The 122,926-nt window shown below is 44.8% G+C and overlaps 1 protein-coding gene and 1 pseudogene across 1 annotated transcript; both read right to left on the reverse strand.

Moving 5' to 3' along the window:
* Positions 1 to 16,735: 16,735 nt before the first annotated feature.
* On the reverse strand, positions 16,736 to 77,672 carry LOC100675220 (leucine-rich repeat-containing protein 37A3-like). The gene is made up of 13 exons (XM_064270333.1): positions 76,686 to 77,672; positions 73,440 to 76,343; positions 73,075 to 73,226; positions 69,707 to 69,778; positions 58,339 to 58,410; positions 55,097 to 55,168; positions 54,262 to 54,342; positions 43,887 to 43,958; positions 43,232 to 43,306; positions 40,967 to 41,085; positions 25,231 to 26,996; positions 24,757 to 24,861; positions 16,736 to 16,946 (listed from the first exon to the last, which is right to left on the reverse strand). Exons 1-13 carry the CDS (start codon positions 77,670 to 77,672, stop codon positions 16,893 to 16,895), a joined length of 6,531 nt encoding a protein of 2,176 aa, XP_064126403.1. The 3' UTR covers positions 16,736 to 16,892.
* Positions 77,673 to 82,373: 4,701 nt separating this feature from the next.
* Positions 82,374 to 87,693, reverse strand: LOC135228015 (rho GTPase-activating protein 27-like; annotated as a pseudogene).
* Between the last annotated feature and the right edge of the window lie 35,233 nt (positions 87,694 to 122,926).

Here is a 122,926-nt window from a genome sequence, read left to right on the forward strand (position 1 = left end):
GAGATTGCAACTGTTATGCACCACTGGTGGGAATGCAAAATGATACAATGTTTTGGAAAATGATATGGTGCTTCCTCAGAAAACTAGAAATAGAAATACCATATGATCCAGCAATCCCAATCCTAGGAATGAATATATCCTAGAGAAATAAGAGCCACCACATGAATAGACATATGCATCCCCATGTTCATTGCAGTATTGTTCACAATAGCAAAAAGATGGAAACAAACTAGTTGCCCATCAACAGATGAATGGATGTACCAACAAACTGTGGTACATACACTCAGTGGAGTATTACACTACAGTAAAGAACAATGAAGAATCTGTGAAGCATCCCACAACATGGATCAATCTGGAGGGCATTGTGCTGAGTGAAATAAGTCAATCACAAAAGAACAAATATTGTATAAGACCACTTCGATAAAAACCCATGAAATGGTTTACACACGAAAACACTAAATAGACAATAGGTAAGTGGTATCTTTGGTGAAGGGTAAGACAGTACACAATACTGGGAAGCCAGCACAACTTGTCCAAGGGAAGGGCATGGAAGCTCCATAGACATATCCAAACTCCCTGAGGGATGGAATGACTGGGCTGAGGGCTGTGGGGACCATGGTCTTGGGAAACATCTAGCTCAACTGGCAGAACATAGTTTATAAAGAAAATGTCCTACATTCTACCTTGGTGAGTAGCGTCTGGGGTCTTAAAAGCTTGTAAGCGGGCCATCTAAGATATTCCACTGGTCTTATCCCATCTGAAGCAAGGGAGAATGAAGAAAACCAAAGACACAAGGGAAACATCAGTCCAAATGACTAAATGGACAACAACTACCAGAACCTCTGCCAGAATGAGTCTAGCACAACTCAATGGTGACTGGCTACCACTGCTGACTGCTGTGACAGGGATCACAATAGAGCTGGCGAAAAATATAGAACGAAATTTTAACTGGCAAAAAAAGATCAGACTTACTGACCTGACAGAGACTGGAGAAACCTCAAGAGTATGGCCCCCCAGACACCCTTTTACCTCAGTAATGAAGTCACTCCTGAGGTTCATCCTTTACTGAAAGATTAGACAGGCCCATAAAACAAAACGAGACTAAAGAGGCACTGCAGCCCAGGGGCAAGGACTAGAAAGCGGGAGAGGACAGGAAAGCTGGTAATAGGGAACCCAGGGTCGAGAAAGGAAGAGTGTTGACATGCCCTGGGGTTGGTAAACAATGTCACAAAACAATATGTGTACTAATTGTTTAATGAGAAGCTAGTTTGTTCTGAAACCCTTCACCTAAAATACAATTAAAAAAAATGTTTTTCTCTTTTCTATTGCTGAAGCCCTCAGTTTCTCTTACAGGTGCAAGTGTTGCTTCAAGGAAGAGGTGGGTCAGGCCCCATTTGCAGGGCAATAGGGAGCCAGATCCCAGGTCCTGGCATAAGGCCAGCTCCACCCACCCACCCACTGCCGTCAAGCTCCACCAAGGATGAGCAAGACCTCGGGGCAGCTGGCTTCCTCCCCCAGTGTGCTTTCGGGAGCCTGAGCCTGAGGGGGGCTGCTGGCTGGCCCAGCCCCACCACAGCAACTTGGACAGGCCAGAAGCGGGGGCGTATTCACACCTAAACCAATCTCTAGTGACCACACAAGGAGTTCTGCTGGCTCAGGACTTCAAACCCTTTATTTCGGTTCAAATACCTGCTGAGAATCTGTTATTTCTAACAAGTTTCCAGGTGATGCTAATACTGCTGGTTAGGGTCAAATTCTGAGAACTGCTAGTAGAGCTGTGCATCTCAAAATTCATTATGCTTAAGAATCACCTGGGGATCTTATTAAAATGTAGATCCTGATTCAGTATATTGGGGGTGGAAATGCATATTCTCAGGAGGGGTTCGAAACAGAACAAACTGGTTCAAAGACCTACAATTAAATAAGAATAATAGAGTATTCTTAACCCCAGAAACTACTGCTGAAAAAAAAAACTGCTGAGATAATCTTTAAATCTTACACCAAAAATACCCCTGAAGTATTCTTTAAACGAAACAACAGTTTAGCTTAACTAGTAAAGAATGTCTGTCTTGAGCATTGTGCTCTTTTAAGAACTATCTATCTGGGATCAAACTGACAACACCAGCTAGAAAGATTAGAGGCAACTTAGTGGGCGGTGAGTTTATGTTAATGGCGGGAGGGACAATCTGGAAAAGGAGGGTGAGAACGGTTACAAAAATCTAAGGATGTAATCAGTGTCACTGAATTGTACGTATAGAAATTGTTTAATCGGTGTGTGTTTTGCTGTTTATATTCCCAACATCAAAAAATAAATACATAAAAAATAGCATATTCTTGGGGGGGGGGCGGTCAGTAAGTGGGTGCTCCAGTCAAGTAATTCTCTGCTAAACCAAATTAGACTAAATGGAAGAGGTCAGAGCAGGGCCAGGCAAGTAACTGTCTCCTCAAACAAAGTGTCAGAAAACCATAAAATGACAATAGCTCAGAGGAACCCAGGAGAAAAGCCAGTCACTTGACAATTCACAAAAACAGGGCTAAGTCTTTGGGGTTCAAGCCACAATTCAGGGCATACCTTTCTGTGAAGGAAGCCAAGTCAACCTACCTATTCACATCTTTCCATAATGCCTCAGGGAGGCCGGAAGCCAGCTCAGAGGGAGGAATCTGCCCATCCAGGTCACAAGAAATTGCTGGGGGAACCAGAACAGGGCTTTGGGTCCCTTGACTGCTGGGTCAGCACTCCATCATCCTATGGCCCAGGCCTCAGATCTACCACTGTATGGGACTGGTTTCACTTCCTGTCCTCAAGCACTTTTCATTGACACCAAATACCAAACCAAGAGAGGTAGAGCTTCAAGGAACGTCTACAATGAAGGGAGTCATGGGAGAACTTGGCCACCACCATAAACTGCTCTCGAAAGATTACAGTGAAAGTCTGAGGTGGAGAGAAGGTGGTTTCTGCCCTTTTAAGAACTCCAGATCACGTGACACAGCGGCTGCTTCTACTTCCACGCCTGAGCACTGATTTTCCCTTATACAGCTCTCCAGAGTGCGCAAAGCAAGCTTTTCTGCCCTCATTCTCTAACTTCATTTAATTCTTACAACAATCCTTGGAAGGAGGATGGTTATTTCCATTTTACAGGAAGGAAAACCGAAGCTGTGTAGAAATGGGCCTCAGAGAAGGGACTGAACTCTCTGGTTTCTGCAGTCCAAGTCCTGTTCCTTGCCAACACGTCACACTGTCTCAGGTCTCTGGCTCAAAGAGCTTCTGGCAAACGTTACTTACAGATTTTTTAGGAGATATGCAGAAGCTCCATCTTATCTACAATCAAACAAGGCCTAAAACCAATAACAGTCTTGCTGGTCAGATCTGTAGCCCCAATCACCTGAGCCAAGGTCCATTCCACAGTGCCCAAGTTTCAGATCTGCCTTTCTTAAAAGTTGTAGCACACAGTTAGGAAGGAATTGTCCTGCTTCCTTTCTTCATTATACTGCCTGGCTTTCTGTATATGTTCAATTTCACTTCCTCTGGAGACCGGAGAAAACTGAATGGCTTAGATGAAGACTTACATTAACAGATGCAATGGATAAACTGGCTTCGCTGCTTTCAACGCAAATCAGTAAATAGCAAGCTGTTCTCATTGGGCTTCTCAGCCACTCCCAATGGCCTTTCCAGCACCGGCTGAATCTGATCCAGCTCCTGGCTGTTCAGAAGAGCCTGGCATATGACATCCAGCTGCTGTACCAACAGATGACTCAAGTTTTTTTCATTTGGCAAAGAAGGACAAAGTTGTCAGTATGGAAAAGAATGACAAGGTTAGCTTCCGATTCAGAAAGGCAGTTGATCATTCAGATATGGGTGTGCTGAATAAGGAAACAGCACCTTCCTTCCTCCTGAAGAAATCCAAGTTGGATTTCTAGATAATCGTCCTGTGCGGGATGGGGATGAGGGTGGACTCTGATGCAATGCAATGCCGGGTATAAGGCAAGAAACTTCTAGAAGCTTGTGATTCCCAGACCAAGAACTAGTGGGCTAGGGCAGACCTGTGAAGCTGCTGAACATTGCATATCTTTCTTTCTTGCCTCCTCCCTTCCATCCAATAATCCCATCTCCCCCATATTCCTGACCCATATCCTGTAGGAGTCTAGATAGGACCAAATTCTGAATAAATGAAAACAGAAACTTTGCCTGACTCATTCATCGTTGCATTTCCAGTGCCTGGCACACAGTCGTTAGTTGTTGTTGTTAGGTGTCGTCGAGTCGCTTCCGACTCATAGTGGCCCTATGCACCATAGAATAAAACATTGTCCAGTCCTGCACCATCCTTACGATCGTTGCTAAGCTTGAGCTCATTGTTATAGCCACTGTGTCAATCTACCTGGTTAAGGGTCTTCCTCTTTTCTGCTGACCCTGTACTTTGCCAAGCACAATGTGCTTGATAAATGCTTGATGAATGAATCAATGAATGAAATAAAAATAAGGCAGAGGGCACTATTACTATTTCCATTTCATAGGCTGTGGGAAGTTAAGGTACACAACTTGTAAGTGGTGGGGCCATTATGTTACTGTGATGGATTGAACTGTGTCCCCCAAAAGTGTGTGTCATCTTCACTAGGGCATGATCCCCAGTATTGTGTGATTGTCCACAATTTTGTTATCTGATGTGATTTTCATATATGTTGTAAATCTTACCTCTTTGATGTTAATGAGACAGGATTAGAGGCAGTTATTTTAGCTAGGCAGGACTCAATTTGCAAGATTAGTTTGTATCTTGAGTCAATCTCTTTTGCGACATAAAAGAGAGAAGCAAGCAGAGAGACAGAGGGGCTCACTACCACCAAGCTAGATGAGCCATCTTCTTTTGATTCATGGTTCAATATTTTGTCCATAGAATTCTTCAAAATTGCAACTCGAAGATTGAATTTTTACTTCAGCTCTTCCAGCTTGAGAAATGCCAAGAGTGTTCTTCTCTTTTGGTTTTCTAACTCCAGGTCTTTGCACATGTCATAATACTTCACTTTGTTCTCTCGAGCTGCCCTTCGAAATCTCTTCAGCTTTTCCATCGTCATTTCTTCCATTCGCTTTAACTACCTGATGTTCAAGGAGCAAGTTTCAGAATCTCTTCTGATATCCATTTTGATCTTTTCTTTCTTTCCTGTCTTTTTAATGACCCTTTGCTTTCTTTATCTCTGATGTTCTTGATGTCATTCCACAACTGGTCTGATCTTCATTCATTAGTGTTCAATTAGTCAAATCTATCCTTGAGATGGTCTCTGAATTCAGGTGGGATATACTCAAGATCGTATTTGGATTCCCTTGTACTTGCTCTAATTTTCTTCAACTTCCTCTTGGACTTTCATATGGGCATTGATGGTCTGTTCCACAGTCGGCCCCTGGCTTTGTTCTGACTGATGATATTGAGCTTTTCCATCATGTCTTTCCCATGCACCTGTCGGTTTGCCATAATGTGGTGGCTTGCATGTTGCTGTGATGCTGGGAGCTATGCCACCAGTATTTCCAATACCAGCAGGGTCATCCATGGTAGACAGGTTTCAATGGAACATCCGGACTGAGACAGACGAGAAAGAAGGACCTGGTGGTCTACTTCTGAAAAACTTGACCAGTGAAAACCCTGTGAATAGCATAGGAACATTGTCTGACATACCGCTGGAAGATGAGCCCCTGAGGTTGGAAGGCCCTCAAAATGCAACAGGGGAAGAGCTGCCTCTTCAAAGTAGAGTCAGCCTTAATGATGAGAATGGAGAAAGCTTTCAGGGCCTTCTTTTGGTGATGTGGCATGATTCAAACTGAGAAGAAACAATTGTAATTATCCATTAGTAGTCAGAACATGGAACGATTGAAGTATAAATCTAGGAAAATTGGAGGTTGTCAAATATTAAACGGGATGCATAAAGTCGTAGGCATTAGTGAGCTGAAATGGACTGGTATTGGACATTTTGAATCAGACAATCATATGGCCTATTATGCTAGGAAGGACAAATTGAAGAGGAATAGGATGGCATTCATTGTCAAAAAGAGCATTTCAAGATCTACCCTGAAGTTCAACACTGTCAGTGATAGGATAATATCCATACACCTACGAGAAAGACCAGTTAATGCCACTATTATTCAAATTTATGCACCAACCACTAAGGCCAAAGATGAGAAAACTGATGACTTTTAGCAGCTTCTGCAGTCTGAAATTGATCAAACATGCAATCAAGATGCATTGATAATTACTAGTGATTGGAATGAGAAAGTTGGAAATAAAGAAGGATTGGTTGTTGGAAAATATGACCTTGGTGATAGAAACGATACCGGAGATCACATAATACAATTTTGCAAGGCCAACGACTTCTTCATTGCAAGATACCTTTTTTCAACAATATAAATGGTGCCTAGTGTAGACCTCACTGGATAGAAAACATAGGGATTAAATTGACTACATCTGTGGAAAGAGACAACGAAAAATTTCAGTAGTGTAATTCTTATGTATATATATTATTTCATTTCATGGATAAGAATGGTAAAATCACTATCAGGAGGAGGTCCACAGTTTTGTTTTTAACATTAGAAAGGGATTCTTAGCTGAGTTTGTGCTCCAGAAGAAGGGTAAATCAAGAAAGAAGAAAAGGCAGGCAGGAAATGAAGATTCCAAGCCAGGAAACAGTGAGAGGAAGTTGGGGGTGACAGCTGTGTGACAGGTCTAGGCAGGAACTAGAGACAATGGAGGGCAAATCTCTGGGAGAGAGAGAGTTCTGGGGAAAACGCAGACTAACTGCTATGGCAGAACGTTCCTGGAGAACTAAGAATATGATAATGTGAAGTCATAATATCTACTAATTTATTTTGTTTTAGGCAATTTGCAGAGTAACCTGGTTACAACTGTCTGCATGCAGTAGCCCTGGGGCTCCTAATTCTAATTTGTTTATTAAAACGTATTTTTAAATGCATAATACAAACACGTGGTATCAAATTCCAAAGGTACCAAAGGGTACGTGGTGCTGCAGTCTCCCAGTTTCCCTCCCTGAAGGCAACCACCACTACCAGTTCCTTGTGTGTCCTTCCAGAGTTATTTTACACCAGTGTTTTCCGACAGGACTTTCTGTAAAGACGGAAATAGTTTATATCTGCATTGTACCATTTGGTAGCCATCACTAGAAATAGCTAGTGAGCACTTGAGATGACTAGTGTGACTTAGGAGCTGCTGTTTAATTTTATTTGTATTAATTTAAATTTAAATAGCCACAGATTTATACATATGCCACATAACACATAGTAGCATACTGTCAAAATGGCGTGGTGACATTAGACCTAGTCTAACTTTGTGGGGGGAGAGAATCACCATGAGCATCAGCCCAAGGCTGATTCCTATGAGGCAGAGGTCAAACATACCTCCATCCTCCAACCCTTTTACCTATTCTGACACCAGCCGTCCCTCCCACAGCATTCTCTGCTCTACTGGGTTCAATAATTCATTGCAATGGCCACACGGAACTCACAGACTATGCTTACAGTTTTGGGATTTATTAGGGAAGTAACAGGTTACAATTCAGGATCAGGAACAACTCAAGATACAGTTCTTTGGTCAGGACAGCTTCTCAGCCGTGCCTGCAGGCAGGCTTCTCTCTCCTCTCTCAGCTCCTTGGCCCCTCAGTCGGGCCTCTGCCCCGCTTGAGCAAGCTCCTTTAGCTCTGCCAATAAGCACCCAGAGGCACCCCACTCAGCCAGGAAGCCTCCTGCCAAAGGCGCTGTGCTCTCTAGCTCTGTGGGTCAGCACGCTGACTGTAGCAGCCTTCCTCGGTGGGCTGGGAAGCCCTCTGCACCGTCTAGTGCCAGTCTCCTGCTTCTGTTGCTGGCGTTTCTCTGCTTTGCTTGCTACTGCCACTTCTCACCATCTCACACACCTTCTCTGATGTTACAGCTCTGTCTGTCTCCTGAGTCTAGGAGGCTCTCAGTGCAGGGAACCTGGGCCTAAAGGACATGCTCTACTCTTGGATCTTCTTCTTGGTGGTAGTGAGGTTCCTCCCGCCCCCCAGCTCCTGGGATTGGCTCATTTTAAGCCTAGCGGGATGGCAAAACTTACCAATCCACTACAAGATTTCCATATACCTTATTTGCATAGTCCCACTCTGAAGTTTCTATGCACCATGTTTGCATTATTAGTAGGCTGTCCAATCCCCTTGGTGGGTCCCAAGCACCCTATTTGCATAGCACCACCCAAACATTTTGTGGGAGTCACAAGACCATGCATGGCTAGAAGGATCCTATTAAGTAATTCACTGCACCACACATACTATATACACCACACTACATCTTTCTTTGTTCACTTGTTGTGTGCTGTTGAGTTGACTTGGAATCATAGCAACCCTAAAGGACAGGGTAGAGCTACCCCATAGGGTTTCCAAGGCTGTGATCTTTATGGAAACAGGCTGGCACACCTTTCCCCTGTACAGCCGCTGATGGGTTTGAGCAGCCAACCTTTGGTTAGCAGCCGAGTGCTTAACCATTGGACTACCAGGGGTAATTTTTCTTCACCTAGTAACCCCTATGTATCTTGGAGAGAGATTGTTCCAGTCTGCCTCATTAGAACAAACAAACTGCTGCATAATATCCTTCTCTTGCAATCCACTAAGGCAACCCTTTATTAACTGCCTGGAGAACCCTAATGACTCTAAAGCCTTCCACAGATAGCAAAACCAAGAGACCTTGCACCAACTCTAGGTTCCCCAACCCTCTACTTTGATCCTTTGATCAGCCTAAGCCTGAGACAGCTTGACATTGAACAGTCCCTCTTGGGAGACAGGAAAACAATTTCCCATGAATTACTACCCTAAAATACACTTTCTACCACGTGCCCCCTGTGCCTGACATTCAGTGGTGACTACGCCATTTTTTAGGGTTAGTCATGGCTCTCTCAGCTCTCCACCAAAGTGAAAAGTCTCCTGAGAAAGGCAGCAATTAAGGTCAAGCACCTGGAGCCGATTTGGCTTTCCTCTCATGAGAGGGGCCAATGGACTTTATGGAACAGTGGAGGCTCTGATGGTGAATCTCACTGTTCTTAAATTGTCCTTAAATCCATGTGGATCGCTGGCTAGTTTTTGCCTTTAGACAGCCTTCCTCTTAGGTATTTCAGGTTATAAAAGTATTTCTAGTTTTAAATGGCCTCTAGAGAAAGAAACTTCACTAACCTGCTCTCTTAGTTACCGAGTGCTGCTGTAACAAATACCACGAGTGGATGGCTGACACAGAAATTTATTTTCTCACAGTCTAGGAGGCTAGAGGTCTGAATTCAGAGCACTGGCTTGAGGGGAAGGCTTTCTCTGTGTGTCAGCTCTGGAGGAATGTCCTGGTCTCTTCAGCTTCTGCTTCCTGGTTCCTTGGAGATCTCCATGTGTCTTAGCACCTGCCTTATCCCATCTCTCTGTGTCTCCCTCTGCTCCTCTGTTTAATCTCTTTTTATATCTCAAAAGAGACTGACTGAAGGCACACCCTACACTAATCCTGCCTTAATATAACAAAGGTAACCAAATGGGATCATAACCACATGCATGGAGGTTAGGGTATACAACACATTTCGGGGGGACATAATTCAATCATTATCACCCTGCTTTGATGTTTAACCCTGTATACACCTTTTCTTCTGGTGTTTCCTGTGGGAAGCAGTAGGCACAGGATTTAGTGTCAGACAGAGCTGAGTACAGATTCCATCTCCAAATGGCATAGTCCCTTTGCAGTTTATGGGGCAAATATATAGTATGCACTAACCCTTAAAAGGTCTGTCTGTGTTTCATAAGGAATCACATGAGGAAAATGAAGGAATGACCTAAAATTCACTCAATAATATCCCTTGAGCCATCACTAAGGTCAGAGCTTGTACTAGGCATTGAAGGGAGGAGGGAGCTGTGGAGTTAAAGGAGATCTGACTCTTGCCTTTTCAGGGTTCTTGACCTTAATAGAGAACAGTGGTTAAGTCTTTACATTGATAGGCATTACCTGTCATTATGTTCCATTTATAGGCAACTCCTAGAAGAGTGGAATCAGGGGGTGTAACCACCAAACGAGGGCTCATTCACACACTAGGGTATGTAGAATTATTGGCCCCAATTCTTCACCCTTCCCTACGTCCATGCACTCATTTCTCTTTGTGGGGAGAGTGTACTTTCTTGTTTCCTGGCTTTGGCCTTGGCCATGTGTCTTACTCATCTAGTGCTGCCATAACAGAGATACCACAAGTGGATGGCTTTAACAAGGAGCAATTTATTTTCTTACAGTCTAGTAGGTTACAAGTCCCAATTCAGAGTGTCGGCTCCAGGGGAAGGCTTTTTTTCTCTGTCATCTCTGGAGGAAGGTCCTTGTTCTCAATCTTCCCCTGGTCAAGGAGCTTCTCAGGCACAGGGACCCCATGTCCAAAGGATGTGCTCTGCTCTTGGTGCAGCTTTCTTGGTGGTATGAGGTCCCCAACTCTCTGCTTGCTTTCCTTTCCTTTTATCTCTTGAGAGATAAAAGGTGGTGCAGGCCACACCCCAGGGAAACTCCCTTTACCTTGCTTGGGTCAGGGAGGTGACCTGAGTAAGGGTGGTGTTAAAATCCCACCCTAATCCTCTTAACATAAAATTACAATCACAAAATGGAAGACAACGACACAATACTGGGAATCGTGGCCTAACCATATTGATACACACATTTTTGGGGGGACATGATTCAATCCATGACACCGAGTGACTTGATTTGACTCATAGAATGGTGCAGAAATGAAAGTGTGCCAGTTCTAAGTCCAGGCTTTAAGAAGCCATATATTTTCTACTGGCCTTTTTATGCCTCTGCCTTCTCCATGAGAAGAGCTCCTCCTGGGTCACTGCTGACTCTTCAGCCTGGGCCCTGGAATGAAAACTCCTGGGACAGAGCCACCCCAGCTAATCTGCAGCCTTAGAGTAAGAAGCAGAGCTGAAGCAGCACAGAGTTAAAGTGCAGCGCCCCAGCCAACCTGCAGATCTGTGGGAACTGTTAGGTCAACTCACCAAGTTTCAGAATGGTTTATTACACAGTAATATCGTGGCAATAGCTAACCCATATGTACACTGACTCCTTTATTAGGCTATAGGGTCAGCTGCTGCAATAGAGAACCAAAGAATAGTGGGTTAAATAAGAGGAAAGTTTCTTGATCTTTCATGTAACAATCTGGTTAGGAAGTCAGGGCTAGTTAGGGGCCACTTTGTCAGGGTCTAGGCTTCTCCTATCTTCTTGCTTCACCAACCTTGGGGTATGGCCCTAATCCACATGAAGTCTCCATAAGGATTGCAGTTTAAGTCTTAATTTCCTTTAGCCCTGCAAGCGAAGACACTCTACAGTATTACACCAAACTATGCTCTAACACATAGACTCTCAACCTGAACCATTTCCCACTTCTGCTTCAGGCCTCAGGATTTTTTTCTCCTCTTGAATGTGTGCTTCTCTTGACTCCACTGGTGCTCAACAACAGCATCTCACTCCTACCAGACCCAGGCCTCAACAATAGCATCTCACTCCCACCAGGTCCGTGCGAGCCAGAGCTCATTGAGTGTGGTGCTTTCCAGGAGGCCCTAATTTCCGTGGCGGTGAGCAGTAGCCCAGGGTTATCTATGTTGGCAGTCCAAGGTAAGACTCAGTCATGCCTCCCATTCTCACAGACTTAACCAGACACCAGTCCTCTCACCTCCCACTCCTCTGCCCTGCCTCTCTACAGTCATCTCCCTGTCACCTCCAGCCCGGAAGAAACTGCAGAACCTCTGCTTCCTCTAAGTCCCTGCCCTTCTTGTCATAGCTCAGTGGTTCCTAAAATGGACATCTCTCTCCTGGAGATGGATTCAAGTGGGGCAGGCATGTAGGTTTGGAGGGGAGGTGTCCAGGAATTAGCCTTTTAAATAAGCATCCCAGTGATGTTTGAGGATAGAGGTTGGCAGAATATGCTTTGAGAAATTGTATTTTCCTATTGACACTTGAAACACTAACTCTCCTATTTTGGATGTGTGGCCTAAGGCACTTGGGCTGGTTACTTACATTCTTTGAGCCCCGTTTCTTTATCTGTCAAATGGGAATAACAAAATATCTTCCAGGGGTGGTTGGACTACATGAAATAAGAGTGTAAAATGCTTAACCCAGAGCTTGGCACCAAGTAGGCGAGTGTAAATGCTAGCTGCTGCTGCTTCCTATTATTGTTATTTATTCTTGTGCTTTAAACATAGTAAATATTTGCCGGCTCACAGAGGTCACTACATAGGGACAAACATTTGTTTTTCATCCTCAGTAAAGAACACTGAGAGGTAGCTGAGTCAGGTCAGTATCAAGAGAACAGGTGTCTCTTGCCCAGCATTGGCAAACTGATGGACCGAATGAAGTACAGATGGGCTGTTCATTTTGCCTGGAACCCTAACCAGCAGAATATGCCAGGAGGCCACTGCCCGATTACATTGTTCTTCTGGGGGACTCTGTGCCGTGGTTCCTTGGTTGGCATCATTCTTCATCTCAGATTACTGAGCTGCCAGCATTTATTTGTGGTCCTAGAGGTCGATTAGCAAGTCTTGCTCATTCAGGATTTCTTTTACTCACTAATGTGTTTAGCTCTCCTTGACTTATAAATGTGAATTAATGACTTTTTCTTTGCTTTTAGTAAAATACTTAAATAGGGGTAGGTATATTTTTTAAATTTTTTTATCCTTCTTTTTGCTCTTAACATGTCTGATTCCCACATGGATGAGCAGAAGGTGTGCAGGAACCCTTGCATCTTCTGCAATTTTTACTTGTGCTGTCACTTTGAATCATGCAGACCGGTGGATGAGGAAGGAAGCAGGTGGGTCTGGTGCTGGGCCGAGCTGGAGGGGGCTGAGCAGCATATATTTGATCCCTGGTGGGGTTCTCCAGAGGGTAGGGCAGTACACATGAGCAGAGAAGTGACCCCACCAATAGATTTTCTGAATCAGCACCATCCCAGGCCTGAAGAGGGCAATGTTGGGCAATTACTGTTCTCACATATTCTTCCTTTACCCTGATTCTCCTGTACCTTCCTGAGAGCTACCCAAGTGTCTTATTTATCTAGTGGTGCTATAACAGAAATGGATGGCTTTAACAAAGAGAAAAATATTCTGTCATACTCTAGGAGGCTAAAAGTCCGAATTCAGGGTGTCAGCTCTAGGGGAATTCTTTCTTTCTGTTTCGGCTCTGGGGGAAGGTCGTTGTCGTCAACCATCCTGATTGAGGAGGTTCTCAGTGCAGGGGCTCCAGCTCCAAAGGATGCACTATGCTCCTGGTGCTTCTTTCTTGGTAGTATGAGGTTTCCCCATCTCTCTGCTTGCTTCTCTTTTACGCCTCAAACGAGATTGACTTAAGAAACAACCTAATCTTGTACATTGAGTCTTGCCTCATTAACAGTGGTTAAGTCTTTACATCGATAGGCATTACCTGTCACTATGTTCCGTTCCCTCTAATCCTGCCTCATGAACATCATAGAGATAGGATTTACAACATATAGGAAAATCACATCAGATGACAAAATGGTGAACAATCACATAAAACTGGGAATCATAGTCTAGCCAAGTTGACATACATTTTTGGCAGACACACAATTCAATCCATAACAACAAGGGTTGGGATGGTTTAAAAAGATATATATGAATTTTCCACCAGCTTGTAAGGGCAGATAATCCCCTACCAAAATACGACACACATTTTTGCATGAGTTTGAGGTCTTTGGAAAAAAGAAGGACTTGGCCGCACAGTGGAAATCCAAATATTCTAGCAACTTCAAAGAACCTATGAGAGGGTCCAGAAGGTGGATGATCTCCTATGGACAGGAGCTCAAGTGTGTTGGTGAACTCAGGCTTGAATGAAGCACAGAGGAGAGAGAGCTAGAATAAATGGGTACTTGATTTAATAATCTATGCTTCTTGTGGCTGATATGTTCTCCATTTCCCTGGGATGGATTATATTGGGGAAACAGGAGAGTGAAGCCCCTATTTGTCCTTCTGTGCCCACATGGCCTCTTATGGAATGGCCACCACGAGGGATTCTAGTTTCAGCCCTGCTTTTCTTGCCTATGGCCCTTGATCAACACCCTGTTGCTTTTATGTCAATATTTAATATTTATATTTCAATTCCTTACCACATGGTTATAGAATTTGTATATTTTAATACAAGCAATGCCAAGAAGCCAAGATCAGAAAACAAAATTTGCGGGAGCCTGAGGCAGGATGGGGTTCACACTGTGGTCTTGACTTCAAGCAGTTCGCTTTCCTCACCGGCCTCTGTAGTAGTCTCTGTAGGCTCAGCCTTCTCTGTTGTGACTTCTCTGGCCTCCCTGGGATAAGAAGAATAATGCCAATGGCTCTTATTCTTGAAAGGAGCAATTAAACTTTTCATTACCTCCTCATTTTATTATTTTTCTTTTAAAAAAATTTTTTATTGATTTTGTTGTTGAGAATATACACAGCAAAACATATACCAAATCAACATTTTCTACATGTACAATTCAGTGACATTGATTTCCTTCTTCGAGCTGTGCAACCATTCTTACCCTCCTTTCCTGAGTTGTTCATCTGCGTTTAACATAAACTCATTGCCCACCAAGCCTTATGGGGCTGTTGCTGTTGTTGTCAGTTTGATCCCATACAGGTAGACATTAAAAGACCACAACGCTCAAGGAAGACATTCTTTACTAACCAGAGAACCCAGTGCCGTCGAGTCGATTCCGACTCATAGCGACCCTATAGGACAGAGTAGAACTGCCCCCATTAAGCTAAAGTACTGTTTGGTTTTAAGAAGGCTTTAAGTGATATATTTGGTTGAAGGTTTAAAGATTATCTCAGGGTAATAATTTTGGAGTTCATCTGTGGTCCATGACTTCAGAAAGTATGGAGTCCATGAGAATTTGAAATTCTGTTCTGCACTTCTGCCCTTTTGATATCTCCTCAGTTTACATAAAAAGTTTAAATTTTCCCCGATCATTTACCTGGCATCTTTGTTGAAAATCTCATCCTCATCAGAAGAATCCTTGTCATGTAGCTTCTGTGCCATGTTTCTCTTGTGGGTGGCATTGAGAGGCCTATACATATCCCTGAGCCAAAGTGGCTGCCTTCTCCAGAAAAAGCCCCCCTGGAAAAGAGAAAGGGAACTATTAACTCTGAATCTCTCCTGCTTTCTCCCACCACAGCACTGGATCTTCCCCAATTGTACCTGACTTTTACTTTCGGACGTGCATCTCCTTTGCAGCAGACTTCGGAGAAAGCCCCTTGGGGGAAACACACACGCAAGGCAATTAGTGATCTATGTCATTTTCCATGTCCCTCATAACACCTATCTCTTGTCTCCGCAGGACTCAAAGTTTACCTCCACCCGTAAATCACAACTATCAAAAACACTACAGACTTGGGGTTTGAGAACAACTCCATGCATATTGGACTTCGAGGAGCTCTCCGTATCTGTCCACAGGGCCCCACGATGTCTCTGGGGAGACCTCTGTACATGGCTTGGTATGGAGGCGAGGCAGAATTTTCAGCCCCACTTACCTCCTTGGCCAAGTACCTTTGCGCAGTGAACCAACTGCACAACCATACTGAGCAGCCCTGTCCAGAAACATTTACATCAGTCCCCTTCAGATTTGGACTCGTGCTTCATTCTCTGGGGAGTGGGGGTAAGTGGAGGAGAAGGTGCTTCTATTCTTCTAGCTGCTTTATTCTGTAAGTCGAATCACACCAAATAAATGCCTGAGTCTAACTAGCCAGATTAGCTCACTGATTTTCATACTGTAGGTGGTCACTGATTAGTGAGTGCTAACTGTAGGTGGTCATTGATTATGAAGTCAAGTTAAAGGTCATGAATAGCATTAAGAATAATCTGAACAGAACAGAAAATATCAGAGTGCACAGTGGGCAATAAGTTTAATGAAAAAATGTTGCCATCAGGTCGACTCCAACTCGTGATGACCCCATGTGTGTCAGAGTAAAACTGTGCTCCACAGGGTTTTCACTGGCTGATTTTTTGGAAGTAGATAGCCAGGCCTTTTTCTGAGGCCTCCAGGTGGACTCAAACCTCCAACCTTTCAGGTAGGAACTGAGCGCGTTAACCCTATGCACCACCCAGGGACCCCAAGTGTGCTTAGAAACTATTTATGCCTCTATCAGCAGCCACGTCTATGAAGTTTGCATGGACTGAGTCAGGACATAAAGTGTAGCTCACAGTCCAAGCACAATGTCATCAATGGAGAAGTACCCACATGGGAAGGAGTCATCCTCTTTCTGACACCCCCCAGTGGTGAGACCATGGAGCAAAATATTTTCCTTTCTCCCTCTCTGAGACAAGCTACTGTCTGAAACTCTTCAGAGTTAAAATTCTGTGAAGTTTGGATAAGGGGAATCCAGAGCGGGGGCTTAACAACTGTCAGGATGAGAAGTGACGTTTTCCTGACACTTTAGAGGAAAAACACATATATTCTACCTTCCGTCAGCCTTGAATGAGGCCAGCCCTCTTACCCAAGACCATTTGGCCTTCCCTACCCTTTCCCTTTCCCTAGAGCCTCCAGGGAAGGCCTCTGGCCCAGCTTTATGCCCACCAACAGCAGGAAGAAACAGGTATAGCCTAGCTCTTCCCCTGAAAGGACTGGCAACAGCAGGTGCCTCTGTGCTAGTCCCATCAAGCTCAGCTTGGCCTGGGAGCTAATTTTGCTGGAGCCAAAGTATTAAGGTGAGTATATTTTTCCTGCCTTTGGTAGTTTCCTCACTGAACACTGAGGGGAGTGAAATAGAGGACCTCTGCGTTCTCTCCTAGTTCTAAAATTCTCTTTTAAAAATTGTCAGTCTATGAATGTTTTGTTATAGCTATTTGAACCACAATAAACACTGAAACAAAATTGCTGGGCTAATATTTACCGTGAGGATCCTTCTTTGTCTTCCTCTGATGTTGCTCGATGAGCATAAATCTGTTTTGGAAGAAAGCATGATCGTGGTTATCCACCACAATGACCGGTATCTTCAAACCTTTATTCCTTCCTTTTATTTATTTTGACCCTCATCTCCACTGCTAGATGATGATCTTTTTGAGCACAAGGATTCTATCCTCATTCACCCCCTTTACTCTTCCACAGTACCTAGTTTAGGATCTTGCATATATTTTTAATGTATTTTATCGACGGTTTTAGGTAACACTCAACAAATAATTCCTAATAAAAACTTGTAAAAGTAGGAAAAGAAGGAAATATCTTTAATTTAATAAAAGTATGTACCATAAACTTAGACAAGAGCGTTGCTTTAAAGTTAGGAATAAGGATGCCTGTTACCACTGCTGCTATTCAACATTGTTGAAGGTACTAATCAAGGCAATAAGAAAAATAAATGGCGTGTAAGTAGTGGAAGATAGAAACAAAACTATCATTACTTGCACGTGAAATAATGGTGTCTTTATTTTATTTTTTTAGTTATCTAGTACCACCGTAAGAGAAATACCACAAATGGATGGTTTTAACAAAGAGAATTTTATTATCTCACAGTCTAGGAGGATAGAAGTCCAAATTCAGGGTGCCACCTCCAGGGTAAGGCTCTCTTTCTCTGTCAGCTCTGAGGGAATGTCCTTGTCCTCAATCTTCCCCGGTCTAGGAGCTTCTCAGTGCAGAGACCCTGGGTCCAAAGGACGGGTTATTCTCGTGGCTCTTGTTCTTGGTGGTACGAGTTTCCCCTGTCTACCTCCTCACTTCTCTCTTTCATATCTCAAAAGAGATTGACTTAAAATACAATCTAATCTTGTAGATTTGAGTTCCCCTTCATTAACATAACGGCCTCTAATTCCACCTCATTAACATCATAGAGGTAGGTTTTACAACACATAGGAAAATCACATCAGGTGACAAAATGGTGGGCAATCACACAGTACTGGGAATCATGGCCTAGCCATATTGATACACATTTTGGGGGGACACAATTCAATCCATAACAGATGGGCAACCTAAAAAGCTCAAGAGATCAACTAAAAATTTTTGAAAGTAATATGAGAATTCAGAAAGAGCCCTGATGGTACAGTGCTTAAGCGCTCGGCTGCTAACTGAAAGGTCAGTGGTTCAAACCCACCAGCCACTCCGTGGGAGAAAGATGTGGCAGTAAACTTCTGCAAAGATTTACAGCCTTGGAAACCCTATGGAGCAGTTCTACTCTGTACTATAGGGTCACCATGAGTTGGAGTCGACTCGATAGCAATGCGTACAGGTAATATTAGAATTTAGTGAGGTAGCTAGATACAAAATCACACAAACCTCAACAGTTTTCCTATGTACCACCAATAACCAACTAGAAAATATAATGGAAGAAGAGTTTCATTCACAATAGGAATAAAAATGTATAAAGTACCTAGGAATAAACAAAAGATGTGAAAGGCCTCTGTGAAGAAAACACTAAAATTCTTCTGAAGGACATTGAGGAGAACTGATTATGTGGAATGAGATACCACGTTCTTAGAAAGGAAGTCTCAACATTGTAAAGATGCCAGTTCTCCTCAAATTAATCTACAGATTCAATGCAATTCCATTCTAATGCCAACATAGCTTTTTTTTTTTTTTTTTACAAATTGACCAGTTGACATTTGGTAGAGAAAATATTCAACAATAGCTTGAAAAGGATGAAAAAGATCAGAGAGCAGGAGCTTGCCCTACCAAATATCAAATTATGTTGTACAGCAATTGGAATAAGTAGGCGATACCGGTAGAGGTAAACAGAAGTGAATCAGTGGGACAGCACAGAGTCCAGACAAAGGCAGTATTTTCGATCAGCGTGGAAAGAAGGAACCAACCATTCAATAGGAGATTGTAAACAACTGGATATTCACATGGGGAGAAAAAAGATTCTCTACCTCAACCATAGCAAAACCAAGCAAAGAAAATAAATTCCACATGGACTAAAACATATAACATATTATCACTATCTTATAAAAGTAATAGAAGAAAATGTAGGAGACTGTCTTTATGCCGTGAGGTGGCAAAGGCCTCCCTAACAAGACCCGCACCCCATACGCCATGAGGACAGGGTGACGGACGTGATTCCAAGAGTGCAAGCACCTCCTGCTCTTCCCAGCCCTTGCCCCCTTTTCCCCTGGATTCTTTGTCTTCGTCTCGTTTATTTATAAAAGCTCCTCTTATATCCAACATACCAATCCTTTCAACTTTTTCCATTCTGTTGCGATGCTTCAGATACTTGGCACTTGTTTTTCTCTTTAAGGAGGCAAAACGGAACAGGCTTCGTAGTCAGGTGACTATCAGTTCTGCTTTTGGTTTTGCCCCGGGGGCTTCATTTGATCTCCTTCATCTGTAAAAGAAGGATGATACTACCTTCCTCCAAGGGTCCTTGTGTCAGACAATATATGCTGTCCGATGCTTGGCATTTAAATCAATGCTGAATTTGCTGTTTTGTTGTTGTTAGATGCCTTCGAGTTGATTCCCACTCATGACGACTCCATGTGTGCAGAACAGAACTGCTCCATAAGGTTTTCAAGGCTGTGATCTTTCAGAAGCAGATCACCAGGCCTTACTACCAAGGCACCCCTGGGTGGGCGTGACCTGCCAACCTTTCGGTTAATAGTCCAGCGCCACACAGGGACTCCCTAAATTTGCTAATGGTAGTCAAATCTATCAAAGTTTTTTGCCTGTGGTATCAGGCTTAGAATGCTCTTTCCCACCACAAGATAATAAAAATATGACTTCTATTTCCTTCTAATACTTTTATGGTTTCTTTTTGTTATTTACTGAAACATGTTTGTTTAAGGTGAGAAATATGGATCTGCCGTTATCCCCCCTTCCCCCGATAGTTAGGCCACTGTTCTACTACCATGTACCCACTTCCCCCCACTGACTAGAACTTTAAAAGATGACATTTCAAAAGTGTTAATCATACATGGGTCTGTCTATTACTGGGCTCTGTCTGCTATTTCAAAATAAATATTATGTTGTATTATTTCTCATTGTGGAATTGCTGTAACACCTTATCTTTCTTCCCTAGAGTACCACTGTTGTTGTTGTTGTTAGGTGCCGTCGACTCAGTTCCAACTCATAGCGACCCTAAGCACAACAGAACAAATCACTGCCTGGTCCTGAGCCATCCTTACAATCCTTGTAATGCTTGAGCTCATTGTTGCAGCCACTGTGTCAATCCACCTTGTTGAGGGTCTTACTCTTTTCCGCTGACCCTGTACTCTGCCAAGCATGATGTCCTTCTCCAGGGACTGATCCTTCCTGACAACATGTCCAAAGTATGTAAGAAGCAGTCTCGCCATTCTTGCTTCTAAGGAGCATTCTGGTTGTACTTCTTCTAAGACAGATTTCTTCCTTCTTTTCGCAGTCCATGATATATTCAATATTCTTCACCAATACCACAATTTCAAGGCGTCAATTCTTCTTCAGTTTTCCTTATTCGTTGTCCAGCTTTCATATGCATATAATGCGATTGAAAATACTATGGCTTGGGGCAGGCACACCTTAATCTTCAAGGTGACGTCTTTGCTCTTCAACACTTTAAAGAGGTCCTTTTTTTGCAGCAGATTTACCCAATGCAATGCGTCTTTTGATTTCTTGACTGCTGCTTCCATGGCTGTTGATTGTGGATCCAAGTAAAATGAAATCCTTGACAACTTCAATCTTTTCTCCGTTTATCACGATGCTGCTCATTGGTCCAGTTGTGAGGATTTTCGTTTTCTTTATGTTGAGGTGCAATCCATACTGAAGGCTGTGGTCTTTGATCTTCATTAGTTAGTGCTTCAAGTCCTCTTCACTTTCAGCAAGCAAGGTTGTGTCATCTGCATAACACATGTTGTTAACGAGTCTTCCTCCAATCCTGATGCCCCGTTCTTCTTCATATAGTCCAGCTTCTCGGATTATTTGCTCAGCATACAGATTGAATAGGTATGGTGAAAGAACACAACCCTGACACACACTTTTCCTGACTTTAAACCAATCAGTATCCCCTTGTTCTTTCCGAACAACTGCCTCTTGATCTATGTACAGGTTCCTCACGAGCACAATTAAGTGTTCTGGAATTCCCATTATTTGCGATGTTATCCATAATTTGTTATGATACACACAGTCTAATGGCTTTACATAGTCAATAAAACACAGGTAAACATCCTTCTGGCATTCTCTGCTTTCACCCAGGATCCATCTGACATAAGCAATGATATCCCTGGTTCCAAGTCCTCTTCTGAAACCAGCCTGAATTTCTGACAGTTTCCTGTCTATATACTGCTGCAGCCATTTTTGAATGATCTTCAGCAAAATTTTGCTTGCGTGTGATCTTAATGATATTGTTATATAATTTCCACATTTACTTGGATCACCTTTCTTGGGTCAGGCATAAATATGGATCTCTTCCAGGCAGTTAGCCAGGAAGCCGTATTCCACATTTATTGGCATAGACGAGTGAGCACCTCCGGCGCTGCATCTGTTTGTTGAAACATCTCAGTTGATACTCCATCAATTCCTGGAGCCTTGTTTTTCGCCAATGCCTTCAGAGCAGCTTGAACTTCTTCCTTCAGTATCATTGTTTCCTGATCATATGCCACCTCTTAAAATTCTTTTTGGTATAATGACTCTGTGTATTCCTTCCATCTTCTTTTGATATTTTTTATATTCTTTTAATATTTTCCCCAAAGAATCCTTTACTATTGCAACTCAAGGCTTGAATTTTTCTTCAGTTCTTTGAGCTTGAGAAACACTGAGTGCGTTCTTCCCTTCTGGTTTTCCATCTCCAGTTCTTTGCACATGTCATTATAATACTTTACTTTGCCTTCCCGAGATGCCCTTTGAGATCTTCCGTTCAGTTCTTTTACTTCATCTATTCTTCTTTTCGCTTTAGCTGCCGGACATTTGACAGCAAGTTTCAGAGTCTCCTCTGTCATCCTTCTTGGTGTTTTGTTTGTTTCCTGTATTTCAATGACCTCTTGCTTTCTTCATGTATGATGTCCTTCATATCATTCCACAACTCCTCAGGTCTTCAGTCACTAGTGCTCAATGTGTCATATCTATTCTTCAGATGGTCTCTGCAAACATGCATTAATAATCGGAACCTGGAATGTACAAAGTATGAATCTAGGAAAATTGGAAATCATCAAAAATGAAATGGAATGCATAAACATTGATATCCTAGGCATTAGTGAGCTGAGGTGCACTGGTATCGGCCATTTTGAATTGGACAATCATATAGTCTACTATGCTGGGAATGACAACTTGAAGAGGAATGGTGTTGTAGTCATCGTCAAAAAGAACGTTTCAAGATCTATCCTGAAGTACAACGCTGTCAATGATAGGATAATATCCATATGCCTACAAGGAAGACCAGTAATATGACTATTATTCAAATTCACACACCAACTACTAGAGCCAAAGATGAAGAAATAGAAGATTTTTATCAGCTGCTACAGTCTGAAATTGATCAAACATGCAATCAAGATGCATTGATAATTACTGGCGATTGGAATGTGAAAGTTGGAAACAAAGAAGAAGGATGAGTAGTTGGAAAATATGGCCTTAGTGATAGAAACAATGCCGGAGATCGAATGATAGAATTTTGCAAGACCAATGACTTCTTCATTGCAAATACCTCCTTTCACCAACATAAACGGCGACTATACAAATGGACCTCACCAGCTGGAACACACAAAAATCAAATTGACTACATCTGTGGAAAGAGACGATGGACAGGCTCGATATCATCAGTCAGAACAAGGCCGGGGCCGACTGTGGAACAGACCATGAATTGCTCATATGCAAGTTCAAGCTGAAACTGAAGAAAATCACAGCAAGTCCACAAGAGCCAAAATATGGCCCTATATATAAAAAAAAATTTTTTTTTTTATATGGAACACCATTATTGTCCACCTAAAACACTGCATGGTTTCAGTGCTCATAAATCTTATGATCTAAGTGGGGGAGAGGATATAAGGAGAACATATAAATGAATACAAATATAAGGCTAAACTGCACGTAGGAAGCAAAAGCAGCACAGGATTTATAGAAATGTCAAAAAAGGAAACAGCCATAGGCTGCTTATAGAAGCAGAGGGAACTGTCTGGGCAATGGCCAATCACTGTCTTCCCAGATGTCTTGGCAAACTGACCCCATGCTGGTCCTCAGCCTCCCAGGCTTAGAAATCAGACTCTGTCACCACCAAAAGAGAACCAGCTTCTTCCTTTTGGGGGCAGTCTCACCTTATCAATATTGCAGGACTGACCAAAAATCAGAATGCCAAATTATGACTTGGCAGTGAGAAAGACATCTGTTCCACAGACAGGACTTCTGTGCCTACAGGATTAGGGATTTGTGTCTCTGAAGAGACAGGCCTGTGTGCGCAGTAAAGCACAATCAGAAGGCTACTTGGTGAGAACAGAATAGAACGTAAGGAATCAGCTGAATTCAGGGTTTCGTGGAAAGATTTAGAGAGCCTCATCCATTCATCTCCCCCTCAGGCACAGCCCTGCTGGTGGCTCTGGCACTTCACATCTGCTGCCCTGGGCTCCATCCCTACTTTTGTGCAATGTTAGGATGGGCACTGCCCACGTTGACCTGTTCCTTGCCTTTTCTACAAGGAACTGACCAACCCTCCTGCTGATAGACCTGTTTTTCCTCAGATAGATCAGGAGGCCATCTGGTCTTTACATATCTCTGTTCTGCTCCATTATGTGTTGATCTTAAACTTTCCCTCCTGAGGGGCCATCTTTTTAAAAATTGTTTACCATAGTTTTAACTTCTCTGGAGAGGGCAAATGTCTCTCTTTGGCCCCCAAGGAATGGCAACACATCTCACAAATGAACCAGGGTCAGGGGGACTGAAGGGTTCAGGGAAGGCTTTTTGAACAAAGATGGACTTGTGTTGGCTTTCGACAGATTCATAGGACTTCAACAGGCAGAGTGTATTAAGGGAATTTTCGAGGGGTAAAGGCACAGACAAAGGTAGGAATGAGCACGGTGTGGCTGGGGTAGGGTGAGGGGCTGGAACGTAAGGCTGCTCCAACAGTAGAAAAGGTGGATAGGGAAATTAGGGTGAATTGGCAGGGTATGGTTAAGTTGTCAGCTTGTTAAATATGCTAGCAGCTGTCTGTCAGGAAATTAATAAACCATTATATAACTGAACAAAAAGCAAGCAGAACCAAACTGCTTACTGCAATATTTTAACTGAGCCTGTTTAGACAATGCCTATATGGTCTCTATGATTTAGAATCTACTCAATGGGGAGGGTTTTTTTTTTTTTTTTTAGTTTACTCACTGGAGAAAAAAGATGCTGAGTAAATCTAAGGACTCTACAAGGTCACAGTTTTATCCTTTTGTTGGTCCTTTCTCCCCAGGTTGATTGATCACTCCCTAAGAGTGGACATTTTCTCTCTCTTATCATTTCATCCAACAGGGAAAGAAATCGGGGATAGAATGAAAGTGACTGGTGTCTACATCAAATCACTGCCACAGTTTTGCGTTGAAGATATTTTCCAGTCATGTCAACACTGGCCTTCTTAAATTTAGTTTCTCAAAATAGTCTAATGGTTTGCTATCTTGGCTTCAACTGCACCAAGATCTCCTGAGAGTAGGGTTCCTTTCAAAATCCCTGGAACACACCCCAAGCACACCAAGCACACCCCAGTCCTAGTGACTGAAGAGGAATATCAAGTAGTAGCAGGTGGTAAAGTGGCTTTAATTTTCAGTTTGTGGCTTTCGAATCTATTATAAAGACAAAATATATTCTGGAAACTTGAATTAATTGCTGTCCTTACCTCAATGAGGCAGAAAATTATAATCAAAATCATCACTACCACAGTCACAGATATCGCCAAGATGAGTTTGTGGTTATATCCATATCCTGGAACTTCTTTTGTGAGCTAAAAAATAGGAAGAAACAAATTTTTTTTTTTTTTTGTAGAACAAAGACATGAAAAGGATAAAAGCTAACCATTCAGTTTCAAAACCCAATTCTTCCAGGTGAATCTAGCTTATAGGTTCATAAAGAACATCACAAATCGAATAATCTTACTATTAGGCATTCTTCTTGTACAATTCGTGTGTTAAGTCTTCTCCTCTACATTAGGAATAGTGGTACCATTCTCTAAATGAACAAAGTGGGAGATGATTTTCTTGGTCCAAGTTCCTTGGCCAAGATGAGATACAGAGTAGGAGCTTTGGCACTCTAAAGGCATGCCCTGAACTCTGATGAAAAAGTCTGAGCCTCATGTTTCTGGAGTTGTCCTCACCTCACTTGACTCTTGCTCTTTTTGCTCACTGTGGACTTCGGTGCTCTCGTTGATGTAGTTCTCCGTTTTCCATTGGTCTGTATCCCAGTCTGCCTTGGACACCTTAACTTCTTGCTGCTCACTGAGAAGCTTCATTAGGAGGCCTGTTCTGGAGAGGAGCTTGGCACAGGCCAGTTGTACCTGGGGCTCTGAGCAGTCCAGTTTCAGTGTCCGCATAACATGAGCAATGAGCCTTCTCACATCCTTGTTGGGGATGAGGGGCCGTAGCTGCTGGTTTAGCTGAGTTTCAAATTGATCACCCGGGGATGAGAGCAGTGGGAGAGAGGAGCCATGGGGCTTGGAGGGTAAGTCAGGGCCCATGTTCTGGTATTCCCATTGTGTTTCATTTGTTTGTTTAACAGGTGCCATGAAGTTGTCTGCAGTCACAGCAGAATCTGCAGTGGAAGGATCCTTATAGGCAGTGATTTCAGGGGTAGCCTCACCTAGCATAGTAGCATTGTGTACAGTAGTAGTTTTTGCAGACGGCTCTGGAAAAAGAAACAATTCTTGAAAAGGATTTTCTGGAGAACTCAGTTCTTGTGAAGATGAAAATGCCTCTCGTGGAGGGGAATTTATGAGGCTCCTCACTGCAGAGGAAGGAGGTCTATTTCTAAGCATCAGTCTACGGACCTTTCTGAACCTTCGACTTGTTTTGGCCTTTGGTCTTCTGTGAACCACTCGAGAGCGAGATTTATGGTAGATGTAATTTTTTCTGGAATGTGATACTGATATAGGAACCTCCATATTTTTAACTCTAGCATTTGCATCTTCTAAAACAAAAATGGTGTAGGACAAGTCTTTTGAAAGGATTCTAACTTCAGGTGGGCCTTTTGAAGGAGGAGAGGTAGAAGGCCTGCCCGTGGAGTATTGTTTCAGGGAAGAAGAGACTGCTGCCTTACGTTCCTTGCTGGATGAAGGCTCTGTGTTGAAGGAGACTCCCCCTAACTTCCTTTGCCTCCGCACCTTGAGAAGTCCTTCCACCTTCTTTGAGAGTGGCCTTAGAAGCCTTCTTGTTTTGGGGGTGTTCTCCATAAATGGCTTGGCCCCTTGTTTCCTCTTGATGCTCAGATCTTCCATTTCTTTGAAGTGCCTTTTCTTTATGCCCCTTGGCCTCTTGAGGACTCTGTTTACCCTTCGCAGCCTTTTCCTGACACCTGTTCTCTGGATCTTTGCCAGGTGGTTTTCCTGGGGTTGAACAGTTTCTAACTTCTTTTGAAGGATTTGGCGTTTAAATTTGGCATGTAAAAAGTTGGGATGCATAAGCATGGCAGTTTTTTCTTTCTGTTTAACCTCATTAATTTTTTCTTGAATTTCTGCATCTAACAAATTCTCCAGAAAATAGAGCTTCCTCAATTTACTTCTGTAAGTTGCATTGTTGTTTTCAGGCTTAAGAGGGGGATTCCCTGTGTTGTTCTGTAAATCACTCAGGGCCTGTTCTCTATCTTGTACCTTGGAAAAAAGCAGTTTAATGAATGGTAATAATGTCATTTCTATGTGTTCTAGATTTCCCTCCGAGAAATAAGGCAATACGTAATTTAGTGCACTAATAACATCACTTTCATCATTAAAACCTAGAGGCTCATTCAGGACAGTTGACAAGTTGACACTACTTCTGTCTGAGGATGCAGCTTCTGGCTCAATAGTGAGCTCAGTGCTGGTGTTCTTCTTCCGGGCTTGTAATGCCTTCATAAATGTTCCTTCTGCAGCCCCCAGAGATGCTTCTTCACCTGCCAAAACAGAAAGACTGTGATTGATAATGAAAGACGGATGGGACAGCTTTTTGTCAATTCATAGCCATACACTCCAGTCAAACAAATGAGAAGTCAACAAAGATTTGAGCGCCGTTTAGAGAGGAGAAAAATAAACGCAAACTGAAGTTTATGACTAGTGACAACAATGTTCCACTATGAATATGTCCACTATGTCCACCCTCGTTCTCTTCAAAAATTGGCTACCTACTGAGAGCATTCCATAGTGTGAACCATAGTAAGTATATTTAGATTATGGTGCTCTGGTAACACATTGGTTAAGCAGTTAGCTGCTGTCCAAAAGGTTGGCAGTTCAAACCTCCCAGCCTCTCCACGATAGAAAGATGTGGCAGTCTGCTTCTGTAAATATTTATAGCCTTGGAAACCCTGTGGGGCAGTTCTACTCTGTCCTATAGAGTCATTATGAGTTGGAATCGACTCGACAGCAATGGGTTATGAGACAGGGAAGAGACTGGGCTGGCTGAATTAAATGAGGGCTACATTCAAGGTCCTGTGCCCTTGGCCAGCTACAATTAAATAATCTCTGAATCTAAACCTAAGTGCAGACCACCATATAGCTTTTGTTGCTGGCACCTGCAAACTACATGTGATTAACAAACTAGGTGCTTAGACAAGATAAGGGGCTACATTTCAAGGCCCTGTGTGCTTGACCAGTTATAAATTAGGGATAATCCTTCTGAGTTGTTTTTCAAGGCCTCACCAGGTGCAGGGCATGTGCTGTAAAGATCGACGTGGCCTATGAATGACCTTCCACAGGAGACAAACATGAACAGGGACCACTTGTCAGGTCTGAAACCGTGATACAGAGGCGCCATGCATGCACAACATCCCAGAATAAGTCCTGTTCGACATCCGGCAGGCTTTGTGACACACTCCATCTTGGTTCCAGCAACCTCTGCCAGGAAGTCCATCTTGATTGAATTCTCACTGTGCGTGCATTTGATTTTCATAATCCCTCCCCTTCTCCTAGAAATCTCCTCCCATCTAATGAATAAAGACAATGCGTTTTTCCCACCTAAAAACTTTTATACGACCTAAAAAATCTTTTGTTCAGTGAGAGACTGGAGGCTACCGTAGGTGGAAACACCTCTCCCTGTCTTCCTCGTGAGCCTTTTACTTTCTCTCTGTCCCTGATAAATCTTTGTTTGAGTGGAACCTCTGAGCCGCTCCTGGTCATTCTTGGTCAGAAGAAGGAAGAACCTAGGCAGGGCTTAGTCTGAAGCTGGGAAGCCTTGCCCTGTAACAGAATTCGGTGACTGTGGCAGGAATGATTGTTTTCCTCAGACCTGGGTCTGGGTACAGATAAGGTGACCTACTACACCCTGATGGACAGATAAGCACCTCCCAGGACACCATCTGTCCTGTGTCCCTCCCTCTGGTGAGTAGATTTCTGTGCCTGCTTCTCTCATCTGGGTTTCCAGAAGAACAAAGGATATTGTTGTCTGTCTTGACCTGACTGTTTGTTTTTCCTGAGCCTGAGAGTCCTGACCTGACGTTTATGGTGAGGGGCTTGGCCCAAAGATCTGGTAAACCTGATAAGTCAGGCATACTTAATAGATATTCTTTCCAGGTTGAGTTGAAAAGCTGCCTGCCTGGACCTGTGCAATCTGGGGAGTCTCATGAGTGGAGTGATTGATTACTTGGCATCTGCAGTGAGGGGGGGGCACCCCCAAGACCTGGTAGACCTGGTATTCCCCCTCGATTGAGACTTGGCATCAGTGGTGAGGAAGGCCAGCCCCAAAATCCGAGACCTGCTAATCAAGCCTGAGACCTGGTAATTCAGACCTGGTACTGTTTGTTTACGGTGAGGGGCTTGACTCCAAGATCCATGAAAACTGGTGTAGTCTGCAGACCTGGTAATTGGCTTTTTCTCTCTTCTCTCTCTTCTCCTCTAGCTTACTTTCCTCTCCATTTTATTTTCCTTTGATTAAGTGCCAGCTGGTGGGTGATAGCCCTGGCATTTTGCCCAGTTAGTGTATTTCTACCAGTTCAGTCCCATTATTACATTTGTGATCGCAAAGAGGGACTCTTGGTGACTCTAGATTTGGGGCAGACATATGAGTATGTGATGGCCATTATTTTTGTGTGTCTGGATGTTGTCTGTCTCTGGTTCGTGTACCCTGGTTCTGGGGAGTGGATGTAACACCCCCATCTGGTATTGGGGATAAGAGGTATATGGAAGATTGAAGTGGAGATTTAGATAATGTGTTAAAAAAGATAATGTGTTAGACCTCACTAAAATCATCCTTGTTTCCCCTCTCCCTTTCTGGCTTGTCTGGTCCAAGCGCTCTGTTTGTCTGTTCATCTTATGTGTGAATTTTCTGTGTGACCAGGGCTGTCTGAGGTTGAGATTGCAAGATCATCTGCGTCGTCTCTGTGTCTTATGTGCCATTTATGTGTGATGCATAGAAATTAATTGGCGAAAGGAAATTTGGGTTAAATTAAAAAATACTTATGGAGATTCCTGAGAATGTATTGATTAGGCTAAAAAAAGAGATGCACGGGGAGAAGAGATTTTCAGTCTAGACTGGGATTTGAATCACAATACAGAGAACACTCCAGGCAGAGTGTTAAGATTAAAAAAACAAGATTCTCTCCCAGAGCTGAGAAAGCTTTTGGCTGCAGCATGAGAGACAAATAAATTCCTATGGACTGAAAGAAAAAGCTAGTGGTATCAACTATCCATAAAAATAAAAAGCTAGGTTCTTGGGAACACTTAATTGGACAGACTGAAAGACCAAGAGAACAAACCAGGAGATTCTCCCCTAGGGTGCATTCTCAAACACTGACAATTCTTTTCTTATAATCAATAAAAGAAAAAGAAAGCTGCAGAAAAAGAAGAAAGTATAGGGTTAAAAATCTCTCAGCTAATGATACTGGTCTGCTAAGTATACTCTAACTGAGATAAGGAAAAGATTTACGGACCAAATTGCCAGGCAGCCTTCTTAACTGCTGCTTTGCAGGCTAAAGACCACCCCTCAAAGAAACAAAGAAAAATAGGGAGACCAAAGCCATAGGAGCGGAGAAAGCCCTGCACCCCTTTAGAAAGAGACCAGTGCAGCTGGTGTAGAGAAAACAATAATAATACCAACAAACAAACAACAACAAAAAAAAACCCACTGCTGTCGAGTTGATCCTGATGCATAGTGGCCCTATAGGACAGAGCAGAACTACACCATAGAGTTTCCAAGGAGCGTTTGGTGGATTCGAACTGCCGACCTCTTGGCTAACAGCTGTAACACTTAACCACTATGCCATCATGGTTTCCCAAATAACTTTGCCTTAAATTAAAGGTAGCAGTTCCAGAACTGTAAGAGGGAAAGAAATTAGTTATCATTTGCCTTTCAAAACTTTTATCGGTCTGACTAAAGTTTAATTTATGAGATTTTTAAGAGCTTTAATGTTAACTAACATATAAAACAAAGAATTAGGTTTCTCGCTGTAAAATAACAAAATTTTCTTTGATTACTGAATTAAGGAGTTAATCTCTTCTTTGTATAATTTTTTTCAAAGACAAAGGTTCAGTCTGTCACTAGAAAAAGATTCCTGAGTCAGAAACCAAGCCACGTGGCTTTAAGGAAAAAGCAAAAACAAAAACAAACCAAAACCACACACTACGGTTATTTATTTTAAGATCGCTGGTTAAATAACTAAAGTATTGTTTCTTGGTAACTTATGATAAACTTCTGGCAAGTCTGAAAGCCATGAAAATTTTTTTATAAAGAAAAAGTGCTATAAATGTTTATTTAACATGATATAAATTACATAGAACATGTTAAAATCAAGAGAAATGTCTGATTCTCTATGGGTTAAAATTTATGTGTTAGTATTTCCTCTTGTGTTTTTGCCTAACATTAGGCAGCAAATGATTGCCAACTTGGTTGAAACTTTGTTTTTTTAATCTAGCAATGTCAAAGCCAATGGATTAAATGAAGAATTTCTATTCAGGTATTCAGAGACTTGATAATTTTGGAATGTTCTGGTATATCCTGACTACATGACATTATGTCTCAAGGTTATTATGTGTTACATTTGAAGTTCTTTAAAAATATGCTTAATGGTTATTATTGAAAATAATTTTATCTATAGTTTTTTTCAACTGATTTTATTTGGCCTTTGCGCTGTGCTTGTAATTGATTTCTATCAGGTCTCTCACCATTAAGAATTATGTTTATAAATTAATCATGACCATATTAGGTTTTGTCATCTGCAGATAAGTTTTTACTTTGCTGATTTCCTGAACACATTTGACCGGAATATGTCAACAAAAAGGTGGATTATACTGGACTTATAAAAGGGACAGTGACTAGACTCAATCAAAATTGCCAGAACTCTTCCGCGGATGCTGGTGGGTTCACAGACTGCAGTTGACCCCGTAGCACGTGGAACAGAAGTTAACCACGTAAGGCGGAGCAGACAGGACGATACTGCAGGTTTGTGTGAGAATACTGCTGGTGGTTTAAGGTCTTTCTTTCTAGAAATAAGAAATGCTTTAAGGTCCTACTTTTTGGAGATAAGAAACCACATTCCTCTTTTCTCCTAAATTAACTAACTCGTAAATTTAGATACTGTAACTCTTGAATTGAAAGTTCCTATTGACAAACTTAAAGTTATAAATATCATAACCAGAAAAGTGTCTGAAATTTGAGCTATGATTTTACAAACTGAAATAATATTAGATTTCCTATTCTCTCAAAGAAGAGTTTGTGCCTTAAGAAATAAATGTTATTTTATTTATATAAATACACAATCCGAGACCTTAGAGAATATAGTCGCTGCTGAAGCCCTGAAACGACTAGGATCCTGACTAAGGCTAGAGAACAGGCGGATGATGTTAACTGCCCACAACCAGCACCCGTTGTTTTCAGATTAAGGGGAGAAACATTCTCTGACACAGAGCCGAACTGAGATTACAAGGGAGATGGTAAAAAAAAAAAAAAAAAAAGGCCATTTAGTTACATGTGGTATAAAAAAAAAAAGCGGGATTAAATAGTGTATAGCCAAGCCTGTTAATTATGATAGGGTGAAAAAAATTACTCAGATAGCAGAGGAGAACCCAGCAGTTTTTCTCACCAGGTTCACTGGGGCTTTTAAGAAATACACTAACACTGACCCTGAGAGCGTGGAAAAAAACACTTTGCTAACTGTGCATTTTATTACCCAGTCTGCAGCAGATATCAGAAGGAAACTGCAAAAGATAGAGACAGAGCCCCAGACTCCACTCTCACAACTGGTTGAGGAAGCCTTTAACGTATTTAATAACAGAGATCTGGCAACAGAGGATAAAGTGAAAGAAAAAGGCCCAATTTTTGGCAGTAGTGCTTCAGAGCCCACCTCGAAGCAACCCTGCAAAATCCTGAAGACCAAAACCCCCACGAGAATTTCTTCATCGGCCAGTGAGCATCAAGCCAGACCAATGTAAGTATTACAAAAAGAGAGGCCACTTAAAGGCGGAGGGTCCTGAGTGTCCTAAAACAGGGTGACCAGTTGACTTCCCCTGGAGGCCAGTTCAGGGAGGCCCACAGCACTTGATGTCCCTCTCAGAGGAAGAGGAAGAGGGGCAGGAAGAGGAAGAGGTGCCCTATGGACAAGGCCCAGAAGTCTGCTCAGCTCCTGGCCAGAAGACCATTACTATTTCCGCTGCAAAGCCTTGGGTTACTCTCGATGTGGGAGGTAAGGAAATTACATTTTTACTAGACATGGGAGTTGCCTTCTCTGTTCTCACCCAAAATCCAGGCCCACTCTCTGGTCGTGACTGCACTGTCATTGGGGTAGATGGAAAGCCTAAGGTAAGGAATTTCACTTTTCCCCTTTCCTGTGAAGTAGGCCGGAGAACTCTATCCCACTCTTCCTTGCATGTCCCTGACTGCCCAGTTCCCTTGCTAAAAAAAAAAAAAAAATTTTATTATTTTTATTTTTTTAGGGAGGGATTTATTAACTAAGCTGGGTAAAACAGTATATTTAGAAAAGGGGGAACTCACTATAGCTACAGACAATAGTTAGAGCTTAGGGCTGCTGCTCATGTTAACTAAAGAGAAGACTCCTGAGCTTGAGAACCCATCTCCCAAAAAAATTTTAAAATAGGTAAATCCAGATGTATGGGATATCCCAACTCTCGGTCTGACTAAAAACATGCCTCCTGTGTTAATCTAGCTGAGACCCAACACACCCTATCCCTGGAAGAGACAATACCCTCTAAAATCAAAAGCCCAAGAGGGAATAAGACCAGTGTTAAAACATTACTTACTCAAGAGACCACCCAGTATACCCAGACTCGCTTACCTCAAGGTTTTAGACAATATCCTCACTTATTTAGAAATGCCCTGGCTAGAGAATTGAGAGAATTACAGTTTCCAGGTAGTATATTATAATATATAGATGATATATTAATAGCCAGTTCAACTAAAGAAAGTTCAGAAAAAATTACTATATTAGTGTTACACTTCTTGGGAGAATGGGGATACCGTGTGTCCCTGAAAAGGCCCCAAATCTCTGAACAGCAGGTACACCACCTAAGTTTTATACTGACCCCGGAGAAACAGATGCTGGCTCGAAAGATTATCACTGCCCTGCTGACACCTGGAAACCCTGGTAGTGTAGTGGTTAAGTGCTATAGCTGCTAACCAAAGGGTCGGCAGTTGAAATCTGCCAGGCACTCCTTGGAAACTCTATGGGGCAGTTCTACCCTGTCCTATAGGGTCGCTATGGGTCAGAATCGACTCGACGGCACCGGGTTTGGTTTTGGTTTTTACTGACACCTACCACCAGGAAGCAGTTTAGGGGCTTCTTGGGGATGACTAGGTTTTGCCGAATCTAGATGCCTAACTGTGGCCTTATAGCAAGACCTCTGTATAAGGACCTTAAAATGGGAAAAAGAGCTCCCTTAGATTAGACCCCGGAATGTCAGAAGGCTTCTAATAAACTAAAGATAGAATTAAAAAAACAAAACAAAACAAAAAAAAAAAACCAATCTTAGGGCTCAGAGGTTTAAGAAAGCCCTTTAAACTGTTTGTATATGAGAAACAATGGGTGCTCACTCAGGAAATTGGTTCTATAACTGGGCCAGTAGCTTACTTTTCAAAACAGCTTGACCCTGTGGCTCAAGGCTGGCAAGGGTGCCTTCAAGCGGTTCAAGCGAGGGCCCTCCTAGGAAAAGAAGCATCCAAGTGTCCTTGGGACAATCCACTGAGCTATCAGCTCCTCATCAAGTACAGACAATATTGGCTGAAAATGAAAAGGAAAAAGGGGCCAAAAGGAGGTATACCCAAGAAGGCCCAGGTAGGTAGCTAGTCAATGATAAAAAAATTCTCCGTGCTCCCGAGTCTGGACTATAGAACATTGTTAAGTGCTTTCACTCTGCCATCCAGTATGGAAGGGACGCATTAGTGAACTTGCTGAGTAAACGCCTTTGTGAAAAAAAACATATAAAGTGGTTAAACAAAACAAAACAAAAATTTTTTTTTTTTTTAAACAAGTGGTGCTCAATTCTAAAAGCTGCCAAAAAAAGAAAAGAAAAAAATCCTCAGTTGTACCTAATACCCCCTCCGCTTGTAAAGAAAGTCCAACACAGAGGAACCTACTCAGGAGAAGACTGGCAAGTAGATTTTACGGTCATGCCTCCATGCCAAGACTATAAGTTTCTGCTAGTTTATGAAGACCGTTTTATAGGACAGGTAAAAGCTTTCCCTGTTAGGACTGAGAAGGCTACTGAAGAAGACGGAGATTTCCCTGAAGAGCTCCCAAACTATACCTGTGAACCAGTAGAAGACCTGAAGTTCCTGTTTAAATGAAAAAAGACACCTCCCAGCAATAGATAAGTATCTACATAGGCGAGGAAAAAGAGTGAAGTCTCCAGAGGGAAACCAGAGCCCCTCACCCTCATTACTCTCGGAGTGACGGCCCGATAACGGCCTTGGGAAGAATAACAGTGAGTGTTATTTATAATGCCTCCACAATCCAGAATGTAGCCTCTATAGTGGAGGGGATAGCTGAAGATGCCGGGCAGGGACTCAAAGGCCTTGCTACCTCATTAGACGCTTTGGCCAACATAGTGATGGATCACAGAGTAGCCCTGAAGTACTTATTAGCAGAAGAGGGTAGAGTTTGTGCTTTATCTAATACCCCTTACTGCATGTACATCTGTTCTTCTGGGGAAGTGAAATTGAGGGAAAAAAGGTTGTTAGAACATGCAGCATGGCTTCGCGATGTTCTGAAGACTTTGGCAGGGGACACCTGGGCCCAGATCAAGGGATACCTGCCCTCGCTCACTTAGGTTTTTACCTTTACTGGGACCTACAGTAGCTATACTTTTATTATTAATTTTTAGACCATGACTTTTTAGTCTCCTTGTAAAGTTTATCTCCTCACGACTTCAACAATTTTAGGTCAAGCTAATGATAATGCAGAGATTCCAACCTATACCCAGATAAGAGCGTTCCAGCCCTCATATATATATATATATCATTAGAACAGGTAGCGAGAGACTTTTACTCGGCTAGGCAGGAACAAAGCCCCGGTTCAGCATGAAGAAGTTACAGAACCGGAGACCTCCATCCATATTCCCATAAAGATTTATGGCTTTAAGGTCTCCCAGGGGGGAAGTGAGACAGGAAAGAGATTGGGTGGCTGAATTAAATAAGAGCTACATTTCAAGGCCCTGTGTGCTTAACCAGCTATAATTAAATAGTCTCTGAATCTAAACCTAAGTGCAGGCCACCATATAACTTTTGTTGCTGGCACCCGAAAACTACATGTGATTAACAAACTAGGTGCTTAGACAAGATAAGGGGCTATATTTCAAGGCCCTGTGTGCTTGGCCAGCTGTAAATTACCAATAATCCTTCTGAGTTGTTTTTCAAGGCCTCACCAGGTGCAGAGCGTGTGCAGTAAAAATCAACGTGGCCTATGAATGACCTTTCACATGAGACAGACATGAACGGGGACCCCTTGCCAGGGCTGAAACCAAGATACAGAGGCATCATGCATGTACAACATTCCAGAATAAGTCCTGTTTGACATCCCGGCAGCCTTGTGACAGACTCCATCTTGGTTCCAGCAACCTCTGCAAGGAAGTCCATCTTGAATTCTAACTGCGCACGCATGTAATTTCCACAATCCCTCCCCTTCTCCTAGAAACCTAATGAATAAAGACAATGCCTTTTTCCCACCTAAAAACTTAAAAAACACTAAAAAATCTTTTGTTCAGTGAGAGACTGGAGGCTAGCGTAGGTGGAAACCCCTCTCCCTCTCTCCCTCCCGAGCCTTTTACTTTCTCTCTGTCCCTGATGAGCTTTTGTTTTTGTGGAACCTCTGAGCCTCTCCTTGTTGTTCTTGGTCAGAAGAAAGTAAGAACCTAGGCAGGTCTTAGTCCTGAGCTGGGAAGCCTTTCCCTGTAACAGTTATATTTAGGAATATTCTTTTGGTCCCCAAAGGTCAACTGTCCAGACTTAATAAACCCAAGGCTGGAAGACAAAGATTCCCCCACTCAGGTAGATCCATCTGTAATTTCTCCTCACATTCATATGCCATATACTGTCCTGCCTCAGACGCAGAGAGAGAGGGCAAAGCTTCCTCTCTCCACCTTTTCCGTGTGTTCACATTCTTGTTGGCATCACAGGTGACTACCTTGAAAGACAGACCTCTGAGGGGAGCAGGGGCACAGGTGTTAAAGTTGAGCCTCCAAATCCCACTGCTCATAGCTCCTCATCTGGACACGCCCTTCTCCACCCACCTGCCCAACTGCTTCCCTGGGTCCCTCCTGCCATATATCCTAGTCCCCCTAACAGAAGGCTCTATACAGAATGTGTCCACTATGTCCACCTGGTTTGTTTTTGAAATTGGGCAGAGATCTGGGGTATAGTAGGTTAAGAAATTTTTCTCCCCTCGAGTCTGCTAAGAAATTTAAAAATTTTATTTTATTTTGTTGTTGTTGATAGTATACACAGCAGAACAAACACCAATTCAACAATTTCTACATGAACAATTCAGTGGCACTGATTACGTTCTTCAAGTTGTGCAACCATTCGCATCCTTTCCTGAATTGTTTCTCTCCCACTAACATAAATGCACTGCCTCCTAAATTTCCTATCTAATCTTCCAAATTGCTGTTGTCAATTTGATCCCATATAGATAGTTCTTAAAAGAGCACATGCTCCAAGCGGATATTCTTTACCAGTTAGGCTAAACCATTGTTTGGTTTCAAGAAGACTTCAGGGTATTTTTTTGGTTTAAGGTTTAAAGATAATCTGGGGGCAATAGTTCCAGGGGTTCAGCCGGCCTCAATGGCTCCAGAAAGGCTGGTATCCATTAGAATTTGAAATCCTGTTCTGCATTTTTCCCCTTTTCATCAGGATTGTTCTATTGAATCTTTGATCAAAATGTTCAGTAATGGTAGCCGGGCACCATGGTGTGCTGCATGCCTAGCTGTAAAGTGTAATAAATGTATGGGATTACAGCAATTTCTGGATAAACGTCCTACACGCTAAAAGAGAAAAAGCAACTTTTGTCAGATGACTACTTTCCTTTCATTGTATTTCATGTCTAATACTTTACTTGAGGAACCACCCAAAGCTCCTGACTGCATGAAGGTCAAATGTACCATTGTGTACTTGTGTTTCTTTTCCACAAGAATTAAAAGTATTTTTGGTGGTAGGGAGAGTCAAAGGAGGACTAGAAGATCATGGGAAAGGGGGATTATGGGCTTGTGGAGAGCTCAGAACTGGGGACAGGACACCTGGGCACCGGGCTATCGTACTAACACCTCTAATCTTGTTTTTCCTCATCTGTAAAAGATTAACAGTGCCTCTTCTGCCCACCTCTGGGGAGGAAAGGAATAACAGAAATGTTTTGAAAAGCAAGCAGTGCTGTTTTTATATAAGTAGCAAAGTGTCTTTTTTCTCTTCTGTTTTTCTTAATGACCTTTTAGCTTTCTTCATGTATGATGTCCTTGAAGTCATCCCACAACTTGTCTGGTCTTCGGTTATTAGCATTCATTGCATCAAATCTATTCTTGAGATGGTCTCTAAATTCAGGTGGGATATACTCAAGGTTGTACTTTGGCTATCATGGGCTTCTATTAATTTTGTTCAGCTTCAACTTGGACTTGCATATGAGCAATTGATGGTCTGTTCCACAGTTGGCCTCTGGTCTTGTTCTGTCTGCTGATATTGAGCTTCTCCATGGTCTCTCTCCACAAGTGTAGTTGATTTGGTTCCTGTATATTCCATCTGGCAAGGTCCTCATGTATAGTCACTATTTACATTGTTGAAAAAGGTATTTCCAATGAATAAGTTGTTGGTCTTGAGAAATTCTACCACGTGATGTCCGGTGTCATTTCTATCATAGAAGGCCATATTTTCCAATTACTGATCCTTCTTCTTTGTTTCCAACTTTCGCATTCCAATCACCAGTAATTATCAATGTAACTTGATTGCATGTTTGATCAATTTCAGAATGCAGAAGTTAGTAAAAATCTTCATCTTTGGCATTAGTGGTTGGTGTGTAAATTGAGTAATAGTCTTATTAACTGGTCTTCCTTGTAGGCATAAGGATATTATCCTATTACTGACAGGGTTCTATTTCAGGATAGATCTTGCAATGTTCTTTTTAATGATGAATGTGACACTGTTCCTCTTCAATTTGTCATTCCTGGCATAGTAGACCATATGATTGTCCAATTGAAAATGACCAATACCAGTCCACTTCAGGTTACCAATGCCTACGATATTGATCTTTAAGTGTTCCATTTCATTTTTTGACAACTCTCAATTTTGATTTGTACTTCATACATTCCACATTTCTGATTATTAATGGGTGTTTGCAGCTGTTTCTTCTCATTTTGAGTAATGGCACATTAGCAGATGAAGGTCCCAAAAGCTTTACTCCATCCATATCATTAAGGTTGACTCTACTTTAAGTAGGCAGCTCTTCCCCGGTCATATTTTGAATGCCTGCCAACCTGAGCAGCTCATCTTTCAGCACTATATCAGACAGTGCTTTGCTGCTCTTCATAAGGTTTTTCACTGGCCAATTTTTCCAGAAGTAGATTGCCAGGTCCTTCTTCCCAGTTTGTCTTAGTCTGGAAGGTCTACTGAAATCTGTCCACAATAGGTGACCCTGTTGGTATTTGAAAGACTGGTGACATGGCTTCCAGCATCAGAGCAACACAAGCCACCACAGTATGACCAACTGACAGCACTTAATTGTGCTCATGCAGTACCTGTACATAAACCAAGAGGCAGCTGTTTGAACAGAACAAAGGGATACTGCATGGTTTAAAATCAGGTGAGGTGTGGGTCAGGGTTGTATCCTTTAACCATACTTATTCAATCGGTATGCTGAGCAAATAATCAGATAAGCTGAACTATATGAAGAAGAACGCAGCATCAGGATCAGTGGAAGACTTATTAACAACCTGCAATATGGAGATGATACAATTTTGCTTGCTAAAGTGAAGAGGATTTGAAGCACTTACTGATGAAGATTAAAGACCACAGCCTCCAGTATGGATTGCACCTCAACATAAGAAAACAAAAATCCTCACAACTCGACCAATAAGCAACATCATGATAAATAGGAAAAGATAGACATTGTCAAGGACTTCATTTTACTTGGATCCACAATAAACAGCCATGGAAGGAGCAGGCAAGAAAGCAAATGATGCATTTCATTGGGAGAATCTACTGCAAAAGACATCTTTAAAGTGTTCAAAAGCAAAATGTCACCTTGAGGTCTAAGGTACACCTGACCCAAGCCACAGTATTTTCAATCACCTAAAGTATGCATGCAAAGGGTGGACAATGAATGAGGAAGACTGAAGAAGAACCAACACCTTTGAATGATGGTGTCGCTGAAGAATATTGAACGTACCACGGACTGCCAGAAGAATGAACAAATCTGTCTTGGAAGAAGTATAGTCAGAATGATCACTAGAAGGGAGGATTGTGAGACTTCGTCCCATATACTCTGCATATGTTACCAGCAGGGACCAGTCCTTGAAGAAGGACATCATACGTTGTAAAGTAGACGGTCAGGGAAAAAAAGGAAGACCTTCAATGAGATGGATTGATGTAATGAATACAACAACCGGCTCAAACATTTCAATGATTATGGGGATGATGTAGGACTGGGCAGTGCTTTGTTCTGTTGTACGTAGAGTTGATATGAGTCAGAACCGACTCAACAGCGCCTAACAATAACAGCAAAGTGGTATTGTTTATTATTTGTTCCAGATCACAGTTAGAGGCCCATATTCAGGCTCTCTGGGTGTGAAGATGATCACATTGTGGAACTCATGAAGTCAGTGCCAATAAACTAATACACAGAAAAAAAAAAAACACTTCAAAGCACCTGCTTTTTTGTTTTGGGAATAGAAAACCTTGAGATTCAGAGCAAGTTTAGAGTTGGACGGTCTAAGAATGGAAGCGCCCTCTCATCCATTAGGAGATCCGGGTAGCAGCTTCTGATTATAGGACCAGAAGCTCTGAGACCTCAAATAGAACCTTTATAAAGCATTATTGCTTGTACTCTTTTATGAAATTGAAAATGCAGAAAGAAAACAAACAAAAATGGATCTATACGTGTCCTAAGGCAGGGCGTACTTGAGACATAATCCATATGAAATCAGTTTACAAGCCACAATACGCTACCTGAATAAGTTACCATTTTGGGGTAACACCCAAGCACAGAGCAGGGTACAGAGCATGCGGCCCACTAAGGTCATTCCCGTCCCCTTTGCTTTCCTTTCTCTTGTTCCTTTATGCATGTGGATCAGTAGCATTATTAACTAACTGACCAAACTGAGAATCTGACTTTCAGCAACGGAGTAGTTCTTCCAGCTAGTTACACTGGGACTCTGAATGAATGAAGGAATAAAAATAAAACATTTACACTGCTAGTCTAAAATTTATCATGAAGCATTTCGGACTCACTGCAACGTGTGCTGTTTATCAGACATTCACTGTCACAACGCAGCTTGACTGTCTTGCAGACAACTTCAATGGTACTTTTAAACTGGCACAGGCAGCATGCCATATGACTAGGTAAGATCCTGTAAACGGAAATAAGGAGAATTAAACTAATGTAAATGGGGTTACTTAAGTAGGTAGAAGCAGGCCAAGGCCACAGGGCTGTGTATGAAGGAGTTCTTTTTTTTTTTTTTAACTTGGTGAAAATCTATATAGCAGAGCAGACACCCATTCAACAATTTGTACATGTACAATGCAATAACGCTGGTTACATTCTTCAAGTGTGTCACCTTTTTACCCATATTGTTTCACCACCATGGACTTAGATTGACCACCCCCTATACTTCTTGTCTATGCTTTATAGTTACTGTTGTCAACTTGATCACATACAGATAATTCTTTAAAAGAGTGCTATACTCATGGTGAACATTCTTTACTGATGTAGCTAAACCGTTGTTTAGTTTAAAAATAACTTCAGGGAATAATTTGGGGTCATGGTTTGAAGATTTTCTGAGAGTGATAGATTCTGGGGTTCTTCCAGTCTCAAGAGGTCAGGTTTGCATTCTGTAAGAATTTAAAATTCTGTTCCAAATTTTTCCCCTTTTCACCATGATTCACCTACAGATTCCTTGATCAAAATGTTCCATAATGGTAGCCAGTTACAGCCCAGTTCTTCTGGCCCTGTGGCAAGGAGAACAGTAGTACATGGAAGCAGTTAGACCTGCTGTCCAGTTCCATGAAGGAGTTCTTGGGGCATATGGCTTGGCCACTTGGATGGGGACCAGGTGGTCAATGGCTGCTCTTGAATATGGTAAATAAACAGGAGGGAGGATAGAGGTGTCCAACAGGAGGGTAAGGATGGCAGTGGATATGGTATTAACTCAAAATGGATCATAGACTTAATTGGAAGAGCTACACAACTATACAACTTCCGGAAAAAAAAAGCACAGGAGCAAATCTTTGTGACTTTGGGTTATACAAACATTTCTCAGATAAGACAGAAAAGAAGCACAAGCCATATAACAAAGAAAAAAAAATTGCTAAATTAGACTCCATCAAAATTAAAAACTTCTGCTCTTCAAAAGACACTTTCAAGAGAATGAAAAGGCAGCCACAGGCTGGGAGAAAATATTGACAAAACACACATTCGAGAGAGGGGATATATAATCCAGAAGATATAAAGCACTTTTACAACTGAATAATATAAGTATCCAGTGCAAAATTCCAACAGATGTGAGCATTTCATTAAAGAAGATACAAATGGCAAATACGCACATAGATAGACACTCACCATCATCAACTATTAGAGAAATACAAATTCAAACCACACTGAGATACTTTACACAACTACTAGTGTGCAAGCATTAATAGACAGTATCGATATATTTGTACTGTGCTGCCTTTACTTTTTTCTTAATCTTATTTGTAAAAACTTTTTATTTGCAAATGTACAGAAAAGGTGAAAACTTTTTCAAAGTCCGAAATATACGTATCAGGTAAAATACAGAGCAATAGCAACTCTCATCCACTGCTGGTGGGAAAGCAAAATGGTCAGCCACTTTGGAAAACAGTTTAGCAGTTTCCTATACAGCTAAATATGCCCTTAGCATGTGATATAGCTATCGCTCTCCTAGGTATTTACCGCGAAGAAATAAAATCCTGTGTTTACACAAAGACCTGCAAGTGTGTTCAGCAGCTTTGTTCACAATAGCCAAAGGTGGAAACAACCCAGCTGTCCGTCAACTGATGAATGGATGAACAAACTGTGGTACATCCATACAACTGGAATACTACTCAGCAAAACAAAGGAGTGAACTACTGAAAGATGCAACACCACAGACAAATCTCAGAAGGATTACACTAAGTGAAAGAAGCCAAACATTAAAGGTTCCATACTATATGAATACATTTATAAGACGTTTTCCAAAAGGCAAAACAACAGTGATAGGAACGAGATGTAGGTGGTTGCCAGGGGCTGGTGGTGGCAAGAAGGGATTGATGGCAAAGGGGCACAAAGGGGCTTTTGGGGTGACAGAAATATTCTAATCTTGATTGTGGTAGTGGTTATGTAACTATATATTTGTCAAAACTCCTTGAAGTGTACACTTAAAAAGCGTGAATTGGGTTACATGTAGTTTGCCTCAATAAACTGACTTTAAAATAATAAAATGAAGCTAAAAAAAAAAAATCTGAAGTGAAAATAAATCTAAGAAAAGAAAAACGACTTACAGTTTTTCCAACTTGAGTGTCATTATGAGGATGTTCTCAACTGTTGTAAGTGACACTTGTGTTGTTCCCATGTCTCTGAAGGAGAAAGACCAAACATTCATGATATGAACCCAAAGACAAAAATTCTATACTGCAAAAGATACTGAAGGACAGGTAATTACTTCAATTTTGGCTTCTCTGTAAAACAAGCTAGCTCTAGTTTACTTGCCATAGAAGATAGCTCCAGAAAGCTCTTCTGGAAGAAATTCAATTTTATTTGCATCATCAAATGGATGATGTCAGCACAGAACAGTAGGACTTGTAGTCGTTTACCGTTATCCCACTTCTCATTCCCCGATTGTATTAACCTCTCCTGATTCCTTGTTCTTTTTATAATGTACACCTTAATCTCTTTGCTTTTTTGAATAAGTGATAGTTCTACATTTATCTGCATATACCATATCCTTACGTGTTCTTCAACACTGCTCTCTTCCACTGTTACTGCCTTGCCCAGTTTACATCCTTTCTTAATCCTTTTCTTCGCCAATAACTTTTTTCAATAACCAAATTAAAATGATGACTTTTTAGCCTAAATGCAAAATACTTAATCTTTGATGAAAGTAAAAATGAAGAATCAAAATCATCTAATAACCCATGAGATTGTTGCAATACTTACAAATACTTTAATGCTGGCAATTTAAAAAGATATGAATCTTCGACGGTTATCAGAGGATTACGATTGAGAAGTCTGGAAAAATGCAATGGAATTAAAGTTATCTGCATTTTCAATAACTTCCATGAACGTTTATACTCATTTTTTTTTTGGTATGGAACTTGTAGGTGAAAAAATAAAAATCATTTTCTGCCTTAACCTATAAATCACCCTTTGAATCCATAAAGCACTCTTCCTTTGGGAATTAGAAGATAAGTGGAGAAAGGAAAGAAAGAGAGTGAGAAAAGAAAGGTGGATAAAAAGAAAAAATACACCAAAGAACTTCAGGAAGAAACCTGTAACCTCATTCGGCCAGAAAACCCTGGAAGTGACTATGCTGGGAGGAAGCCTTTGTTCCATAGGAAATACTATTTCCAGTGTCCTCCATGATTCAAGGTGCTTTCATTTCAGTGTTTAGAAGTTCAAAAAATCCCATGGTTTAATTCACCCAATTAAAAAAAAAAAAATAGGACTAATCCTTTGGCCTTGGAACCAAAGGGGAAGAAAGTAAATCTAAGAAGAGGAACTTGGGGAAGCCATAGTTCTGTCACACACTCCAGGTACATTCTTGTATCACAGCCCTTGTTCCACTGATGGCATCACCTTTACATGTCAGTCCCCTGGACTGCCAGCTTCATGAGGGCAGGGACCACAACCTGCCATCGGTGTCATCCCTGTACCTAGCATAGTGCCTGATGTTTACCAGGTGGTTAGTAAATATGTTGAATAAATAAATAACATTTTGCTTACATATCAATGAATGGATTCATTAAAAAAAAAAAATTTTAGTCCAAAATGCTGGAATAGATTTTTTTCTCAATTCTTAAAAAAAAAAAGAAAAGAAACTGCCTTTAGGTTACCTCTATTCAAGAATCATTAGGGTACTTTTGCAGAACATTATAAAATAATAATTATTACATGTATTACCAACAGAACTTCCAGGTACAATGATCAGCGTTTCACATTCGATCCTCACTATAACCTTCTTATATGGTAGACATTATCATTACCCCATTTTACAGATGAGCAAACTGAGGCACAGAGAGATTATGTGACTAGTCCTAGGTCACCAAGCTAGTAAGATGCAGTTCTAGGATTTGAACTCAGTCCTGTCTGACTCCAAAACCTGTGTTTAACCTGTATGAAGAAAATGGGTTGAAAACAGTGGTTACTTTTAACTTTAATTTTGAGAGCATTAAATATAGATATATACCTTTTCAAATTTCGTCTACTCATTGGGGACAGCCTCACGAGAACTACACTTTCTGTTTCTCTTCCCTAATTGTCTCTCATGACTAAATATTTCATTCGTCTATGTTCATATATGTCAGGGTAGAACTGGGCTCCAAAGGGTCTTCCATAGCTGATTTTTCAGGCATAGATCATCAGGCCTTTCTTCCCAAGTGCCTCTGGGTGGACTTGAACCTCCAACCTTTTAGTTTGTAGCCAAGCGCATTAACCATTTGCACCATCCAGGGAATAAAGGTCTAGAACCACAGTACGGAGCCCTGGTGTCACAATGGTTAGGAGCTCAGCTGCTAACCAAAAGGTCAGCTGTTTGAATCCACCAGCTGCTCCTTGGAAACCCTATGGGGCGGTTCTCCTCTGTCCTATAGGGTCGCTATGAGTTGGAATTGACTTGAAGGCAACTGGTTTGATTTGTTTATTTGTTTTTATAGCCACAATATATAAAGAACTCTTACAACTCAACAATAAAAAGATAAATAACACAATTGAAATATGGGAAAAGGATTTGAATAGACATTTCTCCAAAGAGATCTATAAATGGCCAATAAGCAGACGAAAAGATGCTCAATATCATTTACCCATCAAGGAAATGCCAATCAAAACCACAATGAGGTACCACTTTGCATTTCCTTGGATGGCTTTAAAGACAGATAATATCAACAACAACAAAAAAATTAAGCTATTTAAAAAAAAGAAGATAACAACAGTTGTCAAAGATGCCAAGAAAATGGAATCTTCATACATTGGTAGTAAAAATGTAAAAAAGGGCAATCACAGTGGAAAAGTTGGCAGGTCCTCAACATGTAAACACAGAGTTACAGTATGACTCAGCAATTCCACGCCTTGGTATGTGCCCCAGGGAATTAAAAGCTGTAGTTCACACAGAAGCTTATACACAAATGTTCACAGCAGCATTGTTCATAACAGCCAAAACGTGGAAACACTCCAAATGACTAGTAACTAATGAATGGGATAACGAAAGGTGGCATATCCATACAGTAGAACGTCATGTGGCCATCAAAAGGAAAGAAGTACTGATACATGGAGCCCTGGTGGCACTGTGGTTAAGAGCTCAGCTGCTCAGCAACAGGTTGGCAGTCTGAATCCACCAGCCATTCTTGGGAAACCTTATAGGGCGGTTCTACTTTGTCCCATTATACTAAGTGAGAGAAGCTGGACATAAAATGCCATATATTTTATGATTCAATTTATACAAATGTCCACAATAGACAAATCTATAGAGACAGAAAGTAGAACAGTGGTTGCCAGAGGTTGGAGGGAGGGTATGGAATTTCTTTTTGGGGTGATGAAGTATTCCAGAATTAGATAGTATTGATGGTTATACAATTTTGTGAATATACCCTGAATTGTACACTTTAAAATGGCGAATTTTATGGTAGGCAAATTATATCTCCTTGAAAAAAAGAGCCATCTTATACTACACAGAGTGCCAGTTTTCAGAGATCAGATGTGTTGGTAGATGCAGAAAAGGGGAATGAAGACTCTTCCTTACTTAAAGTCAGAGTTAGTAAGTGGTGTGTCTGGGAGCCACGTAGCTTGTTCTTGCCTTGTGATCTCCCCTAGTCTTTCTAGTCTAGTGCATTCTTCCAGATTATTTTAGTACTATTAATGAGTTTGATTTAAAACAGTAGCTAATACTCAGTAAGACGTTATGAAGGGAAAGAATGTGAGTGTCACATGTCTGGTTGAGCACGGTTTCTCAACAAGGGCTCCTTTTCTTTTTTTTTTAAAACCTTTAAGTTCACTGATGGGCTCTATGCAAGTGAGCCCAGCCACCTCTGCCATCTCTCCCTGCCTACTTTTCCCCCAGCCATTAAGAATGCCAATTAGGCAATATACAAATGGTCGGCAGTTCGAATCTGCCAGGCGCTCCTTGGAAGCTCTATGGGGCAGTTCTACTCTATCCTATAGGGTCGCTATGAGTCGGAATCGACTCGACAGCACTGAGTTTCTGGGTTATATATATATATATATGTATAAAACCGATTGTTGTGGAGTAGATTCTAACTCATAGCAATCCTATAGGACAGAGTAGAAATGTCCAATATGGTGTCCAAAGTATTTGATCTGCTTCTTTACGGAAACAGATTGCCAGAACATTCTCCCAAGGAGCAGATGGAGGGTTTGAACCACTGACCTTTCGTTTAGCAGCCGAGTTCTTAAACATTGCATCCCCAGGGCACCTAAAAGCAATATATAGCCAACACAATGTAGCAAAGTTTTGCATTCTTCTTTCCAAATTACCTCAGTTCTCCAAACATCTGCTCTTTCCTTCCTTTTTTTTTTTTTTTGAACACATTATTTTCATTTAGGTGAGAGTTTACAGAACAAATTAATTTCTCATTCAACAGTTTCTACACAGCTTGTTTCATGACATTGGTTGCAAACCCCTGAATGTGTCAGCACTCTCTCCCTTCTTCCTGGGTTCCCATGTCCATTCACCCAGCTTTCCTGCCCCTACCATCCTTCTGAACTTTGCTTTTGGGCAAATGCTGCCCTTTAGGTCTCATGTAGTTGATTGTTCTGAGGTGTACATTCTTCACTGGTGTTATTGTTTATTTTACAGGCCTTTCTACCGTATGGCTGTTAATATGATCTCTGGGAGTGATTTCAGTTCCAAGTTTGAAGGGTGTCTAAGGGCCAGACTCTCAGGGGATCCACCGGTCTCTATCAGGCCGGTAAGTCTGGTCTTATTTATGAGTTTGAATTTTGTTCTACATTTCCCTCCCACTCTGTCCATAACCTACTACTGTGGTCCCACCCAGCCTCTGATCTTTCCTAACAGATCATCCATGACCTCACAGCCATCAGCTTAGTATTTCCTCTTAACTAAACAGCCGTTCTCCAACTGACATTAGGATTCTCGAATTTGTCCCTAATGAAATCAAAATATGGGGACAGTATTATCCTATTTCCTGCTCCTGTCTTTAGAGCACGCTTTCCTTCACCAAGCTTGTGGTTGATTGAGAGAAATGACTTACCAGCTGAAGTTTGGGGGACTCTGTAAGTCTTTTGGACAAACTAAATGATGCTAACGGTTTTACAGAATTACAGTGGACAATGCACTAGAGATCATTTCCATTTCTGGTTCAATCCCTTCATTTCATAGATGAACTAAGGTGCAGTGGGTTTGGAGAATAGGTTATTTAGGGTCCCGCAGCTAGCTAGTTAAAGAGTTCAGAGACGAGAACTCCTGACTCCTAGCCTATTGCATAATTGACATTCATGGGCTTATCTTTGTGGGAGAAAAATGCGGCAATACTTTTAGCTCAGAGTCTATCCCAAAGTCAAAGTTTAAGAAATATTGTTCTAAATTAGTTTTTAAAGTGTATCTTATTAGAAGAAGAAAACACAAATATATTTTTTAGGAGATACATTTCCAATAAAATTTACTTTTAATATTTAATAATTATTTATCAAAGATTTTGGTGTGTATACATACATACATACAGATATATGTATACAGATTTTTTTCTTTTTTTTTAATTTTATTTATTTTTATTGTACTTTAGATGAAGGGTTATGGAACAAACTAGCTTCTCATTAAACAATTAAAACACATATTGTTTTGTGAACACTGGTTGCCAACCCCATGACAGATCAACACTTTCCCATTCTTGACCCTGGGTTCCCTATTACCAGCTTTCCTGTCCCCTCCTGCCTTCTTGTCCTTGCCCCTGGGCTGGTGTGCCCATTTAGTCTCATTTTGCTTTATGGGCCTTGTCTAATCTTTGGCTGAAGGGTGAACCTCAGGACTGACTTCGTTACTGAGCTAAAAGGGTATCCAGGAGCCATACTCTTGGGATTTCTTCAGTCTCTATCAGACCAGTAAGTCTGTTTGTGTGTGTGTGTGTGTGAGTTAGAATTTTGTTCCACATATTTCCCCAGCCCTGTCTGCAACCCTTTATCATGAACCCTGTCAGAGCAGTTGGTGGTGGTACCCAGGCACCATGTAGAGGTGCTGGACTCTGGGGAAGGCTGTAGTACTCATGGTCCATTAGTCATTTGGACTAATCATTCCCTTATGTCTTTGGTAGAAAACACATATTTTGCATAAGCGTTTTGCTATAGAACAACGGGACAGCTGAAAGGGGGCTCACAACATAAGGGAACATTTCCTACCTCTTATGCTTTTTCTCCCAATTTTTCTACACAGGTCCAGACAGATGGGCTATGTGTCCTTTCTATTAACTGAAGACACAGAGAAGAATTGAGGACTGAAGCCTGTCATCACTGTCCTGAGTGTCCTGAAATCCCACCAGCTTTAGCTGAAAAAATGTCCAAAGCAGGCAGTGAAAATAAATTTAAAATAGGACAAACTCCCAAATTATTCTAGAATTTCAAGGCAGGCAGGAGAAAATTGGTTCCTTGGAGGAAGGTAATCAAAAAAATAAGCAGAGTGACGTAGACCCTGTTCTGATATGTCTGAAAGTACTTGGGGATGGAGTGACCCCTTTCCTTTACTCATCACATAGATCCATGAGCCGTGAGAACATGACTGCCCACGTGAAGCTCCTCAATACAAGACCTCTGATGACAACACAGAGACTTTCTCAGGGGCAAAGCCTAAAGAACCTGAAATGGTTAACCTATCCTTGAATCGAAGTTTGGAGAAAAGCCTGGAAGAAGATTCTCCGACTGGGTGTACAAAGAAGCAGAGAGGAATAGTGGAAGAAGCAAGGGCCCTGGAATCAGGCAGAGCTGGGTTTGAATTCTGACTCTGCCACCTTCTGGTGAAGTGACTTGAGTAATTCACTTCTCTGAGCCTTATGTAGCACCATTTCTCACACAAGGTAGTTTGAAGATTAAATGAAAGCGCATGTGTAAAGCACCTAGCATGGGCTGGGCACAGAGTAGGTGCTCAGAGGTAACGATGTCATATCTGCACTGGCCAGTAAGCAGAAATCCTAGGACTACCCCAGGATGGCATGGAGAGGGGTTCCATGGGGGTTTCATAGGAAAATGAAGCTCTCTGCTCTAACGGTCCTATCCAAGTAAGAAAGCAACTTCAAGACACAATGCACAAAAAGTCAAACTGCCCTCATACACTCACATTACAAGGAGTGGAGAGCTGCATAGAGAATTGCTGTGAATCTCCTCAGTGGCTCAGCCCACTTATTAACAGTGTGTACCCATGCAAGCTACCCAACATCTCTGAGTTTCAATTTCCTCATCTGTAAAATGGGGATAATAATATCTATATCAGAAGACTTACTGAGAAAACGAAAATGAGATACATCATGAGCTAACATGCATTGAGCATTTCCTGGGTGCCACGCGTGATGGTAAGAGCATTATGCATGCCATCTTACTTGGTATAATAAGTAAAATTACTTACTGTAGTGTGTGGAGCATAATAAGAAATACCTAACAAATACAGATTTTAAAGAAATGTCATGGGGCAGAGGAAGAATTACTAAGCTTCAGAGAGAAAAGAAGATAGCTTGGGTGGGAAGAAGAAGATGAAGATGGAAAAAGACAAGTGTAATACTTGCTGGGTGTGATGGTGTCAACACTTTTGAACCATTACAAATTAAATAGCTACCCTAAATTACTCCAAAGAACAGACCCAAGTTGTTTCTTTTCATCTTTAATGTTCGTGCCTTTCTAAGAAGAAGCTGCCAGGTTTCCAGTGCACACCAAAAAGTGATGACAACATCCCGAAGTGTGTTATCTTTTGTGTGTCTACCTCTATCTAAAGGGAACCGATGCTAGTTGACTGGGGGAGCGGTAGGGCATCTCTGTGATGAAGCTCAACTGGCCTTCAAAGCGTGGGCTCACCTACCTCATTGATATTGTCAGTAGTGGGGCAAATAATTCAATAGGAATTAGGCTTGGATTTTTTTTTTTTTCATCTTATTCGATCTTGGTGCTTAAGTTCTTGGCACAACGTTGGTGTGTCACAGACAAGTCAGCATGTGAACGTGTTCTATCTGAATAAGGTATAGCCTCTCTATGTTGTAGAATCCAACCGTGTTTAAAATCATGGAGCTTGTATGGTTAGAACCAATAAACTCGACTAAAAGAATTTTTTTTTTTTTAGTTAGCCACCAGTCTGGACCTGTGTAGGTGAATAAAGGAGAAACACTTTAAAGTCAGAAATAAAAGGTAGACTTAACATTTAGGATTATCCACCCCTGCTTGTTTTCCACACTATATTTCATCCCTGATTTCATCTGAAAGAGATATGATTACTGCTACTATTCAAAGAGCGCTGTTTAACTAATGAGGTCTCGGCACGTCTTTGAGGAGGATTTCAGATTCAGAGAAGACTGACTCTTTACACTTCTAACGTGTTCAGCTGGGGTTTGTAACGACATAGAGGCTTCGCTCAGGAGACCTGCTGATGCTGCTGTTGCTTCTGCTGCTGTCAAGTTCATTCCAACTCACAGTGACCCTACAGGACAGAGCAGAACTGCCCCATAGGGTTTCCAAGGCTGGCATCTTTACAGACGCAGACCGCCACATCTTTCTCCCGCAGAGTGCTGGTGGGTTTGAACTGCTGTCCTTTCCGTTAGCAGCCACACATTTAACCACTGAGGCACCAGGGCTCCTTTTCAGGAGATTTACTGGGTTATAATTAGCTGGAACCTAGGTTTTGTTCAGCCTGAAGCTTATCTAATTTGGAAATTCTCTCTAATAAAAAGTGCAAAAGTATAAGTACGAAAATTGCTAGGGCCCCTCCTAGGACCTTGGAAGGGTTCTACGGAAGTAAGGGGCCCTGAGGCTTAAGCTTTGTTCAATCCATGATAACCCCACCTCCGCTGGGACCTTTTTAAAAAGCTTTTTTAATGCCAGAGAAATACCGTTTCAACTTATAAATGCTCCAGTGCTGTGCCACACGGGTTATAGAATTACTTAGCTTTTCAGAGGTGCCATCTTTTCTTGGCAATCTGCCTTTGGAAAGAACTGCAATAAAGCTTATATTTCACCTGTGGCAAACAAATTACCTATTAGAAAAATTTGGCCCAAAACAAAGGAGGAGCCCAGCTTTCAACCCACATTGTGGCAAGTGTGCCAAGCTTTTCAACATGCCTGTGAGTTAGTTTTAGGAGTATACCCGTTGCTGTCCAGTTGATTCCAACTCATAGTGACCTTACAGGGCAGAGCAGAAATGCCCCGTGGGGTTTCCAAGGCTGTAGTCTTCCTGGAAGTAGGCTGCTAAGTCTTTCTCCCTTGCAGTGGCTGGTGGGTTCGAACAGCTGACCTTTCAGTTAGCAGCTGAGCACTTAACCACTGTGCCACCAGGGCTCCTTTTTAGGAGTATACCTCTATTCAGATCACATGTTTATTCATTTATCTCCAATACTAGCTAGCTCTAACTCTTTCATTACTATTTAGCAAATGCCCTTCTCTGTTGTTTAAGACGAACACAGAAATTTGAGATAAGAAAGTTGGTCTCTCCTCCATCCACTTTTTCTATGAGTGTTTTCTAATCCCCTACCCTTCCTCTGGAGCCCTGTGTTGGCACAGTGGTTAAGCACTTGGCTGCCAACTGAAATTTCGGTGGTATGGACCCACCAGCCACTGCACTGGAGGAAGATGTGGCGTTCTGCTTCTGTAAAGATTACAGCCTTGGAAACCCTATGGGGCAGTTCTACTCTGTCCTACATGCTGTGAGTTGGAATCAACTTGACGGCAATGAGTTTGGTTTTAGGGAGTTCCCTTCCCCCTCCTTTGTCATCCCCCTACCTTGTTGCCCTGTGCAGGGATCCTAGCGTGGCTCTTCTATGTTTTCTCATCAACCTCCACTTCCTTCTTCCATTCTGACAGTCTCCTGGGGACAAAGTCCTGTCCCATTCCTCTTTGTACACCCAGCACTTAGTACAGTGCCTGACACACAGTGGTCAGTGAACGTTTTTCATTGATCTCATTAATTAAAGTGTGATACCCACTTTCCCCCTATGTTGCCTACATAATCACAGTGAAAACAATTCTTACCAGGGACATTACGACCTTGTTATTGAAGCTACCAAAGTTTCTTGGTGTGGGAGCTAACCACCCAGCCCTCTGGTCTCTTATCACAGACTCTTCATAAGAGTCTCTGGTGCCGACAAAAGAAAAAGAGACCCTCAAGTTTCCTTTCCCCAAGTTCAGCATCAGCAAATTAACGGTGGGGCAGGTGGCTACAGGTTGGCATCTGCAGGATGTTAATCAGGCTCCAGGCACACCCGACATGATCTGTGTGACATGGATTGCTGAACCACCAGGCAGTCTTTTCCAAAGTCAGGTTTAGAGGACAAGCTCCATCTTTCATCCAAAATTCCCTTGAGGCCGGTGAACATACCCACTACCACTGCCTGGTGTCAAAGAGAAATCACCAAATTTTCTAGCTGAAAGAGAATAAAACCCACACTTCTTGTTTGAAGAGTAGTCAGGAAAGAAGGCATTTGGAATCAGGCTAGAGCAATGTGTTTTCCTTATTAACACTTTTAACACTATTCCTTAATAAACACCATTTTTCTTCATGCCTCAAAGGTTCCCCCTACACATAGATAATTCCTAACTTTTTGAAAAGGATATATGCTGTTTGAAAAATAATGTTCTGGGTGGCTAGGGAGAGAAGTGCACTCTGGTGTGTTTCCGGAATTCCTTTTACTGTGCAGTCTAACAGAAGCTGACGGATGAGAAAGCACCCCGACCCTTCGCTCTCTGGAGGACCCTGTGCTCTGCCTTGTGCTGTGTGGCTATACATTGCACACATTTAAGCAGGGAGGAACCTTACACGTGAGCTGGAATCCAAGTTAAATTCCAAAGCGGAATTCCTAGGATCATCCACACACCTGAGCAGCAGCACTGGGATCCCCACGACAGGGCTAGTTTGCGTGTTACTTGCTCGGTGCATTTAGTGCCCGCGCCAAAGGTCAGTACTAGGGCAAGCAGAACGTGCCACATATGAGTTAGACAAGTCTCTTGGCCTCTTGGTGCCTTAGTTTCCTCATTTGAAAAAATCGATCTTAAGACATTCATGTTTCAGAATTTCTACTTGCTCATACACCCAGCTAACTGATACAGTTCGATGTTTTCACACATAATCTCTTCCCATGTGTCCATCTTCTATCCCACTTACAACGTCTGTAAAAACTGCATTCCATGCCAGGCCTGAAACGTTCCAAAGCCAAGTTCTGTGATTAAATTGCAGCCAAGGTTTCTACAAACAGACACAAACAAGAGAGAATAAATAAATAAATAAAGGTATTCTTTCAGAACACCCCTCCTTTGGCAATGATTCTAATTTATATACGATGAACACTGACTGCAACACTCCCTCCAGACACTAAGGGAATCTCATTATGGAAGATCTTTGCTTATGATTTATTCTTTCCTATTTACACATCTTAGGTACAAATACCTAGATTAAGTGATCTTTACTTCTCTAGAACAGGGTTTCTCAACCTTAGCACTATTGACATTTGGGGCTAGGTAAAGTTTTCTTGCAATGATTATGAAGATAGCATGGGGCCAGGCAACACTTTGTTGTGTTGTACATGGGGTCGCCATGAATCACGGCCATCTCAACGGGAATTCACAAATATCAACAACAAACTTTTTGTTGTGTGGGCTGTTCTGTGCATTGTAGGATGTTTAGCAGCATTCCTGGCATCTTCCCACTAGGATGCCAGTAGCACACTCACAGTTGGCGATAACCAAAAATGCCTCTAGACATTGCCAAATGTCCCCTCGGTGCAAAACTGCCCCAGGTGGGAACCACTGCTCTAGAATGATTCCCTCTTATCTGTGTAATAATCCTCACACTAATCTTTGCCACAGTGGAAAAGGATTTGCTACATAACTTTAGTAGCTTTCCACTAATACAAGTTTAAGATTTCAAAATGAATCGCAAAAAGATTTACAATTAGGTTTTATAAAGATTCTAAATAGAATTAATCTTATTTGTAACTTACACAGACAGTAAAAAAGGTAGTGGTTCAAATGTACGTCTTTCAATAGACTGTATTTTATTGCAGGATAAATCTCTAGGGAAAGTAAAAGAAAAATATTGCCTCAATTAGCTATTCGATATTAAATTAGTAGGAATAAATGGCAGAGTTCAGCATAATATTGAATAAGCTTTTATCTAAACTGTAAACCTTAGTAATTGTTCTCTAAACCTTCCAAGGCCCTAACCCTGCCCTCATCTCTCCTAAGAAAGAGTCTCACCTTCATAAATAAAACATACAACCACGAATCTCGATAGATTTTGGAGGTACTCTTTCCTGAGAGTAGGGCAATTGATTAGATGACCTATTGTCATCACATTAAGATCTGGATTCAGTGAGCTTAAAGTTTTATTCCTTGTTATTATTGTAATTTATCATATTAAAAGAATATTCTCACATTTACACCTTCCTGGCTCCGTTCTCTTTTTCTAGGCAGCTCAATACCAGAAGAAATAACATAATTTGACATGATTTGAAAGGGAGTTATTCCTCTAATAAACACATAACTTTGAACGAATTTAGAATAATGCTTTTATCATATTAATAGGAATCTATGTTTGGTTTTCTATTGCCTTCATGTTCCATGGGAGCCCTGGTGGCAGTGGTTAAGAGCTACAGCAAGCTATGGTTGCTATCCAAAAGATCCGCAGTTTGAATCCAACAGCCGCTCCTTAGAAACCCTAAGGGGCAGTTCTGCTCTGTCGTGTACGGTTGCTATGAGTCGGGATCAGCTCGATGGCAAAGGATTTGTTTTTTTTTTAATGCTCCATGAATGGAATTCCTGCAGTTGTACACTGGTGACTCAGGAAAAAAACAACATAGAAGTGGATTTTCATGAGAAAACTCTCATTCCTGACTGTAGTTAACCTTCTTATTTCCCTTTAGCCCACATTAGTCCCTCACGTTTTACTGGGTGGGTATAACTATCTTCTGACTGGTGTTTCAGCTCTAGTCTCTCCGTTTCTAATCCATCCTGCACACAGATTAACTCTGCAGCAGTGGTTCTGAAAGACCAGCATTGCCTGGGAACTTATTGAAGAAGCAAATTCTTGGCCCTACTCTGGACCACTGAGTCAGTAATTATGGGGGTAAAGCCCAGAATCTGTGCTTTAACAGGCCCTAATTGTTATGCACACTAAAGTTTGAGAACCATTTGTCCTACAGCATTGCTGTGATAAGGTGGTTCTCCATGGTGACTCCTTACTTTGGCATGCAAAGCCTGGAAGATCTGGCTCCAAACTCCTACTCTCCCTACTTTCACCCAAAGCTACTCCTGACGTTCTTGAAAGCCACATTCCACTTCCTATCTTTGCCTTTTTCCCACCCTCCTTTTGCAATCTTAGAATAAATAGTCTTCCCAACATGTCTGTCTGATGTGGCCCTTCAAGGTCCTGTTCAAATGGCATTTCTCTAGAAACATCTTTCCTGATCCAATTGGAAGCCTTCGCTCCCTCCTCTGTGCTCCGGAAATAATTTATACCTCTCAGTGCCCACATCTATTTCTTTTTTTTTTTAACATAGTTATCTTTGTAATCCATTTTCTCCTTGAAAGCATGGACTAGATCTTGCTTACCTGTATTGCCTGCAATGTTTAAAACTGATAGATAGACATAAAGCAAACTCAATTATTTACCAAAGGAATGAATAGCAAAGGAGTGAGAAAGGAAAATGACTATTTAGAAAGAAGTTAACTTTTACTACTTCATTGCTCTTCTGTGCCTCTGCAGCACTTAGCCCTCCACTTAGAGCCTATTGTGGTATGGTGTGAGTTTATGCCTTTGCTTCCCCTGCCACATCAAGAGTTTCTAGAAGGTTAGGAATGCTGTCTTACACATCTTTGTACCACCAACCCTAGGCACAGTGCTTGACTTAATGTTTTTAACTTTTATACTGATTCACATTTTTTTAATGGATGAGAATAGATACACTAACAGGAAGTAATTAGCTTACAAAGCGTTTCAAAGTAGAAGTAAGGAAGGGCCTGCTCCATTGAGCAGTTATCTCATTTGTTTTTCTCCAAATTGTGTTTATAAGATTTGGGAGCCCAGGTGCCATAGGTGCCCAAGAAGATCGATGCAAAACTGGTTGTCCCACTAAGGCCTAAAAGGTTTGATAATTTAAATGACTACTTTTAGTATCATGTCAGGCTTTTTATCCCCAATTCTCTTAAGCCTTCTAAACTTGTAAGAAGAATCCATTTGCTAAAGAGCATCATCAAAATAGCTTAATAAGGATTCATGACACAAACAACTCTAGGCTTCATGGACAAAGGGTAAAAATCAAGCTTTTATAGCAAACGACATAGTATCTCGTTATCTCTAAACAGATATAAATACCACGCAAGTATTCCCTCCTTGGCAAAAGGGCTGGAGAGATTTTTATTTTGTATTTAGTAAAGGGTTAGGGGCATTTCTGATATGTTTACTTAGGGTAAACATTTCTAGCTATACTAATTAACCATCATTTGAAACATTTATTTGTAATATGGTAAAATAATTCCTACCTTGAAATCCTTAACAGCAGTCCTTGGTAGCTAACTATGTTATTTATAGTATTGTTTACATAATTCAACTGTTTAGTTACATATTTAATATTCAAATGCTGACTTAATTCAATTATCAAAATATTTTGGGTTAATGGCCTTCAAATTAATGTAGGTATTCTATATTTTCTTGTCCTTTAGGCAACAAACAAAAGTTAATCTTAATTCCTCTTGTTCTGTTAAACCAACTTTTTTGAATGTTTTCTACAAGGCCAGATAGTAAATATTTTAGGCTTTGCTGACCACAGACAACCTCTCTCTCATAGTTTTTTTTTCTTCAAAATCCTTTAAAAATGCAAAAAATCATTCTTAGCTTATGGGATCGCTAAAAACAGACCATAAGCTACAGACTAAATATAAACAGATAGTATATATGGACATTTACAAAACAAAGTTCATATGGGTGTCCTAATTACTCAGACCTTATTGCCACTTTTCCTCTGTAACTAAAGACTTTTTTTATCTGTCATTTGTCTCTATAATTAAAACTGGAAATGGACAGGAGATATTTAATGCCAGAAATGGGCTGGGACCCTACAGACTTACAAAATTGCAGAATTATATTGCTGAAAGAAAAATGTAGAGATTACCTTATCCAAGCTCCTTATTCATTTTACATATAACTAAAAACTCAGAAATAAATATGATTAACTGACTAACTTACAAATGCTGGAGGGATAGCAGGCCTTCAAATGAATCCTTACGTAATTCGGTCAAAGAATTTTCACTGAGAATTCTGGAAAATGAAAAGGTTATTCGTGGATCTAACGCAAATTAGCTACAACTGTTTGCTACCTAGGACTATTCTATGTGGGAGAAACCAGGTAATGGTCCACCTAAATACTCTAATTTCCATTTAATTTAGGGATGGTGACCTCTTTCGTTTTTATTGAAAACTTTCTTCTCCTGTCCTCCTTTGTATCCATCTCCCTGCTTCTGTCTCCTCTACCCCCACCCCACACAACCCTATCCACTCTTCCCACGAAGTCATATATTTAATGCTTCCTCTCTAGATCACAAAGTCTCTGTTAGAATTCAACTCTGGGTGGCACCAAGATTGGCAGAACTGCCATTTCCCTGGCTCTCTTCCCAAACCTCATTATGAAAGCCCAACATGGAGCTATGTGAGGGCTGCAAGTGAAGCCATTTGACTCTTTCCCCATTCATTTTTTTGAGAACTGAAATGTGCATAAAGTACATAAAACATGTTTAGTTTAATGATTATAAAGCAAACACCATATAACATCATTCATGTCAGGAAAGAATACTGTCAGCATCCCAGAAGCCCCCAGTGTGCCCTTTTCCAATCACAACCCTGTCTCTGACTCCTATAGGTAACCACTATCCTGACTTTGATGATAATAATTTCCTTGCTTTTTAAATACAGTTTTACCTGATATATGTCAACCACAAACAACATGGTTTAATTTTACTTCTTCTTGAACTTAAAATGGAATCATAGACACATATTTCTATTTCGTTTCTTTCACTCAGTGCTATGTTTGTAAAATTCATTACGTTGTTGCATGTAGCTGAGGTTGGTTCATTTTAATGCCTTACTGCTGGAAGTCCAATAAGGGAGCCACTAGCCTCATGTGACTGCTGAGCTCTTATAAGTTTCTAAGATCAGCAGAGAGAACTGGAGAGAAAGACAGGCTGATACAGAGAATCACTTTCTACCCGATGCTGGGTCCTAGTTTCTGCTGGACCCAGCATCAGGTGGAAATACTTCAAGAGTAATTGACTAATTTCTGGAGACTAGTGTAGACTAGTTTGAAAGACACCTCCTGGAGGCCCAGCCTTGGGGAGAGAGGGGGGCACGTTTCTGGGAGTTTTAATTCCAGGAGCACTACCAGGTTCTCACTGTGAATCTCAGGAAAATCCCCTCATGATTCCCGAAAGAAGAGGGGAGAAGCTGCCATGACGGAATAGGGCTCTGGTCTCCTTAACAACAACCTGCCCTCAAGGGCTATTACTTTACCACAGACTAGTCAATGTGGGTTCCATCTGAGCCTAACCAAAGTGGGGAGTCCCTGGGTGGTATAAAAGCTTAAAACTAACTAAAATGTTGGAGGTTCTAGTCCACCCAGAGGAATCATAAAAGAAAGGCATGATGATCTTCATAATGTAGAATTGGCCATTGAAAAACAACTTGAGGAGCACAGCTCTACTTCGACACACATGGGATCACCATGAGTCAGAAGTGACTTCATGACAACTGGTACTGGTTAATCAAAATAGACGAAGGGAAATACTCAACTCCAACTCCCTCTACCCTTTTCCATGTGAACAAAAGGGATTAGCAACTCCAGTTGCCTTCTAGCCTTTGAAGTGGGGGAAGGAAAATACCCAACTGTAGCCCCCTCTAGCCCTCTTGGTTCATCTAAAGGCTGAAGGAAAAAAGCTGAGAAGCACTTGTGAAGGTCACAACCCAGGGACACTGGCTCACTAAGAAACTGAGACCTAATCATAGAATTAGAGAACACTTCCTCTTCCCTCACACCTTACCACCACATGAACATCAACAGGGTTTTACAGGAAATTGCAGCTAAAAGAATCTCCATTCCTTTTACCTGATATATCATATTCAGTTTCAGCAAAAATTACAAGGCATGCTAAAAAGGCAAAAAACAGAGTCAGAAGATGCAGGACAAGCATCAGAGCCACATTCAGATATAGCTGATATTTGGGCTTATCAACCTAGAGATTTAAAAAAAACTATGATTAATATGCTAATGGTTCTAGTGGAAAAAGTGGATGACATGCGAGGTGAGTAATGTAAGCAGACAGGATAAAAAAACACTAGACATTTAAAAAAATGAGTGATTTAAAGTCAGGAGAGGTGTGCATCAGGGTTGTAATCCTTCACCATAACTATTCAGTCTATACACTGTGCAAAATAATCCCAGGAGCTGCAGTATATGCAGAAGAATGTGGCATCAGGATTGGAGGAAGACCCATTAACAACCTGTGTTATACAGCTGACAAAACCTTGCTTGATGAAAGTGAAGAGGACTTGAAGCACTTACTGATGAAAATCAAAGACCACAGCCTTCAGTATGGATTACACCTCAACATATAGAAAACAAAAATGTTCACAACTGGACCAATAAGCAACATCATGATCAATGGAAAAAGATTGAAGTTGTCAAGGATTTCATTTTACTTGGATCCACAATCAACATCCATGGAAGCAGAAGTCAAAAAATCGAAAGACGCATTGCATTAGGCAAATCTGCTGCAAAAGACCTCTTTAAAGTGTTAAGAAGCAAAGATATCCCCTTGAAGACTAAGGTGAACCTGACCCAAGCCATGGTATTCTCAATCGCCTCATATGTATGTGAAAGCTGGACGATGAATAAGGAAGACTAAAGAAGAATTGATGCCTTTGAATTGTGGTGCTGTCAAAGAATACGGAGTATACTATGGAGTGCCAGAAGAAGGAACAAATCTATCTTGGAGGAAGTACAACCAGAATGCTCCTTAGAAGCATGGATGGTGAGACTGCATCTCACATACTTTGGACATGTTATCAGGAGGGATCAGTCCCTGGAGAAGGACATCATGCTTGGTAAAGTACAGGGTCAGTGAAAAAGGGGAAGATCCTCAATGAGATGGATTGACACAGTGCCTGCAACAATAGGCTCAAGCTTAACAATGATTGTGAGGATGGTGCAGGACTGGGCAGTGTTTCGTCTGTTGTACAGAGGGTCACTAGGAGTCCGAACTGACTTGAGGACACCTAGCAACAGCAACAAGAGTGGGAGGGACGGGGAAAAGGGAAGTTAATTGTGATGGAAATACTCCATTGATTAAGGATAGGGTTGCACAGTCAATTATTGTAATTTCTGTCAAGAAGTTCAGCACCTGGAAAAAGTTGAAGTGACAAAAGTTCTGTAATAGATCTATTTACAATGACAAAAAAAAAAAAAAGTAGTTACTGAGGCTGCTTATGTACAGCCAAAAACCTCATGGGATTTGGTGGCCTAGGGTCTGGGTTTCATAGGACATTCCAGCTAATTGGCCTAATAACATGTATAGCGCTCTGTTCTACCTCCTAGTTCACTGCGTAGAGCCTGGTGTCTTAAAAGCTTGCAAGCAGCCATCCAAGGTACAGCAATTGGACCCTATTTGTCTGGAGCAACAGAAGAAGAAGGAGAGTCAGGAATAGAAGGAGGAAATGGAATGTGTGGCTAATTGCCTCCATTAACAACTGCTTCCATTGCCATGAGACAAGAATTAAATGGTGTCTTCCTGACATTACTGAAGATTTCGATCAAAGATTCCATAGAAGAATCCTGATCAAAAGGGAGAAAATGCAGAACAGAATTTCAAATTGTCATGGATTCCAGACTTCTTGGAGCCATGAAGTTTGGATGAACCCCTGAAAATATTGCTCTGAGATAATCTTTAAACCTTAAGTCAGAAATGTCCCTGAAATCTCCTTAAAATGAAACAGTAGTTTAGCTTAACTAGTAAAAAATGTATGCTTTGAGCATTCTGCTCTTTTAAGAACTATCTATATGGGATCAATTTGAGAACAGCAACTTGAAAAATTAGATAGGAACCTTAGGGGGCACTGAACTTATGTTAATGAGGGAGCAAAAACTCAGAAAAGGAGGGTGAAAATGGTTGTACAACTGAAAAATGTAATCAATGTCACTAAATGGAGCATCTATAAACTGTTGAATTGGTGTATCTTTTGCTGTGTATATTCTCAACAACAACAACAAAAATAAATAAAATTTTCTAGTTGTTTTAGATTGAATTGTGTCTCTGCAAAATGTGTGTCAACTTGGCTAGGCCATGATTCCCAGTATTGTGTGGTTGTCCTCCATTTTGTAATCTGATGTGATTACCTAAGTGTTGTAAATCCTAACCTCTACAAAGTAAATGAGGCAGGGTTAGAGGCAGTTATGTTAATGAGGCAGGACACAATTTACAGGATTAGGTTGTATGTGGAGTCAATATCTCTTGAGATATAAAAGAGAGAAGTGAACAGAGAGACGGGAGACCTCATGCCTCCAAGAAAGCCACCAAGAAAGAAACACCAGGAGCAGAGCACATCCTCTGGCCCCATGGTCCCTGTCCTGAGAAACTCCTCAACCAGGGGAAGATTGATGACCAGGACCTTCCCACAGGACCAACAGACAGAGAAAGCATTCCCCGGGAACTGGCACTCTGAATTCAGACTTCTAGCCTCCTAGATTGGGATGGAATGAATTTCCATTCAGGTATGCTACTTCTGTTATAGGAGCCCTAGATTACTAAGACAACAGTGCTTAGAGGAAAATGTATAGCATTGAATGCATACATTAGAAAAGAAAAAAAAATCTGAAGTAAGCAGAAGAAAAGAAATAATAAAAATCAGAGCAGAAACCAATGAAGTGGAAATAAGAATAAGGAAAATCAATGAAACTGTAAGCTGGTTCTTTGAAAAGATCACTAAAATTGATAAGCCTCTAGGCAGACTAACCAAGAAAAAAAGAAAGAAGACAAATTATTAATATTAGAAATGAAAGAGGGGCCATCACGACTGATCCCATGAACATTAAACCAAAAACAAAACCACACCCATTGCTGTTCAGTTGATTCCAACTCACAGTAACTCTACAGGACAGAGCAGAACTGCCCCATAGTGTTTTTGAGGAGTGGCTGGTGGATTTGAACTGCCGACCTTTTAGTAAGCAGCTGAGCTCTTAACTACTGTGCCATCAGAACTCCCTATGGACATTAAAAGGATCATAAAGGAATACTGTGAAAATGTGATAACTTAGATGAAATGGAGCAATCTCTAGAAAGACACAAGCTACCAAAACTCATACAAGGAGAAATAGACAGTCTGAGCAGTCCTATATCCATTAAAGAAAATTAATCAACAACTAATAACCTTCCAAAATAGAAAGCACCAGGCCCAGATGGTTTTATTGTTGAATTCTATAAATATTTAAAGAATAATTAATACCAATCCTTCTAAAACTCTTCCAAAAAATAGAAGAGGAAGGAACACTTCTTAACTCATTCTATGAGGCCAGTATTGCCCTAATACCAAAACCAAAGACATTACTAGGAAGGAAAATTACACACCAATGTCTCTCATATACATAGATGCAAAGATCCTCAGCAAAATATTAGCAAATTGAATCCAACAATGTAGAAAAAGAATTATACACCATGACCTAGTGGGGTTTATCCTAGCTGTGCAAGGCCAGTTTAACATTTGCAAATCAATTAATATAGTTCATCATATCAACAAGCTAAAGAAAAATCATATGATCATATTAATAGAGGCAAAAAAATCATTTGACAAGATCCAACACCCATCCATGATAAAGACTCTCAGCAAACTAGCAATAGCAGAGAACTTTTTAAACTGAATAAAGAACATCTACAAAAACCCTACAGCTAACATAATACTTAGTGGGGAGAAACTAGATGCTTTCCCCCTAAGATCAGGAACAAGACAGGGATGTCCCCTCTCACCGCTCTTATCAACACTGTATTGTAAGTTCTAGCTAATGTAAAGAAAAGGAAATAAAAGGTATACAGATTCAGAAGGAAGAAATAAAACTGTCTTCGGAAGGAAGAAATAAAACTGTCTTCATCCACAGATGATATGACTGTCTGTCTAGGAAATCCCAAAGAATTGACAGAAAAATACTTGGAACTAATAAGTGATTATAGCAGGGTTGCAGGGTACAAAGTTAATATACAAAAGTCAATTACTTCCCTATATACCAGGAATAAAGAACTGGAATTTTAAAGTAAAATCATACCATTTACATTAGCACTAAAAGAAATGACATGCTTGGGTACAAATCTAACAAAATTTATACAAGATCTATACGAGGACAACTGCTAGACTCTGATGAAAGAAATTCAATTTCCAAATAAATGGAGGGATATTTCACATTCATGGATAAGAAAACCAAACCCAACCCATTGCTGTCGAGTTGATTCCTACTCACAGCAACTCTATAGGACAGGGTAGAACTGCCCCATAGGGTTTCCAAGGAGCAGCTAATGGATTTGAACTGCTGACCTGTTGGTTAGCAGCTGAGCTCTTAACCTTTGTGCCACCAGGGCATTTACGGAATGGAAGACTTAGTATTATTAAGGTTGCAATTCTTCTCAACTTCATCTACAGATTCAATGCACTACCAATCAAAATCTCAGCAAGCTATTTTGTGGATATTGACAAACTGATTTACCAAGGCAGGAGACCAAGAAATGGCCAACAAATAATGAAAAATAGAGTTAGAGGACTGGCATTACCCTACTTCAAGAGTTACTCTAAAGTTACAGTGATTAAGACAGTGTGGTATTGATGAAGGAATAGGAAAATAGATCAGTGAAACAATAGAGACCATAAATTGACCCACGCAAATATAGTCAACTGACCTTTGACAAAAGGAGCAAAGGCAACTCAACAGTGAAAGGATAGTCTTTTTAACAAATGGTACTGGGACAGCTGAGCATGCACAAGCAAAAGCATGAATATGACACAGCCTGAAACTTTCCCAAAAATTAACTCAAAATGAATCACAGGCCTAAATATAAGATGCAAAACGTTACAACTTCTAAAAGATAACACAGGAAAAAAATCTAGGTGACTTGGGTTTGGACATAGCTTTTTAGATACAGCATCAACAGTAAGATTGATAAAAGAAAAAATTCACAAGTTGGACTTCATTAAAATAAAAAACTTCTGCTCTACAAAAGATACATTTCAAAAATTTTTATTGTGCTTTGAGTGAAAGTTTACAAATCGAGTCAGTCTCTCATACCAAAAATTTCTATACACCTTGATATTTACTTCTAGTTGCTGTTCCCCTAATGAGGCAGCACATTCCTTCCCTCTATTTACTGTTATCATGTCCATTTGGCCAGCTTCTGACCCCCTCTGCCTTCTCATCTCCCCTCCAGACAGGAGCCGCCCACATAGTCTCACATGTCTACTTGATCCAAGAAGCTCACTTCTCACCTATATCATTTTCTACCCCATAGTCCCGTCCAATCCCTGTCTGAAAAGTTGAATTTGGGAATGGTTCTTGTCTTGGGCTAACAGAAGGCCTGGGGACCATGACCTTGGGGGTCCTTCTAGTCAGTCACACCATTAAATCTGGTCTTTTTAGGAGAATTTGAGGTCTTCATCCCACTGCTCTCCTGCTCCCTCAGGGGTTGTCCGGGCAGTCATTGGTTGTAGCCGGGCACCATCTAGTTCTTCTGGTCTCAGGCTGATGTAGTTTCTGGTTTATTGGCCCTCTCTGTCTCTTGGGCTCATAATTACCTTGTGTCTTTGGTGTTCTTCATTCTCCTCTGCTCCAGGATGGCTGAGACCAAATGATGAATCTTAGACGGCCGCTTGCTAGCATTTCAGACTCCAGACACCACTTTCCAAAGTGGGATGCAGAATGTTTTCTTAATAGATTTTATTATACCAATTGACTTAGATGTCCCCTGAAACCATGGTCCCCAAACACCTGCCTCTACTACGCTGGCCTTTGAAGCATTCAGTTTATTCAGGAAACTTCTTTGCTTTTGGTTTAGTCCGGTTGTGCTGACCTCTCCAGTATTGTGCGTTGTCTTTCCCTACACCTAAAATAGTTCTTATCTACTATCTAATTCATGAAAACCCCTCTTCCTCCCTCCCTCTCTACTCTCGTAACCATCAAAGAATATTTTCTTTTCTGTTTAAACTATTTTTCGAGTTCTTATAATAGTGGTCTCCTCAATATTTGTCCTTTTGCAACTGAGTAATTTCACTCAGCATAATGCCTTCCAGATTCCTCCATGTTATGAAATGTTTCACGGATTCATCATTGTTCTTTATCAATTTGTTGTATTCCATTGTGTGAATATACCATAACTTATTTATCCATTCATCCGTTGATGGGCACCTTGGTTGCTTCCATCTTTTTGCTATTGGAAACAGTGCTGCAATGAACATGGCTGTGCATATACCTGGTTGTGTAAAGGCTCTTATTTCTCTAGAATATATTCCAGGGAGTGGGATTGCTGGAACGTATGGTAGTTCTATTTCTAGCTTTTTAAGGAAGCACCAAATCGATTTCTGAACTGGTTGTCCTATTTTACACTCCCGCCAGCAGTATATGAGTGTTCCACTCTCTCCACAACCTTTCCAACATTTATCATTTTTTTTTTTTTTGGATTAATGCCAGCCTTGTTGGAGTGACATGGAATCTCATCGTACTTTTAATTTGCATTTCTCTAATGCCTAAAGATCATGAGCATTTCCTCATGTATCTGTTAGCTACCTGAATGTCTTCTTTAGTGAAGTGCCTGTTTATATCCTTTGCCCATTTTTTTAATTGGGTTATTTGTCTTTTTGTAGTTGAGTTTTTGTAATATCATGTAGATTTTAGAGATTAGACGATGATCAGAAACGTCATAGCTAAAACTTTTTCCCGGTCAGTAGGTAATCTTTTTACTCTTTTGGTAAAGTCTTTGGATGAGCATAGCTGTTTGATTTTTAGGAGCTCCCAGTTATCTAGCTTTGCTTCTGTAAAGACACTCTAGGAGAGTGAAAAGTCAAGCCACAGACTGGGAGAAAGTATTTGCAAAACACATATCTGATAAAGGACTTGTATCCAAAACATACAAAGAACTCTTAAAACTCAACAATAAGTAAACAAACAATCCAGCAGAAGATCGGAACAGATACCTCACCAAAGAAGATATACAGCTGGCCAAAGCTTATCATCATATATCATCAAGGAATTGCAAATTAAAACAATCAGATGCCACTACACACATATTAGAATAGCTAAAACCCAAAACACTGATAACACCAAATGCTGGAGAGGATATGGAGCAACAGGAACTCTCAGTCATTGCTGGTGGGAGTGCAAAATGATATGTCCCCTTTGGAAGACAGCCTGCAGGTTCTGACAAAGCTAAATACGGGCTTATCATACAACCCAGCTAATGTACTTCTGGGTATTTACCCAAATAAATTGAAAAGCTTATGTCCACAGAAAAAACTGCACAAGAATGTTTATAGCAGCTTTATTAATCATTGCTAAAACTTGAAAGCAACCAAGATGTTCTAGAGGAGTTAATAAACAAACTGTGGTGCATCCATACAATGGGGTATTATTCAGTGATGAAATGAGCTCTCAAGCTATGAAAAGACATGGAGGAACCCTAACCGCACACTGCTAGGTGAAGGAAGCAGCCAGTCTGAAAAAGCTACATGCTGTATGATTTCAACTACTTGACATTCTAGAAAAGAAAAACTAGAGAGATAATAAAATGATCCATGGTTCAGGGGTTCAGGGGGAGGGTGAGAGGATGAACAGGTGGACCACAGGGCATTTTTAGGACAATGAAACTATTCTGTGTGATACTATAATGATGCACAGAGGGCATTAGGCATTTGTGAAAACTACAAGACTGCACAATAGGAAGAGTGAACCCTAACGTAAAATATGAACTTTAGTTAATAGTGATGCATCAGTAGGGATTCCTCAATTGTAACAAGTGTATCACAGGCATATAAGGCGTTAGTAGGAGAAACAACGAGCAGGGGGTAGCGGCTATTTGGGAACTCTGTATTTTCTGTGCCATTTCTCTGTAAACCTAAAACTGCTCCAAAAATAAAAAAGTCTGTTTTAAAAAAAATGAAATTGGACTTTTTCCTAAAAGAAAGCAAATCTCATTTGGCTGATGTGTTTGACAGTGAGGACTAGCTTTGCCGATTAGATTATATGCCATTTTCTACAAGCTGAATGAGTTATACAGTTAACATATACTTAGAGCATATGATATGATAAAATGATTTTGTAAAAACGTTAACTAATCTCCTTGTGTTCTATGGGCCAGAAATGGACTCCACCGATGGACCTTTAAAAAGGGCGCCATTGTTATTGGTTCCTCCTGGAGGTAAGGACAGCCTCAGCAGAAAGAAGCTGGCATCATACAGTTGTATGTGGAAGCTGAGGGGTCTTCATGAGAAGCCAGCTGCAGAAGAAGCACCACCAGGGCAAGGGAGTGACAGCTGGACAACTCCAGTGGTGCTATTTTTGAGAAACCCAGGAAGTGAGGAATCCCTCATGGGAGATGCAACACCCAGAGGGCACCACTACCAGAGGACATCAGCCCCTTCCTCTCCACCAGTCTCCTCACCAACTTCTAAGAAGCCAGAGGCAGCCAGCTGAATGGAGGGATGGAGAATGAGAGATATGGGCAAGGAAACAGAGAAGAAGCCAGCCAGGACCCCTCTTCACATTGTAAGCATCTAGGTTTAAAGAAAGGCTCAGGCTGGGGGAAGGGAGAAGTTTTCAATTCTTTGAGAGTATAGACTTATGTGACTGAGACACTGGACTGGAACTAGCACTGTTCTTGGGACTGAAAGTGATCAGAGGAATTTTATTATCTCAGTGACCGGAAAAGCTATAGGGCTTCCCAGACTTCATCTATGGGATTCCATCCACAGGACTGTGAAGTCCTCCGATTGTATTTTTATACATATAAGATAAAGTTCCTCTGTACTTTCAAGAAAACAAAATCAACCCCTCCCTCAAAAGTGCTCCAATAAACATCCTTGCCCTTAAAAAAAGAAAGTCTACTGGAAGAAAAAGGCAAAAAGAAAACACACACGCACAATAACCCTACTCTGCTATATGTCAATGTGGATGTAGGCAAATGCGTGGAATATGATCCAGAAAGATGTACACAGAACTCAGAGAAGTGGTCACTCAGGGGTGGGGGGTTAGGGAACAAGGAGAGTTCTCACGATACCTGTTATTTCAGTGTTATACACAGAGAAGAGGATCATGTATTATTTATCAAATGAGAGATAAATTTAAATTGCATCTTACTTGTTTTAAAGAGAATCCACCAAATTCAATTTTAAAAATCACCATAGAGGTAATCAATAGAAGTCAGTTTGGAATATGGAGAGAGGAAAACATCTTTTCTCAGAGGTAATGACATCAAAACTGTGGACCAAGAAGGCTCTTATAATGTAGTTAGCTTTCTGTATTCGTATTTGGGGAGGATATACTCACAGTTTCTCAGTCCAACGGTATGCCTTCCAAATATTTTCCTCAATATAAGAAATAGAGTTTCCTTGGAAATTTCTGTGAAGAAACACAGTTCATATTTTTGAATATGTAGGAATACGAATGAACAGAATAACTAAAGAATCATGGCAACCTTCCCGGAAATATTCAGATGCAGAAAATATCAGCTTTCTAACTTCCATGGCTGTCAGCTGCCAAATTGGTTCAATTCAGACAGACAGACTGTGGGGGGCAGTGGCACAAATGATAAGGCCAACTGCTCAGAACCTGAACTTCCTATCCGCCCAATTCTCCTCCTTTATCATTATCAGCACATATGCACACAGATAATGCTTGCCGGCAATGCCAGAGATTGGGTGAAAGGCCCGCTGTTGAAACCTCTCCAGGTGGTGGAAGGATAAAGACCATTAGAAACTAGAAGAACCAATGGACTGGAGTGGAAAGATCTCTTAGGCATACTGCTTAACGAAAAACTGAGAATCACTGCTGAGCAAGAAGTATTGTCTTAAAAAAAAAAAATTACCTCCTTAGAAAAACAGGAATATGTATGTAAACACGTATATGTATGTAAATGCAAAGGGAAGAGACTGGAAGGAAGGACACATACTCAGGGAGAAGGGTGGGAAGGGGAAGGGGAGGGGACTTTCACATTTTATGCTATATTCTTCTGTGACGCTTTTTAAAATTGTTATACTGTGGAAATGTATCCACGAATGACATAAGTTTAAAATAAGTTGTTAAATTCCCGAGGTGTGGTTTCAACCACTAACTCTGTAAATAACTGTGACTCTTTCCTTTAACTCTGTCCTTTTCCCTCAGCAACAACTTACCTAGTCAGTTTATAAAGTCAAATAGGTGGCACTTGAAATTAAGTCAAAACAGTTAAGTTGCCTGCCCATCTGCCTGGTGGACATTTCCACTCCACCAGAAACTTTCTGATTATTTTATTCTCACTAGCAAAGGATGCCTGAAACTGAACTCACCTTCCCCAAACTGGCTCTCCTTCCTGACTGATGGATCTCCATCTGTGTGTTCTACCAGTTTGCTAATCGTGCAGGGCAGAAACTTTGGAGTCGTATTTGAGTTTTTCTCTTTCCTGTACACTGCTTCCCCAACTCTCTAGTCCATCATCAAATCCTGTCCTTTTTTTGAAGTGCTCCCAGGATTCTCTTTCCATTCCTAACACAACTGCTCTGATTCAGCCCCTTTTTGCTTTGCTCACAGGTTTTGCTAGACCTTCCTATTCGGTCTCCCTGAATCAAGTTTTCTTCTCCAGGCGGCCCTACACTTGGATTCTAAAATAATTTTCCTGTTTTAATTACTTATCCCTCTTGCTTGAGAACTTTCAATGGCTCTCCATATCTCACAGTGTAACTTCCAAACCTCTGTAGCTGATATTCAACGTTTTTCACAATCTCATTTTGCATTGCTTCCTAACCCAATTTTTTGTAGCCAGGCTGGTCTACTAAATCCTGACCATTCCTGCAGCCATGCCTTTTCCTAGGCTGTATTCCCTGTTTTTCTCTATTTAGCAAATCCTAGTCGCTCTTTGGAGCCCTGGTGGTGCAGTGGTTAAGAGCTTCCTGCTCACCAAGAGGCCAGCAGCTCGAATCCACCAGCCACTCATTGGAAACCCTATGGTGCAGTGCTACTCTCGCCTATAGGGTCTCTATGAGTCGGAATCAACTCAACGGCACCACGTTTTGGTTTCTGTCACTCTTTTAGCTAAAGTTTTATCTTGCCCATGCAGCTTTCTCTGTCCTCCACATGCAAACGATTACGGATTGTGGTGAATTATCCCACCTATGGTCTGCAGCTCTTTTACGACATAATTATGTGCCACTTCCCTTTTCATGTATACTCTTTTTCACCCATTTATCGTTGTTATCTTCCGAAGCTAATGTCCTATACTTCTGTGGCTCCTACATACAGTGCCTAGCCCTGTATTGGGCACAGAACAGGTGCTATATCTGCATTATGCAGATGACACAACCTTGCTTGCTGAAAGTGAGGAGGACTTGAAGCACTTACTAATGAAGATCAAAGACCACAGCCTTCAGTATGGATTACACCTCAACATAAAGAAAATAAAAATCCTCCCCAACTGGACCAATGAACAACATCATGACAAACAGAGAAAAGATTGAAGTTGTCAAGGATTTCATTTTACTTGGATCCACAATCAACAGCCATGGAAGCAGCAGCCAAGAAATCAAAAGACACAGTGCATTGGGTAAATCTGCTGCAAAGGACCTCTTCAAAGTGTTGAAGAACAAAGATGTCACCTTGAAGACTAAGGTGCGCCTGACCCAAGCCATGGTATGTTCGACTGCATCATACATGTGTGAAAGCTAGACAGTGAATAAGGAAGACCGAAGAAGAATTGACGCCTTTGAATTGTGGTGTTGGTGAAGAAATTGAATATACCATGGAATGCGAAAAGAACGAAGAAATCTGTCTTAGAAGAACAAATTTTTTTTTTTTTTCAACCAGAATGCTCCTTAAAAGCAAGGATGGCGAGACTGCATCTTACATACTTTGGACATTTGTCAGGAGGGATCAGTTGCTGGAGAAGGATGTCATGCTTGGCAGAGTACAGGGTCAGCGGAAAAGAGGGAGACCTTCAACGAGGTAGATTGACACAGTGGCTGCAACAATGAGCTCAAGAACAACGACGATTGTAAGGATGGCACAGGACCGGGCAGTGTTTCGTTGTGTTGTGCATAGGGTCGCTGTGAGTTGGAACTGACTCGATGGTACCTAACAACAACAACAACATATATGTAAATTCAGGGTCAAAGATCAATCTGGACCTGAGGGATAAAATAATAATAGCTAATATTTTTTTTTTTTAACATTCACCTATGCTAGGTGCCGATATAAATGCTTAACATGTATGAACTTGTTGAAATTTCACAATAACCCTATGGAATAGTAATTTTACAGATGAGTAAACTGAGTCACAGGGCTGGGTTCAAACCCAGGCAGTTTGGCTCCAGAATCTTTCTCTTTAACCACTTTGTTGTATCCTCACCAATAGGATGAAAAAAGGAACACAATCCTATAAAGAGGATGGAGCAAAACTGGGAATAGAGCAGAGGTTGAGGCATGAAATGATGGGGCTAAAGAAGAATGGGTAAGGAAAAATAATAAGGGCAATCACAAGCAAAAGCCTGGGGAAGCGGGCACAATAGTAGCAGAAGAATGAGGATAAGGAAAAGTTGACAAACAAAAGGTAAAAGAGAAAGTCGCTCAACATGGCTTGGGAAGATGAGGGGGCCCAGGAAGGCCTGAAGGAAAAGGCTGTCATGTTAAGCAGAGTGCAGAGGACAAATGAGGAAGGCAATGCTTACAAGACCGTGAAGGTGCCATTGTACTCGTTGGGCTCTGGCACAGGCACTCTGTGGAGCCTCTTCTCTGGGCGGAGGCCGGTACAGGACAGCGTTTCGTCTTGGCAGACACAGAGCTCGCATATGCTCATTCCGTTGGTGGCGTTCTGTTCCCACTGCACAGTGAAAGGCACTGGTGTCCTTTTTGGGGTGTAATGTATAACAGCATTCTGTTCCTGTACCTCATCTAGAGCCATTTCTGTCCTTTCTAGGGGGTGATGTGTGATGGCATTCTGTTCCTGTTGCTCTGTTAGAGCTTTCTGAACACTTTCAGGGGTGCAATTTACAGAAGGCACCAATAATTGCTGAGTCGCTGGGGGAAAAACAACCGCCTCAGATGACCCTGGTTGCTGACTTACTGCAAGCTCTAGGTCCAAAGGTTTAACTGTAACTCGCTTTGGAGGAGATGTGGCCTTCTGCAGGGCTGTAGAATGTGTGACCTCCACAGTGGGTTCTGGGGACACAGTAAGCTCTAGATCCAAAGGTTTAACTGTAACTCGCTTTGGAGGAGGTGTGGTCTCCTGCAGGGCTGTAGAATGTTCAGTCTTTGAAGTGAATTCAGGAGTTACTGTAAGTTCCAGGTCCAAAGGTTGAAATGTAGCTTCAGTCAGGTTTGGATGCTGAGGCTGAACCTGGTCTGGAGGTGGTAATTTCACCTCGGGATGCTCTGGAGAAGAAGTTGTGTTATTCTGCAGGACTGTAGAATATTCAGCCTCCATAGTGGGTTCTGGGGTTATGGTAAGCTCCAGGTCCACAGGTTTAACTGTGACGTTGGGTAAGTTTGAATGCTGAGCTTGATCCTGACCAGTAGGTGAAACTGTCACCTCGTGATGCACTGGAAATTGAGCTACAACCTCTTCAGGTGGTGCTGGAAGCTGAGTTGGGGTCTCTTGCCTGGTTGGAGAAGGTTCAGCCTCCGCTATGGGTTCTGGAGATATGGTAAGCTCTAGGTCCAAAGGTTGAACTGTGATGTTGGACAAGTTTGAATGCTGAGCTTGATCCTGACCAGGAGGTGAAACTGTCACCTCATGATGTGCTGGATGTTGAGCTACAACCCCCTTAGGAGGCTCTGGAGGCTGAGTTGGAGTCTCCTCCTTGGTTGGAGTATTGGGTTCTGGTGATATGGAAAGCTCCAAGTCCAAAGTTTGAATGGTGACTTGCTTTGTAGGAGGAACTGTGGTCTTCTGCAGGGTTGTAGAATATTCAACCTCCGTTGTGGGTTCTGGAGTTATGGCCAGCTCCAGGTCTACAGGTTTAACTGTGACCTCGGGCAAGTTGGAATGCTGAGCTTGATCCTGTCCTGACGGTGGAGTTGTCACCTCGTGATTCACTAGAAGTTGAGCCACAACGTCCTTAGTAGGCTCTGGGGGCTGAGTTGGCGTCTCCTGTTTAATTGGAGAAGGTTCAACCTCCATATTGGGCTCTGGAGTTATAGTAACTTCCAGGTCCAGTGGTTGAACTGTGACTTCAGTCAGGTGTGCCTTCTGAGCCTGTACCCGGTCCGGATGTAGAAGTGTCACCTCAGGACACTTTGGAGAAGAAGCTGTAGTCTTCTGCAGGGGTGTAGATTGTTCAACCTGTATACTGGGTCCTGGTGTTATGGTAAGCTCCAGGTCCAAAGGCTGAACTGTACTTTCAGTCAGATTTGGATGCTGAGCCTGAAACTGCTCTGGAGGTGGAATGGTCACCTCAGAACAGTCTGGAGGAAAAGCTGTAGTCTTCTGTGGGGCTGTAGAATGTTCAACTTCCATAGTGTGTTCTGGAGTTATGGTAAGCTCCAGGTCCAAAGACTGAGCTGTAATCTTGGGTAAGTTTAAATACTGAGCATGATATTGACCTGTTGGGGAAACTGTCACCTCTTGAAGCACTGGAAGTTGAGCTGCAACCTCCTTAGGAGGCTCCAGAGGTTGAGCTGGGGTCACCTGTTGGGTTGTCGAAGAGTCCTCCACCTTAGAAGGCTCTGAAGACTGTGCTGGAGCTCCCTGCCAGACCGGAGTATGTTCTACCTCCTTAGGGGGTTCCGAAGGATGAACTGGGGCCTCCTGTTGAGTTAGAGAAGGTTCTGCCTCTTTAGAAGGCTCAGATGCCTGAGGTGGAACCTCTTGCAGGGTTGGAGGAGACTCCACTTCCTTAGGGCACTCTGGAGGTGAGGCTGGGGCTTCCAGTTGGCTTGGAGAAGGTTCAACCTCTTTAGGGGATTCTGGAGGTCGGGAAGAGGCTGTATGCTGGACTGAAAGTGGTTGGATTTCTGGAGGTAGAGCTGGGGCCTCCTTCTGGACTGGAGAAGACCCTACGTCCTTAGATACTTCTGCAGGTGCAGCTGGGACCTCCTGCTGCACTGAAGATGGTTGTACATTTGTAGGAGGTTCTTGAGGTGGAGCAGAAGCCTCCTGCTGGACTGGAGAAGACTGGACTTCCTCAGGGGGCTGTGAAGGTTGAGATGGAGCCTCTTGCTGGATTGGAGAAAGTTCTACCCGCATAGGGGCCTCAAGAGACTGAGTTGGGTTCCCCTGCTGGGCTGGAGAAGGTTCGACTTCCTGAGGGGGCTGTGGGGGCTGAGATGAGGACTCTTGCTGGATTGGAGATGGTCCTACGTGCACAGGAGACTCAGGAGACTGAGTTGGAGCCTCTTCCTGGGCTGGAGAAGGTTCAACCTTCTCAGGGGGCTCTGGACTCTGAAATGGAACCTCTTCCTGGTTTGGGGAAGTTTCCACCTGGGTAGGAGACTCTGGGGGCTGAGAAGGAGTCTCCTGCTGGACCAGAGAAGATTCTACCTCCTCAGTGGGCTCTGGTGTAAGAGCTGCGACCTCCTGCTGGGATGGAGAAGGTTCAGCCTGCGTTGGGGGCTCGGGAGACTGAGCTGGGTCCTCCTGCTGGGCTGGAGAGGATTCAAACTCCTTGGGAGGTTCTGGAGTCTGAAATGGGATATCATGATGGTTTGGGGAAGTTTCCACCTGTGCAGTAGACTGTAGAGGCTGAGGTGGAGTCTCCTGCTGGACCAGAGAGGATTCTACTTCCTTAGGGGGCTCTGGAGTAAGAGCTAGGGCCTCCTGATGGGATGGAGAAAGTTCTGCTGGCATAGGGGGCTCGGGAGACTGAACTGGGGCTTTCTGCTGGAATGGAGAAGATTCAATCTCCTTGGGGGGCTCCGGAGACTGAAATGGGACCCGCTTCTGGTTTGAGGAAGTTTCCTCCTGTGTAGGAGGCTCTGGAGGTGGAAGTGGAGTCTCTTGCTGGACCAGAGAAGGTTGTACCACCTCAGGGGGCTCAGGGGACTGAGCTGGTGCCTCCTGCTGGGGTGAAAAAGGTTCTAACCCCTCAAAGGGCTTTGGAAGGTAAATTGGGGCTTCCTGCTGGACTGAAGAAGGTTCAGCCTTTTCAGGGGGCTTTGGAGGCTGGGATGAAGCCTCTACTTGGGTTGAAAAAGGTCCAGTCTCTGTAGGGTGTTGTGAAGATATAGTAAGTTCCAGATTCAGAGGTTTTCCTATGATATGGGGCAATGATAGATGCTGAGCTTCACTCTGACCTGTGGGTGAAACTGTTACCTCATGATGCCCTGTATGTTGAGTTCCAACCTCTGTAGGGGGCTGTGAAGTCTCAGCTGGGTTCTCCTGTATGTTTGAAGGAGGTTCAAATTCCTCAGGTTGCTCAGAAGATTGAGCTGGGGCTTCCTGCTGGCCTGAAGGAAGTTGGACCTCTTCAGTGACATCTACAGGCTCTGTTGAGTCTTCCTGCTGGACTGGAGAAGGTCCAACCTCCGTAGGAGACTCTGGAGGCTGAGTGGAGGCCTCCTGCAGGGCTGCATATGGTTCAGTCTCCTCAGTGGACTCTGGAGGCTGAGATGGGGCCTCCTGCAGGGCTGGAGATGGTTCAACCTCCTCAGTGGACTCTGGAGACTGTGATGAGACCTCTTGCTGGTCTGGAGAAGGTAAATCTTCTGTAGGATGCTCCGGAGTTTGAGTTGGGGCCACCAGTTGGCTTGGAGAAGTTTCAACCTCAACAAGGTCCTCTAGAGATTGAGTTGTGGCCTCCTGCTGGTCTGGAGAAGGTTGAACCCCTGCAGTGGTTTCTGTATTTATGGGAAGCTCCAGGTACAGAGAGTTAACTGTGACTTTGGCCAGTGTTGGAGGCTGAGTTTCACCTTGACCTGGAGGTGAAACTGTCACTTCATGATGCCTTGCTGGTTGAGTTACAACCTCTGTAGGGAACTCTGGAGCTTGAGCTAGGCCCTCTTGTAGGACTGAAGAAGGTTCAACCTCCTCAGGGGTCTCTGGAGATAGAGGTGGGTCTTCCTGCTGGTTTAGAGAAGGCTCATCTTCCTTAACGGAGTCTGGGAGCTGTGTTGAGTCATCCAGCTCAATGGGTGAATGTTCAACCTCCTCAAGGAGCTCTGGATGCTCAGCTAGGTCCTCCTGGTATGTTGCAGGAGTTTCACCCTTGTTATTGGCCTCTGGGGGCTGTGGTGGGTCCTCCTGCTCCACTAGAGAAGGTTGGGAATTGTCAGGAGGATCTCGATGTTCAACTGGGTACTCCTTCTGAAGTGAAGAAAGTTCAACCTCCATAGGTGGATGTGGATGTGGAGGCTGAGCTAGGATTTGCTCCTTGGTTGAAAAGGGTCCAACTTCCTCAGGGGACTCTGGAGCCTGAACTGGGGCATCCTGTTGTGTTGGATAATGCTCAACCACAGGTTTAACTGATACATTAGGCAAGACTGAATGGTGAGCTTGAGGATGACCTAGAGGCTGAATTGTCACTCCATGATGCAATGAGTGTGGGGTTAAATCCTCATTTGGGGGCTCTGGAGGCTGAGCTGGGACCTCTAGTTGGACTGGAGAAAGTTCAACCTCCTCAGTGGGCTTTGGAGTCTTAGTTGTGTATTTCTGCTGGCTTGGAGAAGGTTTGACCTCCTCAGAAAGTTGAACTGAGGAAGGTTTCACCTTTTCAGGAGTCTCCGGAGGCTGAGCTGGGACCTCTTGCTGGGTTGGACATGACTGAACCTCCTTAGTGGGTTCCGGAGTTAAGGTAAGCTGTAGATCAGCAGGTTTAACTGTAACATTGGGCAAGTTTGAAAGGTAAGGTTGATTCTGACCTGATGGTGGAACTTCCTGATTTGTGGTAGATTGAGTTATAGCCTCTGTAGGGGGCTCTAGAGGTTTAGCTGGGGCCTCCTGCTGGGCTGGAGAAGGTTCCACCTCTTCAGGGAGCTGTGCAGGCTGATGTGTGTCCCCCTGCTGTCCTGGAGAAAGTCCAGCTTCCTCAGTGGGCTTTGTAGTCTGAGCAGGAGCTGCCTCCTGGGTTGAAGAAGGTTTAATTTCTTCAGAGGGTCTTGAAGGCACATCTGGAAACTGCTGCTGGGTTAGAAAAGGTGCAATACCCTCAGTGTTCTTTGGAGGTTGTGCCTGGGCTTCATGATGTATTGGAGGTTTAACCACCTGGGGAGGTTTTGGAGGTTGTGCTGGGGTTTCCTGCTGGACTGGAGAAGGTTTTGCCCCCTCAGGGGTCTCTGGAGACTGAGCTGGAGCCTCCTGCTGGCCTGGAGAAGGTTTTGCCCCCTCAGAGGGCTTTGGAGGCTGAGCTGGAGCCTCCTGCTGGCCTGGAGAAGGTTCAAGCTCATGCGGAGGCTTTGGAAGCTGAGATGAAGCTTCCTGCTGAACTGGAGAAGGTTTAACCTCAGGGAGAGGTCTTGGTGGTTGTACTGGAGCTTCCTCTTCGATTGGAGAAGGTTCGACCTCCTCAGTGGGCTCTGGAGGCTGAACCGGGGCCTCCTGTTGGGCTGGAGAAGGTTTAGCCTCCTGGGGAGGCTTTGGTGGCTGTGCTGACACTTCCTGTTGGCCTGGAGAAAATTCACCCTCCTCAGGTAGCTCTGGAAGGGGAGCTGGGGCCTCTGGTTGGATTGGAGGTTTAAACTCTTGGTGAGGTTTTAGGGGCTGTGCTGGGGCTTCCTGCTGCACTGGACAAGGTTCACCCTCCTCAGGGAGCTCTGGAGGCAGAGCCGGAGTCTCCTGTTCTGTTGGAGGTTGAATTTCATCAAGGGGCCTTGGGGGCTCAACTGGAAATTCCTGCAGGTTTGGAGAAGGTTCAATACCCTCAGAGGGCTTTGGAGGCTGTGCTGGAACTTCCAGCTGCACTGGAGAAGGTTCAACCTGCTCAGGGTGCTCTGGAGGCGCAACTGAGGCCTCTTGCTCCTTTGAAGGTTTGACCTCTTGGGGAGGCTTTGGAGGGTGAGCTGGAGCCTCCTGCTGGACTAGAGGAGGTTCAACTCCCTCAGAGGGCTTTGGAGGTTGAGCTGGGGCTTCCTGCTGCACTGGAGAAGCCTCAAACTCCTCAGGTTGCTCTGGCAGCAGACCTGGGGTCTCCTCATGTGTTGAAGGATTTACCTCCTGGGGAGGCTTCAGAGGCTGGGCTACAGCTTCCTGCTGCATTGGAGAAGGCTCAACCTCCTGAGATGGCTCGGGATGCAGAGCTGGGAACTCCTGCTGGACTGGAGAAGTTCCAGCTTCCTCCAGAGGCTTTGGAGGTGGTGCTGGAGCTTCCTGCTGGACTGGGAAAGGTTCAACCTCCTCTGGGGGCTCTGGAGTCTGAGCTGGGGTCTGCTGCTGGGTTGGAGAAGGTTTAACCTCCTGTGGAAGCACTGGAGACTCTGTTGAGACTTCTTGCTGGACTGAAGAAGGTGTAACCTGCTCTGGGCTCTGTGGAGGCAGAGCTGGGACCTCCTCCTGGGTGGGAGAAACTTCAACTTCTTCAGTAGAATTTGGGGGCTGTACTGGGGCTTCCTGCTCACCTGGAGAAGGTTCAACCTCCTCAGAGGGCTCTGGAGGCTGAACTGTTGCCTCCTGTGGGACTGGAGAAGGTTCAACCTCCTCAGAGGGCTTTGGAGGCTGTGCTGAGGCTTCCTCCTGGGCTGGAGAAGGTTCAACCTCCTCCGAGGGCTTTGGAAGCTGAGCTGGAGCCTCCTGCTGGACTGGAGAAGGCTCGACCTCCTGGGGTGGCATTGGAGGCTGAGCTGGGGCCTCCTGCTGGCTTGAAGAAGGTTTAACCTCCTGGGGAGGCATTGGAGGCTGTGCTGGGGCTTCCTGCTGAGTTGGACATGATTGAACCTCCTTCATATGCTCTGGGGTTAAGGTAAGCTCCACATCCACTGATTGAATTGTGATATTGGACAAGGTTGAATGGTGAGTTTGGTTCTGACCTGGAGGTCGAAGACTCACCTCATGAGGCACTGAAGTCTGAGGTATAACCGCATTAGGTGGTGTTAGAGGCTGAGTCTGGGCCTCCTGCTGGGCTAGAGAAGGTTCATTCTCCTCAGGTGCCTCTGGAGTGTGAACTGGGGTCTCCTGCTCTGTAGGAAAAGGCTCTTCTAACTTAGGGGGCTCTGGAAGTCCTGTTGGGGCCCCTTGTTGGACTGGAGAAGGTTCTCCGATCTCAGGGAGCTCTGGAGGTTCAGCTGAAGTCTCTTGCTGGACTGAAAAAGGTTCTACCTCCTGAGGGGACTCTGGAGGCTGAGATGGAGCCTCCTGCTGGACTAGAGGTTTTGTCCCTTCAGGGGTCTGGAAAGTCTCATCAGGTATTTCCTGCTGGAGTGGAGATGGTTCCATCTCTGTAGGGAGCTCTAGAGGCAGATATGGGGGCTCTAGAGGCAGATGTGGAGCCTCCTGATAGGCTAGGTAAGGTTTTATTGACTGAGGGGCCTCTGAAGTCTGAGGGGCCCCTTGTTCAACTGAAGGTTCCTCGTCCTCAGGAAGCTCAGAGTGTTCCACCATGGGTAGAGTAGGACCATATTCAGGGGGTTCTGGGGGCTGATCTGGGGACCCTAGGAATCCCGGAGGTACGTTATCTGGAGGATACACTATATCCAAACTTGGGTCTAGAAGATAGTCATCCACAGCTTGGTCTAGTTGGTTAGGTATTCTTGGAAATGGCCCTGAAGTTCCAACAACAACCTTAGCAAGCTGTGGATGCTGAGCCAGATCCTTTATGAGATTTGGGGGTGAAACAATAACCTTTGTTGGTTTTGAACTATGACTATCTAAAGGTGGAACAAGTATTTCAAATGACTGGTGACCTTCAGCCTGATTCACACCTTCTGCTTCAGTCTTACTTTTGAGTGGACGCAGAGTTATGGCCTCATTCTCATTCCAGTCTTGCCCTGGAATCACCTTCGGGAACCTCCGACTCCCACGTGGGCCAGCAAACCGATTCCAGCTGGGGGGCAGCTGTGGGTCCGAATCTGTGTTCAAAGTCTTAGAGAATTCCTGAGGCCAGGCCAACATAGGGGCTGAAGCCGGGGACTCCACGTAGTCAGAGCCCCCTGGCTCGTCCGGGGCTGTAAGCGCAGGGAGCGATTCAGGTGGGAGATTAGGGGAGGGCAAAAACCAGGCTTCGGTCAGCCCTGGGGGGTCAGAGGTCAGCCGGACCAGGTTCCAGGCCCACAGCGGCAGTGGTGGTGCCTGGACCAGCAGCCACAGTGGTTGCAGCGTGAGGAGGACGCATGGGGCCCAGAGGTGCAACCGGGACATGACACGCGGAGGGTACGGGGCGCCGCGCTCGTAGCCGGAGCCGAACCGTTATGAGAGGCCGAGAGGCAAGCGCAGGGTTACCCACTGCGCGCCCCACCCTTTATTTATGACACCTTTGTTTACGCACCACCTTTATTGAGGTGCGTCAGAGACCAGTCCCAAGCCACTATGGCGCTATGGCGAGCCCTTTTCCTAGAATCACTGCGGCCCAGGCTTCCCTTCTCCTGCAGAGCTGACAGGATTTCACGTCCCCTCCCTCCCCCTCCCCCTCAAACCAGCAGAGGATTAGGGCTCTTTCTGTACCCTCTCCCTGTCCTTAACCTCCAGCCTCAGAAACAGAGAGCTTCACTAGCCTCTCTGTATAGTCAAAAGTGCTAGTCAGTTTCTGGCAGCCAGGCCCCTTCCTCCTCCAAACTGAAATCCAGACATTCTTCCACTCTGTGGCCGAACTCCTTTCAAGAGAAGTACCTAACCTACAAAATGAACACTATTTAGTGTGGCCAAGAGGGCAACGAACACACAGTCCCATATTTGATTATTAACTCACCACTCTATCAGGTAGGGGCTACCACTAATCAGCGAGGACGCCAAATTTTCTGTAGGAAGGCCTTAGGGAGTGGCCAATTTGGTCGGAGAATGAGGTACTGAATCCAAGTGCATAGCCCTTTACATTGGCATGGAAAAACTGCTGCATCCCACCTTGCCTCAACACCACCATGAACACAGAAAAAGTAACAACCCCACTTTTCAGAGGTCCACCTTTGCCTACAAAGAGAAGGATGTTAAAGTCAGCATGTTAAAGTCTTTTCTTGAAATACTGTAACCAACACCCGTTTGTTTCCTTTATAGCCCTTCTTATAATCTTTTACTTTCTTGTTTATTTGCTAGCAAAACCCCTAGCATTTAAACCCCAAGAGAGGGAGGCTTCATCGTGTTATTCCCAGTGCCTAGCATATGGCTTAGCACATAGTCATGCTTTTAAAATTGAACCGATTTCAAGATTGGTCTCGTAAAGATGGATCTTTTGTTTTATTCAGGCTTCTGAAATCTTTAGCACCAATGTTGAATCCCTCCCTCTTATATTTAACAGGAAGCTAGACTGTTTTATTTCTAAATTTATTTTGGTGTTGAGAATATACATAGCAAAGCATAAACTAATCCAACACTTTCTACATGTACCATTTAGTGACACTGATTACATTCTTCAAGGTGTACGACCATTCTTACCCTCCTTTTCGGAGTTGTTCCTCCCTTATTAACATCACCTCACTGCACCCTAAGGTTCCTATCTAATCTTTCAACTTGCTGTTGTCAATTTGATTCTGTATAGATAGCTCTTATACAAACATAATGCTCAAGGCAGGCCTTTTTGACCATTTATGCTGAACTACTGGTTGGTTTTAAGATGACTCAAGGAACATTTTTTGTTCAACATTTAAAGTTTATCTCAGGGCAATAGTTTCAGGATTCATCCAGCCTCCATGGCTCCAGAAAGTCTAGAGTCCCTGAGAATTTGAAATGCTGTTCTGCATCTCCCCGCTTTGGATCAGGATTCTTCTGCAGAATCTTTGATCAAACTCTTCAGTAATGGTAGCCAGGCATCATCCAGTCCTTCTGGTGTCCCAGCAAAGGAGGCAGAAAATGGAGGCAATTAGCCACACATTCCATATCCTCCTCCTATTCCTGACTCTCCTTCTTCCTCTGTTGCTCCAGGTGAGTGGAGACCAATTGTTGTGCCTTGGATGGCTGCTTGCAAGCTTTTAAGGCCCCGGGCAGTATGCACTGAACTAGGAGGTACAACAGAGCACTAAATATGCTATTAGGCCAGTTAACTAGGATGTCCCATGAAAAACATGACCCTAAACCTCCAAACCAAGAAACCAAATTCCCTGAGGTTTTTGGCTGTACAGAAGCAGCCTCAGCAGCTCCTCTTTCTTCTTCTTCTTGTTTTTGTCATTGTTGTAAATACATCCATAACACAACTTCTGCCAATTCAACTTTTTACAGGTGTACAACTTACTGACGGCAGTTACAGTAATCAGGTGTGTAACCCTACCCTGAATCAATGTGATTTAGGAAGGTAGACTTCTTAAAGCCCAGTCTTGGATAAACCTGAAGTTCCCTTGACTGGGTTTTCTTTAAATCAATTAAAATAATTATTTTACTGGGAAAAACCTTCAAATACTTTTTCAGAAGGGAATGGCCTCCTCTTTCTCTACGTTCTTCTCTTCAAATCAAAACACTTTGCAACTTTGGGGTGAGCTGAGTATGAAACATCTAGCCCCCAAATTAAGTTCCCGTTGATCCAGGTCAGTGAAACACTTCTTCCTGCTCCTAACTTTTTTATTATTATTATTATTATCACTATTTTTAAAGACAACATCTTACAGGTAGTAAAGTTGGTTTAGAAACTACCATGGCAGCTTAATGCCTAAGTTGGGGCATTCATATCACAGATCTACAAAAGGGTTCTTCAGCCAGCTTCCCAGGCGCTCACTCGATCCGAAGTCAGTGCTGCAGCTCTCACTTTCCTCCTCGGGGGGCCAATCTACGGACCGGAATCATACATCCTCAGAGCTGGGGGTCCTTCCGGAGTAGGAGAGGGACCTGAAATGCCACGCTTTTTCCTTTCCTTACCCTGGTTAGCTCCCCTCACCGCCACTAGAGACCCTCAGAGCATTTGCTTTCCTTGATGCATGGAGCCCTTCGGATGTTATAGACAGCCATGCTGTTCTTCCCCACCCTTTCCTACCCTGGCTACCCCTACCCACGTCCCAGTTCTGCATGAACCAGAGATAGACAACATCTAGACACACAAAAATGGTGGCTATTATCACACCTGCCCAAACTCTAGAGTCACCAATAGTCCCTCTTTGCGATCACAAATACAATAATGGGCCCGAACTGGTAGAAACACACTAACTGGGCAAAATGCCAGGGCTATCACCCACCAGCTGGCAATTAATGAAAAGGAAAATAAAATGGAGAGGAAAGTGAGAGAGAGAAAGAGGAGAGTCAATTGTCAGTTCTGCAGAGTATATCAGGTCTAACAGATCTTGGAGTGATGCCACCTCAGCACAGACTACACCTAATGGATCTTGGGGTGACCCCCTCACCTCAGAAGCCAAGTCTCCATCAAGGGAATCACTCCACCCTTGAGACTCCCCAGATTGTGCAGGTCTAGGAAGGCGGTTTTTCAACTCAATCTGGGAAGAGTATCTATTAAGTACGCCTGGTTTACCAGGTTTACCAGACCTAGGGGCCAAGCCCCTCACCATAAACATCAGATCAGGAAAAATAGTCAGGTCCAGACAGAGAGAAATATCCTTTGTTCTTATGGAAACTTGGATGAGAGGAGCAGGCATGGAAGTCTAATCACCAGAGGGAGCGACACAGGAAAGATGGTGTCTTGGCAGCTGCTTGTCCGTCCATCAGGGTTTAGTAGGTCTCTTTATTGGCTCCCACACCCAGGTCTGAGGAAAAAAAATCAGTCCTGCTGCGGTCGCCAAATTCTGTTACGGGGCAAGGCTTCCCAGCTCGAGACTAAGCCCTGCCGAGGTTCTGACCTACTTCTGACCAAGAATGCCCAGGAGAGGCTCAGAGGTTCCACAGGAACAAAGGTTTATTAGGGATGGAAAGAAAGTAAAAGGCTTGAGAGGGAGAGAGGGGGAGGGGTTTCCACCTACGCTAGCCTCCAGTCTCTCACTGGACAAAGGATTTCTTAGGGCTTACAAATGTTTTTAGGTGGGAAAAAGGCATTATCTTTATTCATTAGATGGGTGGAGATTTCTAGGGGAAGGGGAGGGATTATGGAAATCACATGCCCACGCAGTTAGAATTCAAGATGGACTTCCTGGCAGAGGCTGCTCGAACTAAGATGGAGTCTATCACAAAGGCTGATGGGATGTCAAACAGGACTTATTCTGGGATGTTGTGCATGCGTGATGCTTCTGGATCTTGGGTTGAGCCCCGGCGAGGGGTCCCTGTTCATGTTTGTCTCATGTGAAAGGTCATTCACAGGCCTTGTCGATCTTTACTGCACACACTCTGCACCTGGTGAACCCCCATCTTTACTGCACACACTCTGCACCTGGTGAACCCCCATCTTTACTGCACACACCCTGCACCTGGTGAACCCCCATTGCCGTCGAGTCAATTCTGACTCATAGCGACCTGGTGAGGCTTTGACAACCAACTCAGAAGGATTATCCCTAATTTGTGGCTGGTCAAGCACACAGGGCCTTGAAAGGTAGCCCCTTACCTTGTTTAAGCACTTAGTTTGTTAATCACAAGTAGTTTTTGGCTGCCAGCAGCAAAATTTATATGGTGGTCTGTACTTAGGTTTTGGTTCAGAAAACCGTTTAATTACAACTGGTCAAACACACAGGGCTTTGAAATGTAGCCCTTATTTAATTCAGCCAGCCCGATTTCTTCTCTGTCTTACACACACCCACCCTGTGCTATGTAATGCTCTGGCTGGGCTTGGGGCAGCATCCTGTAATTACACTCAGTTGCATTTCTGCACCCCATTCATTTCTCAATCTGCCATACACTGGTGGCTTGTGTGTTGCTGTGATGCTGGAAGCTATGCCACTGGTATTTCAAATATCAGTACATTCAGCTGTGGTGGACAGGTTTCAGTGGAGCCTCCAGACTAAGAAGGACTAGGAAGGAAGGCCTGGCGATCTACTTGTAAAATTTTACCAACGAAAGCCCTCTGGATTACAACAGACTGTTGCCCAACACTGTGCTGGAAGACGAGCCCCTAGGTTGAAAGCACTAAAAATACGCAGTGGCCACTACAACGGACTCCAGCATACCCACAATACTGAAGATGTGACAGGGCTAGGCCGCTTTCAGTTCTGTTTGTACATGGGGTCTCTGGGAGTTGGAGCTGACTCAGGTGAAGCTAACAACAGCATTTCCGCAGCAAAACATGAATATTCATAAGTGGGATAAATAAAGATGATCCAGGGCTTGCAGGGAGCTCTGGTGGTTCAGTGGTTGAGCGCTCTAAAGCTAACGGAAAACGTGGGCGGTTCAAAGCTACCAGGCACTCTTCGGAGGAAAGAAGTGACAGTCTGTTTCCGTAAAGATTACAGCCTAGGAAACCCTATGGGGGCAGTTTTCTACGCTGTCCTGTGGGGTCGCTATTAGTGGGAATCCACTCGACGGCAACTGGTTTGGGTATCAATGACATTGCAACAGTTCAAGTCAAATTTTGCCACCAATCGAGTTACAAAAAACCTTTGGCCTCCCAGAGTTTTGGCATTTTGGACATGCATCATCTGCATTGTGAGTCTGCACCATGCTGGTTTGGGGCTGAGGAAGGTGAGGCTCGGTATCCTGTGTGAACGAACTGATCCAGGGGACACTGGGTGTCAAGCCCCACACTAAGCGGGTCTCCTTGCACTCCTGCTCCTCGCCTGGTAACGCACCTGGTCCGGGCGCTCCTCCCGCGGCGGCCCACGCACGTCCTGGATGGCCTTGCTGATGTTTTCTGGGCCATTGCTCGCCAGGCACCGCGGACACACCCAGGAGCCCGCCACCTGCAGGCCCTGAAGCTGCCCGCGCTCCCGAGGACGCCGGCAGGGGCGCAGCGGCAGGAGCCAGGTAGTCCAGGGACTGGGCGGGCCGCACAGGCGCAGGGGGCCCCAGGTACAGGCAGGCAGGCAGGCGTGGCGACAGTTTGTCGCGCTGGGCGCCACAGGGAGCGTGCGCGGCGCGGTGGCTCGGTGGGGGCGCCGTCGGGGTCCGAAGGCGTCGGCGCGCTCAGGAACCGGTAGTCGTAGGCGAGCGGCTCTGGGGCTGTGGGCCCGCGTGGGGCGTTGGCGGGGCGGACAGCAGCGGGGCCGCCGAGCGGCGACAGCTCACGCACGCACTGCGCGCGCAGGTAGAAGGGGCGCCCGCCGGGCTCGCGCCTTAGGTGCCACCAGGGCTCCGTACTGTGGCTCAGCAGCTGGTAGAGCTCGTTGGGCTGGGTGGCGACGCGGCGCCCATCCTTGGCGGTGTACTCAAAGGGGTGCTCCACCAACAGGTACACGTCCCCCTCGACGTCCGCCGCCATCGCCGCCTGGGCGCTTCCCTGAGGGCAGCAGGGTGGGGCGGGGTGGGGGAGGACATGGAGGTCAAGGCTGCGGAGCAGGGAAGAGCACCGCAGGGGGTGGGAGGAGGCCTGGGTTCGAATCCAGGTCCTGGACTTACCCTGTGCGCCCGGGACTCCGTTTCCCTATCCCTAAATTGGAGGCCTCGAACAAGAAAATCTCGAAGGCTCCGGTTCTTACGCTCCATGATGGACTAACAACACCCCGTTCATTCTGTGGCGTTGGTTATGAGATTCGAGCCTCGCTGGTGTCCCGTGGTGGGAAGGTTGGGGGTAATACTGCTCCAGCTGTACTGCCAGGGAGGCTTGGGCTCAAAGAGTTGGGGTGATCGACAGCACAGTTGCCTAAATACTGACTGGGCCTCAGTGTCCCCGTCTGTAAGATGGAAAGAACTGTCCATTGCCTACAGCTCCTGCTGCCCGCTGGTCCCGCCTCCTGGAGTCCGCAGGGAGCCCTCGGACGGCCCTGCAGCGCCCCCTGCCGCCAGGAGTCTGAGGACGCAACTTGGCGGGTCAGGGCGTAGGCGCGGGCTCTGGGGGCGGCTCCCTGTCTGCTCTGCCCCTGAGATACCCCTGTCCGGCTTAGTCCCAGGCTCAGGGCGGCAGGGCTGCATCTGCCAAGGCGGGGAAACCTGTTTTCTCGGTTTCTCCTCCCCTACTAGCAGTCTCGCCGTATAGGTCTACCTGGTGCCAGGCCGGTCCAGACTGGGCCGCGCCGCCCTTGCTCTCTAGCTCCCACCTCTGCTCCCAACCTGCCCTGTAATGCCTACATGCCCCATGAGAGTGACCCCTAGAAAATGGACTTTGTGACAGTGACTACCCATGCGGTGACACACCTATTTCCCCAGAAAAAATTCAAACCCACAGCTGTCGAGTGGATTCGGACTCATAGGAACCCCAAGGTCCCTCCAAAGATCTCCAGCAATGAACACAAGTCCCCGCCACTCCCAGGCTGCCCCAGCTCTGCTCCTGGTGGATCGGGGGAGGGGACAGAGTCTCACTGTAAATCTGCCAGCATTCCCATCAGAGCGAGGAGTTGGTATCCTCCCCCGGAAGTGGCTGCCAGTTCAAGCTCTTCCACTGACCACACCTTCTCCTGTCTCAAAAGGTTGCCAGGTACCAGCAGTCTAAAGCCCGGCCCCATGGGGAAGCTGAGGGGCCCCAGGAACAGGGTCAGGGCGCATAGTGATCCCTCTCTAGTATTTCTCAAGCTTTCCTCGATGCTGGGAACGGGCGTCAACGGAGTCACTGAGCACATTGAGCTCCGGAGGTGGGATCAGCGAGGGGCCCAGAACTGAGCCAACAAGTCCCAAGGCAGAGGACATCCCCTCACACCACCTCACCCGGGACCCCCGGCCGCGCACTCACTTGAGCAGCCGGCCTCAGGGCTCCCATGAGCTGGGTGGGCGGAGCTGGCGGGTGGATGCAGGTTAGGTCCGTATCATCTCCCTGGACTGGGCTTCCAAGGGCAAGGCTGAGGGATCACCGGGACCAGGAAGTGGAAACGAGAGCAAAGACGGAGAGGGACGCTCAGGAGGGACCCGGCTGCCTCCAATTTCCAAAGTAGCTGTGCCTGGGAGGGGCTGAATGCTGCTTCCTGGGCCCGTGGGGACGCTGAGGGCCGGGCACCGAGAGGGAGGAGACGCGGGGGAGGGGTCACAGGCTTGAGGGGCTGTGTCCAGAGGGATTTGCTCCTCTGGAGTCTCTGCGCCCTTTCCGGCAGCGCCCCGACACCCAGCACCGCTCCACCCGGATCGGAGTGCAGCTGTTGGTGCTGTGAATCTCCAACTCCAAGCCCTCTCCAGCCTATTGCAGCACCACCCTCCCCGGACCACCTCCTCTCTCCTCAAGCCCTTGCCTGGCGCAGCCGCGCTGGGCCTAGAAATACTCGGAGCCGGGGTCCCACGGCAGGGACGCCCACGGAGAGCGGTGTCCCGCAGTGGGCGAGGCGGGGACCCGGCCCTTGGCTTCCTCCCAAACTGTCGGGGACAAAGCGATGGGGGAGAGAGGAGGCTTCCAGAGCTTAATGACCGACGCCTGTCAGGAAGTGCCCTGCCCAGGGCGGCGCGAGTCGCAGCGGCACCACCGCCTGGATGGGCGCTGGGGGCAGGGTCTGTGCCCCTCCAACCCCAGCCCTGGGGCAGCCCTGGGCTCCCCGCTCCCAAGACGGATCTGTCCTGTGGCTCCACTCCCGGGCCGGCGCAGCTCGGACCCCCGCGTGGCGCGCAGTCGACAGGGGAGGGCGGCGGCCACCTGTCCCCCTCCTACAAACGGTGGGCAAGGCTCTGTGCCCGCCGCCGGGCCCTGCACCTCGGGGCACCGCCTCGCGTCCAGCGCTCTTTCCTTGGCTGCCAGGTGCCTGCGCTGCCAGGTTTCCTGTTCAACAGTATAGTGAGGGAGGCACCAGGGGAGAGCGCCTGGCAGAACTTCCTCCCAGGCTGGGGCTGTGCTGAGGCTGGGAGAGATAATCCCTGTGTCCTGGCTTTCTGTCCCTTTTGGGCTGGGCCAGCGTCCCAGGAGCGGAGACGCCACCCCTTCCCCCTGCACCTGCCCGGAGCCTAGGCCAACCTGGTTGTCTCCCAGGAGGAGGATGGCAGCAGAGCCAGGATGGCAGATGAGGGGGGCGGAGTCTCCCCACCAACTTTTCCTGACCCTATTCACTCCCCCTGCACTGGGCTTCCTTGTTCCCTGCGGGGAGGTGGCTGCACTTTCATCTGCCCTGCCTGTAAGCTCTGAGCAATCCCTGGAGGACAGGATCTTGACTCCAGCCCTAGGGCATCATACTCAGAGGCTTATCTTTGGGAATTTTCTGTCTCTCTGAGAAAGGCAGCCTCTGTCCCCTCCTGAATCCAGCTTCCACTCACTCACTCCAGACATTAGCAAGCCCCAGCTCCTGTGGTCCCTTACTCTAAGGGCCCTCATAGAAGGATTAATTGCCCCAGGCCTTGGCCCTCCAGACACCACCTCCTCCACCTCCTGCCTTTGATCCTGCTGGGCTTTGCTCACAAGTGACTCCATTTTGTGTCAGTTATTTCAGTGTGCCTGAGGCCTAGTGGCATCCTGGGCTCCTCCAGGGCAGACACCAGACAGAATTCAGCATTCATATCCCTGGTGCCCAGCATGCTTAGAATAGAGTGGCTGGATGAATCGCCTCGAGGTCGCTCCCCACTCGTCCCAGAGTTACCCAGCAAGCCAGGCAGGGTGGCATTGGCTCATGGTGATTAAGGTCCTTGGCTGGGGTCAGACAGGTCTCATGCCCAGCTCTACCACTTGCTGGCCTTGGGATGTGGAGAGATTTGCCTTATCTCTGTAACTCAGTTTTCTTTCCTGTGAATTGAGGATAATAACACCTACTATATATCACTGTTGGTTGAGGCATACTTAATTAGCACAATGCCTAACACACAGGAAATTCAATATATTAGTTATTATTCTCACTACTTTTATCATGAGACGAACCTTCCCCTCTCTGGGTTTGGACTGAGGTCTTCAAGCCTCCCATTCTTCTTTATGGGGAGAGGGAAATGGGTGCCCCCAGAGGCACACTGCGGAGGACACAGGGGCTGATCCAAATGCAAAGCAGCACCCAGGACACATGCTCCTGGCCCTCTACTGGGCCTGTTTCCCCCCAGTCTTCAGGCTCGGCTCCTCTTCTCCAGACCCTCCACCTACTGCCCCTGAAGGGAGGCAAAGCTGGGCTCATGAGATTGGCAGAGGGTTCTCTGTAGCAAGCTGGGAGGACTGTTCAAGGACAGGAAACACTGACCAGAGCCCTGCAACTTGATTTCCCTGGGGGTTAGTCTGACTTCCTTCTCCTGTGATAATGATGGCTCTGGTGGTTTTCCCCTGGAACTTCAGAGGAAGGTCAACAGCCAAAAAAAGGCCATTTGGGGCCCTAAAGCCATGTGACCTGAACCAGGGGCCCTGCTCAAGCAGCCTGGCCATTCTGAAGCTCCCTCTCTCCTTCATCACACAGTGAGAAGGTCAGTCCTGAAGCTTCACGTGTTCTGGTGCCAGGAGGCTGTGTTATGACGTTTAAAGCCCAGGAAAAACACTGTTTTAGTGTCGAATTTCAGGCATCAGCTTCAGTTGTTACCTATGAGCGTATGTGAGTAAACCTCCCAAAGCCCCTTACCGTCTCCTCTGTCCTCACTCCTTCCTGGCACACAAGCCCCTGCCTTCAAGTGTTTGCTCCTGACCTCTGAGTGCTCCGCTGTGCCCAGGGACTGGCTACTGGGGCAGGTGGAGCCCTATCACACACGGTAACAGGTGGCAGATGGCCCGTGGTCTTCCCCCAATCAGGGGCAGCATTAGGATTCAGAAGCAAAGCCAGAGATTAGAAAGATCAGGTCTTTACTGCAAAATCATTCAAAAATCTCACGGCAGCAGTTCCTTCAATGCATTGCAAACACTTTTCTGGGCCGAAGCCTGCTCAGGAGAGGCAGTTTATTGCATAAAATACCATTTTTTAAAAGAGCGTGGGCACTACTGAGGTTCATGCCAGCTTTCCACGGGAGGCCAGTGAGTAAAGGTCATTAGCATCACTAGCTTTTTGGCAAGGGGGAGGGGGTGAGCCCTAATGCTAATAATCCCCAGGGTGGGAGAAGGCCCCACCAACCAAGGTGAGCTCCGCCAAGGTCTCACTCCTGCTGCCTGAGAGCACCTGCCAGGATAGACTCACAAGGCCTGGGAAAACAGGGCCAGGTGCAGACGGCGCTGCCTACCCCAGGCTGGGCTCCTGCCCACTCAGGCTTCTGGAGCAGCTATGGCTCTGACCAAGCCGTGCCTGTGGTGGGCCATGAATGCTGGCTACAGGGGTTGGGGTTTAGGGCCCACTTTCTGGTTTAGAGGCTTTGGTGTGCTGGGTACAGGTGTGTACCATCTTCCATGATGGAAGGAGAAGCTGTGTGGCAGCCTCCCTGCTCCACACCTGCTACGGCCTCCTCTATCCTATTGCACAGTGTATCCAGCTCCACAGGGCTCCAGGGCCAGGTGACTCAGGAGCTGGATCACCCCAAGGGAGAGGTAGAGTTAGGGTCATCCTTTGACAGTGACACATGGGATGTCTACCTGAGGCCTCCATTTCCAAACTGAATGCAGGTTAGATGTTTAGAGGACCCCAGGGCTGAGAGAGGCCCACTGGATGCCGGAAAGGTGGGGGAAATCACACTCAGATTTCCCCCAGACCCAGGGGTCCAAACACCACTTTGAAAACAATTTCAGGCCTCATCCTAACCCCGACTTCCTCGAAGGCAAAGCTTTCCCATGAAAGTTTCCAGACTCTGGTAGCGCCCCCTACTGGGAAAGTCCAGCGAAGCTTTGTGAATAATGGCTTAGAAAACTGAAGCTAAATGTCCTTCCACAATCAGTTTCTCCCACAGGTCCCTGCACATCTTGGCAGTGGGGCTGGCACTCTTCACAGAATGACAGGGTCACTTCACAGTGTGGAGCCTAGTGGCCACAGTTCCCAAGCTGAGCCCCTGGCCTGGGCTCCATGCCCTCTCTGTGGGCCCAGCCCATCTCCCTGCCCTGGCAGCAGTCAGGAAGGTGGGGTGCTTCCCAGGAGCCCGCCTGAGGTAGGCCTGGAGAATCGGCAGCAGCACCCTGCCCTCTGGCTGCCTGTGTGTGGTGGGATGAGGAGGGCATGTGGGTGAGGGGTGAGCAAGATGAGGCCCCTTCCCTGGAACAAGGAAGGCTCAAAGTGCTGACAGTGCTGGTTCTGAGTCCTTTCTCCTGCTGGGACTAAGACTCCAGGATGGAGGGGGGGAGGGTCCTACACTGAGAAAGGGGAGGGGTTTATCAGGTGAGGGGGCTGGGGCAGGGGAGGGGAGAGAGAGAGAGACTGAGAGGAAGAGGGTGGTTGATGGGGCCAACCCACCCTGCCGACAGGCACTTTGGCACCTTGCACTGGAGCTGTCGGTGCCCTGCAAGGGCACAGGAAAGGCACCGGGTCCTACCAACAGTCTCTGTCCCAGCAGTGGCCCGCCTGCCAGCTCCCCACCAACCATCAGGGAGGGCCTAAGCAGCAACTGCACAGCTCTCTCAGGGTGAGAACGCCTAGACTTCCTGATGACTTGTGTAGAGTCAAGAATGAAGAAATATTTTTCTGCTGAAATATGAAGGGGCGAGAAAAACCCACCTTAAATAACTAGACCTTTTCATCAGGAATGTGAATTTGAAAAAGTTTGCTACGTTTTGTTTCCACAGCTCTGATGGAGGTGCCGGGGACAGTGAGGTGAACCAGGGCCTGGTGAGTGCAGAGGGCCCTAAGGAAGGGTGCATCTGATTCTGTCCCACCAACTGCAGCAGTTGGAGGGGGAGGCAGAGGGCACCACTGGGGCTTCTGTGGCTTTCTCTGGGAGGCTTGTGCTCCGATCACATCTGACAGTCTCCCTGATAAGGAGTGGTGGCCCCAACACCTTGAGACACAGTGGCCCAGACTGATGGCACACCCAGCTGGGATGGCTGGTTGGGATTAGGTGAGAATGTTCTGTTCTTGGTACTTGCGCCAGCGGGCACAGTGGGGGCAGGCCTTCTTCACCATACCCTGGCAGCTCTGATGGAAGACAGTCTTGCGCTTGGCACGTGGTGGGGAGAGAACAGCAAATGCTGCTTGTGCCAAATGGGCCGGAGGCCTCCCCTGTGGCTGCCCAGTGTTGTCCACAGTACCCACAGGAAGGCTGTGCCCTACTCCGCAACCCAATACATGCAGGCATCACCTCTCCACTCCAGAACAAGAGATCTTAAAATGCTTACCTGAAAATGATGCGAACATTCTGTTATTCTCTTTCCTAGTTCATTTTTTTAAAATGCTGTTTCAGACTCACTAAATTGACTTCTTGCCTATGTTTAAAACACTCTGCAGCTTAAAAAGCTCAGCTGTAAAAACAAAACAAGAAACAAACTCAGCCCTAGGCCCGTTCAGGGGCTGATCCTTGCCAGGGGACTCCTACTGAAAATGAATTCATGCTCCCACTAGTCCAGTTTTCCAGTCCCACATGGAGTGGGATGAAGGTTTGGTGAACGAATTTTTCCGTTTAGAGGCATCTGACCTATGCTCCTAAAAGCATTGAGATAAATGAACAGTAACTGCGGACAAGATGATAATGACAGCAGCAGAGGCAGCAGCAGGTACCATCCACCAGGTGCCCACTAGGTGCCAAGCCTCTGCCAACACTCCAGGGCAGTAACTCATTTAATCCTTCCTCAACCCATTCATAGATGACAAAACTGAGGCCCAGGGAGGATCCCACTCAGAGGGTCTGTGGAGGCCACCTCTGAGTAAGCAAATGGATGGCTCAGTAGAGTCCTGTGAAGGCTCATCTTGTCTCTGAGCTTGACCAGAGCCAGCCACGTGAGGACGTGGACTGCCCTGGACAACCTCCACCACGCTTCAGCACCGAAAGAGTGGATGTTCAACATGTTCCTGCAAAATGGAACTAGGCTTTCCGCGCTGGGACACTTGGGCCAGGCTGTGGGTGTGCTGGGGTGTCCCACATACCTGACTGTGGTGTCAAACTCAAAGGGGAAGATGATGTCATGATGGTGGCAGATCTGGCAAATGAAGGCAAGCTGTGCGCACAGATGGTAGTGGTAGATGTGCCGGGAGGCGAACTCACTCAGGCCTTGAGGAATCCTTCGTACACGCCCTCTGCGATCTGTGGAGGGTGAGCACAGGCCACCGGGCCTTTTAGGCCGCAGTGCTGACACATTCTGCAAAATGGGACCCGCTGCTGCTCATGGCAACCTGCATGGAGCATGTCAAACCCAATGTCCTCCTTGGGCAAGAAATTTCCCTAAATTGGGTTGAGCAGGCATCCAGGATTTACAGATGAGACCCAAATACACCATACCATCCCCCCTTGGGGAAGGAGTGTCCTAAACTGTCATTGCTGTGCCTCTTCTACCCCTTGCCCTCCAGGTCAGGGGAGGAGTCCAGATGCAGGGAAGGGGCTGAAGAGCCCTGAGATCCTGGGGTTTGCTAGAGGACCTGCTTATTTCAGGGGAGCTGGGGGCCTCACCACTGCCCCAGGAAGCTTGGGGCAGACAACAGGGAGACCCATGCTGAGGATGGAGAAGCTGAAGGTTGCACCCCCTCGCCATCTCCCTTTTTGATTCTTCCAGGAATGAGCTCCTTCTAGAGAGGTCAGGGAGTGGGGACAGGGCACTTCATCTTACCTTTGAAGGTTGGCAACGCTGTACTTGTGGGTGAACTCCAAGACATTATTCCTGTGGTTGAGCGATCAAAGAAAAGAAGACCCGTACCAACCTGTGTTCTATTTGTTTTCATTCCCTCAGCTGCTAACCAAACGTAAACCCTTTCCTGCCTCGTACTGGGTTGTAGTTGGGAGCACAGAATGAGCTGCCTGGGCTCGGGACCTGGTCTTCCAGGTAACTAGCTGTTGTGACCTTGGTCAAGCTTCTCAGCCTCCCTGAGACTCAGGTTCCCTCCAGTGAGAAACGGAGCTGTTCTGAGGAGAAAATCATTCACCGAAGGAACCTGGCACAGTACCTAGCACACAGTGACACCTGAGGGTGAGGATGAGGAAGATGAAAGCTCACGCTTGGTGCCGGTACTGAGCTAAGAGCCTTACATATCATTCTAGTCCTGTGAGGTTGGTACTATGTAATCCTCATCTCAGAGAAGAGGAAACAGAGGCATCAAAGCCAAAAACCAAAACCATTCCCGTTGAGTTGATTCCGACTCATAATGACCGTATAGGACAGAGTACAACCGCCCCATAGGCTTTCCAAGGAGCACCTGGTAGATAGGAACTGCCAGCCTTTTGGTTAGTAGCCGTAGCGTTTAACCGCTATGCCACCAGGGTTTCCAGTTCTCATCGTAGAGAAGAGGAAACAGAGGCACAGACGGGCTAATTAATCTGTCTGAGGTCGCATAGCTAGTAAGTGGCAGAGCTGGACTTTGAACGTAGGAGTCGGGCTCCAGAGCCTGTGTCCTTATCAGCCCTGCTGAGTACCTACAGGTGCTGGCTGTGGTAATCGTTGCTGCCACTATGTGCCAGGCACAGTGCTGGGACAGAAATGCACAGGATGTGGCCTCTGCCCTCCTGCAGCCCTAGTCTAGCGAGGGACAGATATTCAAACACCTGGTTTCAGTCTATGTGAGAGGAGCCGGACATGCCCTAGGTGCTATAGATCCCGTTTCAGAAGCAGAGAAGGGGTGTGGAGGACAAGGGCTCACTGCCTGCTTGGCTCTCCTTTCCCCCACACCAATGGGAGAGATCCTGTGGGTGACATCCTGAGGGATGGAGAGGAAACACCGGCAAATTTTCCCCTGGTACAAAAACCTGCCTGGCCTTGCTGTGTGTGTGTGTTTCTATGGGTATCGGGGATGGGGACAGAATGCTCTGAGTTAGAGGAAACTTGGGAGCCTGACCCAGGGCATGGAGGGTCACACGGGGAATCTGGATGGTGTCAGAATTGTGGGGCATCTGGAATGGGGGCTTAGCTATATCCCACCCCATGGCCTCAGTTGTGATCCAAGGAGGGCTCAATCTGGGGCAGAGACAGTGGTCCCACCAAGTAGCCAAGTGGGCCACACTGCGCCACAAGGGGTGGTGATGCTGCCTACAGTAGGCCACTCAGTTGACCATGCTGATTTTTCCTGTCAACTTCCAGCTTTCTGGGAACAGGAAGCTGCCATTTATCACCAGGAAATGCGGGGGTGGGGGAGAGCACAGGCTGGCCTTGAGCTGGCTGGAAGGGAAAAGCGAATTGGAGGGAGAGTTATTTCTGTTATCTGCCCCCTGTCGCTGCCCTGGAAGCCCTGGGTGCCAGCCAGGCCCAGGGCTTCCCTGCGAGTCCCGCACAGCCTAACCTGTCAAACTCTCAGCAAGGCCTTGTAGCCAGTTTCTCTCCACAAGTCTTGGCTGAGGCCAGAGGGGAGAGCACTGGCCTGGGGTGAGAGGCCACCTCTCATCCTGGCCTCTGGTAGAGATATCTGCATGCATGCCCACACCCCAGGCCTACTCGGGTCTTAGTTTCTCCCCCACACAATGAGGAGACTCAGCTCTGTTCTTCTCTCACCTGAGGCTGACTCCCTGGGGAAGGGATAAGAGAAATCTTTTGGGCTCCCTGGAAGAAAGCTGGAGAGGAGATGGCTATATCATAACTCCTGTAACCCACAAAGTGATGGGGTGGGATGTGGTAGGTGACGTGGATATTACCTGTCTCCTCTGAGCCCGGGGTTCCTTCTCTGCCCACACCTTCCTAGGCTGTTGGGAGAAGCACTTGAGGTCTGGTGGGCAAGCTCTCCTGTGGGGCACTTTTGTGATGGCTGCTTTGCAAAAGCCCGAGAGGATGCTCTCCTGGGCTTCTCTACCTCTTGGAGACGTGTCTGTGCCCCAGGCCTGCCCCCTTCTCTCAGAGCACCCAGCCAGGGTGCTACCACTAGCGAGGGGGAACTCCACCGTGACTTCCCCACCTGCATCCAAGGCCTGCTCATTCTCCTTTTCAATCCATCTCTTCCTCTCAATTTCCACTCTGGCCGACTGGTCCAGGCCCTCTCATTTCCCTGGATTAATGGATTGCTACACCAGTCACCTGCCCAGGCCCCAGCCCCTCAAGCCGCTGCACCACACTGCTGCAAAGCGCTCTTTTCTAAAGCCCTGATAGAACATGACAGTCCCTTGCTCAGAACTGTTCAAAGGCTCCCCATTGCTTGCAAAATAAAACCCAAACGTCATCAGTGTGGCACACAGGACCTTTGAGACTGGTTCCTGAGGACACCTGGCCCATGCACCACAGCCCAGCTGCCCTGGACCACTGGCAGGTCCCTGTGAGCCATGTTCCCTCCCACCTCCACATCACAGATTCCCTTCAGAAAGCATGGCCCTCTTCTCCCCTTTCTCTCTGTATGGATTTTTCTGAACACCAGTTTAATACATACATGATGCCATTCGTGTAGAGGCACCTGTTTTCATGTGTGAATAGACAGAATGAGGTCTGAAAGAATGCTCTGTCGATCATGACGGTGGTAGGATTTGAGAAGGGGTGATTGGAATTTCTCACCTTTCTCCCTGTTATACCATTTGAATATTCTAAGGTCATCCACCATGCACTATCTTGGTAAACAAGAAAAATATTTTTTTAATGAGGTAAAAAAGACTCAGCAAGACTTCAGCTCAGAAGCCATCTCCTCTGGAAGCTTCACTGCCCCTGGGCTCTGCTCAGGCTGGTTGGGTGTCCTAACTCACAGCACACGCCACGCTGACCCGGGGTCATGTGTCTGGGGACCCGCCAGGATTCCAGGCATCCTCCAAGGTCCTGTGTGCCAGAGTGATGGAAGCAGTGGGGAGCCACTGAGGGTGAATCCCTCCTCACCACTCAGGAAGGGCATATGAACATGGGAGTTACTGGTCCATTTTATGGAGGAGAAAGCTGGGCTCAGAGTCATATAGCTCTGGTGCCCTCTCCCCTGCCCCATGCTGTTCCTAAAATGAACTTCCACAGACATGGCCCTGCTCAGGCCTAGGCTGGTCACACAGTACGTGCGTAGTCTGCTGCTCACAGTAGGGCACAGCAGGCCCAAGGAGAAGAAGGCAGGTGGCCCCATCACCAGCATAGGCTGGGCCACAGCTAGGTCAGTAAGGCCCAGTGAAGGAGCAGTCTCCCTGGGAACCAACAATGGCTCCTGCTGACTAAGCACTCTGCTTCCTGGTTCAGCTGGGCTCCGCAGGGTGGAGATGGTGAGTGGGGCTACCCTGCAGGCACCTGGGCTACACAAGGTATGCAGGTCTCTGCCCCTTGGCCAGGGAGGGAAATGAGGGCCCCTGTCAGGGGGCAGGTGGGCAGACTCTCTAGAGCCTTTATGGGATCTCGGAAAGGCTGGGAGTGACTCAGCACCCTCTGAGAATGGAAGACCCAGCCACCTAGCTGACGATGGAGGTGGGCAGAGCCTCTAGGGTAGCAGCCTCTGAGGGTCCCTCAGTGGTGGTCTCCAAGGACTCTGTTCTTCCAAGCCCTGCACAGGAGGCCTGGGCTCAGCTGGCTGCTCTGTGTGGCCTGTTGGGGGCCAGCCTGTCCCCTTTGCTCAGAGAGAGCTCCCTGCAGCTCCCCCCCCCCGCCCGCCCGACCCCGCTCAGAGCTCAGCTGACCTGCACTTGAGCTGCAGGTGTGACTCTGGAGAACTGTAGCCAGGACTGAGGAGGCGCTGCCCTTCAGAAAGGTGGTCTTTGTGCTAGCCCTGTGGGGAGGGAGGAGGCCCTGGAGGGGCATGTGAGCTACTTCAGTCCCAAAGGACCAGCAAGGGCAGACATCTCCCCCTAGGCAGTAGGCCCCAGCTCCTCTGCCTGAGGTCTGCACCCCTGAGACCCCAGGACAGCAGGGCTCTGCAGAAGGCTGCAGCCTGGGCATGTCTAAGAGGGGCACAGAAAGGCCCTCTAAGTCCATACTGAAGGCCAGCATTACCTCCCACCCCTGAGCATTGAAGCCCCGAGGCCCTGGGCACCAAGAAGCTTCTTGAAGGTCATTCTGAGGGTTCCACCCCGATCTCACCCTCTTTTGAGAATTTTGGAAGGGATATTGCCATGGACAGCCATTGGAGACAGGACTGGCTGGGGACAGGAGGAGACAGGGCAAGACAGTCCTTCATGGTCTGGTCCTCACCTGCCTCTCCAGCCTTCTTCTCACCATATTCCCCCACTTCCCTCCTCACTCTGCCAAAGTTCTTTCTGTTCTTTCCACATATGCTACCTTTGTTCATAGCCTTGAACGTGCTGGTCGTTCTGTCTGGAATACTCTTTTCCCCTTCTCTTCCTATTTCCAACTCCTACTCATTTTCCAGGTCTCACCTTAGAAGTCGCTTCTTCCAAGAAGTCTTCCCTGCCATTCCCCTACCCCAGTCTGGGGGAACGTCCCACCTCTGGGCTTCTTACCTCTTTTTCACCTGGGCCTCACCCGCTAGTTATTCGTCTGCCTCCCCCACCAGACAGAAGCTCCAAGAGGCTGAGAACTGTTTCTCCCTTTTTCAGCCATGTATCCCACACACCTAGCCCAGTGCTTGGCACTTAGCATGTTCTCGGTTAATATTTGTTGAGTAAATGAATGAACAGATGAACAAACAAACAAAACACTCCCAAAGCAGTCGGTAATTTGCCAAACCTCATGGGAAGGAAATCTCAGCCCAGCCCTAGCACTTCTCCCAAGTAGACTCCTTGCCCGGGCACTGCCCTCCCGCCACATGTGTGTATCTCTGTGTGTCTCCACCCACACCCAGGGTGCTCACCTCTTGCTTAGCTCCTTCAGAGCCCCACTTCGGCACAGGCCCAGGTAATTCCCCAGAAGCTTCAGCTGCTCCTGGCTCCTCCCAGTGAGATGCATCCGCTCCAAGTGCTTGTACAGAGATGCGTTCACCAGCTGCAGGTTGAAGAGGGGCTGGGCCTGAATCTGTGTCAGGAACTTCAGGGCCTGCTGGCAGATCTGTGGACACCACCGGGCATCAGGGTGGGAAAGAATGGCGTTTCCTGGGCATTCTGGGCCAGGCACCGTGTTACCTGCTCACTCATCCACTGCTGCGAGGGAAGTAGTGCTATCTTTATTTTACAGTTGAGGAAACTGAGGCTGGGAGTGTATCAGCACCCCTGGTTGAGTCAGGATTGGAACCCAGTTTATCTGACTCCTAAGCTCACCCTTCCTCCATGGCTCCAGGCTGCTTCGCCTCCCCAACCTTGCTGAGTTGGGGGTTGGGCTGCTCTGATTGAGGCCCTTCTTGCCCTAGGCCTCACAGACCCTTCCCGTTATTTCCTGTCCTAAAGGAAAGAGATACTTCCCCAGGCCCTGACTCAGGAACCAGGTGACTGATCTGAGTCAGGCTGCAGCCACAAGAAGCCACAGATCAGAAGCCATTTAATGAGAGATCTACCGGAGCTCCTCCAGCTCTCGCCAGCACCAACAACCAGGGCTCCCCAGGTCTCCATGTGGAGCTAAGTGTTCAATCTCAGTCTCTCCCAACTGAAGGGTCTACCTTCAGTCCTGGCCCTAAGGACAATGGCAATTATTGAATACCTACTGGGCTAGGGACCTCGACCACATCCTCTGTTAATTTTCTTAACAACCCGACAGGGAAGGTGTCATCATCCCCATTTTACAGATGAGGTAAGTGAGGCTCAGAGAAGCTAAAGTGACTTATCCAATCCCACCTCTAGGAAGTGGAACCCAGGTCTGCACACCAGGCTGCCACACTGACTAATGAGAAAGCTTCTCATCTGTAGTCTCTTCCCTGCCATGGTAAGAAGGATGCAGGGACTGAGATGTTCTCCCCAGTCGACTTTTGCAACTTCTTCTGAGTTGGGCTTTGGAGTCAGAACTGGCTTTGAATCCTGGCTCCATCACCTCCTAGCTATATGACCTTGTGAAACTTAACATCTCTGTGACTCAGTTTCCTCATCTGTAAAATGGGGATAATAAAAGCACCTACCTCATGGGATAATTGTGAGTTTAGATTAAAGGAGATAGTCCATGCAAGCTCCTAGCACACGGTGTGTGGTACATGCTCAGTAAATGTGAGCTACTACTAGGCTCTGCAGATGCCTGTTGTGGCCCATCTGTCCCCCTGAGGGAATGTAACAGGGCCTACAGGAGACCTGCCCCTGTACTGGGGGCTGGGGAGGTCTCTGGCATCCTATCTCCCAGCTCCATCAGCATTTCTTGCCTCTGCCAATGGACAACTCCTTTTCCCATTTCCTAGAGCCCTGGGGTACCAGCCCCCTCCAGCCTAGGAGCAGCCCAGTGGCGAACCCCCCTGGTGACTTGGATCTAACTGCTGTTCTCCAGGACCAGCCCAGTTCTTCCCAGGCCTCAGCCTCAGGCCTTGGGTGAGGCTACATGAACTAACACACAGGAATGTGCACTGAGAACTGCCAAGGGCTGCAGATGGACAGGGGCTTCGTGCTCCCCAGGGACTCTTCCTATCCTCTCCTGTGGGTAAGGAGGAGACAAAGACAGGAGTCCCAGCCCCAGGCTGCCAGCCTGCCAAGTGCCAGCCATGCCTCGACACAAGTGGCTCTGTCAAAAAGACCCCAAACAAAAAGGCCCCAAGCTCCAAGCCAGCCATGTCCTATATTGAATTTCCCTGTCTTCCCCAGGTTGGTGATGTTTGGGAGGAAACTGGGTATCTCCTGACCTCACATATGCCTAGAGAATGATTTTAACTGTAGAAAAAGAAAATGGCACAAGGAATAATGCAGTGATTAAGGAGAAGGCTCACCAGAAGTATCAGGGTCTTGTAAATATTGAATGTGTTTTATGGTCAAAGGGCTCTTTGCATTTTTGGTGATATTTAGGTTTAATTTCCTCTGTGTAGTTAATTAAATACTTACCAGGGGTGGGGACAAGATAAATAACAAAAAAGCCAAAGAGAAGCCAACTTCTTTGGGGTTTCCCCTCCCCAGTTGGGTGAAGGTGGGGGTGCCTACTTGTGGCACAGGCTACCAGGGGAGGCCAGGAGGCACCAAGGAGGACTGTGCCCCCAGCCCCCAGTCCTTCCAGACAGCATGGAACTGATTCTCGGGATCAGCTTCCCTGCCCTCCAATAAGCACATACCCACCAGGCCAGGACTGCACGGCTCACAGGCCTTGGGGTTGGAGAAATGCAAGGAGCTTCTTTTTCACCATTCATGTCTGCCATATTAGAAATCTGTGCCTTCGGGAGAAAGCCAAGCTTGCATCCTTTGAAGCACACCCTGGCTATCCTGACCGTGTGAGTTAGGGGCAGGAGGCACGACAGGCCTCAGGCAAAGGGCACTATTCTAAGGCACCGTCCTAAGTGACAGGTGCAGATTGCCACAACTGACACGAACTCTCTGGTTTAGGCCTCAAAACCCCAAGACAGACACTGTTCTCAAGCCCCCTTTGCAGATGAGGAAACTGAGGTTAAATGATTTGCTCAGGGTAAAGTGGCCAAGCTTAGCTGGAGAAGGGAAAGATCTGGGAGATCTTAGAATACATCTTATTCAAAGGCATTTGGTGAACATAAGGAAGTGCCCAGGATATTATAATAGTAAGTGAAAAAAGCACCTTATAACACAGTATGGGTCCAATATGATCCCAGTCTTATGAAAAGTAGATCTATTCCCTTACATGCATACGTAAAGAAATGCACAGAACAGGCTATGCCCTGAAATGTTAACCGCGATTTTCTCTGAGGGATGACACTTGAGGTCGATTTGTCTTTAGGTTTTTCTGTGATTTTTAAATGTTAAATAATAACCATATATTATCTTTATAACAGGAGAATCCCCAGAAAAAGGGCTCTTTCAAAAACATGATTTTTGAAACAATCAAAAACAAAACAAACAGGTGAAGTCTATGTAGGGTCTGCAAAGGCAAGGCTGACCACTCCAAGGGAAGTACAGCCAGCCAGTCGGGAGACCTGTCTGTCCATCTATCTGTCCATCCATCTATCTTATCTTTTTCTTCCTATCTGTCTGTCTGTCTACCTCTCTATCTTTCTATCTACTTACCTGCTGGTACCTTAAACCTGCTGTCTGTAGTCATGACGTTGCAGAGAACCATCCTCAGACTCCTACCCAGCACCAAGGCAGGCACTGACAGAGCTCTGCCCAGGGGCACCAAGCATTTCTCTTGGTCACTGTCCCATATCACATGGTCTGAACTTGTGACACTGGCTTCCCTCACCAAAATCGGCCAAACAGCGGAGCAGCAGCAGTGCTGAGGGGTGACCATTCCTCTGTCACTCAGCAGTCCCGTGTGGCTACAGCAGGAGGCTCTCAAGACTTGCCGGATACTTGGTGAGGTCCCAGTTATGGACGACCCTGGCCGGAATCACTGAGGCATCATCTTGGTGGCAGATGTCACAGTAAGGGAAGCCAGAGAAGGCATAGAGTTTGGGCCCTACAAATGAGAAGCCGATCTGCCTGGAGCAAGCAGCCTGGGGAGACAGATGGTAGGAGAGTGAGCAGCTGCAGGCCAGAGGCCGCTCCTGGATAACACAGACACTACTCTGGTGGAAAGGGTCTGCTATTTAACCTTCTTCTTTTTTTTTTTTTTAAGAGAGTACAGAGATACAAAGCACCACCACTCATATTCCTACCCTCAGAATCAACCGTATAATTAATCTTTGCAAGAAAACACTGTAAGAATTATTGTCTCCAATTCACAGCTGAAGAAGCCAATGTGCAGAGAGGTTAAGAAGCCTACCCAAAGTCACACAATGATTAAGTGGCATAACAAGGATTCAAATTTGGGTTTGGTTGGTTCCAAAGCCCACATTCTCATCCGCTACACCTAGCTGCCTTTATTCAATATCCCCACTGCTTGCTCACCAAGGCCAGCCTCCTCCAGGTTCACCTCTCCTCTGAAATGGGACAACTAAGTCAGGGCCTTGGGAAGCAGGAAGGAGCTAGGGAGATGGGCCTGGCTACAGGAGCGGGTGGGGAAGCCAGCAGGAGGCAGGGCAGCCTGGAGACTGCCTGGTGCCAGCTGGAACCCAGAGCTCCTAACACTCAGGAGAGTGGTGCAGGGGCCCAGCTTCACCCCCTCTGTTGGAGGTCTCTTCCGGAGCAGGCGGACAGTGGTAGTGGCAGTGGGGTATGGCCACAGCAAAGAGCAAATCCCAGTACAAATCCTAAACACATGCTCTGCCTCCTACAGGGCTGGGGAGAATCCCTCTGGCCTTAGGACAAGGAGGGCCGACTTTTCTGCTTACCAGCTACCTCATCCTGACCTGACGAGAGTCATTGTATTTTTCCAAGGTTCCGTTTCAGTATCTGTGAAATTCAGCTACTACTAGCTATTTTCTGGGGCTATTACAAAGTTTAAATGACACAAGGTTTTGAAAGTGCCCTGCAAACTAGGAAATCCAATCCAAGTGTCAGTGGTCCGTGTCTACCCAGCCACTCATCTGTGCTTGCAGAGTGGAAAGGAAGCCCCAGCTCCTAGTCCTGGCTGGCAGGCTGGCAGGTAGGCAGGCAGGAGTCCCAGTGAGAGCTGCCCCCTCCAGCATTCACACCCGCAGGTGAGTACCTCCTCCCTGTATCTGGCACCCACAGACTGAAGAGCAAAATGTAAGTGTTGGGGCGGTGAGGGGTGAATGGTGGCCTGAAGACGTTGTCTGCAGGAAGCTCTGCTGTGCCTAGCTTCTCCTACCCTCCAAGGGAACGAACCGCAGACCACTTCCTTCCAGATATTTGAAGCAGACTTCCCCCTCCAGTGCCATAGGCTCCACCTCCACAGGACAGCTGCTAAACCAAAGCTCAGCTGACAGCCAGGTCTCTTCCTTTGGCATTCTGCAGCAGGGAACCTCCTGACAGTTCACTTGCAGAGCGCTTGGGGATGGAAATGTGTGCCTGGACTAGGAGTGGGAAGAGCTAAAAATGGGACGTGAACAGTAGAATATTATCCAGCCTTGAAAAATACAGGCTGGGGAGACCCTCTGGGGTCTTGGCTAAGAGCACAGGCCCTAACTCAGGCTCCACAATTTACCAGCTGCGAGACCCTGGCACAGGGCACTTAACAGTTCTGCAACTCAGTTTCCTCATCTATAAGTGGAGATGATAGTAGCACCTATCCCTAGAGGCTTGTTGTGAAGGTTAAGTGAGATAATCCCAATAAAGCTTTGGCCCAGTACCTGGCACAGAAGTATTGGACTTGATGATGATAACGATATAGCAGTTGTACTGACCTGGAACAATCTCTGTAACATGTAAGTAGGAAAAAACCAAATTGTAGAACAACATATATATATAGATAGAAGTGTGCTAATACGATGGCCATAGCTACATGTGCCTACTTAAATTTAAACAAACTTTAAAATTCAGTTTCTTAGTCACACTGGTCGTATTTTAAGTACTCACTAGCCACACTTACTCAAGGCCACCACACTGGACAGCACAGATATAGAATGGTTTCATCCTTGCAGAAAGTTCTACTGGACAGAGCTGAATAGCACAAGCCCATTTTTGTACTTTAAAAAATTGTGTGCACTTGCAAAAGCATGCAAAAAATTTTTGGAAGGATACCACGCCTCTGACTCCAAAGTATATAATATAGCCCTGCAGATAAAGGCAAGGGGGTGGAGTGCTTAGCTCCCTGGAATTCCGAGTAGTGAGTAGCAGGCAGCTGGAGCTGCCACCCACAGGTTCTGCCCTTTAGCAGGAGGTGGCACTAGGTGAAAGGGAGGGATAGGACTGCCCCAGTGGGTGCTCGGGAGGTGCAGAGGCTGTAGGGTACGGCTCATTTGCTGCAGCATCCCCATTTGGGATGGAGGCACTTGTGGAGAGCAGGAAGGGTGGAGAGCCTAAATCTGGAGCCCACAGGAGGCAGAATGAGCCTGGCAGGCTGGGGATGGTGGGAGAGTGTATTGGCACCTGCGCAGAAGCAGCCATGGGAGTCGAGGCCTTACTCTGTGGCGATGGCCCCCAGGTACTGCAGCAGGAAGCCATTCTCCCTCGTGGCAAACTTCAGCACCTCCTGACAGTTTTCATCCAGACTCCCACCGAGTGTCACTGCCTCCTCAGCCGTCTCCAGGTAGGACGCCAGGACCTTGGGTACCAGGTCCCACCACAGGGCGGCCTCGTGGGCATTCCTGGCCTGCAGCTTCAGGACAACCCTGGCTGTGATGATTTTGAAGCAGGACAGACCCCTGAGGCTTTTAGAACTCAGGTTGCTTGCCTGATTGTTTTCCCACTGAGCTCTTACCTACACCATCATAACTCCAGATACCCTTTCAAGACATTATTGTCAAGAATAGGTGAGCGACCCATACGTTTATGGGCAATGGCTTTTCAGTACGGGCGCCAAGACACTTCGATGGGGAAAGAATAGTCTTCTCAACAAATCCTTCTGGGGTAACTGCTTATCCGTATGCAAAAGAAGGAACCTGGGCCCCTACGTTACACCGTATCTTGGATTCGGCAACGAGCTCTTAGATACATAGCAGAAGCTTAAGCAATCAAAGAAAAAATAGACTTCATCAAAATGAAACATTTTTGTGCTTCAAAGGACACTCTTGAGAAAGTAATAAGACAACTCACAGAGCAGAAAAAAATATTACAAATCATATATCTGATAAGGATCTAGCATTCAGAATATGTAAAAAGCTCTTATAGCTCAGCAATGAAAGACGAACAACCCAACTGAAAAACAGGCAAAGGATTTGAACAGACAGTCTCCAAAGAAGCTGTACAAATGGCCAATATGCACATAGAAAGATGCTCACCATCATAAGTCATTAATGAACTGAAAATCAAAACCACAGGGAGACAGAATTTAACGTCTACTACAAAACCACGGCTATAATAAAAAAAGACGGATAAAAAGTGTTGGCAAAGATGTGGGGAAACTGGAACCCTCTGACACTGCTAAACCCATTACCGTCCAGTTGATTCCGACTCACAGAGACCCTATAGGACAGAGTACAACTGCCCCATAGGGTTTCCAGGGAGTTCCTGGTGGATCCCAACGGCCAGCCTTCTGGTTAGCAGCTGAGCTCTTAACCACTGTGCCACCAGAACTCCCTTACATCGCTGGTGGGAGTGTAAAATGCTGCAGGCCCTGTGGAAAACAGTTTGGCACTTCCTCAGAAAATTAAACATAGAGTTACCATATGATCTAGCAATTCCACTCTTAGGTGTATACTCAAGAGAACGAAATCATATGTCCACGTAAACACTTGGACACAAATGGTCATAACAGAATTATTCACAAGAGACAAAAAGTGGAAACCACCTGTCATTGTCATCTCATCCTGTTATAGCAGAAATACCACAAGTAAGTGGCTTTAACAAACATAAATTTATTTTCTCACACTTTAGGAGGCCAGAAGTCTGAACTCAGAGTGCCAGCTCTAGGGGGAGGCTTTCTCTCTCCATCAGTGCTGGAGGAAGGTCCGTGTCTTTTTTGAGCTTGTGCTCCTGGGCAATCTTCATGTGGTTTGCCACCTCTCTTCCCCCATCTCTGCTCTGATCGTTTATTTAATCTCTTTTATATCTCAAAACGGAATGACTCAAGACACACTCTACACTAATCCTTCCTCATTAACATAATAAAGACAACCCATTCCCAAATAGGATTATAATGATAGACATAGAGGTCAGGACTTAAGACACGTATTTTTGGGGAATACGATTCAACCCGTACCACCATCCAATGTTCATTAATGCTGAATACATAAACAAAGTGTGGTATATCCATACAATGAAATGATGCATGGTATAACAAGGACACGCCTTGAAAACATTACACTAAGTGAAAGAAGCCAATCACAGAAGTCCATATATTGCATGATTCCATTTATATGAAATGTCCAGAATAGACAAATCCATACACAACAGGTAAGTGATGTCTTTTTTGGGTGATGAAAATGTTCTCCAATTAGACAGTAGTGATGGTTGTACAACCTTGTGAATATACTAAAAGCCAATGAATTGCCACTTTTAAGAGGGTGAATTTTATGGATGTGAATTACAGCGCCATAAAAAAAATAGGCAACCGATCTTAGAAAGGCAGAAAAATGTTTGTGGCACAGTCATGGGGGTCAGGGGAGGCAGGTGAGTGCTAGCTCTTCCTCCAGGGTCTCACTCTGAAAACAGACCGATACAAATCCAAGAGTACAACTTGCAGGGACTGTGCAACACTGAGGTGTGGAACCAAAGGAGTAGTTTTCACAGGCAGAGAAAAAAAGAACATTTGGCAATCAGCCGTATATGTGCAAGTCACTGTGACAGAATGGAGCCATCTTCTGAAATGAACTAGGAAGGCAGATTTTTGACAAATGTCCCCTGTGAGGCCCTAGCTGCTCGTGGGCTCCTGGGAGTTGGTGTGGTAGAAGACCAAGAGCAGGGTTTGGTTAGCACACTGCTATGTGTTGCATGTCAAGTTCTTCAAGTCCACGGCCCTCCATTCCCTCAACTGTAAACCAAGGTACAACACCCACCTTTCATTGTTGTGACAAAGAGTAAAGGAGATAATATAGGTAAAATGCTTAGAAGAGTGCCTGGAACGAAGTACTTATCCAACAAATGGTAGTTATAATTTGTTATTGTGGTTGTTCTTATCATCACTGATAATATTGCTTAGCTTCTAGGTACACACATATAAAAATTTGGGATAGGAGCTGAATTACAAAAATATTCACTAACATTGATTATAAATCAATCCTAATCTATAAGAAAGATTTTAATGACAAGGTAAACTGGGTGTTAGAATAAGTGAGTAACTTATGCCTAAAGAAATGCCACCAAACAGTAAGAAGCTTGTGTGATAAACAACTAGAGCTTCCACCATATCAAAACCAAGACCAAGGAGAAATCAAGTTCACACTGAGGAATAACTGAGCATCACCAGAATCAATACTAGTGTTCAGGACCCAATGAAAATGATAAGAGAGACGTGTGCACCATGCGGGCAAAAGTGCCAGAGATGAGAATTGATAGGAAAAAAGAAGAAAGAAGATTTTGAAGAAGATGCTATGTAAAAATCAATCGGAGAAACTGCTACGATCCTTCCATTTCTGTTTGGCTCAGGGCAGTGTTTTTCAAACATTTTCTGTTAAAAACTTTCAAAGCTTTGCACTTTCATTTAGATAACAAACTGAAAAAAAGTACATGTAGTATATAGATATATGTAGATATGTGTATGTATATATGTGCATGTACAGTCACGCGCCCAATAACGTCCATCTGGGCCACGTCCAAGTGCATAGACCTCTGTGGTCCCAGGAGGTTATAATTATTGTTGTTAGGTGCCGTCAAGTAGATTCTGCCTCATAGCGACCCTATGCACAATAGAACAAAACACTGCCCAGTCCTGCGCCATCCTTAGAATCGTTGTTGTGCTTGAGCCCATTGGTGCAGCCACTGTGTCAATCTATCTCATTGAAGGTCTTCCTCTTTTCCACTGACCCTGTACTTTACTGAGCATGATGTCCTTCTCCAGGAACTGATCCCTCCCGACAACATGTCCAAAGTATGTAAGATGCAGCCTCACCATCCTAGCTTCTAAGGAGCATTCTGGTTGTACTTCTTCCAAGACAGATTTGTTCTTTCTTTTGGCAGTCCATGGTATATTCAATATTCTTTGCCAACACTGCAATTCAAAGGCATCGATTCTTCTCTGGTCTTCCTTATTCATTGCCCAGCTTTCACATGCATATGAGGCAATTGAAAATACCATGTCTTGGGTCAGGCACACCTTGGTCTTCAAGGTGACATCTTTGCTTTTCAATGCTTTAAAGAGGTCCTTTGCAGTAGATTTGCCCAATGCAATGTGTCTTTTGATTTCTTGATTGCTGCTTCCATGGGTGTTGATTGTGGCTCCAAGTAAAATGAAATCCTCGACAGCTTCAATCTTTTCTCCATTTATCATGATGTGATTATTGGTCCAGTGCGAGGACTTTTGTTTTCTTTATGTTGAGATGTAAGTGATACTGAAGGCTGTGGTCTTTGATTTTCATTAGTAAGTGCCTCAAGTCCTCTTCACTTTCAGCAAGCAAGGTTGTGTCATCTGCATAATGGAGGTTGTTAATGATTCTTCCTCCAACCCTCATGCCCTGTTCTTCTTCCTATACTCCAGCTTCTTGGATTATTTGCTCAGCATACAGGCCGAATAGGTATGGTGAAAGGATAAAACCCTGATGCACACCTTTCCTGACTTTAACCCACACAATCTCCCCTTTTTCTGTCTAAACAACTGCCTCTTGATGTATGTGCAGGTTCCTCACAAGCACAATTAAGTTTTCTGAAATTTCCATTCTTCGAAATGTTATGCATAATTTGTTATGATCCGCACAATCAAATGCCTTTGCATAGTCAATAAAACACAGGTAAACATTCTTCTGGTATTCTCTGCTCTCAGCCAGGATCCGTCTGACATCAGCAATGATATCCCTGCTTCCACGTCCTCTTCTGAACCCGGCCTGAATTTCTGGATGTTCTCTGTCCACACACTGCTGCAGCCGCTGTTGAATGATCTTCAGCAAAATTTTGCTCGCATCTGATATTAATGATATTGTTCAATACTTTCCCCATTCCGTTGGATCACCTTTCTTGGGAATAGGTATAAGTATGGATCTCTTCCAGTCAGTTGGTCAGGAAGCCATCTTCCACATTTCTTGGCATAGATGAGTGAGCACTTCCACCACTGCATCCATTTGTTGAAACATCTCAACTGATATTCCATCAATTCCTGGAGCCTTTTTTTCACCAATGCCTTCAGTGTAGCTTGGACCTCTTCCTTCAGTACCATCGGTTCCTGACCATATGCTGCCTCTTGAAATGGCTGAACATCGACTAATTCTTTTTGGTATAATGGCTCTGTGTAACCCTTCCATCTTCTTTTGATGCTTCCTGCGTCATTAAATATTTTCCCCATAGATCCTTCACTATAGCAACTCGAGGCTTGACTTTTTTCTTCAGTTCTTTCAGCTTGAGAAACGCAGAGTGTGTTCTTCCCTTTTGGTTTTCTATCTCCAGCTCTTTGCACCTGTCGTAATAATACTTTACTTTGTCTTCTCAAGCCACTCTTTGAAATCTTCTGTTCATTTCTTTTACTTCATCATTTCTTCCTTCTGCTTTAGCTGCTCGATATTTGAGAGCAAGTTTCAGAGTCTCCTCTGACATCCATCTTGGTCTTTTCTTTCTTTCCTGTCTTTTCAATGACCTCTTGCTTTTTTCATGTATGATGTCATTTTACAACTCGTCTTGTCTTCGGTCATTAGTATGCAACAACACCTGAAATCTATTCTTGAGATGGTCTCTAAATTCAGGTGGGATATACTCAAGTTCATATTTTGGCTCTCGTGGACTTGCTCTGATTTTCTTTAGTTTCAGCTTGAACGTGCATATGAGCAATTGATGGTCTGTTCCACAGTCAATCCCTAGGCTTATTCGGACTGATGATGCTGAGCTTTTCCATCATCTCTTTCCACAGATGTAGTCAATTTGCTTCCTGTGCATTCCATCTGGTGAGGTCCATGTGTATAGCCATTGTTTCTGTTGGTGAAAAAAGGCGCTTGCAATGAAGAAGTCATTGGTTTTGCAAAATTCTATCATTCGATCTCTGGCATTGTTTCTATCACCAAGGCCATATTTTCCAACTACCAATCCTTCTTCTTTGCTGCCAGCTTTTGTGTTCCAATTACCAGGAATTATCAATGCATCCTGATTGCATGTTCAATCAATTTCAGACTGTAGAAGCTAATAAAAATCTTCAATTTCTTCATCTTCGGCCTTTGTGGTTGTGAGTAAATTTGAATAATAGTCGTATTAACTGGTCTTCCCCCACATGTCTGACACTTTGTCTTACTGTGGGGGCTTTCATGTTGCTGTGATGCTGGAATCTATGCCACCAGTATTCAGATACCAGCGGGGTCACCCATGGAGGACAGGTTTCAGCTGAACTTCCAGATTACTACAGACTAGGAAGAAGGACCTGGCAGTCTACTTCTGAAAAGAGTTAGCCAGTGAAAACCTTATAAATAGCAGTGGAACATTGTCTGATATAGTGCTGGAAGATGAGCCCCCAGGTTGGAAGGCACTCAAAAGACCACTGGGGAAGAGCTGCCTCATCACAGTAGAGTCAACCTTAGTGATGTGGATGGAGTAAAGCTTTCCAGGACCTTCATTTGGTGATGTGACACAACTCAAGATAAGAAGAAACAGCTGCGAAGATCCATAAATAAGCGGAACCTGGAACGTATGAAGTATGAATCTAGGAAAATAGGAAATCATCAAAAATGAAATGGAATGCATAAATGTTGATATCCTAGGCATTAGTGAGCTGAAATGGACTGGTATTGGCCATTTTGAATTGGACAATCATATAGTCTACTATGCCGGGAATGACAACTTGAAGAGGAGTGGTGTTGCATACATCATAAAAAAAGAACATTGCAAAAAAAAAAAAAATGAAAAAAAAAAAGAACATTGCAAGGCGGAGCCAAGATGGTGGAATAGACAGAGACTTCCGGCAAGCCCTCTTACAACAAAGACCAGAAAAAACAAGTGAAACAAGTATATCTATGACATCAAGTGTGTGGCTGAACATCAAAGGCATGCTTAGAAAATGAACAGTTGGGCAGAGGGAGGAAGAGACGGTTGAGAAGCGGAGAGGAGTTTTCCGACCCAAATCGCAGGGAGCCCTCAGGCACCATTCCCGGGAGTGGCTGCAGTGGGTTGGTACTAGCGTTCGACTGCAGTTTCCTTCGGGAGAAGCAGCCAGCCACACAGCCTACTCACACCTCCAGAACCAGAGAAAAAAGACCGCTGTCGGCAAAAGCTAAGTACTTGCGTGTATTTTACTGAGCCCCACATCTCCCCAAGCTGGCTTCAGCGGCTGACTTCCCTGGGCCTGAGAAAGGCCCTGTTGAGCACCTAGAGCCATCCTCCCACCTTGGAGAAGGAATAAATTTGCAATTGGGGGAAAAGATGATTTGCCAGCTCCACTAATTGGGGGCGCTCAGGAGTGAAGCGGCTCCTGTCCACACATAAATGGTCTGTGGACTTTGAGTACATTCCCTCTCTGCATGGACCTGTGTGGGTCTATTTCAGGAGAATAGGCACTTGTTGGCAGGCTCCAACCTTTTCAGCTGTGCAGTGGAGAGGCAGGTGTTTGATGTTTCACATTGCCGTGCCTGTTAAACACAGTCCTCACCTATACACATCAGGGGCTTAAGGACTGGTGGCTCCACTCAGGTCACCCAGCCACCCACAACAGGGGTCCAAGGATAACTGGTACCTCCCAGTGCTTACAACCAAAAACATTGGGTGCCCATGGTCCGTATGCAGAACACACCCAGCTGCACACTCTAGGGAACAGCGACACGCTTTCCTCAGAGACACGTGGCGGATGATTTTCAGCCCTTGCCTTGTTCAGAGTGTAACCCCCTGTTGTAACCAGACACCGATACCTACACCAATCACCCATGCCCCTCTAAGACTATAGGACAGAGCCTGTACCACACACTTGATGGTCAGCTACCTGGACACCCGAGCTGAATTCATACAAGAAAAGTGAATGGACTCCTAGACTGATATACCTGAGAACACCTCTAGCCATCTGGTGACAGGATGTCACCGCTCCAAAGGCAAAAATAATCAAGCTAGCTCACTCAAGCATATAAAAACAAAACAAACCAAGAAGCTAAGACACAGTAAGCAGACATAAAATAAACTAATACAATAACTTATAGATGGCTCAGAGACAACAGTCAATATCAGGTAAAGAAACAGACCATGATCGCCTCAACAAGCTCTCAAAACAAAGAATCAAGGGATCTTCTAGATGCAAGTGCATTCCTGGAATTACCGAGTGGAGGGAGAGAGCGGGTTGTCTCATTAGGGGAGAGTAACTGGGAGTGTGTAGCGAGGTGTATATGGGTTTTTGTGAGACAGACTGACTTGATTTGTAAACTTTCACTTAAAGCACAATAAAAAAAATTTCTTTTAGATGAATCAGCTGGGGATCTTACTAAAATGTAGATCCTGATTCAGTAGGTTTGGGGTGGGAATGCAAATTCTCAGCAGGGGTTTGAGCAGAACAAAGGGGTTCGAAGACCTATAATTAAATAAAGATAATACACTACTCTTAACCCTAGAAACTACTGCTGAGATAATCTTTAAACCTTACACCAAAAATACCCCTGAAGTATTCTTTAAACCAAACAACAGTTTGGCTTAACTAGTAAAGAATGTCTGTCTTGAGCATCGGGCCCTTTTCAAAACTATCTGGGATCAAACTAACAACAGCAATTAGAAAGATTCGACAGGCAACTTAGTGGGCGGTGAGTTTATGTTAACGGGGGGAGGAACAATATGGAAAAGGAGGGTGAGAATGGTTACAAAAGTCCAAGAATGTAATCAGTGTCACTGAACTGTACATAGAGAAATTGTTGAATTGGTGTATGTTTTGCTGTGTATATTCCCAATATCAAAAAATAAATACATAAAAAATAATACATATTCTTGGGGCGGGGGTGGTCAGTAAGCAGGTGCTCCAGCCAGCTAATCCTCTGCTAAACCAAATTAAACTGGAGCTAAGTGGTCAGAGCAGGGCCAGGCAAGTAACTGTCTCCTCAAAGTGTCAAAAAGCCATAAAATGACAATAGCTCAGAGGAATCCAGGAGGAGAGCCAGTCACCTGACAATTTAGAAAAACAGGACTAAGACTTTGGGGTTCAAGCCACAATTCAGGGCATACCTTTCTATGAAGGAAGCCAAGTCACCTTACCTATTCACATCTGTTCCATAACGGCTCAGGGAGGCAGGAAACCAGCTCAGACGGAGGAATCTGCCCATCCAGGACACGAGAAATTGCTGGTGGTACCAGAACAGGGCTTTGGGTCCCTTGACTGCTGGGTCAGCACTCCATGATCCTATGGCCCAGGCCTCAGATCTACCACTGTACGGAATTGACTTTACTTCCTTTCCTCAAGCACTTTTCATCAACACCAAATACCAAATCCAGATAGGTACAGCTTCAAGGAAACTCTACAATGAAGGGAGTCGAGGGAGAACTTGGGCAACACCATAGACTGCTCTTGAAAGATTACAGTGAAAGTCTGAGGTGGAGAGAAGGTGGTTTCTGTCCTTTTAAGAACTCCAGATCATGTGATACAGAGTCTACATCTACTTCCACCCCGAGCACTGATTTCTCCTTATACAGCTCTCCAGAGTGCGCAAAGCAAGCTTTTCTGATCTCATTCTCTGACTTCATTCAATTCTTACAACAATCCTGGGAAGGAGGATGGTTATTTCCATTTCACAGGAAGGAAAACCGAAGCTGTGTAGAAATGGGCCTCAGGGAAGGGACTGAACTCTCTGGTTTCTGCATTCCAAGTCCTATTCCCTGCCAGCACATCACACTTTCTCAGGTCTCTGGCTCAAAGAGTTTCAGGCAAATGTTACTTACAGATTTTTTAGGAGATATGCAGAAGCTCCATCTTATCTAAAAGCAAACAAGCCCTAAAACCAGTAATCTTCTTGCTGGTCAGATCCGTAGCCCCAAGCACCTGAGCCAAGGTCCATTCCACAGTGCCCAAGTTTCAGAGCTGCCTTTCTTAAATGTTGTAGCACACAGTTAGGAAGGAATTGTCCTGCTTCCTTCCTTCATTATCCTGCCTGGCTTTCTGTATATGTCCAATTTCACTTCCTCTGGAGACCAGAGAAAACTGAATGGCTTAGACAAAGACTTACATTAACAGATACAATGGATAAACTGGCTTCACTGCTTTCAAAGGAAATCAGTAAATAGCAAGCTGTTCTCATTGGACTTCTCAGCCACTCCCAATGGCCTTTCCAGCACCGGCTGAATCTGATCCGGCTCCTGGCTGTTCAGAAGAGCCTGGCATATGACATCCAGCTGCTGTACCAACAGATGACTCATGTTTTTTTCATTTGGAAAAGAATGACAAAGTTGTCAGTATGGAAAAGAATGACAAGGTTAGCTTCTGACTCAGAAAGGCAGTTGATCTTTCAGATATGGGTGTGCTGAATAAGGAAACAGCACCTTCCTTCCTCCTGAAGAAATCCAAGTTGGGTTTCTAGACAATTGTCCTGTGCGGGATGGGGATGAGGGTAGACTCTGATGCAATGCAATGCCAGCTATAAGGCAAGAAACTTCTAGAAGCTTATGATTCCCAGACCAAGAACTAGTGGGCTAGGGCAGACCTGTGAAGCTGGTGAACATTGCATATCTTTCTTTCTTGCCTCCTCCCTTCCATCCAATAATCCCATCTCCCCCATATTCCTGACCCATATCCTGTAGGAGTCTAGATAGGACCAAATTCTGAATAAATGAAAACAGAAACTTTGCCTGACTCATTCATCATTGCATTTCCAGTGCCTAGAACAATGCCTGGCACACAGTTGTTAGTTGCTGTTAGCTGTCATCGAGTCGATTCTGACTGAAAGTGACCCTATGCACAACAGAGCAAAACACTGCCTTGTCCTGCACCATACTTAAAATTGTTGCTATGCTTGAGCTCATTGTTGTAGCCACTGTGTCAATCCACCTTGTTGAGGGTCTTCCTCTTTTCTGCTGACCCTGTACTTTGCCAAGCACAATGTGCTCAGTAAATGCCTGATGAATGAATTGATAAATGGAATAAAAATAAGGCAGAGGGCACTATTACTATTTCCATTTCATAGGCTGTGGGAAGTTAAGGTATACAACTTGTACGTGGTGGGGCCATTACGTTACTGTGATGGATTGAACTGTGTCCCCCAAAAGTGTGTGTCGTCTTGGCTAGGCCATGATCCCCAGTATTGTGTGATTGTCCACAATTTTGTTATCTGATGTGATTTTTGTACATGCTGTAAATCTTACCTCTTTGATGTTAATGAGGTAGGATTAGAGGCAGTTATGTTAGCTAGGCAGGACTCAGTCTAGAAGATTAGGATGTATCTTGAGTCAATCTCTTTTGTGACATAAAAGAAAGAAGCAAGCAGAGAGAGAGAGGGGCTCACTACCACCAAGCTAGATGAGCCATCTTCTTTTGATTCATCGTTCAATATTTTGCCCATAGAATCCTTCAAAATTACAACACGAGGATTGAATTTTTAATTCAGTTCTTTCCGCTTGAGAAATGCCAAGAGTGTCTTCCCTTTTGGTTTTCTAACTCCAGGTCTTTGCACCTGTCATAATACTAAGCTGCCCTTCGAAATCTTCTCTTCAGCTTTACCGTCGTCATTCTTCCATTTGCTTTATCTACTCTATATTCAAGATCAAGTTTCAGAATCTCTTCTGACATCCCTTTTGGTCTTTTCTTTCTTTCCTGTCTTTTTAGTGACTTTTGCTTTCTTTATGTATGATGTTCTTGATGTCATTCCACAGCTCATCTGATCTTGGTCATTAGTGTTCAATTAGTCAAATCTATCCTTGAGATGGTCTCCAAATTCAGGTGGGATATACTCAAGATCGTTTTGGGGTTCCCTTGGACTTGCTCTAATTTTCTTCAGCTTCATCTTGGACTTCCACACGAGCAATTGATGGTCTGTTCCACAGTCGGCCCCTGGCTTTGTTCTGACTGATGATTTTGAGCTTTTCCATCATGTCTTTCCCATGCACCTGTCAGTTTGCCATAATGTGGTGGCTTGCACGTTGCTGTGATGCTGTAGCTATGCCACCAGTAGTTCCAATACCAGCAGGGTAGTCCATAGTGGACAGGTTTCAGTGGAGCTTCCAGACTGAGCAGACGAGGAAGAAGGACCTGGTGGTCTACTTCTGAAAAACTTGACCAGTGAAAACCCTATGAATAGCATAGGAACATTATCTGATATAGCACTGGAAGACGAGCCCCTGAGGTTGGAAAGGCCTCAAAATGCGACAGGGGAAGAGCTGCCTCCTCAAAGCAGAGTCAACCTTAATGATGAGAATGGAGAAAGCTTTCAGGGCCTTCATTTCCTGATGTGGCATGATTCAAACTGAGAAGAAACAGCTGCAAATACTCATTAATAATGAGAATGTGAAATGTCTGAAGTATGAATCTAGGAAAATTGGAGGTTGTCAAAAATTAAATGGAATGAGTGAAGTCCTAGGCATTAGTGAGCTGAAATGGACTGGTATTGGACATTTTGAATCAGACAGTTATATGGTCTATTATGGTAAGAAGGACAAATTGAAGAGGAATAGGATGGCATTCATTGTCAAAAAGAACATTTCAAGATCTACCCTGAAGTATAACACTGTCAGTGATAGGATAATATCCAGACAGCTACCAGGAAGACCAGTTAATGCAACTATGGTTCAAATTTATGCACTAAACACTAAGGCCAAAGATGAGGAAATGGATGACTTTTAGCAGCTTCTGCAGTCTGAAATTGATCAAACGTGGAATCAAGATGCATTGATAACTACTGGTGATTGCAATGGGAAAGTTGGAAACAAAGAAGAAGGATTGGTTGTTGGAAAATATGACCTTGGTGATAGAAATGATGCTGAGGATTACATAATAGAATTTTGGAAGGCCAACGACTTCTTCATTGCAAAATACCTTTTTTCAACAATATAAACGGTGCCTATACATGTGGACTTCGCTGGGTAGAAAACACATGGATTAAATTGACTGCATCTGTGAAAAGGGACAAAGAAAAACATCAGTAGTGTAATTCCCATGTATATATATTATTTCATTTAATGGGTACTTTTTTTTTTTTAAGGTGTTTTAATAGTACAATTACTATCATGAGGAGGCCCACAGTTTTGTTTTGTTTTTAATATTAGAAAGGGATTCTTAGCTGAGTTTGTGCTCCAGAAGAGGGTAAATCAAGAAAGAAGAAAAGGCAGGTAGGAAATAAAGGTCCCAACCCAGGAAACAGTGAGAGGAAGTTGGGGGTGACAGCTGTGTGACAGGTCTAGGCAGGAACTAGAGCACACTGGAGGGTAAATCTCTGGGAGAGAGAGAGTTCTGGGGAAAATGCAGACTAACTGCTATGGCAGAGCATTCCTGGGGAACTGAGGATATGATAATGTGAAGTCTTAATATCTACTAATTTGTTTGGTTTTAGGCAAATTGCAGAGTAATCTGGTTACGACTGCCCGAATGCCGTAACCCTACATGGGGACTCCTAAATCCCAATTTGTTTATTAAAATGTATTTGTAAATGCACAGCACGAACACACGCTCTCAAATTCCAAAGGTACAAAAGGGTACGTGGTGCTGCAGTCTCCCAGTTTCCCTCCCTGAAGGCAACCACCATTACCAGTTCCTTGTGTGTTCTTCCAGAGTTATTCTCCACCAGTGTTTTCCGACAGAACTTTCTGTAAAGATGGAAATAGTTTATACCTCCATTGTCCCATTTGGTAGCCATTACTAGAAATAGCTGGTGAGCACTTGAAATGACTAGCATGACTTAGAAGCTGCTGTTTAATTTTATTTGTATTCATTTAAATTTAAATAACCACAGATTTATACATATGCCACACAACACCTAGTAGCATACTGTCAAAATGGCATGGTGGCATTAGACCTAGTCTAACTGTGTGGGGAAAGAGAATCACCATCAGCATCAGCCCAAGGCTGATTCCTATGAGGCAGAGGTCAAACATACCTCTATCCTCCAACCCTTTTACCAATTCTGACACCAGCCATCCCTTCCACAGCATTCTCCACTCTGCTGGGTTCAATAATTCATTGCAATGGCCACACAGAACTCACAGACCATGCTCATAGTTATGAGATTTATTAGGGAAGTGACAGGTTACAATTCAGGATCAGGAACAACTCAAGATACAGTTCTTTGGTCAGGACAGCTTCTCAGCCATGCCTGCAGGCGGGCTTCTCTCTCCTCTCTCAGCCCCTTGGCCCCTCAGTCGTGACCAGTCCTGCTTGGGCAAGCTCTTTAGCTCTGCCAAGAAGTGCCCAGAGGCACCCCACTCGGCCAGGAAGCCTCCTGCCAAAGGCGCTGTGCTCTCTAGCTCTGTGGGTCAGCACGCCGACTGTAGCCGCCTTGCTCGGTGGGCTGGGAAGCCCACCAGACTATCCAGTGCCAGCCTCCTGGTTCTGCTGCTGCCATTTCTCTGCTTCGCTTGCTACTGCCACTTCTCGCCATCTCACAGCTTCTCTGATGTTACAGCTCTGTCTGTCTCCTGAGTCTAACAGGCTCTCGGTGCAGGGAACCTGGGCCTAAAGGACGTGCTCTACTCTTGGATCTTCTTCTTGGTGATACTGAGATTCCCCCCACCCTCCACTCCTGGGATTGGCTCATTTTAAGCTTAGTGGGATGGCAAAACTGACAAATCTCCTACAGGAGTTCCATATACCTCATTTGCATATTCCCACTCCGAGTTTTCTGTGCACCATGTTTGCATTATTATCAGGCTGTCCAATCCCCTTGGTGGGCCACAAGCACCTTATTTGCATAGTACCACCCAGCCATTTTGTGGGAGTCACAAGACCGAACATGACTAGAAGGATCATATTAAGTAATTCACTGCACCGCACGTACTATGTACACCATACTACTGCTTGCTTTGTTCACTTGTTCTGTGCCGTTGAGTTGACTCCGATTCATAGCAGCCCTATAGGACAGGATAGAGCTACCCCATAGGGTTTCCAAGGCTGTGATCTTTATGGAAACAGACTGCCACATCTTTCTCCTGTGTAGCCGCTGGTGGATTTGAGCTGCCAACCTTTGGGTAGCAGCCGAGTACTTAACCATTGGGCTACCAGAGCTCCTTTCTCTTCACCTAGTAACCCCTACGTATCTTGTGGAGAGATTGTTCCAGTCTGCCTCATTAGAACAAACAAACTGCTGCATAACATCCTTCTTTTGCAATCCACTAAGGCAACCCTTTATTAACTACCTGGAGAGCCCTAAAGACTCCAAAGTCTTCCACATATGTCAAAACCAAGAGACCTTGCAGCAACTCTGGTTTCCCCACCCCTCTACTTTGATCAGTCTAAGCTTGAGACAGCGTGACACTGAACAGTCCCTCTTGCCAGATGGGAAAATGATTTACTATGAATTACTGCCCTAAAATACACTTTCCAGACACATGTCCCCTGTGCCTGACATTCAGTGGTGACTATGCCATTCTTTAGGGTTAGTCATGGCTCTTTCAGCTCTCCATTCAAGTGAAAAGTCTCCTGGGACAGGCAGCAATTAAGGTCAAGCATCTGGAGCTGATTTGGCTTTTGCCCTTATGAGAGGGCCAACGGACTTTATGGAACGGTGGAGGCTCTGATGGTGAATCTCACTGTTCTTAAATTGTCCTTAAATCCATGTGGATCACTGGCTAGTTTTTGCCTTTAGACAGCCTTCCTCTTAGGGTATTTAAGGTTATAAAAGTATTTCTAGTTTTCAATGGCTTCTAGAGAAAGAAACTACTGGCAGTGGGTTTTTGGGTTAGAGAAAGAAACTACACTAACCTGCTGTCTTAGTTAGCGAGTGCTGCTGTAACAAATACCACGATTGGATGGCTGACACAGAAATTTATTTTCTCACAGTTTAGGAGGCTAGAGGTCTGAATTAAGAGTGCTGGCTTGAGGAGAAGGCTTTCTCTGTGTGTCAGCTCTGGAGGAATGTCCTGGTCTCTTCAGCTTCTGCTTCCTGGTTCCATGGAGATCTCCATGTCTCTTAGCACCGGCCTTACCCCGTCTCTCTGTGTCTCTCTCTGCTCCTCTGTTTAATCTCTTTTTATATCTCAAAAGAGACTGACTAAAGATACATCCTACACTAATGCTGCCTTAATATAACAAAGGTAACCAAATGGGATCATAACCA

Source organism: Loxodonta africana, chromosome 18 (assembly GCF_030014295.1).
Source record: "Loxodonta africana isolate mLoxAfr1 chromosome 18, mLoxAfr1.hap2, whole genome shotgun sequence".
Lineage (NCBI taxonomy): Eukaryota > Metazoa > Chordata > Mammalia > Proboscidea > Elephantidae > Loxodonta > Loxodonta africana.

Bases quoted from the DNA above. Each gene is read 5' to 3' on its own strand.
- LOC100675220 (XM_064270333.1), bottom strand. From the start codon at position 77,672: ATGGAGGTTGAACTTTCTTCACTTCAGAAGGAGTACCCAGTTGAACAT. The intron at 41,086-43,231 runs GTAAGTCGTTTT...TTCCGTTTACAG, and splicing joins ACACTCAAGTTGGAAAAACT to GATCTTACCTAGTCATATGG. The intron at 16,947-24,756 runs GTAAGGACAGCA...CTTCCAAAACAG, and splicing joins TAATTTTCTGCCTCATTGAG to ATTTATGCTCATCGAGCAAC.